Source organism: Diplotaxodon limnothrissa, linkage group LG12, assembly GCF_057381915.1.
Source record: "Diplotaxodon limnothrissa isolate DT_005_m linkage group LG12, D_limnothrissa_male_GT1.1, whole genome shotgun sequence".
NCBI classification, from domain to species: domain Eukaryota; kingdom Metazoa; phylum Chordata; class Actinopteri; order Cichliformes; family Cichlidae; genus Diplotaxodon; species Diplotaxodon limnothrissa.
Window position 1 is genome coordinate 14,363,913 of NC_140607.1, and position 141,102 is coordinate 14,505,014.

At 41.0% G+C, this 141,102-nt stretch overlaps 11 protein-coding genes and 1 non-coding gene across 18 annotated transcripts; 7 read left to right on the top strand and 5 right to left on the bottom strand.

Moving 5' to 3' along the window:
- Positions 1–3,205: 3,205 nt before the first annotated feature.
- On the bottom strand, positions 3,206–12,652 carry elmod3 (ELMO/CED-12 domain containing 3). 2 transcript variants are annotated; one of them, XM_085367161.1, is made up of 13 exons: positions 12,589–12,652; positions 10,745–11,461; positions 9,905–9,976; positions 9,717–9,791; positions 9,565–9,631; positions 9,083–9,151; positions 8,891–8,979; positions 8,559–8,682; positions 8,312–8,434; positions 8,064–8,194; positions 7,855–7,931; positions 7,620–7,747; positions 3,206–7,102 (listed from the first exon to the last, which is right to left on the bottom strand). In XM_085367161.1, exons 2-13 carry the CDS (start codon positions 10,844–10,846, stop codon positions 6,852–6,854), a joined length of 1,308 nt encoding a protein of 435 aa, XP_085223287.1. In that variant the 5' UTR covers positions 10,847–11,461; positions 12,589–12,652; the 3' UTR covers positions 3,206–6,851. The 2 variants fall into 2 exon arrangements, with proteins under 2 accessions (XP_085223287.1, XP_085223288.1); XM_085367162.1 differs by having other exon boundaries at positions 12,343–12,634.
- Positions 12,653–18,205: 5,553 nt separating this feature from the next.
- On the bottom strand, positions 18,206–19,793 carry star (steroidogenic acute regulatory protein). The gene is made up of 7 exons (XM_085368025.1): positions 19,730–19,793; positions 19,467–19,574; positions 19,213–19,340; positions 18,949–19,107; positions 18,634–18,818; positions 18,431–18,524; positions 18,206–18,327 (listed from the first exon to the last, which is right to left on the bottom strand). Exons 1-7 carry the CDS (start codon positions 19,791–19,793, stop codon positions 18,208–18,210), a joined length of 858 nt encoding a protein of 285 aa, XP_085224151.1. The 3' UTR covers positions 18,206–18,207.
- Positions 19,794–29,712: 9,919 nt separating this feature from the next.
- grk5l (G protein-coupled receptor kinase 5 like) lies at positions 29,713–57,488 on the bottom strand. The gene is made up of 16 exons (XM_085367163.1): positions 57,004–57,488; positions 40,463–40,558; positions 40,222–40,334; positions 34,486–34,563; positions 34,103–34,200; positions 33,865–33,957; positions 32,167–32,230; positions 31,933–32,073; positions 31,666–31,856; positions 31,470–31,507; positions 31,189–31,278; positions 30,898–31,106; positions 30,675–30,812; positions 30,265–30,402; positions 30,022–30,153; positions 29,713–29,934 (listed from the first exon to the last, which is right to left on the bottom strand). The coding sequence occupies exons 1-16, from the start codon at positions 57,053–57,055 to the stop codon at positions 29,851–29,853; spliced, it is 1,755 nt and encodes a 584-aa protein (XP_085223289.1). The 5' UTR covers positions 57,056–57,488; the 3' UTR covers positions 29,713–29,850.
- Positions 57,489–59,367: 1,879 nt separating this feature from the next.
- On the bottom strand, positions 59,368–61,706 carry lsm1 (LSM1, U6 small nuclear RNA associated). The gene is made up of 4 exons (XM_085368026.1): positions 61,577–61,706; positions 61,358–61,426; positions 61,098–61,213; positions 59,368–59,708 (listed from the first exon to the last, which is right to left on the bottom strand). The coding sequence occupies exons 1-4, from the start codon at positions 61,620–61,622 to the stop codon at positions 59,538–59,540; spliced, it is 402 nt and encodes a 133-aa protein (XP_085224152.1). The 5' UTR covers positions 61,623–61,706; the 3' UTR covers positions 59,368–59,537.
- Positions 61,707–62,261: 555 nt separating this feature from the next.
- Positions 62,262–65,333, top strand: bag4 (BCL2 associated athanogene 4). The gene is made up of 5 exons (XM_085368027.1): positions 62,262–62,520; positions 63,031–63,150; positions 63,323–63,553; positions 63,742–64,011; positions 64,297–65,333. The coding sequence occupies exons 1-5, from the start codon at positions 62,443–62,445 to the stop codon at positions 64,750–64,752; spliced, it is 1,155 nt and encodes a 384-aa protein (XP_085224153.1). The 5' UTR covers positions 62,262–62,442; the 3' UTR covers positions 64,753–65,333.
- Positions 65,334–66,449: 1,116 nt separating this feature from the next.
- LOC146620984 (dual specificity protein phosphatase 26-like) lies at positions 66,450–69,297 on the top strand. Of its 4 annotated transcripts, none has more exons than XM_085368029.1 (4): positions 66,450–66,557; positions 66,655–66,841; positions 67,336–67,547; positions 67,638–69,297. In XM_085368029.1, exons 2-4 carry the CDS (start codon positions 66,663–66,665, stop codon positions 67,832–67,834), a joined length of 588 nt encoding a protein of 195 aa, XP_085224155.1. In that variant the 5' UTR covers positions 66,450–66,557; positions 66,655–66,662; the 3' UTR covers positions 67,835–69,297. The 4 variants fall into 4 exon arrangements, with proteins under 4 accessions (XP_085224155.1, XP_085224154.1, XP_085224156.1 ...); XM_085368030.1 differs by lacking the exon at positions 66,450–66,557 and adding an exon at positions 67,149–67,179 and having other exon boundaries at positions 66,737–66,841; XM_085368028.1 differs by having other exon boundaries at positions 66,450–66,841.
- A 359-nt stretch (positions 69,298–69,656) lies between these two features.
- LOC146620985 (serine protease inhibitor A3K-like) lies at positions 69,657–72,950 on the top strand. The gene is made up of 6 exons (XM_085367164.1): positions 69,657–69,716; positions 70,162–70,777; positions 70,889–70,956; positions 71,053–71,246; positions 72,443–72,590; positions 72,670–72,950. Exons 2-6 carry the CDS (start codon positions 70,168–70,170, stop codon positions 72,862–72,864), a joined length of 1,215 nt encoding a protein of 404 aa, XP_085223290.1. The 5' UTR covers positions 69,657–69,716; positions 70,162–70,167; the 3' UTR covers positions 72,865–72,950.
- Positions 72,951–73,744: 794 nt separating this feature from the next.
- On the top strand, positions 73,745–78,534 carry carnmt1 (carnosine N-methyltransferase 1). Of its 2 annotated transcripts, none has more exons than XM_085368033.1 (8): positions 73,745–73,884; positions 74,220–74,415; positions 76,083–76,252; positions 76,436–76,576; positions 76,689–76,867; positions 77,223–77,336; positions 77,724–77,827; positions 77,920–78,534. In XM_085368033.1, exons 1-8 carry the CDS (start codon positions 73,745–73,747, stop codon positions 78,115–78,117), a joined length of 1,242 nt encoding a protein of 413 aa, XP_085224159.1. In that variant the 3' UTR covers positions 78,118–78,534. The 2 variants fall into 2 exon arrangements, with proteins under 2 accessions (XP_085224159.1, XP_085224160.1); XM_085368034.1 differs by having other exon boundaries at positions 76,086–76,252.
- A 1,352-nt stretch (positions 78,535–79,886) lies between these two features.
- LOC146620987 (uncharacterized) lies at positions 79,887–81,247 on the top strand. Its single transcript, XM_085368035.1, has 2 exons — positions 79,887–80,255; positions 80,503–81,247. The coding sequence occupies exons 1-2, from the start codon at positions 79,887–79,889 to the stop codon at positions 80,662–80,664; spliced, it is 531 nt and encodes a 176-aa protein (XP_085224161.1). The 3' UTR covers positions 80,665–81,247.
- A 1,768-nt stretch (positions 81,248–83,015) lies between these two features.
- Positions 83,016–102,338, top strand: trpm6 (transient receptor potential cation channel, subfamily M, member 6). Its single transcript, XM_085368036.1, has 40 exons — positions 83,016–83,075; positions 83,837–83,916; positions 84,107–84,145; positions 84,770–84,959; positions 85,265–85,478; positions 85,736–85,860; positions 85,992–86,163; positions 86,259–86,433; positions 87,777–87,900; positions 87,982–88,054; positions 88,193–88,293; positions 88,932–89,066; positions 89,712–89,765; positions 90,075–90,209; positions 90,329–90,454; positions 90,603–90,871; positions 91,865–92,093; positions 93,263–93,415; positions 93,516–93,671; positions 93,798–93,926; positions 94,027–94,278; positions 94,395–94,569; positions 95,432–95,546; positions 95,625–95,821; positions 95,922–96,054; positions 97,245–97,683; positions 97,994–98,651; positions 98,958–99,049; positions 99,220–99,322; positions 99,569–99,615; positions 99,733–99,797; positions 99,894–99,919; positions 100,036–100,086; positions 100,229–100,294; positions 100,402–100,700; positions 100,823–100,905; positions 100,982–101,187; positions 101,282–101,333; positions 101,452–101,564; positions 102,244–102,338. The coding sequence occupies exons 1-40, from the start codon at positions 83,058–83,060 to the stop codon at positions 102,336–102,338; spliced, it is 5,964 nt and encodes a 1,987-aa protein (XP_085224162.1). The 5' UTR covers positions 83,016–83,057.
- On the top strand, positions 92,726–92,808 carry trnal-cag (transfer RNA leucine (anticodon CAG)). The gene has a single exon. It is a non-coding gene; the product is annotated as a tRNA-Leu (tRNA).
- Positions 102,339–106,883: 4,545 nt separating the features above from the next.
- Positions 106,884–124,946, bottom strand: rorb (RAR-related orphan receptor B). 2 transcript variants are annotated; one of them, XM_085367166.1, is made up of 10 exons: positions 124,648–124,946; positions 110,500–110,585; positions 110,248–110,389; positions 109,623–110,054; positions 109,045–109,166; positions 108,520–108,652; positions 108,264–108,371; positions 108,021–108,131; positions 107,661–107,773; positions 106,884–107,417 (listed from the first exon to the last, which is right to left on the bottom strand). In XM_085367166.1, exons 1-10 carry the CDS (start codon positions 124,652–124,654, stop codon positions 107,253–107,255), a joined length of 1,419 nt encoding a protein of 472 aa, XP_085223292.1. In that variant the 5' UTR covers positions 124,655–124,946; the 3' UTR covers positions 106,884–107,252. The 2 variants fall into 2 exon arrangements, with proteins under 2 accessions (XP_085223292.1, XP_085223291.1); XM_085367165.1 differs by lacking the exon at positions 124,648–124,946 and having other exon boundaries at positions 110,500–110,622.
- Between the last annotated feature and the right edge of the window lie 16,156 nt (positions 124,947–141,102).

Consider the following 141,102-nt stretch of genomic DNA (forward strand, 5'->3'; position numbering starts at 1 on the left):
ATCTCTGCTTTCCATCACTTCAGTGTGGTGCACTGTCGCTCATTCCTCTGAGTGTTACGTATTTTTCTTTCTCCTTTCTGGAGAAAAGGTTGTGTTTCACAAAAGGGTGGGGGGTGGGTGGGTGGGGGGGGGGGGGGGGGGGGGGTTGGAGTAATACACAGACAGAATTAACATTTGCTGTGTTTTTTTTTAACCATCCCCCATCCTCCTCTTACTCTGTCCACTGTTTGGAGAGCCTGTCAGGGCCTTTAAATTCTGGGTGTGTAGAAAAGGTTGCAGCTAGTCTCAATGAAGAATGACTGATCCATTAATAAGTCTAGGCTAAGAGTTTAGATCATTTCAGTTTCTAGATTTAGAATCCAGATATTAAGCAATGTGGTAAAAAGCATTGTGAAGCCCGCAGAACTCCTATAAACTCTGCTTAGGAGCAGAAAAAGAAGAGATGTCCTCTGAATGGGTTTCAGACTGTGATGAACAAGACAGATACACAGGTACAGACGTCCAAGTGCATGAAAACCTGCTAAAATCATTTAGTTCGTACTGTCTCAGACTCAGAGGACAGTGACGCAGAAAAGGAAAACAGACTGCGTGGGATTTGATTTTAAGAAAACTATGGTGTTGTGCAATCTTATCGATGGGGGATATGACTACTGCTGTGAAGAATGCTGCAGAAATCTCGGACTACAGTAAGGTCAAGCACAGGGCTTCTGAGCTGGAACTAACACAGAGCTGGATAACTTTAGTTATTACTATTGCTGTTATTATTACAGCACAAATGGAATGATTTTATTTGTTGGAAGCTAATATGTTACAACAGTGTAAAGGATGTGAATGATGTTATAGATAATGCAACAGTTCTAGCATTTGTTTTTTTTGGCAGCTATAGTTTCTGAAGGAAAGTCAGTGGATGATAACCACAAAGAGAAGATAGGCAACCCTACAAGGCCTTAAATCAGCCTGCAAAAGGTGACATGGCCACAGGTAGTACGCACACATTGTTTGATGTCTGCAGTGCAGACAAGAGAAACCAGAGCACAGAATCGACTGAAAATGGGGCTGACATCAGTGTTGTACGTGTCTGTAATTTCCTATATGTCAGCATTTCAAGCAGAGTGCTGTGCATTATGTTTAATGTGTGTGCACACAGACCTGAACTGAGCATCAGAAACTATTGGGCAGGAAACAATGACATCAGAGAGAGAGAGAGAGAGAGAGAGAGAGAGAGAGAGAGAGAGAGAGAGAGAGGAACAGAGTTGGGGGAGGGAAGGCGAGAGTGAAAGTGAGAGAGAAAGACTGTAATCCAGCAGGCTCACTAGGTACAAATGGAAACAGATTCATAAAAGTCAACCCTGCTCTGTTCTCGTCATTCTGACTTGGATGCCAGAGGCCTTGACACACCGGTAGGATGCTGGATATGTGGCTGAGTTCTCTGTTTCACATTATTAATCCTTTAAAGGGTTTCTGAGTGGAATCATGTCAGTTAGGTTGCTCTCAGCTGAAATCACTCCTTCAATAAAACATTGCTAATGTAAGCATGGAAGGGAAAATAGGTTAGGGAAGGGTGATTTTGATTCAGGTCATAAGAAAAGGGGGGAAAAAAGGCTTAGAATTTTTCTTTTCGTCCTGTGTGTGTCTGCTGTGATTCAGCAGATCCACCACATCCCAGTCATCTGGGACTGTGGGACTGGAGCCACAAGTCTGATTAGGCGCAGATGTAGAGCATCCAGTATCAAGATTCCATTGAGGCATCTTTGTTAACTCAGTACAAAAGTCTCTTTCGTTTGATTTACATTTTCAACACACCAGCATGTAAACAAGCCAGTAATTTGCTTATCTTATGAAAGATGAGGGGCCTGCCAATACTGCCGATTCCACCCCACTGAAGCAGCGCTGGGACTTATGAGGCTCACTAAAAACTAAACACTGGAAAGGCAAAATGAATCAAGATCAGGTTTAATTTTAATAGGAGTTCACCGATGTTGTTTTGAAAACTAAAAACACTGACAAGGAATTGGAAAAACAGATCAAACTTCAGCTTATGCAACTGAACAGATTAGTCTTGGCAGACTCGCTCTGTGCGTGAGATTATTTTTGCAGCACCACAATAAATGAAACACCATGTGAGTCATGTAGCTCTATGGCAGCATGTTAAAAGTGTGCACTCTAGTGGCTGAACTGCAGAAAATGTACTGACGCACTGCAGAGTACAGATAAGAACAGAGTTAAAAACCTCTGCAAAAGAGGAAAAAGTTGCAGGAAAAAAAAATAAACACTTCATTAGTTGCTAAAAAATAAATACATTTATTACCTTTTTAATCCATCTGTAAAGTTTCTTTTTAAAAAAAAAACCAAAAACCCACCACATACATAAAATGCTCTATCGGACTTAAATATGGCGACTGTGGAAGTCGTTTGAGTACAGTGAAATCACTGTTTAGTAAATACGAACAGCTGATGGACATGGTCAGCAAAAGAAAACCTGGGTAGACCATGACATTTAAACAATGCTCAGTCGGTAGTAAAAAGCCCAATATGTGGGAAGAAAATATCCCCTACACCCTTACACCTCCACCACCACCAGTACTGTAAATGTTAGATATAAAGCAGGATGGCTCCATGCTTTTTCCAACATGTTATCAGTCTTCTGTTGTCCGCTTTTGGTGAGCCTGTGTAATTTGTAGCTTCAATTTCCTGTTCTTGGTTGACAGAAGCAGCCCCCGGTATGGTCTTCTGCTGATGAAGCCCCTCTGCTTCAATGTGCTGCACATTAAGAGTTGCTCTTCTGCATACTTTGGTTGTATGGAGTGGTTATTTCAGTCACTGTTGCCTTCCTCTCAGCTTGAAACACTCTGGCCATTCTTCTCTAACCTCTAGTATCAACAAAGCATTTTCCCTAAGAACACTGCCACTTACTGGATGTTTTCTCTTGTTCAGACCACTCTCTGTAAACTCCAGATAGTTGTGTTGGGAAAATCCCAGCAGTTTCACAAATATTCAGACCAGCCTGTCTGCCACCAACAAACACACCACACTCAAAGACACTTAAACCAGCTTTCTTCCTCATTCTAATGCTCACTTTGAACTTTAGCAGGTTATCTTTACTGAAAGTTAAGCTTTCCACATACTTGATGGCCACCTTTTTATTTAATTTATAAGATTTAAGAGGAAGTTATGATGACTCAATGATTTCCCAGAGAAACAGTTTTTAAACAGCATTTATTTAGCTTTCTCCATACAATACATTTAATGTACAACAGCACATACTGTATTCTCAAATAACTCTCAGTATAAAATAGGGCTTCTACAATCAAGGTACAGTCATAAAATGCTCTGAGGGACATGACGACAGCAACAGTAAAACACCTTCATATAAAGCGCAGGATATTGAGAGAAGTGATTGTATTTGCCAAGCTGCTGCTGTAGGAAGCAGAACTTCAGACCCCACCTCTCAGAGCATCTGACATCCTGCAAGAACCCGTTTTATGTTTCTCTTGGTTCTGGTTTGTCAACTGAAGCGGCTCCAAATGATGATCAAATCATAAGAACATGATCTATTACTGCTGAAAATACAACTTTTGTTAACATGGGAGGATAAAATCAGGCCTTGTTTGGCTATTATATACACATAGGTGATAATACACCAAAGTCAAAGTGCACTCAGCATTATGACTGATGATCAAGCGTATCTTAACAATCATTTATTGAACTGTTTGTGACTGGAGCTGTAAAAACAGGATTGTTTCTGAGTGTTTCCTGACACAAAACACTGAATTACAGCAAAAGAATACCATACTATCACTGAAGCCACAAGAAAGCGATCTTATTTCAACATTATAAGTACACATCAGCCAATTATAGAATGTCTTTAAAAGGAATTTTATCTGCAGATGTGCATCGGAGTGCGCGTGGGCCTATATAGCGTCGATAAATGTGTCTTTAAATAGAATACACGTAACACTGACCAGCTTTTGTGTTAGTTTGCTATTACGTAGTGCTTCTGGTGGAGGATATACATTACATATCATATCCAATTAGTATGAGAGAAGGCCTAGATACAAGGAAACGTAAAAATAGAGAGAAAGGAGAGATTTGTCTCAAGTCTTGAGGTAAGCAGTGTGTTTCGATATAATGCCCTACAGACAATCATACAGTTACAATCATTAATTCTCTATATACAAACTTCCTGATTTACATACACTGTACTGCTCCTCAGTTTGTAATTGAATAAAACTAAATATGAGACTATGGTGCAAACTTTTTCAAGCGAGGAGGGGAGTCTGACTTCACAAAGCCCGTTTTCATGATGTGGGTGATAATGAACGTTACAATATGGCTATTGAAGATGGCCTGCTTCCTCTTGCATACGTCACACATACTATCAAATATCTACAACAGTGCAAATTTTCCTGATCGATCAAAACACTTGCAAACAATTGGCAAAACTACATCAGCTCACTTTTGAAGTTGTACGGTGGACGAGAAGAATGCAAGTTGGCGATGGACAATTGTCTGAATAGATGCCGACATCGAAAACTCACATGCCTGTGCATTTAACAGTATATATTAATTAATTTGGCATGTTTTAGGGGTAACATTAACTCTGCGTACTGTGTCACACAAATGAATAAAGTCTACCGTGGCACGATGGCTCGAATGAAAGACAAAAGTAAGAGGACAAACCTGCACTCTGCCCCGCATAGCTCTGCTTGGATGTAGGCACCGGGTTTACTATCACCTTCTTAGAAGACAAGTTTTAGCTCAGAAACATATCGAGCCTAGCCCACATCTCTACAAAACACACGCTGTGCCACCTAAATGTGCATCTACTCGAGGAGGCTTCGCAAAAAAAAAAGGGAAAAAAAAGAAAGAAATGTATGTGCTATAGTAATAACAGTTTGCGCACTCATTAACACTACAGACTGTAACTGAGACGCGACATCAACAAGCTTTTACGAAGAGGAGGAGGCTATAGGATGCTACAGTACTAGTGCTACCTGAACATGCTACAGATTGAGACTACAAAGATGGAGGACTGATTCACATTAGCACAAAGCAGGAACCAGCTTTGCTGAGGAGCTCTACCCATTTCAGCCCACAGAGCTGCTTGCAACCAGCTGTGCCTGGAACCAACATTTGATTATTTAAAAACGCAAACCAAAGGTTGTGTGTGTCTGTGTGTCGTTTGTTTTAGGAGAAATATTGTCTTCACAAATGTTATGAACCATTTTTAAAATGACAGAAGTACCATCTATGCAGCTTGATGGATCAAGTACTTAGTAAAGCTGGCTTATTGTGTGCAGAGGAAAGCACCCCATCTGTAGTCAGTTCCTGTCATATGAAACACACATACAAACATACTCACACACATTCGCTTGCACAAGTGCACAAACCCTGAAGTTAGGAACGATTTCTATCATCACACGGCACTAGCGTTTTGATAATCTTAGAGTAAGAGCTGGGATTGCATACTGTAGCATACATCTCCTGGGAGAGGCGCCCTTCATCAATATCAGCTCATTTGTTTTTAACCACACATGCATCCACACACAGACACACACTCATACACACTGGAATAAATTTTCAAACTGGTCAAAAAATAAAAAAAAAATAAAAAAAAATTTACAATCGCATGCTTTTTAACGGAATGTAAGAAAGCTCAAACCAGAGCTTCGGCTACAGCTGGGACCAAGCTGAAGCCAAAGTGTCTCCTTTGCTTTAACCAGGAAAAGCAGAGACTTAAGAATTTTGTTCTGGTGGAATTTCATAGTGTTCAAACCGTTCTCACCATCACCAAGCCATTAGTCTGGTAACAGAATTCTGAAGTGTTTTGACACACAACTGTAACGTTATGATTAAAGGGACAGCTGTCCCTTAATAAAGGACTAATATATAGTTTATCTATATAAATAGATAAACACACACATACACTTTATATGTTTTTATATATTATTTAAAATATATTCCCCCATATTAAGTGGGAGCTCTGGACCTAGTCTATTAGACCTCTGGCAACAGACACCTACTTAAAACTGACTACAACCTCACATTTCGACTGATGTCCAAATGACATATGCCATTCACACCAACAGCAAATGCAAGGTGATCAGACCTTTAAAGTAAGCTGCATTCAAAGCCTACAGTGTAGCTGTGAAACCAGTATCTATTAACATTTTCCATCTTCCTCTTCCCACTCAAACTAATGGAAAACCTGCTATTGTATTCTCTAAAGCAGGGATTCAGACTAGTTCATTTTATCTTGTATTACCATAATTTCAACAGAGCCTTTAACAACATACCAGTCATCGCTGCTCTTCAGTTACATTGCATGTGACGGAGCAGTATTTTGGTGCAAAGAAGAATGCCAAGCCTTTGGGGAAAAAAAAAAAGACACTCTCTGCCATGCTTCTCTATAACATTTAGATAACCTGGATAAGAGATCCTTGGAGCAAAATTGTGTATATTTTGTACTTTTAGACAGGTAGACTTCAACCACAATAATTTGGCAGCTATTGATTTGGCTACAAAATCCACAGAAAAGTGCAAATATTCACTTTATTTTGTTTTTGTGACATCTTGAGTTTCTGACCTCTTTATATCTGTTCTATGCACCCATGCTTAATAAATAAGTTAATAACAAAACTCAAACATAACTCTGAAAGATCCCCTAGCATAATCTGATCAAAGTGCAGCACCCCAGCAACAACGGAAGGAGTGGAAGTGTTTGATAAGGTTCAGATAGCAGGTTCTAGATCATGGTCTTGTGGGGCTCTTCTTCTAGCTCCGAGTAAGCCACTCGCACATAAAGTAATAGATAGACTCACACACAGAGAAACACTCGCATAGAGTCTAGCTTAGATCAGTCTGGCCTCTCCCTCCATGTCTGGCGGTAGATCACACACTCCTGTGAAGTGCATCTCCTTTCCCTTGCGTGCCTGTGCAGTGCCAGCTTTGGCCCCTCGCTCCCCCAGGCTGGGAGAAGGCTGTTGAGCCACAGGGTCTGGTGACGTCCCACGGGGGATTCCACCTGCCCGCCTCTCTTTCAGGAAGACCTCTAGCCGGCGCAGCATCTGCTTGGGGTTCTTTTTGGCAAACAGCTCCACCTCTGAAGGTTACGAAATACAGAAAATGTGAGATTTGCGGAGGAATGGTAATATGTGTTTTTTCCAGTGTGGAATTCAATGGATAGACCCCTAACTTAGACTAAAGGAAGACTCTTGACATTTGGGAAATCCCATATTTGCTTAGATGCTGAGTGTTGCTTTCAAACAATGATACCAATCACATATTTGTCTCTAAATATGAAGCCAAAAGCTGCAGCTTAGGTAAGAGGAAAACTATCAACGGTGTGTGAAACAGTTCACTAACCAATAACCAATTATTGAAAAAGTTCAATAATCTCATCTGTGTTAAGGATATGAAAACAGAAATGTAAAAATCACAGGTTGCCATCTGACAAAAGGCTTTGTAACAGGCTGACCTTGGACCTGTATTTTTTTTTTTTTTTTTACTTTGCCCTTTAAAGCAGATTAATTTTCTGAGGTTTCCAGTCTTTGTGCCAATTGGCTTCTGACTGCAGCATCACAAGTAAGAGGTAGCATTAGCGTGATTATAAGCACAACCTTTCAGAACAAAGCCAGAGTCAGCGATGGTCTTCTGCTGGGTCTTCCACAGTTGATAAAGGTGCAGATACGTGGCAACGTAGAATTCGTTCAGCACGCCGACCACTTGCTGACGACGATTACACTCCCTGGTATGAACAAAACACAAAGGACAGAGGGTGTCGTGACACCCATCAAACACACTTCTGAAAATGGGATAATTAAAAAAACAAAACAAAACAAATATGAGTCTCACTTGGACAAGGCCTCCTCTCTTAGTACTTGCAGAGCGATGCGGGTCATGTTGATTGACATCACACTAAATGGAAAGTTCTAAAACAGACAAAAACACAATGAATTATTGTTAAAGCAGTAAGGGACAATCATTAAATCAAATGAACACATTTTCCCACTTTGGCTTGAACAAGCTGCCTTGTGAGAGTAAATTTTACTGCCAGGTAACACCTGTGTCGGGTGTTGTGATAATTTGTAGATGTCTCTAGCCAAGGGTAGAGTCTCTGGGTCCATCACAAAATATAGAGTATGCATCAGTCCCAGGAATCCAGTGCCACGTAGGTCAGTGGCAGGGTCTGTACCTGCAGTAAAGAAAGTAAATAAAGGCAAAGCAGCATGATGTTAGCACAGGAGTGATGTCATATTATTAATTATGAATTGAGAACTACCTTTTTACAACAAAATAGAGAGTGTCTTACCCTGAAAGCCAATGTTTTCCCAGTGTACGCCATACCGTGGACAGTCCAACTTGCTGCCAATCAGCTTCTTATAAATGGTCTGGAGGACACGCATGTGGACCGTTTGGCTGTTGTCAACAGGGCCTGTGTAAAGAAAAGTAAAACACACATGTGCAAAAGACCCAATTTTTGTTTTTGGAAACACTTAAGGAGTTTTAACTACTTGTGTGATGTTTAGACCAAACAGACCCTTCTAACACACACTCACACTGTGCAATGGCAAAGACGAGATCTCTCTCCTCCAGGAGCTCCCTGTGAAGTCGCGGAGGTCCAAAGAGGAAGTGTGTGATCGCAGCCAGACCAGTCCTGCGAATGGTTGGCTGGATGTTCTTCTGCAGGTGGACATTGAGGAAAAATTTGAAAAAGTGTACTCATTAAAACAATGTACTTATTTGTTTTCAAATGCATCATCATTCTCATACTTTATATTTTTCTATTTACTACACTTAAGACTAGTGATTTTTATGAATAAGATCTAATTCAGATTTCCTCTGTTTGTCATTCTACTTTCTTTGCAGTTTTGTTTTTAGCATTCCTTACCAGCAAATCCCCAAGGTCTGTGGTCTGAAAGTACTGCAGGGCTTCATTGAAGGGGATAAGTGGGGTTGGGTTAAAGTCCTCAGTGAGAGCTGGGAGATCAATATTACAGTTATATTATTATACCATCAACTAACAGACCAAAAATCAGCAAAGTCATTATCATTCTCCTACAAACGGCAAGATTTATCTGACCTGGCTGGGTGTGCTCTAGAGCCTCCCACTCCTGCCTGGCCTTTTCCAACTCCACATTTTCCTTATCATCTGTAAACAAAACAAAGTTGAAGAAAGAAAACGTGCCAATTCAACAAACAGCTTCATTTGGTTCACAGCTTTAACTTAGCACTCCAACAGGGTGAGCTATTTTGCTATGGTGACGTCCACCCAGTCAATCCCCTGTCATCAATCCTTCTTGTCTAACAGACCTGCACCCTCCAGGGTGCCTCCTGTGCTTCCTAAACCCAGGCAACCATAACTCCTGGGTCAGGTGTTACCTGCAATAATTGCTCTGTATCTAGGACGCACACACACACACACACACACACACACACACACACACACACACACACACACACACACACACACACACACACACACACACACACACACACACACACACACACACACACACACACGAGAAGAGGATGTGAGACAAAAATCAAGGTTGTTCATGTTACCTTCAGGCTTGGGCTGGTCTCCAGCTGCCAGGGTTTGCAGAAGACCATTCTGTTTTAATGCTGAAATCTGGAAAATAAAATATTTGGAGACATTAAATTCAAGGAAGTGGCGTGCTGTTTGAAGTCAGACAGTAACAATAGGCTTTAATTACCGGCAGAGATCTGAGTGGTGCGCTGCCATTGGTGTGGTCTTTGACATTATGACCAATAACCAGTCCATTCATGATCTATAAAGCAAAAAAAAAAAAGAAGACAATATGTAGATTTTTTTAAAAGGACACAACACAAGCAAAATCTAATGAGAATGAATCAATGAGAAGTGATTTTTAAGTGTACTCACAGGCTTATGATTGGAGTGTCCATTGGTTATCTCCTCTAATGGTTTACATTCATGAGACAAACCATTTAGACCCTAACAGCAGAGCAGCAGCAGCACAGAACAGGTGCATCAGAAAAACACAATGTAAAAACAGTGCAGCATTCACCCCCTCCATGACAGAGCAACACATTATTACTGGAGGCCATATGCAATTCCTGAAAACTAATACACATATGATTAAAAAAAAATTTAAACAGTGAAATATTTAGTATAATAGGCCAAATTAAATAACAGGTATCCTTTTGAAAGTGGCCTGCTTGGAAACATGCCACTTTTACTGGGATGCTTCTTGTGTGAGGCACACTTATGCTTAAAAACTATGAAAATAATTTAAGGGTGCACATCCACTGGGGAAAATGGCAATAACCTGACTTATGTTGCACCGAAATTGCAAACACACTTACTGATCCAACTGTTTACAAATGAAACTGTACACAAGGACAGCAAAGAGGCCAGGGAGTTAGAGGTAATGTTTTGGCTAGGAAACCAAGCTGGGGATAAAGGAAATGCGCTGTCAGCTGCCACTGATAACAGAAAGGACCTTGACCTTAGACCTTAGGTTAAACACATAAGACATAAGGACTTAAAGCACATCATGTGACATTAAACAAAAGTGCAGGGCAGGAAGGGAAAAATGATTCCTCTGAGAACAATAAAAATCTCCGTAGCAACAATGGTCAGACGGCAGTACTTCTGTTTTGTTGACCAACACGGCAGGTGCTGCTTTCGGTTTTAATGGTTTTAAGTTCCTGTAAATCTAAACACTGGAATGAGATTAAAACAAAGGTCAAATAAGGTTACCTCAATGCGGGAGGCGACATCAATGTCTTCTTCCATTGCATGTGAGCGCGTTGTCTGCTGAACTTGTTTCTGATCCTGGCCTCTAAAGACTTCTGAAGTCATAAACTGAGATTGGCTGATGAGTTGATGCAAGGGCCACCATGGCTTCAGCTGCACACACTTGTAGCTACTGCAAGTATCTATGCGTTTATCATTTTCCCCTCATATATGTAGACAACACAACATCCACAGTCACCTGGTCGATTTTAGAAAGGTGTCGCCGGCAGGAAAAAAAAGTGTTGTTTGAACATCATATTCACGCAAGAGCAATAGTTGTGTGGTTTTCGATGCCAGTCTAACCACGAGTATGGATGCTGACAGGAATCTACAGATATCAGTCCACGAGAGCTGACTGGAGGAAATGGCTACCCATCAATACACAAGTTGCCTGGAAACCTGCCTCTTTTCTCTCCACCACTGACCAGCCCTGCTCTCTTTAGCCCCTCCAGAGGTGCCCGAAACCTGAATAATGACATTCCTGTTCAGGGCTGGGCTCTCCCTGTCCGAGACACTTCATCACTTTGGCACTTAAGATAAATCCAAAGTATCCCAGGCAGTATTCACAAGCACCGAAGCAGCCCTACGTCTCTGGCCTCACGTGAAATGGCATCGAACATCCGAACTCCAGCTGTGCAACGAGATGTGGGGTCATGAAGAGTTGTTGTATGGCAGGAGACACTGTGTGAAAGGCAGTGGTTTAAAAACGCAAAGTTAATAAATGGCTACACAAAAGTAACAGAAAAACCAACCAACAGGCGACAAAGACACAGAATTATGGGTTCTTCCCAGCACGTTTGGCTCATCATATCAAAAACAATAAAACAAGCAAAGGTTCATCACGTATCCTTTAAGTCACAATACATCACAACACCTGGAACAAAAATAGTTCACTTATGCGTTTACCTGTTAGGATGGGCCAAATTATTTTGCTGTGAAAAAAAAAAATCTAATACCTGAACTGAAGACCCTGTTTCTTCCAATGTTGTCTCTGTGTGGGAGGGTCAGAGTATATTGCGTGGTGTAAAATAAATACCTCCTCCCAAGCACTGGTTTTCATACTTATATCTCAAGAACATTTTCAATGCATGACTTTAACTACTCTTTTCTTTTTTCCTTCTTTCTTTTTGTTTACTTTTTTACAGCGTAATATTGCTACTTTTACTAAAGCAAAAGCTCTGCACACTTTCCCATCCGTTTAAAAAAAAAAAAAAAAAAAAAAAAAAAAAAATCACAGCAATTTTAAAATAAAAGGATAGCACTACAGAAATCAAACACACAGCCGCGACAAAAAAAAAAAAAAACAACAACAAAAAACTAGCGAATAAGTTCAGCTTAGTGAGGTGACAGCTGCCTACAGTAACGCTCCGCCGCTCTGACAGCTACCATTATCTGTAGCAACCGAAAAGCTAGCATTATGTCAGCTAGCAACCCCGCAGGCACAAAGACGCAGCTACAGCTTCACCTCAAACGGAGAATGCCACGGCGCATATACTGCATGCAAGTCCGCCGAAATTTACGGCAAACACCACAACATTTTAATTCGTATATAAAACAATCACCTGCATTTAAGGACTCCAGTCCTAGTTAGGTTTTGACACACGAAAAGCCAGCTGCCAGGCTAACTAACGGGCTAGCAGTAGCTCTGCTGAACTGTAACAGGGATGGAGGGGGGGTCTGTCCCCAAATCCAACAGCAACACGAGAATAAATCTGCTTTTGTCTCCAAGTTCCGGCAAATGCAGCAGAAACATTGCGTCCCGCGGCCTGTCTGAAAATATTACGTGATATGAAGCATTTTAAAAGTACCTCAGTTTATGATTGTTTCTCCCTCCAATCTCAGCTTCCCTTCCCCCTGTTGTGTCGAAAAGTGATTGTCTGCCAGAAAGTGATTGCCGTCCGCGGGAGCGCGCGCAGCTGCTTAAAGCTGCAGCGCCCGGATTACTTGCGTTGCCAGCTACTTCCGTGCAACTGATATAACGTGGGGGAAAAAACCCCAAACACATTTATGCCTTTGTTATTAGGCAAAGGTATGCATTTATGGAGCTTTAACGTTTCTTGTAACCGAATTATGACGCTTATCAGAAGGTTGCTTTCAGTGTGTAGCGCAGTCACGAATGACTACACGCATCACGATGGAATAATTAATGCCTACAGGTTTAGTATGTCTACTCTCGTTGTTCATATTTGTTATAAGACTGTCGAATAGTAGTTAAAACAATAAAGACCTATTGTGCCAGTATCACCATGACTCTTTCTTGTTTGTTCAGAATAACGACTGAGAACATGGCATTTTAGCGCTACCAAAAAGTGATTGTGGCCTATAACTTGTCACTGAAACAATATTTCGGCTTCAAACTTGTTGGATATATTCCAGAAGGGTTACATGTGATATATTATATCCCAAAAACTCTCCAAGAACTGCTGAATAACTTGTACAGGAACAATAAAACTGATAATATGCAATTTCCAACCTGCCAAAAAGTGATTGTGGTCTATAACTTGTCACTGAAACAATATTTCTGCTTCAAACTTGGCGTATGTCATTCAGAAGGCTCATATGTCAAATATTACATCTCAAACAGTCTCTTAGAACTGCTGGATAACCTGTAAAGGAACATTAACATTGATAATATGCCATTTTCAGCCTGCCAAAAAGCGATTGTGGCCTATATTTTGTCACTGAAACAATGTTTCTGCTTCAAACTTGGTGGATGTCATCCAAAAGGGTTATTAATTGAAACGAAAACCAAAAACAAATAACAATTACATCCAAGTAAAGAAGAAACCACCAGTTAAAATAAACTAAAAAATAGACCAGAAACAGGGGGTATAGCGGAAGCTCAACACCAGTAAACCATGGAACAACATATATATTAATTCTTTGCATACAGTAACTATGCTAACATGTTAGGAACCACAAAATAATTGAATAATCCTACAAACAAATTGCAATCAAAGCTGAACTCTAATGTTGTGAACAACACAGAAACACACACAGCAACACGAACATAAATTAATGAATTAATAAACAAATAAACAACCAATAAATGTCTCCTATAATATTTATTGGTTGTTTATTTGTTTATTAATTCATTAATTTATGTTCGTGTTGCTGTGTGTGTTTTTGGTTTTCGTTTCAATTAATAAGTGCTGTATTGGAATGACATTTTTATTACCGTTTGTTTTGTCTTTCCTATTACTTGGTATTCCTAATGTGTTTAAGCAGATCTCCTCCCACCTGTTTCCATTTGGCCATTATCCTTTTTTTGTATTATTTTTGAATTACAACATTTTTGAAATTTGACGTTTTATGCACAGGTTGAAAATGACATATTATCGGTATTAATGTTCTTTTAAAAGTTTTTCAGCAGTTCTTGGAGAGTGTTTGGGATATAATATGTCACATGTAACCCTTCTGGATGATATCCAACAATTTTGAAGCAGAAACATTTTTTCAGTGACAAGATATAGGTGGTAATCACTTTTTGGCAGGCTTAAAATGGCATATTATCAATGTTAATGTTCCTTTAAAAGTTATTCAGCATTTCTTAGAGACTGTTTGGGATATGATGTGCCACATATGATCCTTTTGGATGATACCCAACAAGTTTGAAGCAGAAATATTGTTTCAGTGACAAGATATAGGCCACAATCACTTTTTGGCAGGTTGAAAATTGCATATTGTCAGTTTTATTGTTCCTTAATGGTAATTTAGCAGTTCTGAGGGACTGTTTGAGATGTAATATTTGACATATGACCCTTCTGAATGACATCCACCAAGTTTGAAGCAGAAATAGTATTTCAGTGACAAGATATAGTCCACAATCACTTTTTGGCAGCTTGAAAATGGCGTATTAATGGTCCTTTAATAGTTATTCAACAGTCCTTAGAGACTGTTTGAGATATAATGTGTCACATGTAACCCTTTTGGATAACATCCACCAAGTTTGAAGAAGAAATAGTATGTCAGTGACAAGTTATAGTCCACAATCACTTTTTGGCAGCTTGAAAATGGCGTATTAATGGTCCTTTAATAGTTATTCAACAGTCCTTAGAGACTGTTTGAGATATAATGTGTCACATGTAACCCTTTTGGATAACATCCACCAAGTTTGAAGAAGAAATAGTATGTCAGTGACAAGTTATAGTCCACAATCACTTTTTGGCAGGTTGAAAATGACATATTATCGGTATTAATGTTATTTTAAAAGTTTTTCAGCAGTTCTTGGAGAGTGTTTGAGATATAACATGTCACATAGGACCCTTCTGAAAGACATCCACCAAGTTTGAAGCAGAAACATTGTTTCAGTGACAAGTTATAGACCACAATCGCTTTTTGGCAGGTTGGAAATTGCATATTATCAGTTTTATTGTTCCTGTACAAGTTATTCAGCAGTTCTTGGAGAGTTTTTGGGATATAATATATCACATGTAACCCTTCTGGAATATATCCAACAAGTTTGAAGCCGAAATATTGTTTCAGTGACAAGTTATAGGCCACAATCACTTTTTGGTAGCGCTAAAATGCCATGTTCTCAGTCGTTATTCTGAACAAACAAGAAAGAGTCATGGTGATACTGGCACAATAGGTCTTTATTGTTTTAACTACTATTCGACAGTCTTATAACAAATATGAACAACGAGAGTAGACATACTAAACCTGTAGGCATTAATTATTCCATCGTGATGCGTGTAGTCATTCGTGACTGCGCTACACACTGAAAGCAACCTTCTGATAAGCGTCATAATTCGGTTACAAGAAACGTTAAAGCTCCATAAATGCATACCTTTGCCTAATAACAAAGGCATAAATGTGTTTGGGGTTTTTTCCCCCACGTTATATCAGTTGCACGGAAGTAGCTGGCAACGCAAGTAATCCGGGCGCTGCAGCTTTAAGCAGCTGCGCGCGCTCCCGCGGACGGCAATCACTATCTGGCAGACAATCACTTTTGGGCACAACACCGGTAATTTCGAGTGCATCTTGGGAATTGTGGTTTCCTGTCCGACTCTATCTTCATTACGTCATCGCATTCTCGAGCTCAGGTATACAGGATCTGTGGGACATCGAGACGCCTTCCGTTACCTTTGATTCTCGCTCCTTTTTCTTGCTCAATATGTAGTAAAAAATAAAAAATAAAAATCTATTCCGAAAAGAAATAAAAAGGAAAAACGAAAACAGAAATAATAATATAAGGTTCTGAAAATTCTAATTTACTTTTGACTTGGCACTTTCTCCCTTTCTATAAGATGAAAGAATGCGCCTAAAATTCAGACTTCAATTTAGACCACACGAGGGCACACAGATGGAAATGGGTTTGAAAAAAAAAAATCAAGGCTGAGATATTTTTTTCTTTTTTTAGTCTTCCTGGTTACACAGCTTATCTGCACTGGATAATTTCCTCTTTCCTATCCAAGAATCCAAGAATTTTTTCTTTTTAGTGAAAGACTATCTCTAAATGGCTACAACTCACATTACATCTACTTACCCCCGGAACATTTGGTATGCGGTAAACAAGCTGCACTTGGGGATGCTATGCTTTAAAAATTTAAGTGCATGCAGTTATATGCAACCAAACTGGACCCCCGGATTTCTCAAAAAGCCCTATGGGGGAATTTGAAAATGGCTCCCATTTGACCTCACACTCTAAACTAAGGCTTTAGTGGCATGACATAACCGCATCATCCCGAGTAGCACAGGTTAATATATTTTTTATTAGAAATGGGAAGTCAGACCTATACTCTGCAATTAAACTAATCCAGGTCCCTGCTATCTGCCCTGCCAAGAAAATGAGCAGTTACAAAACATTTTGGATCAACTAAAACTACACAGAATAGGCAAAATGTTACACAACTGGCAGTAATGGAGGAGAGATTTCCTGTTTGGGCTGAAATCCACTGTTACTTGATCTTGGGGAATGTGCTGCTGGCTCGCATAGGACTGCTAGCTGCTGGACTCCTTACATTTCGGAGTGGCCAAACACCTGCTCGTTCTGGCAAACGCTCAGCCTGAAAACTCATCAAGGGATAGGAAGACATTTTTCATGAGCTACATTCATCACGGGTTTAAAAAGAGCCTCTAAATCCATCCATCGCCTCCCCGTCAAAGAGGAATAATTCTTATCATTATTGCTGTGCTATTTAAAAGAGGAGTTTTGGTTTCATGTTGAGCTTGGTGTTTTACTTGTGTGTGTTTTTTCCGTTACTGGGATTTGAATTTCTGTCATTTTTTAAAAATCTCTGTGATCAAATAAAAAAGTCAAGCAAATGGCACTTAAAGTGTTTAATGTTATCTGTTTTTTCCCAACAGGAAAGAGCAGAGAAATCATTCATCAACAGCATAATAAAAAGCACAAAAACACACACCCTAATGATTCTACTGTCATTTATTCAACACCGCTTTATGTTACAATAGCTCATAGCCAAATACATCTGCAAAATATCAATAAATAAAACAATGAAATAACAGTGCAATTTCGCAGAAGAGGTAGGGGCAATAAATGACTGTTTTCTGCCAAAGTGGGATGATGATGATGATGTATGAATATGTCAGAAAGCATACACTGACTTTTGCAGAAGGTCTTACCAGGACGGTGAGTCATTGAGGCCAGTGAAATTGTGACATGATTATTATTTTTCTATTTCCTTTTACAGTTTTAAATTGTTTTAATATTCATTTTTTACATGCTTGCTGATGAGTACCTGAATCAGACTTAAAACATTCTGTTCAAGGGGAAATGACTAAATCGTGTTTTCCCAAAAGAGAATTCCAATCTCTGTGACTTTTCAAATTTAACAGATAAATTCTCCAAGCTTGGCCTGATCAAATTTAGAAAAGAAAACAACAAGGAGTGAACAACACCAGAGCCACAGGTGAAAGGTCCAACCCAGACTCTTAAGATCAGTAATCCACAAACCCAACATTGCAGTTTATAGTGGTGTGGTGCTGGATATACATTTTAAATGGCATTCAGTTTCTCTTCACTTTGCAGTTTAGTGTTCACTTTGTGATCAGAACTCTTAAAGGTGTTATTATGTGCTCTAAAAACCCCACAATTTTATTATATGACTGTCGCCTGCCTTTAATCAGTAGCATTATATTTACAGGGCACTTGTTTGAGACTGAATCTCTCTGAAGGATTTTAGCCTAGTTGTTTTAAAACACCCAAAAAGGGACCTGAGACACTAAAAGCCAAAGGCGATTCCTAACCTGGTTAAAAACAATGAAAGCACACAGTCTGTAAGACTGGTGTTAGAGACAATCATGGCAGATTTTCTATTTTTTAGGGAAAGAAAAACACACATTTACCGACTGCAGCAGTTTAAGCAGATAAATATGAGTTTTGTTTTGGGTTTTTTCTTTTGTAAATGAGCAGAGGCTACTTTTCTGCCACGTCTCTGGTGCCAAAGCTCAATAGACATCCAGTGTCACCAGGTAGGAGACATCTCCACGGAAACATTGTTAGCCATCCTTTTCCTGAGGTGGCTGGCAAAGTCCACCTGCGTCTGAGCGAGCACTTTGTTTATGATTGTCTTTGGGATCCAGCCCTGCCAATAACGGAGACAAAACCAGTGTCAGTTTGAATCAAATGACACTTTTACACAAATCTAATACCAGTGAAAGGGAAGATGCAAACTTGATCATTCATACCTTTAGATCTATACTTAGTAACCAGGTGAATTTGGTCTTATTTGGGTCTTCAGCGCAGGGCTTCATAACTATGCAGGTTGGCCCGTTTTCCGCTCTGAGAAATGTAATGATTAACAGACAGTGTCACTTTAAAATAATCTGCACGCAAACAGTCTGTGCATCCATAAAGTAATGCCCCGGAGTGATGGCTCCCCATTGCTTACCTGACAACACCCCTCTGCTCAGGCATCTTTGGGTGCTGAGTGGACATTCCTGCCAGGAAGCAGGTGGAGCCTCGCCGCTTGGCACATCGGACACTGACAAAGTCCCTGGGTCCCACCACATTGCCGGGGGTCTCTGCGGATACCTCATGGGTGATCATCGTGTCCTGGCCGATCTTTTGGAGAATCTGGAGAATTCCAAAGTAAAGCATCATTAATTAACATTTCTGGATATATTTGTGTAACATGTTGTAAGTGTACGCTTTTAAAATAACAGAATAAAAGAAGCAATAACCATTAATTTTTCAACTTTCTTACTTTGACTTCTTTCACATTTGGGTTCCACTCCCCCATTTGCTCCATATTTCCAACTAGCTCTTTGTAAAGATCATCAGGATGTTGCTCCAGCATCACTTCTAGCTTGAACACCTTCCCGACATGAGGTAGCACTTTGCTCAGGACCTTGTCTCCATTCGCCTGCAGAAGAGAGGGAATGGGGACGAGAAGTGTTAAAATGTGAAGTTTCATAGCGGAGCTAATACAAAAACACTTGACTTTGATGCCAATAATGTATGCACGCACAGCAACAGTTTCAGTGGTCCAGCCGTCCTGCTCGCTGAGGATTCTGATGGCCTTTTGCAGTGCATCTTCACCTTGTTTCAAATAAGACATCTCCTCCTCATTGTAACCCTCTTCTTTAATCTGAGAACCTTAAAACCAAATTGCAATTATCTGAATTATACCTGTTTATGTCTTATTCTATGATTAAAAAAATCTGATCATGCATGACCTTTTTTTTTCGCATTACAGTGACTGAAACAATCACAACAACTCACTGAGAAGAGAGTTTCGACGGTGGACTTGGCTGATCCAGTTACTGGGGCCTGGACCTGCCAGCCTGTACAGCTCATGATGAATGGCTACCATGGCATTCTTCCTCAAACCTGGAAAGCGCAGACAGAAAATACTCCATCACTGTACCAGAACTTCCAGAAGGATTATCGAACAACATCTGTCTTCATTTTTTCTTTACTCATCAGGCTGGCATGTAGACTGCAACTTGGAATTTGTGGATGAATTTGTGGATTCGTTCACTCACCTGTCATATTCCTCATGTGCCGATAGGAGATGCCAGCACACAGTTTAAAAGTAGCAGGCAGCATTTTCAGTTTCGAAGAGCGATGAGAAAAAACTGTGTGAAGGCAAGAAGATTGCAGAGATTCAAACTCTCTCTGAGCTGTGAATGTTTTAAATGGCCCAGCTCCTGGGTCCATATATATAGGAGCACTGCCCACAAGGCCGCCTTGCTATCACTGTGCAGATAAACACACACACATTTCACTGTACAAATGGCCATGCCACCAAGGTTGCATCGCGCACGCAACAAGAATGCCCCACACTCTCACAAACACTCTGTGGGATTGTGTCCAGCATCCAGGCCTCCTCCTCGCTCACTTAAGCAGACACAGACATTAGTATATCAGTGGGTGACACTGGGAAAAAACAGCCTTTCGTCAGCAATGAAAACACCCAAAAGAGAGGTCAGTGCGAGAGACCCTGAGTGACTCATGCATCCCTTCATGGCCCATTACATGCTAAACACTCTCTGGAATTTGAGGGCAAAAATTTTCCATTCAGTTAGGCTTGTTTCTTCTCCCAGTATGACTGAACCCTGAATGGTACTTGGAAATATAAATGAGTGAAATGATCAGACATTAACTTTAATGTTGTGCTTGGAGACTTTGGGCTCCCTTTAACAAAAACAACAGCAAAATGTGTTTGAAGATGGCTTTAAATGGACAATGTTCGTAAGACATCTGCTGTAAAGGGTTTTGCTCGTGTTTTTAAGTCTCAGAGACCTTAACTGCAAAGGTTTCAGCTATGGATAAATAGGGTGGATTTTCATAAACTATCTCAGTGGCTATTTCTGAGAATCTTTTTAAGGTTTTTAGGATTTATTGTTGTATATTTTTTTCTACAGAAAATGTTTAGACCACATTTAGCTATGTCACCATGTGGGGCAGCATTGTTCCTTATCAGTGAGCAAATAAAAGGAAGATGCACAGGCCACGGCCCTGTGTTTCTTCACACTCTACATTACATATTAAATGATTTCCCTTTGGGAATTTTTATTTACGTTAGGGCAAAAGATAAAAAAAAAAAAAAACTTTTAAGAACAAAAATGGTTGATTTTGCAACAATATGTGTAAAAAGCAAGCATTAAAACCACATCTATGCACTGAGCTGTAGTTATCCAGAGCAAAAAGTAACCCTGAGGTCGAAGGAAGTACGTAACTGTGGGTGATTCTGACAAAAATGCATATTCTGAGTGTTTTGACTGTGAAGAAACAGGGAGAGTGTCAAAATGTTTTGTTTTGTTCAAGTGCAAACTGACAGGAAGTATGAATAACAATTTGCTGCTGAGAACTGAACATCCTTAACCCTAGAACACTATCGCTGGGTGATTTACACCCGAGAAAATACATTTACATGATTTCTCTCTCCTGCAGCTGTTTGCGTGTCGAGGAGCCTGTGCCATCACCAGGGAAGTCTCAAATGTCCCAGGAATGGGTGGACCAAAGACCAGCTTTCCAGAGTCATTATTTTGTTTTAGGAGTTTTATTTTTCATTTTGTTAGACATGGCACAGTTGAAAGTAAAAGAAGACCCCTCTAATTTGTCATGTGTTGTCATATTTTGATATATTTGATTACTTTTCATTGGTTATATTATATCGGGTAAAAATCACCCGGCATTAGTGATCGTGTTACTATTTATAGCGATAGTGTTCTAGGGTTAAACATCTTTTTTACATTTACAGTATTTATCACGGCCGATATTCTGACAACAGCTCATACAAAACAGATGTACAGAAGCGTTCCTTATACTAGGAAAACTGACTTTGTATAACATACTTTAGGATTAAACAATAATAAGAGAGCAATAAAATTTTAATGCAAGCAACCAAACTTCACTATGAATCTTTTGCCGCCTGCCCATTACATCACACTTTTCTTGAAAGTTCTTCCTGAAGGCTTGGTTAATCATCAGATGCTGCACCACCATCTGTGAAAAACATATTTTATCAAACTGCTCACGTGTTTCGTGAACCTTGCTTGCTTCTTCCAAGAAAAACCCTGGCTATCTAACAGAAATATTGCCTCAGTGGGCCCTGCACGTCAAGCATGTGCTCAGAGTCACGGGAACAGTCAAGTGAGTTGCAGGTCATCTGATTAGTGAACAGGAACGCATGCAGAAAAAAAACCCTAAAAAATCACCACTATCAAATAAATAAATTACCAAAAAAGCCTTAACCTACAACCTTGTGTCCCTCTGGCTTGATGACAGGAATCATCTATCAGTCCATTTGGCCTTCTGCAGGGTGACTTTTTTTATTTACCATGGGAACACACACTCCTAGTGTCTTAACCATTTCTGGGCCACAGTGGACACAGTGCAGATTCTAGGCTGGTAAAGGTTAAGGGGTCAGACTCTATGTCTTAAAAGAAGGTACATTTCTGTAAGTGAAATGGTAAATGGCCTGTATTTGTATAGCGCTTTACACTACATTCAGTCATTCACACACTGGTGATGGCAAGCTACATTGTAGCCACAGCTGCCCTGGGATGCACTGACAGAGGCGAGGCTGCTGGACACTGGTGCCACCGGGCCCTCTGACCACCACCAGTAGGCAACAGGTGAAGTGTCTTGCCCAAGGACACAACGACCAAGACTGTCTGAGCCAGGGCTCGAACCGGCAACCTTCCGATTACAAGATGAACTGCCAACTGCCACGATCGCCCCAGTGCTCTAGCTTTTGATCCTGGAACAGGGAGTCATTACTAACTGATGAGATGTAATGCAGTTTTAACATTTCGGCTTAATATCCTCAACATTTGTTTGACTTGACACTAGGACAATTTTTTTCTTCCTTTTCTTTAACTTTCATATCATATGGATTGAATACTTCTGCATAAATAAAGGTATATGAGATACATAAAAGGCTATGCGAAAAGATGTTGTGCTCATTACTCAACCTCCAGCATTAAATTTCTGTTCTTGTGAATTCACAATACTGAATAAAATCAGGACCAAAGTGGTGAATAACGTAAATATGTGACATGTACTGGATGTACAGTTATTCCCCTAATAGTCTTGGAAAAAATAAAGTTTTCATAGAACATTGTTTATCATTATTACTTGCTTTTATTTAGTTTAATCTCTTTATGCTATTTTAACTTGAATTTTGTTCTTCAAAAGTGTCGTATAAATAGGGTTGCCAACTCCCTGAAAAATAAATAAGGGACACCTCGTGGCCAGGGCCGGGCAACCCAGTTCACCCTTCCCAGTGTGGTGAATTTTGTAGCTCTTTTTTTTGTGTGTGAAATTATTTTTTAACCATTTGACTTGAATTTGATTTAAGCAGATGCATATTCTTTGTGATATGACCATATGGGAAACAAATGATCATTTAGCCATTTATTTTTAGCTCAAAATGACAACATTAACACAGTAAAACAGGTCTCTTTCTTAAACAGAAGCCTGTCATGCTTAACTTTTGAGAATATAAGTAAATCTTTCTTTAAAAGAACTCTGTCCTGCTTAACTTAAAATTATATAAATTAATAGAAAGCAATAGAACGAAAAATATTCTTGTAACAGTGCACATTTAGTGCATTTAGTACAATTGGCTTCAGTTGAGGTATTATTTCAGCTTTTCTAATGCTAATCAGCTGCTCCTGTTTGTAAACCCACTTGTTCCCATGATTACGCATCATAACTCATCATCATTATTAATCTATGTATTACTTTTATGTATTAGTGATCTATTTGTTGTAATCATCTATCCTTGCAGTTGTTTATTACACAAAATAAATTATATTATCACACTTCTGGCCACATAGCGCTGATATTCACTGCACATGCCCATATTAACCTTAACCAGAGGGTTTAAAAAAACAAACCAGTGTTTACATACCACATCTGCTTCTGCCGTGGCCTGGTGGACAAAAAATTGGTTAAGGGTTCCCCGAGCTTTCACGCCCCTCGTGTTCTTCATGTGCCCACCACTAGAAGCATGCCTATGGAAAAAGTGCGCCGGCACACAGTGCAGTGCGCTTTAAATGTGTTATCATGCATTTTCCCAGCCAGGTGTTTTCCTTTTCCCATTCCTCCTTATACTTTTGCAGCCTTTTTTTTCTTCCTTTCTCTGAAGGGAACAAACATTGCTGCTCTAATGCTGGGCTTACACTGAGACGATTTTTGAGTCGTGCGACCGATTTGGTGATCGGACCGATTTTGGCCCTCATCGTGCATCGTGTAGTATACGTGGGGTAACGAGAAGCGATTAACACCTCACGACCAGCTCCCGATCATCAATCGCTCGTGGGGGTGTCACCACAGCCGCTCACACTGCTCAGCGCAAACACTAAACGCCGTGAAAAAGATGGAGCAGCACAGCTGTGCAGCGTGTGATCTGGACACAAGCGATGGAGGCACAACTTGTAGAACTTTGGAAAGCTCATCCGAGCCTTTTCGATGTGGCCTCACAAAATTATCACGACCACAACAACCTGAAAATAGTTGGATTTACACTGCTGCTCAATCACAGCTGCCTGATCAATGTTTTTCATTAGCAATTTAGCAAAGTTGATGGTGGTGGTGTGTCTGTGTGAGTGAAAGACAGAGAGAGAGAGCGACAGATTTTCTGTTATAACCTTCATGTTATGGAGGCACAGTGTGAGCACTCAGGTCGCATCAGAGCATCGGGCGGTATAGTGTGAGACCTGCATCGTGACCTACCAACTTCTAACCCCTGCGAGTCAATCGTGCAGTTTGAGCAGGAGCTGAATAACGTGACTGAAAAAATCGCACAGTGTCTGCCCAGCTTTAGGTGTACTGTCGTCCGAGACTTGCACCGCAGTGACGGCGTTTGTTTCCCTGTTGGCCATGCTTCTTGTTGTGGTCATCTGTTGTCTTCCGGTATTTTCTCCGCAAGCGACCTTTCCTCGACCAATGAGATGAGCGGTAATCTGAATTGTCATACTCGAATTGTCATAAGTGTGCTGTCAGCTCATTGGTCACAAAGCAGGAGAGGGTCTGGGAATTATGTTTTCAAACAAAGCGTTAATTCCATAAACATTTATAGACTACTTTTGATTCTCACTGTATTACGGGACAAAGTGCGTCCCTTATTAGCTCAACACGGGACGTGTACTTTTGTTTCTAAATACAGGACGATTCCGTTTTTTAAGGGACGGTTGGCAACTAGGGTTGCCAACTCCCTGAAAAATAAATAAGGGACACCTCGTGGCCAGGGCCGGGCGACCCAGTTGTCTTCACCCTTCCCAGTGTGGTGAATTTTCTAGCTCTTTTTTTGTGTGTGAAATTATTTTTTTTAACCCTTTGACTTGAATTTGATTTAAGTAGATGTGTATTCTTTGTGATATGAACACATGTGAAACAAATGATCATTTAGCCATTTATTTTTAGCTCAAAATGACAACATTAACACAGTAAAACAGGTCTCTTTCTTAAACAGAAGCCTGTCATGCTTAACTTTTGAGAATATAAGTAAATCTTTCTTTAAAAGAACTCTGTCCTGCTTAACTTAAAATAATAGAAAACAATAGAAAGAAAAATATTCTTGTAACAGTGCACATTTAGTGCATTTAGTACAATTGGCTTCAGCTGAGGTATTATTTCAGCTTTTCTAATGCTAATCAGCTGCTCCCGTTTGAAAACCCGCTTGTTCCCATGATTACGCATCTTAACTCATCATCATTATTCATCTATGTATTACTTTTATGTATTAGTCATCTATTTGTTGTAATCATCTATCCTTGCAGTCGTTTATTACACAAAATAAATTATATTATCACACTTCTGGCCACATAGCGCTGATATTCACTGCACATGCCCATATTAACTTTTTCCAGCCAGGTGTTTTGCTTTTCCCATTCTTCCCTTTCTCTGAGGGGGAACAAACATTGCTGCTCTAACGCTGGGCTCACACTGTGCGGTTTTAGGCCCATTTTGAGCCGATTTTTGAGTGATCGGACCGATTTTGGCCTTCATCGTGCGTCGTGTAGTATACGTGGGGTAACGAGAAGTGATTAACACCTCACGACCAGCTCCCGATCATCAATCGCTCGTGAGCCGCTCACACTGCTCACGCGCAAACACTAAACGCCGTGAAAAAGACGGAGCAGCACGGCTGTGCAGCCTGTGATCTGGACACAAGCGATGGAGGCACAACTTGTAGAACTTTGAAAAGCTCATCCGAGCCTTTTCGATGTGGCCTCACAAAATTATCACGACCACAACAACCGTGAAAATAGTTGGATCTACATCGCTGCTAAATCACAGCTGCCTGATCATGTTTTTCATTAGCAATTTAGCAAAGTTGATGGTGGTGTGCGTGTCTGTGTGAGTGAGAGACAGAGAGAGCGAGCGACAGATTTTCTGTTATAACCTTCATTTTATGGAGGCACAGTGTGAGCACTCAGGTCGCATCAGAGCATCGGGCGGTATAGTGTGAGACCTGCATCGTGACCTACCAACTTCTAACCCCTGCGAGTCAATCGTGCAGTTTGAGCAGGAGCTGAATAACGCGACTGAAAAAATCGCACAGTGTCTGCCCAGCTTTAGGTGTACTGTCATCCGAGACTTGCACCGCAGTGACGGCGTTTGTTTCCCTGTTGGCCATGCTTCTTGTTGTGGTCATCTGTTGTCTTCCGGTATTTTCTCCGCAAGCGACCTTTCCTCGACCAATGAGATGAGCGGTAATCTGAATTGTCATACTCGAATTGTCATAAGTGTGCTGTCAGCTCATTGGTCACAAAGCAGGAGAGGGGCTGGGAATTATGTTTTCAAACAAAGTGTTAATTCCATAAACATTTATAGACTACTTTTGATTCTCACTGTATTACGGGACAAAGTGCGTCCCTTATTAGCTCAACACGGGACGTGTACTTTTGTTTCTAAATACAGGACGATTCCGTTTTTTAAGGGACGGTTGGCAACCCTACCGTAGTGTGTAGGGACGGCACCTTGCTCAGGGTTACCTCAGGGTAGCCGTTCAGTGGATTCAAACCCGCGACCACTCTACCTACTGAGATCTCAAGAGAGCTGTGCATAAACAGTTGCCTGCAAACCTCAATGAACTGAAGCAATGCTTTAAAGATTGAGCCAAAATGCCTCCACAGTGGAAAATGGAGGCATCCACAAGGAAATGAAGCTATGATAGAGTGATATTAACACAATGTACGCACTTAAAAACACAAACTCTGGCTATGGATGAGGCCTCATAATGGTTTACAAAATATATTTTTTACACATTTTGCCCCTTCATTTTGTACTCACATTTAAACATCTACATGGCCTATGAGAACTTAGTTACTGCACAATGATTCTCTGCATTTATTTGCCTGTAAAATATTACACTATGGGAATGCAATATTGCTGATCATCTGTTTGTAAAGGAAACATTAAAAACAAACCTCAATCAGGGTTGTCAAGCTCATACAGCTGCTTTTATCTTAAGGGGAGCCAGACCATTGAAACTACACGATGAAAGCATAAAATTACAGTCTTTATTATATTTAATATAAACAGTTTTTGTTAATTTACTGTAGACTCACAAATAGTGGAAGAAAAAACAAGAACTTTCCCAGTATTTGATTGTTTACCTGTTAGTTAATTACTGCACTGGGCAGTCTTAATCAATAACGCACTAAAGCTATAAAAGTTAAAAATCTATGCACTACTTTCCAGAAGTGTCCAGTTGACCAGGTTTGGAGTCTTCGCCTGGCTGATTCTGACCCCTGGCCTTATATTTGACACTGGTGCCCTAAATGACAACATTCTTACAGCATAGTAAAGTTGTACGAATGCAGTATATATCACAAAAAGAAAAAGTCTTTGCAACCAGCACAGAGCAGGCAGGGAAATAAATAGACAAACTGTAGAGTACTCAAACTATAATACAGAGTTTATTGGGACTTGAAGGACACAGTGGGTTTGGCTTTCACATGCACTCAGCACTTTGCTGTATATCACATTTAAGAAGGAAAATTCCCTCATTGATTCACTCCTCTCCATCCTTTTGCTCCTCCTTCCCTTCACTTCCAACAAACCATGTGAGTTTGTGTGTATTGGTGTTGACACGTTCCCCCAGCGAAGCAAACAGAGCATGACAGTCAGAGAATAAACAAAGTGCTGATATTTGTGTGGGCATTGTCTGAGAGCTCATGCTAACAAGGAGGCACTTCAGTCTGATTCAGATTTTTTTTTCATATCAAGTACGCAGAGGGAAAAAAAAAGGCTTGTGTGAGATTGGTAAGGACGATTAAAAAGTATTGCATGGACCAGCTTTCACTACCTCAAACAGGGAAAATACTACATTCTTAAATTAACAAGAGCCTGAACTCTTCCTCCCTTTTAACTGGCGGTGCTGCTGCGAGAAGGCCACTTCTATGCGCGGAGATCCTCTGGTGTCTCCCTCTCCTCCTCCTGGCTCTAGCATGACTGAACTGGACTCATTAAGGGAAAAAAAAATCAAAAGGCAAACCTTTCACATAGCTGTGTGTCCAACTGTAATCGAAGACACAGGGTATCAAGAGGAAGACCCTTTAGATTTGTGAGGCATTTTTGAAGAGCGAGTTGAGGGTAGGTGTAAGAGGGCTAAAACATAACATAACCTGAACAGCAAATGTCTATGCAGCAGTATCTTTTTACATGGACAAACAAAAAGGCATAGGGAGAACAAGAACACTTTAGTTTTGGATGTAGAAAAACAAACGTCATGTGACAATATCACGACAATAATGTGCCTTAATGATCAGAGGTAAAACATTTTCATTTGGTAACAAAACAGCATGACATTATTTGAAATTGTGCAACTTGGTCAGGCTGAGTGCATGTGTTCCTCTCCACTCTGTGGGGACTGTGCAGAAAATCTGAGCAAAACCGAACAAAACAAAAACAACAAAAAGAAAAAAAAAAGAAAAAGAAAAGAAGTAGAGTTCTGTTTCTGTACAGCATGTTAATTAGTTTGTCAAACTCCACATAATCTCAAATATAAAGTGACACTGTAAACTGAGGGAGGGGGGGACGTCTGCGTGTATATGATGGTAACATCAGTGGAATGAGGTATGCAAAAGCGAAAGGGATACAGCTGTCCATACTTACACTTGTCCATGCAATGAAAACACAACACGAGTCTCACAATTCTGAGGGTGCGCGTCGATCTGATTGTGTATGTACTGTATGCATGTATGTGTGCTTTAAGCGGTATGATATGTCTGCAGGCTCATATTTAGAGAAAGAAAAGTGTCGAAAAGGGATCACGCATTGTGATCCTCCTGTTGTTCCAAACAACGGCTAAAAAAAGCCTAAACAAAAAACCTTCAATAAAACCCCAAAATTCAACAATGACAACAGTATCACAAAACTAAACCGTAATCTTTGGCCTGAGTGTACGGCAAGGCAATGTACATTTATGTGTTGAGGTTGTTGAGGTGATGTGTTCTGAATGTTTAGGAGTGATCTGAGGTATGGCAGGTGAAAAAACATGTTAAAGTTGTGCAGATGGCGACACCTGGGGAGGCGGGGGCGGGTGCTGTCGATAGATGGAGAGATATCGGTACGAGATACAGGCCAGAAAGAAAGTACACGACTGAAAGTGACTGGAAAAAAAGATAATCTTTTCTTCTCTTTTTTGTCTCGAAAAACAAATAAACAAATAAACCAAAAAATAAAAATAAAAATAAAAATTCACCAAGACCCCATCTTCGATTCCCTGTGGTGGTCTTTATTATACAGTGGATCCCCTGAATATTAGCTTGTTTTCTATCCTTTTTTTTTTGTTTAATTTCATCACTATCAGTGGCTCTGTTCTACAGTCCAACAATCCTGAGGGTAGGTAAGGTTTGTCTAAACATTTCCAAAAGTCTCTGCAACACTGACCATCCTACTTCAAATGCCCAGGACATTAGGGCATGGTCATCCCCCCTCCCCTCCCCTCCCCATCCCACCCCTCCCTCCCACCCAATGGACTGGCCATCAAGGCTTTTTAGACCGGCTGTTGCTCAGGCCCCAGCAGTGGACCAGTCAGCAGGAGGGAAGCCCTCGGTAGCTCCTTCCCTTTGCACGGTATATGTGTGTGTGTGTATGTGTTCTGTGTTTGTGTATGTGGGGCGCCCACACAGACACGATGCCACTAGGGGGCAGAGTTGGACATGGAGTCCACAGAGTTTACGCTGGAAGACTGCACACGGCTGTTGGAAATGGACACCTCTGGGTGCTGCGGCAGAAAAAGAGAGATAGATTTGCGTGGGTTAATCGAAATTGGCTTTGCCTGCTTTCCAAATGCGCCTGTCCGTTCACTTACATGCCTCCTGAAGATCCTGTCCAGCAGGCTGCGTCGAGGTGGCTCTGGCGGCTGGTTCCAGTCCAAATCTGGAGATCTCATTCCATGTGGCCCAAACACATTCAAATCTCTGAAACACTCGGTTTCTATCATCTGGATAAGATGAGAATAAGAAGCAGAAAGAGGAAAATGTGTGAGCTTTCCCAGCAAGTTGCGAGAAGCGCACTGAGCGTTTAAAATGCCGTATGACATGAATGCGCTTACCTCATTCTGCCACGGGATGGAAACGCTGCCTGTAGAGAATTTGGAGTAGAAGTCATTGTCTGTTTGGTCCAAATTGACTCCCTTGACTGTGGAGAACTGCTCTATGTCCAAAACATCCTTACAGTACACTGCCCGAGGCTGAGAGAGGGCAATGACCATGAAAAAGATTGGGTTGAAGGGAAAAACAGAAAACAAGTTTATCTTAATAGATAATTTATCATCATGGAATTTTGGTTGCCGTTTCTGATTTTTTATTTTATTTTTTATGCTGGCTATTTTTGAATATTTCCACTGATATAACAAACTTAAAAAAAATGTCCTTACTGACGCAGGGAGTGTCAGTAAGGATACTTGGTTTTAGCAGTGAGTTTGATTTAAACCTCCAGTGCAGAATAATATCAACAACTCACATCAGGCACAAAGGGAGGCTCCACCATTCCAGCCTCCATCCTCTTGAAGTTGATGTTTTTGAAGAACGAGTGGGCCTTGACGCCTGCTGCTCCATCCGCCTTGCACCCCAGCCTCTGCTTAGGGTCTTTGGTGAGCAGCTGGGTGAAGTAGAAGCAGAGATGAATCACTCAATTGTTCATCATTCATCTCTCGCTATACAAACATCTCTCCATCAAGCCTCACCATTCTACAGATGGCCTTGGTGTCCTCTGTAAACTTGTCGTTGTACTCCTCCTCTTCGTCCTGCACCCTCCTCTCCACTTCCTCCCGTTTCACTCGCTCTTTGCGGGCGCGGAAGGGCGATCGCCCGGCGGTCATCTCGTAAATGAGGCAGCCCAGTCCCCACCAATCAGGACTCATGGCGTACTTTTCGTTATTTATCACCTCCGGAGCTGTAGACCCAAGGGAGAAACTTAATGAAACTTGCACATTTTACCCTTCTCCTTTAAAAATGTTGACTACAGTGCTTCTTACCCATGTAGCCTACTGTCCCCACTCTGCCTCTAATGAGTTCTCCATCAGGCACTTTGATAGCCAGCCCCAAGTCAGAAATGCGAATGTGTCCTGCAACACAGAGTGTTAGTGAGGTGAGGTGAGGTAAGGTAGAACTGCTGATGTTATCCACATGTACCTGACAGGATCTTTGTGCACAACTAGCTGGCTGTAATTTATCATAAGATAAATGTGCAATTTAACATGCAAAATGCTGCATCGCAATATTTACGAATAAGAACTGCTGAAACTTCAAGACTCACCGTTGTCATCTAATAGGATATTCTCAGGTTTCAAATCCCTAAAGATGACACAGCATGCAAGTGTGTTAAAGCATAAAGTATCAGTTCACAACACACATTATTAAACAAAATGTTTTAAAAAACATTAACATTCAAAGGCTTTTCTCTTCTGACTGAATTACACCTTAAAATGCATTTAAGACTGTGTGAGATTTACCTGTAGACGATCGATTCCCTGTGCAAATGCTCGAGACCGCAGCAGATTTGAGCAGCGTAAAACTGGACCCTGTCTTTGTCGAAGCCAGGCGTGCCCATGTTGTAGATGTGAAACTTCAGGTCGCCGCCGTTCATGATGGTCAGCACCAGACACAGGGCGTCTTTGGTCTCATACGCGTACGCTAAGCTCACCTGGTTGAAGACAACAGTCATGCAGAAGCCGCAAGGCATCAACGCTGCACTTTATTCCTCTTAATTTTCTACTTACGACAAATCTACTGTTGACTTTCTCTAAAATCTGCTTCTCGTTGAGAGCCATGGACTCTCCTTTCCTCTTCTTTATCCTCTTCTTCTCAAGCTTCTTGCAGGCGTACATCTTCCCCGTTGCTCGAACCTGGCAGGCACATACCTGTGGATTAAAGACACCGTGTTATCTCACATTTCACTGTGAAATGGCAATACTTTTAATGTCAACATCAAAATTTATCTCCGGGTCTCTCACCTCTCCAAATCCCCCCTTTCCCAGCACTCGGTACTGTCTGAACGTGTCCTTAGTGATTGGTTGCCTGGAAAAACACAGGCACAGCAAAACCCATTAACAGATGTTCATAGTATTGATTAAGACAGGCATTATGTGCAGAACTCAATACCATCCTGAGTCTGTTTCCTGTATAGATGATGGAACCTCTTGTACATAATTTCACTTTCCAGACACGGATACAATCAAGGCTGCTCTGAAAGCCTGCTGTTTACTCCCAACTGCTGTTTATTTACATGCTATCTGCATAAAATATTATACTGTTTAGAATGAGGTGTAATTCTATCCAAGTCATTTCTTATCTGGAAAATTTACCTTCTTAACTTTTTAAATTATGGTTGCTGGGGCTGTCATGACATCTGACTTTCATTTCATGATTATCACAGAAAGTTCTAGATACAATATTATTGCAATATCATTGTATTCAATTCATGTCTCATTTTATTCATTGTGAAATGACTTTAAAGAAAAAAAATAACAACCCCAAAACCCAAAAGGTTGGGATTGTGTGCAAAATGTAAATAAAAACAGAATGCCACCACTTGGAATTTGGATAAAGCCATATTTTATTCACAACAGAACACAGAAAACCTATTTGATGGTTAAAATGGAGAAAAAAATGGAGCTCGTTTTCAATTTTACTGCAGCAACACGTCATTTTGCAACTAATTAGGTGATGTGGCAACAGGCCAGTAATATGATTGGGTATAAAAAGAGCATCAGTTTCTCAGTAAGTATATATAGGCAGAGGTTCGTTTTTTTTGACGATGCTGTTCCCTCATCAGACAATATTCCTCTCTAAAAAGTCCAGCAGCTGCTCTCCTCAACTCCTGAACGTTACAGGCTGTTGTTAAAAGAAGAGGGGGTGCTACACAGTGGTGAACACGGCCCTGTGCCAACTACATCAACATCAAAAGGAGCCAATAATTTTTCAGTTACATTCAGTTAGAGTTTTTCATTATTTGATATAATTTCTGTGTTCTATTGTCAATAAATTATGGATGGGATTTGCTAATAATTTAGTTTTATTTAGATTTTACACAGGATCCCAACTTTTTCCGAATGGTTGCTGCAAAAATACAAAGTCCATGAGGGGTGATGACACAGTTATTTCCCAGACTATCAAATGTCCATTACTAACATAATAGTGATATTTCGTTTGCAAATATCACAGTTATAGTCAATACAGACTTTGCATAATGCGGACTTTACTTATGTTGGGTTTTTCCTTATTTACCTGTCGCTGGAGTCTATGTTTGTCTCTTTTTAGGTTGTTTCTTTGACTCACTGAATCTTTACCACAACGTGATCTGGAGAACAGACAGCGGCTAATTTTTGTTTTAAAACTGTCAAACTCCACGCCAAAAATAATCAGACAAAAGAAGCACTGAATGAATGTGAGCTTATTTACCGTTATACACATCAACTTTTATCTCGACTTTAATTTTAACCTTGCTGTATTTATAGGGCAGTGATCTTTACTAGTCATTTTACAAATAAATGATATGTAATCCATATTATCTTGATTACTGATTATTCCCCACATTCACATCCCTGACTACAACTACTAAATTACATTTTATAAATGTCTGCATTCAGAATTTCAATGTGGTTTTTTTTCACAGATAAGAAATGGATATAAGCAAACAAAACCCAGCCAACCTCTCCAGCATCTTCCACTGTAGAAAGCGGTCAAAGTACATGCTGTTCTGGTAGTCTGCAAACGGAGCTCCACTCAGGTAGTCATGGACAGCCCTGGTGCAGCGCAAAAAAAAAAATAAATAAATAAAAAAAATCAGTTACCAAAACGCACGTTGTGGGATGAAAATGCAGAGACAAGGCAGAGACAAATTAGAGAGAGTCCTGCAAACAGGTGAGTGTGAATGAATGAGGAACTCACTTGCGGCAGTTGCTGAAGATCTCCTTACATGGACTCAGCTCGAGGTTCTCTCTGCACTGGTCTGCAAAAACCTCCGCTATGTCTACACGCTGAGGTGACTACATCAACACATGTAAACAGTAGCACACATACAGGAATGCGTCACTCTTTATTACACACACTACAAATTAAAGAGATAACATAAACGCCTGATCTAATTGACGATGAAGTAACAATACATTGACTTTTTAATGCGTACACTTGATTACTAAACCCATGCAGGCATCTTGGCGAACTTTAATTCTGCCGTCTGCTTGTCTGCTTACAAAGTTTTCTTTTGAAGCAAAGTGTGAAAAAAAAGAAGGCTCGAAAATTTTTAAAATGCATCAAATGAGGAAACTTACATTTTCTGATAGAAAGGCCTTGATGATCTGGCACCCTCTGCTTTTTCTTTTTTCATCAGGTGTTACCTCGTAGTCTTCCTAAACAAGAGAACAACTCAGTGTTGTTAACAAAACTCCTGTTATAGATTTGTGTTACATACTTTTATAGATGTGACAAAAGTATTAACGTGCACTTGATCGTCTGCAGTCAAGTAGTTATTTATCAGTGCCAATTTCAAACAAGGCAACTTATGTAATGAATATTTTCTAGACTATAAACAGTGGCATTTACATCACTTGATCAATTATTGGCTAATTTCAAAGTTCAGATGTAAAAGATGATGTTTAGTTTGTTGTGAAATTGTGAAACATTTCTTTAGACTTCTATAGATCTCAAATCTACAACAACAGACAGTATTTAGTAATGCAATGATTTATTGGATGGGGTGTTGTGAAACTGTCTTTCAATCTGACCTTTTATTAATTACTTCACTGACATTTGTAACAGCTTGATTGTTGACTTTCTGTAGCAGCAAACCATGACTACATGTTTTATTAACCACAAAGTCCCAGTGGACTTGGAAGACACCCACTATTCTTTTGCAGTTGTTGAATAACAGAATTTATTGGAATGAAAATAATAACTTCTCCCTTCCAGTCAAGCCAAGTCAAACCGATTTTTATCTCAAGCATCCCAAATCCCCAATTTACATCGACGAGATCTATAATCTGCGCAGGAGATTTGTTTAAAACAAGGAAATAAATTTCCCCTCAAACAAGTGCAGGAGGAAATGATGATAATAGAAAAACTAAACACAACTAAAGTGTTTTATAATCGTTCAACCAGAGAAAGTCAGCTGTGATAAATGACATGTTACTAAAATCCTTTTAAATTACACTGACGATGATTTAGAACTCGGACTAGAAGGCATTCAAACTGGATGCATAACTCCAATAGTGGAAAAAAAAAAGCCCCCCCAAAAAACCAAATGTCTCTCGAATTTTTCCTGCTTTTTTCCTTTGAAAGACGAAACAGCTGCTGTGCGGTTACAGAAACACACACCTCTCACTCTCTGTATATCTGTGTTTCCCTGTCACTCTCACATAAACATATGCTGCTCTTGGCTCCGTGTTTGCACACATGCAGCTGATGACACTAACAGGTTGGGTCGTTACGCGGCGGACACACTGGACTTCTCGCAGGGGCAGTGACATGAAAAGCTCGCTGACGCATTTGGAAGCCGGCACTTTTAACCTCTCAAAAGCGGGAGGGGGAGGGCAACATGGCATCCATGCGGCATGCTGGCATGGCTGTTTCTATTAGTGGGCTTTTTCCAACATGGCCCTGTGTTGCCTGGCAACCACACAGTAAACACGGTGGGATTCCTTGAGGTCCTGCAGTGTCACAGTGTGTCACACCAGCGTCACCAGCTTTCCACTACAACACACATCAACGTATATATGATATGCACCGCGGAAGCACACATGAGCTCGAAGCTTAAGGAAAAAACTGGCTTTAAAAAACCACAGCATCACAGACACTACAGAATGAAACACGAAGAAGCCAACACTGTACGTAAACATGTAAGATTATGACTAAAAGTCACAGAGAACGAGAGAGAGCGCTGTGACTGCTGCCAAGTGTTGATTAACTGAGGCTTTGTTATCAGAGGTTTCAGAGAAACACACACACAGTAAATGAGCTGTCTGACTCCCACCGCTTGCTGGAGGAGCAGGAAAAGGGGGGAGGGGGGTTCAGCCAAAGGGGAAAGAAGACGCCTCCTTAGCCTTTTGGAAGCAGAGTAGATCCAACACATACAAACACCTTCTCATGATGTAAGAGGAACCATTGGAACCACTTAAGTTGCACACACCGAAAAAACACATGCACAAACACTCCCTCCTCCTTTTGAACCGCTGTGCTCATACTTTCACACGGCTTACACGTTTAAAAAAAACCATACATAAAAGAACAACAATTACTGTAAATTGTAGATTACACTAATTACTGCACACTAGATTACACAATAACACTGTCTAGTAAACCTCATACCAGCAATGGACTGCAATGTTGTTTAATCACTTGTAATACAACCACCTGCCTGGTTGTAAACACCCTCAGACCTGAGTAATTGTCAAATGGGGTTCATAAAGCTGAGTTTGTCACATGGACTGTAGAATTAGCTCCAACACGTGTTTGGCTTGAGTGTAAGTGCTTTCCCCCTACACAGAGTGGGGGTGGCATGGAGGGGGTGATGGTCACTTTTAGGGCTGGGCGGTTAAAAGTGGGCAGAAAAGTGGAGAGACGGGGGTGCGCCGGGACTGGAAGGGGCTGGCGAGGGAAACAATGCGTCCTTTCTGCCCGTCACATGTCCGCTAAGATATTCTGGGCATAGATAGATAAAGACTTAAATGTGTCATGTGGGAGGTATTTTGTCTAGACGTGGACATGGGGTGGTAGGAGGCAAAAAGCTGGATAGATTGGGGATCTGGATGGTTGAATAATCACTACTCCATTTAATTGTGTCCTCTTGCTGTGTGACCCAGCAACACCGGCGTTTTTGCAGCCTGCCCTCTAATCAGAGTGAGTACACTAAAAAAGTTGATGAGTGTGTTTCCAGGACTGCATTTATCCAGCAATAAACACAATTTTTTTTCCTCCAGATACTCGCATCTGAGAACATGCTATCCATTACATAATTGATCACACGCAGGTTACAATAAAAGGGAACTGTACAACTTAACATTTTTAGTCTTTTATTTTAGATGAGCCTTTAATTCCATGCAAAAGAATTAAATAAAGGGTGGCGACCAGAAATAACCATTGATTTTTTGGGCTGAAAGATGAATTCAAAATTATAGGTGATTATTTACTTGTAATGACGATTTGTAAGCACAAATCGTCATTACAAGATGATATAAAGTCGAAGTGCAAACTACTTCTCTCAAAACATCACCTATAAAGTAGATGTAATATAATGCCTTTGAAATCCTTTCATGTTTAATAGAGATCTTCTAGGAAGAGAGTGGAATCTGACATTTTCCAGCATTCCTGACCATGTCCGGTGATACACAGCATGTGGACAGGGTTGCAGGCAAATAGTCAGGTACACACTGTTAGCCGCATGTCGTTAGCGTGAAAGCTCCACTTCCTGTGAGCGGTTATAAAGAGTTTGCCAAAGTAAACTGCAGGAGGACCACAACAAAATTCTAACAAACCTAAACAGAAACTTACCCAGCTGAGCTTGGACATTTTAAAGAAGCTAACAAAATAAAAATGGCTATCCAGCAATCCAGAGCTCAAAGCTAGCCACAAGCTAGCAGCCTCAGCATGAGCAAAAGATTAAAGAAGTTACTGGGAAGATTATAGAGACAAGTGAAAAAGGGAAAAAGGTCATTCTCCTGTTATTTGGTGAAGTTAAAAACACACAGAATTATATGAGCAACTGACATTGGTTTTGTTGCACCTGCTTTTGTTTGGTAAGGTAAAATATATCAGGTAAAGGTGGATGTACAATAGGGGTGGGGGGAAAAATCGATACTGTGTAGTATCGTGATATTTTGTTTGCTAATAATGTATCGATACAGGGACAGCAGAAATCGATATTTTGTTACAAAAAAAGTTTTTGTGGACTGGAACATGCTCTGACTTCAGAGCATGTTGATCCTTTTTCTGAGCAAGAATCCTGACACTGTCCAAATGTGTTTAACTTTTTTTTTGGCAGCAATAAACATGACAGTTTACTTATTTTAATTTAAGACAAGTTTTATTTTAATTAAGTTTAAAACTTTTTTATTTAATGTAAAATTATATTTTGTTTTAATTTACTTTCAAATTCTTCAGTTGCTGAAGGGGCTGCATAGTTTTCATAAATTGCATAGTTCAGAATAGCTATAATTGTACCAGATGGTTGCATTCAGTTAAGTTGGACTAGACTGTAATACAAACCGTTCAGTTTGTCAACAATAAAACTGAATGAAATGAGAGAAAGACTGAGTGTGAGACTTTGATATTAGATAAAATGAATATTGATAAGGTTTACCTTTATGTACAGAATCTGAATATCGCAACATTTTTAAAAAAATTGCAATAATATCATATCGTGCGTTAAGTATTGTGATAATATCGTATCGTGGGATGTATGGTGATTCCCACCTCTAATGTACAACATCTGATTTTTGTTTATTTGTACATCTGTCCAGTAGCAGAGCACTTTACTTTCAGTTGTTTCAGTTTAAGATGATGCTGCAGCTTACCGTGGATTGGGTTATATTGTAAAGTTCAATGATTTCTTCACACTTTCTTCACAATATTGCAATCCGTGCATTTGTAGTTTATGTTTCTGAAAACTTTGTTTTACCTTTACCCATGAAAAGGATGTGACTGATTAGTTTGTCAAATCTAAAATGATCTGAAATGCAGAGACACTTTTCTTATTCTACTCTAATATGAGCTTCCACAAGACTGACTTTTAAGGGCCGGAGTGGATTATTCAAATGTAATTTCATGAAATAACGTAGCACACTAACATTTCACATTATGCTGTTTATTCAGTTCTGTGCAAATTCACACTTTTGAAAAGTTTAAAACTTGCTGTTTGAGAATCCCTCTAGTAAGCACTCCACTCCTAGAAAACTCAAACACCAAAATCATTATTAACATCCTCTGTAGGTGTCATGATGCGTGCTTCTGCCTGGGAAAAAAACAACCAAACAAAACTTGGATTTAACTAGGCAAATAAGTAAGAGCCCTCCATTGGACAACTACAGTTGCCAATGTGTTTCAGCTGGCTACAGGCTGTTTAACCCTAACTGCTGTAGTGGGTAGCTTCTCATTCCTTAGCCTTGTTGGAAGACATGGTATTCCATGGTCATGGTAAAGACGTTACACTGTCTCAGAAGGGCTAAATTATTGGTCTGCATCTAGCAAAAAAAACAACTAACAACTGTAACTATTAAAACTGTTTTAATAAGTTTCATTAAAACTTGGTGAACCATCATCTCATAGAAAGAAATGTGGTCAAAAAAAAAAAAAATCATGACAATTTTGGTGAAATAAAATGACAACAAATCAAAAGCAAAAATCACAGCTATTTCTGACTGTAAAAGTAAAAGTATTTCCACTGAACTAAACAACTGTGTAGCCTAAAGAAAACCACTTATGAGTGAGGCTAAACAGACAGAAAGATCGGAGTAACGGAAAAAGGTCACACGGTCTGATGAATGATTCAATGTGATGGGCAAATCACGATGAGATGAACCCATAATGCCTAGTGCCTACCATACTACCCTGTAGGGAGCAGTGTTATGATCTGGGGAAGCACTGCTGCTACACGAGCAAGGTGCTTGTGGGTTCAAACCTGCCAACTAGCTGGAGCCTTTCTGTGTGGAGTTTATCAGTATTAATGCTTAACATTTTAAAAAAGGGTATAAAAAAATATTTCTAGGTGGGATCCTAGTGTTGGAATTCAACTGTATCAATGCAATGACACTGGATGTGTAAGTCAAAGCTTTAAATTGTGTTTCAAAGACACTCTGTGCAGCGGTAAGATGACAAAAACAACAAAAGTACACGTCAGACTAAAATCCTGTTGCGATAAGGTTCAGTTACAATCACTGGTTGAAGGTTGGTGTGATCTGTCACAAGGAGTTGATGGTTGACTTTTCTATTCCTTAGTTTTAAAAAAAAAAAAATGATATTTTTAATGCAAATATAAAAAAGGGGTCGATGTAAGTCGTGTGTGCGTGCATGTTTACCATCGCATCCAGCAGCTGGATGCATCGCTGGAGTTTCGGTCTGGTCTCGCAGAAAAGACGGAAGAGAAGTCGTCCGATAGGCTGTTTCTCACAGATGCTGAAATATTCCCTGTCTGCAAAAGAAAAACAAACAAACAAACAAAAAAAAAAACATAAAATGAACACAGACTTTAAATCGCAGCCTTTCCAACAAACAGTCAAACACACTCTCTTTAGATGAAGGAAGTGCACAAACACGTACCGATGCTGTTTCCCAGTTCAGTACACTGGCTTATATGGGGAAAACGAAGGATCTCCTTCCATTTTTTGCTCCTTCCTTTCCTTTTCCCTCCTCCACCTGTGGTGACAGGTAAAACAAGAGGTAAAAATGTTCAACTGAAAGAAATTAATAAAGTTGTCCACATTTATTTTCGTCAGTGAGGAGAAAATGAATGCCCAATGGCTAAAAGAGAGGGGGGTTGTGTGTGGGCTCTCCCCTGAATGAAATCATAGTCTCAGTGTGTATATATAATTCATAGATTACGTCTCACTTCCTCCGTAACGCTCTCCTCTCTCCACTGACTTTCTTGCTCACTTTTCATGTGAGTGGCTTCACTGGAAGTGGAACAGTGTGTGTGTGTGTTTAATATGAGTGTGTGTGTTTTTGTGTCCACACAGACAGAAAGCCCATTCTGACCGGCTCAGTTCCCATCAGAACCCAGACTGGATTCCACTGCACTGAATAATCATGCATCAGCTGGTGATGGCACAGGCTCCTCGACACGCAAACAGCTGCAGGAGAGAGAAATCATGTAAATGTATTTTCTCGGGTGTAAATCACCCAGCGATAGTGTTCTAGGGTTAACCGCTCTGTGCAGTGGAAATTTGCTGCAAGCAGCTCACCCAATGTGAGAGGCATTGAGAGCAATGACAAGCAGACATCTTTAAGTAATAACCCAGGAATGCGAGAGGCCCTACGTCATTGTGGAGGCTCTGAGTGAAAGCTTTTAGCAGTTTTCCCATCAATCCTGCTGCATTACTGTCTCATCCTTTCCTCCTGCTCTGCAGTCTGTTTTGCGTCTCACTGTTGCCTTTGTAATATTATATAATTTACTTGCCAAGAAAATTAAATTGCACTCAACAAGGGGAAGATTAGTCTCAAATTAGCATGTTTTGGTGTGATATTAGACCATAGCTGGGAAACTTTCTTCCCCAGAAAGCCATAAACTGACTAAGATAAAGTAAGCCAACGGTCAAACAAGTGAACCATAGCAGACTTAGTGCTGACTGCTGAATTACGTTACACATGAATGTTGGTATAGACAGAACATGCATACATACATACATCACTGACTAAGGAAATGTTTACTCTATATTTACTATATGTAATATTTAATCTAACAGCAAATACATTATCTTATACATGAATACATTCATTCATGTTTTTGTCACTCTCTCTGCAAGATCATAAAAGTGTGCTACAATGTCTGATACTGAAATATCGTGCACCCAGAATGGATGTTCTGCTCTATATTAGTGCGCAAAAGTCTTAATCCACGCCTCAGTTCTTTTCCATTTTGCTGGGAAAACAGGAAATAGATGCAGTCATCTGCTGAAACATTTGCAAATATATATGGAAACACAGCATATAATTACTGTACCATTCTTCTTTCCCTTAAGATGGATCAACTGAGGGACAACATACATCTCTCGGGTCCTGTATGAGGTCTACTCAAATTTTTCACATGACTTTCAGATACTCTCCACGTAGGCCTGCTACTTTTTCCCCCTCCGCTTGTCTGGTTTCCTCAGGTTTTTAAGGACACTCTGCACAACATGCTGAGATATGAAGTTTTGAGCTCATAGGTTTTTGGGAACCACTTTGTTGGTGGAAAAATTTATGCCTGTCAGACTGTGTAACCTTTCATAACTTTTAACTATTTTTTGTTGTGAAGCTCTTTGTGACATTTATCTTAAAATGTGCTCTATGAATATTTAAAAAAACAAAACAAAAACGTATTTACTTAATTTACTTACTTTTCACATATTGAACTAAAGAAATGGGAACAAATTATATGTTTTTGTGACAGGCTGCTGATAACAAAGAGTCTAAAGACTCAATTCCAGATTTGTTCTTTGCTAAATTGTCTGTTGTGTGTATGGACAACAGGTACAATTTTACAGCATGAATGATTCATAGGTCAGTGTTAAGTGGCTTAAGAAAAATGATCAGGCTCAAAGACTGGACTAAAAATGATTAACAAAGCAGCCCATGTTGAAAGAAACACTTTGAAAGACCTTCAGAAAGCCTGGAGAACTATTGCTTAAGACCAGTTTCCAGTTTTTAAAAAATGACAACAAAATATGAAGAAATGAGGGGTGGCTCAAGACTTTTGCATGGTACGGGTTATTTTGCCCACATAGTACAAAAGCCTCATTTTACACACTTATGCTTATTATTCACTTACCAAGTATGACCCTCGTGTGTCATACTTTCAGGATTACATTGCAACAGCCAGCCATAACCATACATTATACAGGCACAAAGGGATTTAATTAGAGATCATTTCCATCATTACAAGCTGACATAACATTTTTGAACAGATGATTTCACAGCAAAGTATACAAAAGTATTTCAATCCACTTCTTACATATTTGAGTCATAAAAAGTTTTACAGGGTTGTACTGACTCTTATTAGAACTGCAGTATTTTTCTTTTTAGGAGGAGGGGTGTTAAAGATAAGGGACCCTACGTCAGCAAAGCTCACATACGGTATTCAGAATGATACTCGTATCACCAAAGACAAACACGAAGCATGAATGTATTAATAACCCGAATAAAAATATCCCCAAAGACAATCATTAACTTCGAGCACCTGCGCCTCATTAACATTACTGTAGACCAGGGGTGCCCAATCCCGGTCCTCGAGAGCTACCGTCCTGCAGCTTTTAGATGCATCCCTACTCAAACACAGCTGAATCAAATGGTTTGATTACCTCTTCAGCATGCCATCGTGTTTGGCAAAGGCCTGATAACAAGCCATTCATTTGATTCAGCTGTGTTGGAGTAGGGATGCATCTAAAAGCTGCAGGACGGTAGCTCTCGAGGACCGGGATTGGGCACCCCTGCTGTAGACGAAACTATGCTATAAACAGGCGCACTTCCTTATTTGATCGCTTCTGTAAACAGCTCATATGTAAACTTATGCTCCCCACACAAAAATACAGTGTGTTGCTGTGTGCTCCAGTTTTTGAATCTCCTTTAATGAAAACATGACATCTGCCAAAAAGGCAAAAGAATACAGCGAATGAAGAAGGTCATTCCCCATGGGAGGGACGCCATGCTAAAAATGTATGCACTTGTGCTAGTGTGAGGCATTTGTGGATACAAGCGTCCAGCCAAATGGCATAAATTTCCTGTGAAGGGTCAACGCCATGTCAAATAATTGTACCAAACATGGGTGCTCCACCCAGGCATTCAACTTCTACACAATGCTGAGACAACCACAAATAATGCAGTTCCTTCTTTTTCTTTCTGTGTCCTGTTTTCTTTGCCTCTCATTGCTCTCCAAGCCTATTTATTTTTCATTCTTTCTCCCTCCCCGCCTCCCCCCTTTCCTGCTTTTTGGAACTCCTGGCATCATCTTCTGCTCTTCTGCTGTTTCCCTGTGATCCAGTATCTTTTTCCCTTTTCTTCTGACACACTGCTGAAGATTTCCTGTCATCACCACATCACTGTCACCAAGTTTGCTGCCAGCCAATCACTGACCTCATTTGCTGTTTCAAGTCTATCAACCCCCTTTTGTTTTAGGACTTTTTTTTAAGGACGTCTACAGCTCCTTGGCCATAAAAATAGAACAGTGCTATAGATTAGTGGTTTGCCTCCTTTTTGGGCTTTTCTACGTGTGGTCTCTTGTCACGCTGTTCATGTTATTTTTATAACCCCTCGATTTCTCTCATTCATCACTGCAAATAAAGCTGCTCGAAAGCATATTTATAATTCGTCCCACTGTAACATTCGAGGCCCATGTGGTGCAAAGACCAGAACACAGAGCACACCCAAACACTCCCACAAACATGCAAATACAACGAATCAATTATTCCTCATCTGAATGTAACAACAAATAAAGTTCTGTTTAGCCTTAGTGCCCTTTGGCTTCTTTTGTCTGTGGGCTCAAGAAAGCACAGCCTAACAGAGGTTAAAAAAATTGTCTGACACGTTGCTGTTACACGGCTTTACGAAATGTTCTGGCAGGATTTGAGGAAAGTTTACAACAGTATTAGATATACAAAGATGAAAGCAAGTGCTAACTTTTTGAAATCATGTTTTGAAGAAGAGAAAAACATTCACATGTTTCGTTTTACGTCCAGATTTGTAACTCTAGGTTCCTGTTTAACAAAACTTGGCTCTTAAAAGTATGAATATCCTCGTAAATATCCTCCATAAACCATCTTGTTCACGGCTGTCTGTTTATTTCTTTCGCTATTAAAGCGTTCTCACTCTTATGTGGTCTGTCAGTTACACACGAGCTGAAATATGTGCTGTGGCGTGGATTTGCTGCACACAGGAACTTGTCCGTCTAATTTGTTCCATGTGGGCAGTGTGGTCGCCACCCTTTATTTATGCTCATGTTTAGGAGCTCTGACATCATCAAGGCATGTCAAGTAAAGCAAAAAGAAGGTCAGAGACAAAACGTCAACTGTCTGGCGTAACACCAGGGGGTTACCCGAACCCCAAACATCTGTGTGTGTGTGTGTGTGTGTGTGTGTGTGTGTGTGTGCACGCACAATGTCACTACTGTGACCTCTCTCTAGTGTTGTCCTCATGCTCAATTTAATCAACTCGTGGCAATCCTGCAGGCCCCATCCATCCACACCTTCGAAAACAACCCTGCTTAGATTTGAGGTTATACGCACAAAGTGCTGACACTCAAAAGAACCCAAGCCATTAACATCTAGTGCCTGACACACACACACACACGTGCACACACATAATCTCCGAGGTCTCGAACACCTCCACTTACAATCTCACTCCAAACATGAAGCTAGATGTGCTGTGGACAACCAGCTGAAACCACATCCTGACTGTCACACTGTGCATCTGGCATATATGCAATAACATCTGCAACAGAATGTGATGTTAAGAGCACGAGCGTGAGCAGAGCCGAGCGTTCTGAATATGTGCTATTTTCTACACCTACACTGTGTAAAAAAGTGTGCAAGATTTGAGTAGGTTTCAGTGACTCTTCACTCTCATCTCCTGGCTGCACTGACCCTCTTTGTTCACAAACAACTCACTATCCCTTTCTGATTATCTAACTCTCGCTTATTCCCACATCACCTCCTTTGTCTGATCTGTTAAATGTCGGCCTCGCGGTTGAGTCATACTGTGGTGGTCAGCGAGTTACAAATACATTGTGGCCGACCAGCACCAGACTATGATGCAAATGCCTTTGTTCCCCTCGGTCCATCCCTCCCGGCACATCCAACCGTTCGGTGATCGGGATTTATTTGCATGAGAGCTCCAGGTAAGGGCCAATGGTCTTGTGCATGCAAAACACAAGTGGTAAACACCCAGCAAGCATATTACTGAAGGAAGACGGGAGCTTTGCATTTGCAAAACATCCTCTTTGTGCTTCTTCGGGCGCTGTAAAGTGATTCGTAGCAATATATGGGTTTGCTTTATCACGGGAAATGTGATTAAATCGTACTAGATATCTATCTGCTGCAAAGACAGAAGAGGAGCAAAGAGAACAAAAAACATACCTTGGCACACTGCTTTTGTGTGAATGTTGCTCCTATATATGCAGTATAAACAGGAATGTAGACGTAAATAAAGGTTTAAGGTACTACACTGCATACCAGTTTATTAAAAATATAAGCATATATGCATGCGCATGCCTATCAGGTCAAGCCAGCAGCACTGAAAGCAAACCAAAACAAGATGTGAAAGACTCATTATTGAAGCTTTAATCCACATATTAAAAGTGTGTGTGTGTGTGTGTGTGTGTGTGTGTGTGTGTGTGTGTATGCCACAGGAAGGCAGGGGAAACACTGCCCAGACCTGAGCAGCAGGGGTGGACTATAGCAGGAAGACGGTCTTTGTTGGTCTGTTCCACCATGATGTCATGTCGGTGCCTCTGTTCTTATTACCATCCTAAATGAGCTCCCGTGTCCACATATATCACAATAATAACAACTGGATGGTCCGCCTGTAACATCTGCTGAAATGCTCGAAGCAAACATTGATGACGTGCACCTTTTTACCTGGCAACACACTCGGCTTCTTTTGGCTGCTGTGAGGGTCACATGTTGAACCGCTTAATGAGGGGTCATAAACTCAAAATCAGTCATAGACAATAAAACAGAGATCTTATCAGCAACAGTATTGGCGTTCTATTCAGCTGTGTCCCAACAACCTAGCGAGCTGTGTGCTGAAAACAACAACCAAATCTAGCTTGACCTAAGGAAGTAGCTGCATTCGACACGCGTTTAAGATTGAGACATAAATTCCAGGTTTAACCTTTTGCCAACAGCTACTTTTGCACAAAGAGTTGAGGGGAAAAAAAACACACACAACACTGCCCATTTCCCCGTCTTTATGTCCTTGTAAACATTACTGCTATTAATAGAGACCAGCCCAAGGGCAGCAGCAATGTGTTAATACAAACTGAGGTGGTCAAACCAGTCCATGACCTCAGAGCTAGGGCGCTGTGGCAGTTGTCACTAGAGAAGCGGCGCCTGTTAAAGTTCATGTGTTCACGAGCAAAACAGCCACGGTGTAGGAAGACACTCAGTGTCAAAACTTGCATGCAAGGACAGAAATCTGACAAGCGCAGCAGAAGGCAGGGTACATATCCTGTCTGGGAACAGTCAGGTGCCACAAGTTTCCTGTTCTATAAATATATAAAGTATGGAATGTGACGGGGGGGAGCACGAAAAAACCCTGAAATTATATAACCCACCGTGCTGTCCGATCAAAGGACCACACACAGCGCAGGGCACGCTGGGTAATACTTGCTGTTTGCTCATCCATAAAGATCCAAGAGGACAGAGCATAGTCCACATGAAGCTAGCCGTAACAGGATGCTCCTGTGCTCTGACGAGGTATTATAGCATCTGTTTACCTCGATAAATGTTTTGGTAGTGTGAACAGTGTCGCGATACAGTCCTACATCTCTACGAGGAATGATTTTTAGTTTATTCAGAGTGAAAATCAGCAGTTAAGTGAGCAAACACTGAGGAAAGTGCTTGAAAGGCACAGAGCCGACTCATCAGTGAGATAGAACTCATGGGGCACCGTGGACTGACATTACTGGGTGGGTGCTTTCTTTCCTTCTGCATGAAACACACAGTCTCTTCATAAAGATATTTGTTCCTTGTCCTGCTCCTGTGATGTCCTGCCACGAAAACATGCCTCGATTGAAAAAAAAAAAAAAGAGTCTTTAAAATCTGCTTTGGCCTTAAATGAGCCAAACTCCTTAATGAACTCTTTCAACCTCATTTATAACTCTCTGGAGCTTTACTCAAGATTTATGTTTTTACAAATATACAAATAAATTAGCTGATTTTACTCTAATGCACTCTAAAGAATCCCCGTGTCATAGGTTCCTATAAATAACAATATGTTATGTATAAATACAAAGCCACACCTCATTTCTTAATATTTTGCTGCCATGCAGCCAGATTGTTTTGTATTGTTTTTTAAAGTGGTCTTGAGCAATAGTTCTCCAGGCTTTCATTGGACACTGGATGCCTTTTCACTCCAGTCCTTCTACCTGACCATTTTTGTTTGTTTGTTAAGCCACTGACCTATGAATCATTCAAGCATAATAAAGGCAACTAACTCAAGGGACGAACCAGTGTTGTGTCCTTGTGTCCACACATAACAGACAACTTTGCAAAGAACCAGTTTTAAATTGCAGTCACTTTCTTACTAGCAGCCTATACACACATCATTTGCTCCCATGTCTTTAATTTAATCTGGGAAAAATGCCAAAATACTATTTTGACACCAACAAACTGATTCCTAAAAGGCTACTAGTGGGAAACCTGGCATGGTGTGCCGTGTGTCCTTAAAAATTATAAAGAAACTGGACAAGTCAAGAAAGAAGTGTTAGCACAGATCCATCTGCTGTTCAGAGACATTGATCAGTGAGTCTCTGCAGCCATCCGTAAAACACAGTGGAGGCTCTGTCATGGTTTGGAGTTGCATTTGGAGATTTTGTCAAAATTGATTAGATTACGAATGTAGAACAGTACTGTTAGATTTTGATCTATCATGCACTCCCATCTGGAAAGCATCTGATTGGCAACAGCTTCAGCATGTCAATAATTTCAAACATGCTGCCAATGCAGTAAAAACATGGATCAGTCATGATCGGCCTCCACAGAGCCCGGACCTCAACATCCTCACCGACATCCAAAAACATGTTTTAATAAATCCCTGTGCCTTTTTTTCCCCAATTTTGTTTGGATCCGAAGGCTGGATCAGCACTTTTTTACAGTTGTGTATTTCCTCAAACATAAAAGATCCCTCATTTCTTCTTTATGTTTAGTTGTCCTGACATTAAAGGAAATAAACAGCCTCATTTAACATCATGTAGGTTCTGAGTGTGTTTGCATTGACGTATACAGTCTGGCATTTAGCTCTTCATCCAGCAGGAGATATCAGAGAGAAAGGTTCAGAAGTTACTGTATAGATTATTGGATTAATGCACATCAAAAATTCATCAGCTGTTCCATTAAAGCAATATGGCAGCAGTGCAGAGCGCAGGAAGCACATGGAGACACGATGAAACAGTACTTAAGTAATCACCTGTGTGTCTGAGAGGCTTCTGACTGCATTCCTGGAGTACTTTAATGACAAGCGCTTAAAATTCACATTTTTTCCTCCATCCACTTTCACTCGGCTTACCGAGTCTACTTTTACTTTAGAAAATCATCTCCGGTATTTCCCAGAATTCCACTCGACAACCCCTGGAGAACAGGCGTGAACTTGTTGCATCCAGCTGAGTTACGTATACTGTATGTGTGGGTAGAGGCAGCAATAACAATAGAGATAGTAGGAGCCAGAGAGCTGAATTTTTTTCTACTCAAGAAAAAATGAGTCACACTCCTACTCAAAACACAGCGAGCCTTGTGGCGTGTTGTCGGTGGAGATATGGGTATCTCTGCTTCGTCTTTGCTTTATAATCTCAGTGCAAAACTGCTGTTAGAGAATGAAGAGCCAATAAAGGAACCCCTATCCTTGAATTTACAAAAAACAAACTTAAACAGCAAAAACGTTCCAATAATATTAATTGAAATGGTGTGAACTGTACATGCAGGGTCATATATAATACCCCAAATGTAAATGAAGACATGCCATGCAAGCAGCTCTGCCAGGCTAACAGCGATCTAACTGTGGGTATGTCTGGGAATTTACAGACAAATGAAAATGAAAAAAACAAATGAAAAATTCCTCCTTTAAAATACCTAATGTATCATATTTGACACATGAGGTTTTGTGAGTTGTTGTGACTACATCATCAGTGTGATTTTCACCCCTTGGAAAAACCTGGATAAACTGAGCAATGCATTTTAAAGTAATAAATTACAAAATAATTATATTAATATGCTGGATGTAGCAAATATTGTATAAATTAAGACTCATATATTTATTTATTTATTTAGGACAGTGCATGTTAATGAACATAAATGTAAAAAAAAAAATTACATGAATGTAAACATACCAGATTATAGCCAAGGGCTAATTTCCATCTGTTGTCCTTAAGCATAAAAATAGACATAATAATTCATAAAAATTCATCATTCATTCATAATAAAAACTCCATCACCAAACTTACACATACACACCATTCTGTTCCCAAATAAAACATTAAAACTATACAACTTATACATGATCACACACATATGCAAATGGATATTTAATTACTTTTAAAATATTGTCATATGGTTTAGTTAATACTCAATTTAAACAATTGTCTTGTGGTTCAGGCTTTCAAGGGTTCAAATCTGCACACCTGGAGGGCAACAAAAAGTTTTCGAAAGATTTCAAAGAGCTCAAAAAATCACGATTCCCAGCCTGGCACGGCACTAAAGAATAACTAGAGTCAGCAGGCTCCATCTTATGAGGACCGAGAATTTTTTCAAGCTATCTGTAATATACTTTTAACAACATTAGCAGTGATCTCACTTCCAGAAAACACATGATGAGATTCAATGGGATAGTCGGGCATTGCCAGTGTGGTCCCATCCATGTCGTATTCAAATGAATCACCTTTTGTTAATAACACCATAAACAGTCCTGCATGTATATGCAATATATTCTTTTCAGGTCCTCTTTTAAAAAAAAATCTTTTACTTCTTTCCTGTCAGGAGGACCCGATGAGGAAATGAGACGCTGGTTTCCCTCCAATAAGAGTCTCTACTAAATAAAAGCTGACAGTTTTATTCCTCGGTTCCGTCCTTTCAGACAGGTCCTGAGAGAGGAGCACTCCAGGCAAATGTTTTTGTTTATATGAAAACGGGGCAGGAAGTGCGTAACAGAGACTACAGAGTCTGCAATATAGTGCTCATACTCAGATTACCATTAGCTGGCAGGTGCAAACAACAAAGATCAGTGTTGTGCATTTGATAGTGGAGGGTGCAGCTCATTTCACTACATTTTGCAAGTTGTAACGACAGCAGCTGGACTTGCTTAGGTTTGCTGTTCTATGGAACGCTGAAGCACCCGCCCCCGACATCCCTCCAACCTCCTCTCCCACACACACAACCCTCTGTAAATCTCTTGCAAAGACAATAGGCTAACTGTAACTCTCCTAGCAGCAATGACTAATCAGTTCTTATCAGCCAGTAATCTATGTAGAAATAAAATGTCTTCTTAAAAGAACAACTGCAGCAAAAAAACATAAAAAATGTGTAGGGCTGGTTTCAAACGCAATATGCTCCAATCAGAGCTTAGTGCAGGCTGAATCCGGGACTCGGACAAACTTTTGGAGACTTCCAGATATTTAAGACACAGCCATGTTGAGTTAATAATCAAAATAATCAGCGACTGTATATTTAGGGCAATGCAATTTCATACCTGGAATGGTAATTTACACTATATTTTTCTGCTGCTATTATTACTATGCAATATAGTCATTTTTCCTAATATATACAACAGTTTTTTTCTAAAAGCAGTGAATACACACAAATGTCTCTTATATTCTTACGTGTACATATCCTAGATTCCTTTTTTATACCTTTAGATTTATATTGTACAGTCTGACGGTGAGTAAATGCACAGAAATTTCGTTGTGATGTGCACTAAACTGGATGACACTTAAGTGGCTATTCTATTCTTTTCTATTCTATATCTATCTACACACGCTGTAAATGCTTATTTTTGGTTTAGTTAAGACGATTGTTCTAATGTTTCTTTTTGTAGATTCATTGAGTAAATCTAAATAAAAAGAAGCAATTTTTTGGTGTTTGCCTAAAAATGTCACAAAAGATTAAATAATTATGTAAATAGCTGATAATTGTAAATGGTCTGTTGTGGTCCTAAGGACCCCAAAGCGCTTTACACAATCATCCACCCATTCACACACTCACACACTGGTGATGGCAAGCTACAGTGTAGCCACAGCCACCTTGGGGCGCACTGACAGAGGCGAGGCTGCCGGACACTGACCAGTAGGCAGTTATACTGGCAATTATACGGTAAATTCTAGTGTATTCTAGGGTAATTACCACTGATGATCAGTAGGTAAATACAGTAAATGTACAGCTGAAACACTAAGAAAAAAGAAAAGGTATTACTAACTTTAACTATGATGTATTTATGACTGTGTTTGCTTTGTAATAAGTCATGTATAATTAGGTACTGTGTAAAAAAGGAGGTCCTCTGACAGACGTCCATTCGAATTACAGTTGTAAATATCCAAATTTTGTCCAACCCAAATTTAACTGTGTACTATCTAGGAATGAAAACAGTACATTCCAATGAACTGCTTTTTTGTTATGTTGTTTTTCATGGTTATACTTCCTTACAAAAACGTTTCAAACATTTACATTTTTGACAAGGGACTTTTTTTATACTTAGGTTGAAAAATAACATCAGCACATCTGGTAACACTCTTCAGGAAGTTTTGTGTTACCGGCAGTAGGTCCCCGGGACTGTTTCGCAATCTACTCAGTAAAGCTGTTTTCACACGTGAAATCTAGAAAATTTGAGGTGAATCATGTTTGTCTACTCACTTATGCACAAGCATGATCTATTTTAACCTGCTTATCAAAGTAGGGTCGTGGGAGGGGGCTGGAGCCTATCCCAGCTGACACTGGGCAAGAGGCACAGTACACCACAATCACACACCAGTCCATCACAGGCCTAACACCGACAAACGACAACACACTCTCTCACATCCACACCTGCAGCCAATTGAGAATGGCCTGTTAACCTAACAAGCGTGTCTCTCAACAGCGGGAGGAAGCCAGAGTACCCGGAGAACCCACACAGGCATATGGGAGAACATGTAAACTCCACACGGAAAGCTCCCAGCTGGCCGACAGTTTCAAACCAGAACCTGTCTTGGAGAGAGGTGACATTGCTAACCACTGCACCCCTATGCTGCCCTCAATGGCTGCCCTCTCACTACTATAATAACCTGTTTTAGTTATGCGAGGAAGCCGTCTCAGCAGAATGACAAGCGCTTACTAGCCGTGTTTAATGTGCGTTTGCATATGTACATACACCTCGTTTGGGTAATGTTTCGAAAAGTTACCAGTAACCTGAAACTGTGCAATTGCTTGCACTATTATCATGTTCATAACCTTTGCAATAAAACATGCCATCGCCTATTTAACCACAACAAAGTAACTCAGTAAAAAGATGACAATCTACCTAGTGACTAAGCTGAAACTGGACTGTAAAAGTTTTCCATGGTATTACTTCGCTGTCTTGTCTCAGATGGTGATAGACTGTCCCCTTTTCTATGCAACCAGCATGAACTTGCACCACAGCATGCATGAGATCACACATGAATTTATTGTAAAAGTCAAGTAATGTCGTGGAAAAACTGGGGCTTGTTTTTACTGCAGTTGGGTCGGTAAAGAAATGAGTTTTTCTTCATATTTCAGCTGTAGTTTCTCTGGGTTTACGTAGTAGCTGTTCCTCAGTTATTACCAATGGTAACTTCATAACAATACAAAACATTTACCAGTTCAATTAAGAGGCTACAGAAAGGAGGCTTACTGAGAATTCAGTTCAGTGATGATTAAATAATAAATCCTCGCCTGCTGTATTTCTATCACTTTTAGTCGTCCACAGCACCTCAGCTGCTTTTATTTTTTATATAACGGGAGTTTTACTTATGTAACTACAACATTCAAAAAACGCTGCAGCTCGAATGAGAAAGCCCACAGGCAGCGGAGTGGAATTCTGTCTAGTCGCCCAAACTAAATGCCCGGGCTCTGTTACCACAATTCAAGAAAGGCATCTGGATGCAGCAATGCAGTTTTTCCCCTGCTCTCATTCACTTAAACAACCGATGACGTTCACTCGCCTGGCTTGGAATCTGCGACTGCTGCCAGCAAGAGTTGTGAATGGGGAGGCAGGCAGACAGAGGCTTGTGAACACACACACACACAATAAGCAAAGGGTCTACTGCACCGATGCTGCTCGCGTCACAGTGGCTAAGTTCAGGTTACATTTAAACAAAGGAATTTGCCCCACACCCCTCATCGGCTATCGCACACATAAATCTACAGTATGTTCTGATATTATACCTGCTCGCTCGCTCTGACTGTATGTCAGCTATATGTATAACATTAAAGGCCACAGTGTAACAGATCCCACTGAAACAAAGAGCCCTGTCAGGCCTAAGTGCCTTTGATCTTTTTGATCTGTTGTAAAGCCCCAATTTCCTCAGCTGACAAACTCACACAGACATCACAGCTTTTAAGGCCAGCGCACCAGCGTTTCCCCCTGCTGCTCTGACACAGTAAGCAGTGCTGTCGCTGTCAGATGATACTCAGATGACCATCGAAGTGTTTCATTTCACCGCATACTCATCATCCATAAAGTATCTTCCGCAGAGACCGGAGAGGAGCTCTACAGGAAGATGGAGCTCGGATGGCAGTAGCCCACTCAGTTTGTTATGTAACAATCAATTTGATTAAATAGCTTATGGGCTGCATCAAACTGATAGCGTATTATACCACTGAACTTTATGTAAGACAGCGGTCACTTAACAAAATGGTCCAATATGGTCAGAGCCCCTCTCTTTAAAAAAAAGAAAAAAAATTCTTCTTGTGGAAATCAAGTTAGGTTTTTTACTGTGATTAAACGGAGCACTCTTTTGATTAGAAATCCTCCATTTCTAAAGTGTTTCCAATCTTCCAGCTAATTACTAATCTCAAAATTATCTCTGAATACTCATAAGCGACGATGAGCTTTCACCAAACTTGGCGGCAAATGCCAGACCAGCACCGTCAGAGCAGCCATCGCTGACACTGAAGAGTCAAAGAGCAACCAGAGGCTGGCACGAGGCCTGTTTTGCCACTCTTGGCCCGGGGATATCAATAGCTTTCTTATTTCTCCTCTTTTCTCCAACTTGCACAGTTTTACTGATCTGGGAGGTGTGAGGATGCTGGCATAAACAAGCCAAAGACTGCAGTGTAAACTGGGCCTTCCTGTTGTCCTTAGCTGGAGAAGTTTAGACAGAGGATGCTTGCCTCTCAGTTCAGGCATGGCTGGAGATATGCTCGCATAAACAAACAGGAAAAAACACTCTTCACTTTGCTCCACTCGCATTCTCTCGGCTGTTGCTAGTGCATGATCTAAAATGAGTCTCTGTGTGTACAGTACAGTGCCTTGCTTAAATGTATGCATGCACAGAAAGCAGCAGCATTAACAGCAGCAGACATGGATGTGCATAGCCTTTGGCACTGCATCACGTAATACAAAACCTCTAATGATTTAGACCATTAGAGGATACAACCAATATTGCAACCTGTGAAATTGTTCAGTGTGTGCACTGCACACTCCAATTCAACTGTTGAATCAGTCCCACACAGCTACATTTATAGAGGCATTGATCAAGCTGCTGAGAAAGTCGTGCTTCAGCTATTAACTCAAAGATCCATCTCATCCAATAATTGTATAAGGCCTTATTCTCTCCTCCACACACACGCGCACACACAGTCAGGGCAGATGCACACCATTGGAGCAGCTGGGACAAGCGAGATCTGTCATGGGTCATTAACTGCTCTTATTAATTCATGAAGCTTGATTCACTCAGCCCAGTCGTGTTCTGCTGCCATAAAACAAACGTCCAGTCCAACCCACGGGCGAAGGCATTCTTCGTGTGGATTTTGACAGCATGTCGCCATCCTGGTTCATTTTATTACTCTATTAGTGCCTATGAAACACTTCCAGCTCTATGTGCAGGAAGCCCATTTATTTTAAAAACATGCCAACGTTGTAACACGCGTGGAAGGAGCTGCGAGAGAACCAAAGTCTTTTCCTGCGTCATCTTGCAACTCTGCAGAGGCTTTTGCCACATCAAACTATGAGCTTCCCTGCAACCGGACCTGTGTACACTTGCACTTGTACATACACCGAGTCATTTTAAACTGAAGCAAAAGATTTGATGCATTTACAGAAAGACAGAAAACTGTTGCAACCAGTTCCAAAAAACAAAACAAAACAAAAAAGAATAATCATGACAATAAAGTGGGATGAGTGTGAGTGGTGGTTTTTAAACCCTGCTGATTGAAAACAGGTTTGGGATTACTGAGGAGAGTTCAAAGGGCATCCCAAAGGGACCCAGGTACACTCAGGACAAAATGTAATCTGTTTTCATTTTGTTTAAGTTTCTGGACATTACCCAGACTGAATAAGGGAAAAGGATGGCTATTTCTCTCAGGATTTATCTTGCTGTTTAAAGCTGCACAACCAAAACACTCCCTAATTTTGGCTTATGAGGCGAAACCTAATGAATTTTGTTTTGTAACTTCCCACAGGCCCCAAACCTGAAATAAAAGTGCCCACATGATCCCAACGACCAAAACGGTCAATGCATCACACAGTGCGCGGCGTTTACCTCCAGGCCTTCCTCGTGCCCTCAGCGCAACCCTGTCTTCCTCAGAATTTACTATTAATGACACCGTGCGCCTTCATATTTCAGACCGTGCTGTCGGGCTGCAACTGGCCTTTTCAGACATTTGACTCTTTCTACACAGATAAGCAGAGTCCGTCTCTCCGCAGGGGCCCTTTACACAGATTTCAACACCAGTCACGTCATCGGATCACCTTTCAAATGTCAGACAGCCTAAGCTCATTTTATTCCCCCTCTAGAAAGGAGTTATTCCCCGTGTCAGTGTTTGCTCCAGCATGCATAACGTTGCGAAAGAGCCGCTTTCATATGCACAGACAACGAAAGCGGATGTGGGAGGCAGACCACCCTCCCATCCTCCCTCCCCTGCCGCCCCCGTCCCCCAACATATATATTTTTTTATATATATATTTAATGGGGGGGGGGGGGGGGCATACAATCTGTCAAAATGTGCAAGGATTTTGGTTGACTCGAGTCTATCACTGATTACAAGACGAGCAGTTTCGCGGTGTTCCGTTGATGTTGTCTGCACTGTCTGCACAGCACCCCCTCCCGATTTTTTTTCTGTTGCATCTTTAGGATTTACCTGCCGTAATGAGCCACACAGTCTGCAGGCTGCCGTCATCCTTACGATTATTTTTTTTCTGCACAGCTCAAAATATGACAAAAGCAGGCCCGCTTACTATTTGTGTCAACTTACCCTCTCTGGCTTTTAGCAGTACAGTGTTGGCTACTATGTTCTCCAGCTCCATCAAAAAGAAAAAAGAAGAGAAAAAGAAAAAAAATCCTAAACGTAGAGGTTTCTCGGCACACAAACGTCTGCGGCGAATACAGCGTCCTTCAGCTCTGTGCGATGCGTTTCTTTTTCTTCACTCCTGGTGACTATCCAAGTAAAATTCACTCATATCAAAGTCGTAAAGGATAAAACAGGATGTCATAAATTTGCTTGCAGTGTAAGCTGGGCATGGTTCTTGTTGTGGGCTGGAAGTGCGGCGCTGCATTTCTACTCCAATCCCCCCAAAACCATTCCATGCGTAATTTGGGTAGGAAATCTCCCCGACGCATAAAATAATTATTTCTGGAAGATCCGATGTCTGCAAACCGGGTTCTTTCGGCGGCGGATCCTTAACAAGGGTACACTAGGATACCGCCAGCTTTACCTTACAACAGCAGCAGCAGGGGTTGGCTGAGTGCACGAGAGAGGACATCAGCGGGCCCCCTCCTCCCCTGTTGGTACGTAATCAAAATAGGCTGGGCCTCTCAGTTAAGCGGCGTCACACAGTGAGCCTCTACCAGAAGTTAGGCCACGATGTCTGCAAAATAAAAGCACACTACAACTGCCTGGCTCGCTGGAGGAAGCGACACATTTTATAAAATGCTTTTTGTGAATTCTACATTCACATTTTATTTGGTCCCGCACGTTTCACCTCGAGTAGCCATGAATCTCATACCCAAGAGTTTCTACAACTAGTGAGCTTCTTTCCGCCAAAGTGATTCCATTTCTGTCCCAGTAACGCAAGCACAGGTGCTCCGACTGTAGTGGCAGTAAAGATTAAAAGGGTAAGAGGTAAAGTCGCCCTCTGGTGTTCAATTTTAAACTACATACGAGAACTGGTGTGCATAACGTTATGGATCACTTTCGCGAATCAACAATGCTAAACAAGCATTTCACCTTTGAAAATATATAAATACATAACGACTGAATGCCAGGTGATTGGCCGTTTCGCGAGGAATCCAGTAATTTTGTAAGGTAAGGATTCTCAAAGGATTTATGACAGCAAGGAGCAAATCCACATTTTAGAAGGGCTATCTTTGTAATTAAACTGTAATTCTCTCTAAACATCTCCACAGATGAGCTTCTGGAAAATACATTGCCATTTACTGCTCCAAAATAAACCAAAAAGGCCAATTTTAAATCTCAAATTGGCCTTAAAATAATAAAAAATCTGTCAAAGATTTTAAAGCAATGTCCGACAGGACATATTCAGGAAATATTATTCAAACCGTTAACTTATACAGCTCTGTTCATTTCTTACAAATGACTCGCTTCTTCATATTTTAAAAAAGTTGTTTACATCATCATAAGCGCGCTGTTGCTGTATTATTGTGTTTTTACAACTTTATGAGTGTTTGCTGGTGAAATGGAGGCAGGAGTGTATAAAGAAAAAAAAAAAGATCTAGTGAAGAAATCAGGTCGAGTCAGTCCCAGTGTCCACTGTAGCGTTTGCTTCGAGATTAACGTTACCGACAAACCTTCATGTGGGGTCCTCTGCCCTCCTCCTGAAGACAAGCACTTTACGCTGAAGTTTCACCGGAAACTGCACTTTATATAATAAGACTTGATATGTGGAAACTTTCTTTATGGCTTGCAGGCTGTCAGGCTCTGGGTTCATAGTATAAAATAAAACGAAAGGAAGAAAAATACATTAAACTGCCACCGGAAGTGCTTAATCATGTGGCACGAGGATAACTCGTTTAGGAGCGAGTACAATCCCGCGGCTGCCCCGTTTCACAGAAGCCACGATGGATCAGTCAAAACGATTAACAAGCTTATTGACCGCTGAAGGCAGATAGGATCGATTTCTCAGTGTGCGGACGGGCTCTCATTTATATAAACAGGACGTGGGGCAGCCTGATGCACCGATATGCCGCCTGCCTAAGTGCAATTACCACAATGAATTATGGCATTTCCCCACATAACAAATGCACAAGTGCCCGGTTTGATGTCACATTGCAGCGGCTAACGTGATCTGCTTAGTGGTGTCTGTGGCGCCATCATAAAAGAGGGCAGCGGGCCCTGATTGACCCAAAGCGATGAGCTTCACATCCCTTTAATGCATGACACCCCTCCCACCCAAGTAGAGCTTCCATCATGAAAAATTAAACTCTTTAATGGGGCAAAGCACATAGTCTTCCCCCCCCCCTCTCAATAGCAGTTCCACATTATTTAAACATTCACCACATGATGAAAGAATACAAAGTGCTATTGATTCTTAATTGTCAACATAGTGATTTCAGAGAAAAAAAAAAAGTTTTTTCTTGACTTGACACCCCCCCCCCCCCTTACAAACCTCAAATTAAATTGATACAGTACATCACAGTAGCTGGACTCCATATAATGGTATGTTCTCCCCACTTAAAAACAAAAAGTCAGGCTCCCATGCGCTCTCAGGTTCAACTTCAAACTTGTCAGTTCAATGCCAACTGAGAAAGAGGCCCACGGCAACTAGGCTGCTAGTATTCATCTAGGTTGTCAGCTTTGGGTATGGACAGGCCTCGGTCCTTCAGGACCTGCATTTTGACTTTCTCCGTCTCCTGTTTGGCTTGCTGCTGCAGCCGCTGCTCCTCCAAGATCTCTTCAATGGAGACTTGCTGCAGCACCGTGTCACAGGGCTTATCCATGTCCTGCAAAGACAAGAGACCGTGTCACATCTTGCACAGGCCTGAAACACTCAGATAATACTACTGAACACATTTTAATTGGAATTACTGGGTGTTCTGGAACTTTGAATTGTTACTAATAAAATACCTGATCAAAAATTTGATTATTGACAAACAATCTGATTACACTAATGAAGCAAACAAGTGTCTTTATCAAACACAAATAATGTAGAAGAATAAAGTGAACCTCTGTGCTAATGACTTCTCCAAAAGCCATTTCCTTTTTCCAGTTAAGGAGGACAGGTTGCACACCTGCCACTTCCTAGAACTAAAGGCATGAAACATCTGCAAATCTTCAAGAAGACTGGATGGTTCATGCCAACCATCAATCACAAACTGCTTTCTGATAATAAGCAGCATGAACAGAAATGCTGTTTATTCATGCTTGACAAACATTTTCTTAAAACTATACATAAATTAATGCGTGCAGAAGATGTCGTATGCTGAGACTATGTGCCTTTTTGTGCGTCAATATCATTTCTGATGTGACACAGGATTTGATGTCAGCTTACGGTCATCGTTTGCCAGATGCAAGCTCACCAAAAGGCACCAAGTAGTTAATCACTGCCGTTCCATTTCCATCAGCATTTCAGAACAGAAATAAATTAACAATCAAATGAACCTAATCATCAGGCAAATGTCACAAAAGGCAGCAACATCTTCTAAAGCACTGAAAAGCAGATCAGAGTACAGGTGCTGTCGAGCCTCTGCTATGACTGAAGCAGTTTTACATCATGACATGCTGTACTGTTACAGCATGATGTGGATCCCTTTAACAGCAGAGTACTGCTGTCAAGCATAAGGTAGGAATAACAGCGCAAGAAGAGTTCATGAATCACTTCTGCTCAGTGTACTGGCCTTGAAGGTCCTGTGTCACAGCAGTGACCCTGTAAAGCGTCAGCTTGGCTGTTGACGTACATCAGACAAGCATGGTTAAGGAGAGTCGGATGTTAAGGATGCATCAGCAGCTTGCACTGTTGTCTCTTAGGAAGGAGTTTGAGCCCACCAGTCTTTCTGGCATCTGTTTGTACCAGAAAGACTGGTGAGGGTTCTCCGGCTTCCTATCACAGTCCAAAGATAAGCATGTTAGGTTAATCAGTGATTCTAAATTGGCCCACGAATGGCTGCGCGTCTCTCTGTGAGAAAGGCCAGATCTCAATCTGTGTCAACTGGGATAGGCTCTAGCCCGAGGACCCTTAGCCACCATTTATGTCAACCCCTACTCTCACAACTGTATCAATGCAGTGTGTGAAGGACATAAGGAAATGTAAGTAACAATGTCTACTGAGCCTTACTTTGCATCCTTCTGACCATTTCAAAAACCAAAGTGAAAACGAGATTATGTCTACTTACTATCTCTCCAAGCAGCACCACATTTTCTCCTCTCACGATGAATATTCCTCTGGGGATGTCACCAAACTTTTTTCCCACGTGGATGCGCTCAACTGTCTGGTGAAAAACTAAATTGGCTGGAGGACAAACGAACCGGGGTAAATAAAGAACAGACCCGATCATGGGAATCATAATGACAGATAAACTGAGCCTGCTGTAACCAATGCAGTGACCCGACTCAGAAAAACAATACTAAAGGTGGATATAATTAAGAGTTTTACCAAACTGATCAATGCTTCTCAGGTAACCAATCAATGTTCTTCCATCTCGGAGCAGCACCAGGTGCTTCTCTGTGGGATACAAACAAGAGGAGCACGTTAAATGGCAGTTTAAACTCGCTGCAGATGATCCAGATTGCGTCGGACACGATGCTGCACATCTTGAAACGATTGTTTCTTTTTAAACCAAATCAGCTCCATCAAATCACTCCTCCAACTTACTATCGATGTCGTCAATGAGGCTTGCCGTCCCTGGTACGTAGTTCATCTTGTGCTGCTGCTTCTTCTTCTTATTTGAGTCTTATATCTGTATATACCGTCAAGCCATTAATGTTTCAATACATATTTCTCACAAAATTAGCACAGGAAGCGTCTTTATACACGCCAGGGATGAACTTCCTGTAAGCATTTAACCCTTCGTGTGCTGGCGATTCACTACATTTCTAACACGCAGGAACGGCCCTTTAAAAAATACATCTTTAAATAAATATAACTTCAGGCATCGGTGGGTTTTGAAGATTAAAATAGCAGTTAATGTTTTTAAAATGTTATTTTTATGACCTTTCCCCCCATTGGCCAATAACGTCTACTGGCGCGCATGCGTCGGCAAAGATCGTATTTACACAATATTGGTCACAGAGCCGGAACAATTCAAAACGCCGTACATTATGTAAATACATGTATATTTTTGTTGAAATACGCCCAGAAAATAGACGTTTAACGTCTTAAAATCATATCATAAATTTATAGCTAGTGTAATGATGGTAGACTCTGGCGTTACTTTCTCCGTCCAAACGTTGGTTGTGCCAGAAAAAATCTGACGGAGTGAGACCTCTGTAGGTTTAGCAGCGCCTCGCTATTAAAGGCGCAGCACGGGGGCGCTCACGTCATTCAGTCGTTTCCCGACTTCAACCGAGGGGTCCGCACTTGTATAGGAAAACGACAACATTGCTGCTGGCGTTTCAGACGACCTGACACATCCGATAAGTAACGCGAGGCTCGCTGCAGATTTGTTTCCCCCCCCCACAATGATAGATGACAGGGCGGCTGCTGGTAAGAGCGCTTAGTCCAAGCATCATCATTATCAAATGCAGTCCAATCTGAAACCCGGCTGGCCCTCGACTTGCAACTCCGGAAATAATCACGGGAACTGGAATAACAGTATGGTAAGTAAGTGGACACAGCTCAGACATATTCTCGTGGTATTCACACTCTTTTAGTGTCTTTAAATCTTAAAGAAAAGCGTGAATTTGTGGCCGAGATCATTTTCAGCCAGCTCGCACAAAGCCCTGTCTATGCTAGCTGCGTGGCTAACTGAGCTAACTAGCATTATGTAATAGTAACGGCTAAGGACAGAGTTCAGCTGTTTTCCGGGACTTTTACGTTAATCTTGACGTGACGCCACTGTTAATAAGACTCCACGTGTTTGAAATAATGAGTCAGTATTTCGTGTCTTTCTTGTGACATGTTGGGCCCTTTTATTTCCGGTTAGTTTTTCTTAAGGATTTTGCATAACTGGTTCCGCAGGCAGATGAATCAATGTCCCTGTTTGCACAGTTATTGTTTGTCCTGGGATTGGTTGTGACGTTGAAGGCGTAGTTTTAAAGTTTTGTGTCATACCAATGTCTATTTGTAAGTACTCTGGTGCCAACCATGCTTTGTGACTGTATTTGCAGGATGCTCCTCAGTATCCAGGCTACCCTCCACACTACTGGTATCCTCAGTCTCATTCCACAGGGCACTATGCAAATACCTATCCCTCTGGATCAGATGTTCAACCACAGTACAATCCACAGGTATGGCTATACAGATGCAGCATAACCAGTACCTCTAACTCTAAGGTTGGGTTAGTGGATTTATGCTTACATTTTCATATTAACATCTATCTTGTCAAAGTTGTTGTATCTCTGATGGATTTATACTTTTTATTTTAAATAACTAGTTCCCCTTCTTGTGTCTTTCACATAGGTAATGCCTGGTGGTTATCCAAACGGCCATGGAGTCTACAGTCCAGCACAGAGTCAGTATTCAACAAGTGGTTTCCACCCATCCAACCCTTTCTACTGTGCTGACCCTCAAAGACCGGCTCCGGGTTCTTATCCTAACCAAGGCTGCCATGCAGAGCAAAGCAGTGGGTCTTCTGGACAGCCTCATTCTCAACACCAGCATCATCACTACCCTGGGCCACACTGCCAAGGGGTTGGTGCATTTAAGCGCACACAGTTTTCAAATATAACAATAGTTTAAATAAAGTCTTACAAATGAGGTATATTATACACTGTAATTTTATTTTTATTTATTTATTTTTTTAATCTAAAAACAGATGCCTTTTTTTAAACGCAAAAGAAACGTTTTCTGAATGTGAGACATTTGTCTTCTGCTCTCAGGGTCCTGGATATCCTCCCGGACCGTACCCTCACTACAATGATAGTGGCCATGCGTTGCCTCCAAATCCCCCATACCCAACTGGCCAGTCACTTCATCCCAGCCAGCAGGCTGACGCATGGGGACACTCTGGTCCATATGTACCCTCACAGCAGCCATGGCCGCCGGGGCAACAGCCTCCACAAAACCATTATGGGAATCCAGTCCGTCCACCACATCCTCCAGCGTGGCCAGGAACTGGAACAGGTGCTCCTCCACCGTACCAGCCCAAGGTAAGCATCTTAAGAGATTTTGTTTTGTTTTTTTGTGAAACACAGATGTGCACACAATGTATTACAACTGTCATGATGAACTGTAAAACTAGAACAGCCATTGCACTTTGTTTTCTGTAATCGCGCATCTATTCTGGGTGGATAGCATCTGTTTTTGGAGGGATTAGATTTTCTAAAAATTAAATACCAAATCTTTGCTAAGGTATATTTATTTGAGTCAGTTTACAGCCTTATATTATCAAACTTTTAAAACACAATATTTTTCAAACTCTTGTGTTACTGTAGGACCAACAGCACCAACGCGCCCCACCGGTGGGACCTAAACCGAAGCCAGCACCATCCCCGAATCCCCCCAGTGGTAATCCTACTGAAATAAGTTCTCCTCCACAAATGTATAAAACTGGGAGAGGTGATCCTAATGCGTCGCAAGCTGAGGCCCCGCCTTCGGTTCCAGCATCAACTCCAAGTCAGGCTGCACCTCAGCCCCTGAGCGATAACCCCAGTCTGGCTAAGGTCCAGCAGGTCATGGCCAGAGTACTGCTGCTTCAGGAAGACGTTGATGAGTTTGTTGGCAAAAAAACAGACAAGAGTTATCGTTGTCTGGAGGAACTGCTTACCAAAGAGCTGCTGGTGCTAGACTCTGTGGAGACTCAGGGACAGGAGAGTGTCCGGCAAGCCCGAAAGGAGGCTGTACAGAGAATCCAGGCCATTCTGGACCAGCTGGAAAAGAAAGCTTTCTGAGCTGGACTTGTTCTGCTTGTGGGTCACTTTGTTTTCATCTTCCTGATCTTCCATAGACATGTTCAGGTTCTTGTCGTCTTTTGCTGACCAGTGTTGTAGGGATTTTTTTTTTTTTTTTTTTCTCTCCCCACCACCATGTTACTATAGAACACCTGTGAAAGGTGGCATGGACCAAAGAAAAAGACACAGCAGTTACTGGCACGTGGACTCAAACTTTAAAGCCTAATAATGCTGGTATAAAAGGTATGGTGGTATTAGACGTGAAAGCTCATGGTTATCTGCGTCAGCCTCAGTGAGTGACTCTATCAGCTGCAAAAGCAGGAGCGAGTCACTGGAAGATGAACTTGTGTAGTGCCACATTGCAGCTCTCTGTTGTCTCTGAGTCAGGACGCAGATTATCATCACGCTGTCCCTCAGGAATGTGGGTCAGTTTCAGTCTGATCCAAAGTGTATCAGCTCTTGCACTTCTTTAGCAGGCTGTCGTTTCATCTCACGGTCCCTTTGCATGATCAGGAAATTGTGCTTTCACCTAATGGAGTAAATGCATTTTGTCCATAGCCACGTACCTCTCCATGCCTCCGCCTCTGTAGGTGCAGTGATTTCTTTTGTCTTTTCTTTTTTTTTTTTTTTTTTTCTCACTCAGTTTAAGCCCTGCATGCACTGTAATGTCAGATAGGCACTTGATACAATCATGATATCTCAGAGCTCAGAACTGGGCCTTGAGTGTAGCAGATTAGTGAAAATCCCCCAGAAGATTGCTGTTCCCAATTATTTCATCTTTTTTTGATGAAGACCTAGAATCAGACCTACATATGAATGCCATGTGTTTCACTTGACTCACTGATAAAGACTTGATTAAGTATGACTGGACAAGCTGTTCCTTTTCTCCATCTTTGAACATTCAAATATATATATATAAAACTGAAATCTCTACTTGAACATTTTCAGTCATGTTTTATGCTGAAGGACAAGGTTGGATTAAATGTTTTTCTTTCTGTCCTTTTGATAATGAGGACAAATCTATGTTTATATCAAACTGATTTTTGTGTGCGCATCACTGTCCATTATCGTGTGTATGTTTTGTTTTGTTTTTCCCTCCTCAGACATTCTTGATGTGTTTTAGCAAAAAGTGCCATATTTAAGAGGATGGGTTTTATATAATTAGGAGAAAAAAAATATAAAAATATCACAAGGTTTGCATGGAAAAGAAAATCATTTTCTGTGTGTTTATTTCCCCTTCTGCTCAAATGCAACTCACTGTGTAGTTTTAGATGTAATGCATGTTTCCAACATAGGATGGGGAATTTTGCCTGATAAACGGTGAAAAGATCACAAGTGAAATGTGGGAGGGGGGGGGCAGAAAAATGATTAAATGTCAGTATATTTTTTAACTCTTGATCAAATTAGTTTTTGCTTTGCCTTTACCGAACACACATGAATATCAGACGGTTTAGGTATCAGTCATACAACATTTCTAAATGTTGTTCTGTTTTAAAAATGAGAAGGCTGCTTATTTTTCTCAAGTAGAAACTGGTGCTTGGAGGTCACACTGCCTTCAGCTGCAGGCCTGCATTGAGCTCTTTAAATAGACAGCTATTTGGACGCAAAAGCATTAATGTCCGCCCATGATGGCTCCAAGTGCAGTCTAATTTAATTCAAGGGTCAAATGGCCTGACAACACACAGGACACCCTCCGGTGTGTGAATCTGAGCCAAACAAGCCTGCTCCACTTGAGTCACTGGTTACAGACGACCAACTGTGGAATAGTCTGTTTGCAGTTTTCTTCATCAGCGAAGCTGTAAAAGGTAGTCTCGGCAAACTCTTCCATAACCTTTTCACCTTTTAAACTTTTTGCCTACCCTTAACAAACCATTACAAAAGATAAAATTGCCATGTCGACAGAAAAAGCAATGTCCTATACATCAAAACTTCCTGTGTGGTGGAATGCAGAGCCGCCTCCGCGGAAATTGAAAATTGACCTGAGTTCACCTGGATTAGCTGTGTTTGAGTTGGAAAAACTCTTGTATACTGGCAAAGCCATAATCAGTCATGCAGATGAAGTGTGGCCTAGGCTGTACATTGGTGACCAGTAAGTAACTCCTCTTTATTTCTTTTGATGAACTCTGACATAATCTAACTGCACCTATTCCTCTAGCGTCAGTATTTACTTATATACAGCAGATTCAAATTGAGATTATGACTCTGAGGAAACTTCCTGACTTCTAAATCTCCAAATGTTTTTCTTGTGTTGAGAGAGTCATCTGATACTTTTAGTAAAAATACTCAAATCAATAAAAGTCCTGGATTCACTCCACATACGTGAAAGAGGAGCTGATCATAAATCTGATTCAAATGCAGAATGAGTAACGTGACACTTGTCCTGCTGCGTTCCACAGTGGGAACTTGCATAAACTACAACAACGCCATGTAAGCGTTTGCACTGATGCCTTGGCATGAAAGCACGTCTCGAATGTTCGAACTCGCATGCTTAAAGTGTTTTTCTAAGGATCAGTTTATCACGATGAAATATTGCATACATGCCGTATAACCTACTGTCTGAATACAGAGTGGTGTGTTTTCCAGACACAGTGCAGAGAACCAGGCTGATTTGTACAAGAATCACATCACTCACATCCTGAACGCAGCTCACAGTAATCGTAAGGGACAACCAGATATCTATGAGGGAATGAAGATCACCTACATGGGCGTAGAGGCTCATGACTCCTGTAACTATGACATGAGTGTCAACTTCCAGGCAGCAGCAGACTTTATCCATAGAGGTCTGAGCAGAGGAGGTAAGAGGAGAAAGTTAAAAATGATATAAATACAGTTCAAAGGCAAATGGATTTGATGTGTGGAATTTAATCTAATATTTCTCTGTGAAGGCAAAGTGCTGGTCCACTGTCATGTAGGAGTGAGCCGCTCTGCCACCCTGGTCCTGGCTTACCTGATGCTGAAGCAGAACCTCACTCTCGTCGAGGCTATTTGTGCTGTGAAAGAGAGCCGTGGTGTGATTCCTAACCGAGGTTTCCTTCGACAGCTCATCAAACTGGACGAGCAGCTCTTTGGCAAACATCGCTGAAACCCGTCTAACAGCATTACTAGTCACCTTTCACGGGTCCAGAAGATTGATCTTTAATGTCAAGATGATGTGTTGCATGAAAGATTTCTTGCGTTTTACTTTGGGGTCTTACAGCATGTGATCCTTTCTTTGGTCTTCATTGTTATGAACGTTAAGATAAAAACATTACATTTGTACATGTTAAATGGACTGATGTTTTACAAGATGTTTAGCAGTCAGCTTAATTTACATAAATATTGTGGAAAAGTTTTGAGCCACCACCGATTTCTTTATATGCCGCTTTCGAGGAACCAAACCTTTTTCGTAATTTTTAAACGTGGTCTTGATCAATAGTTCTGTAGGCTTTCTGAAGCTCTTTCTTTGGACATCGGCCGCTTCTACCTGACCATTTTCAGAGGAATGTGTTGTTGTTGTTTTTTTCTAATGTTGTTAAGCCATTTAACACTGACTAATGGATCACTTCAGTATAAAAAAGGCACCTAACTCAATGAATGGACCAGTGTGAGAACTAAAGGAGAAGTGCCAGGCCAAAAATACAAAAAGCTATCTACAGCAGATGCAGCATCTGAAAGTCATTGTCTGTGGAAAAAGGAACAAATCCTGACCCGATTTATGTTTTGGGCACTTCAGGTGATCCATCTACTATTCGCTGAAGCCTCATCAGAAATGTTCTCATTGGAAGGCTGAGATCTGTTAAGATGCCATTTTTAATTCTTGCCAAATTACTCAAGAGCTGTACTGAATATCAGTGGCAACAAGTCTTATGGAATGAATCCAAACTTGAAATTTTGGGTTCAAATTGTTGCCAGTATGTATGAGGAAGGTCAGGAGAGAGGCACACTAGAGAGCTGAGAAAAACGATGGAGTTGCTGTCATGGTTTGGACATTCATTTAGGACAGTGGTGTTGATGATCTTATCAAAACCAATGAACACAGAAAAGTGACATCAGATTTTGACCCACTATGTAATATCATCTGGAAAGCATTTGGTTTGTTAATGCTTCATTTTTCAGCATGACAATGATCACAAACACACTTCCGCCACAGTCAGAACTTACCTGGACAGAAAAACACACAATGCAACACTGTCAGTCATGCAGACTCAACGTTATTGAAGCAGTATGGGATCATCTTGACAGAGAACAGAACAAAGAAGGTCTTTCAAGAAGCATGAAGCGCTATTCCTGAAGACTACTTACAGAAAACGCAAGAAAGCAGCCTAAGACAGTTCAGGCTGTGTTGAAGAGTAAAGGTAGTCATACCAAATATTAGCATTCAAGCTTTGTTAAGCTCTGTTTTGCCTTATATAGTGTATTAACATGTATTTTTGCATTTGTTTCAATAACTGTTTTCCCAACAAAATACTAAGAAATAATGGGCACCTCAAGACCTTTGCACAGTAATGTGGCTCCATGGTGGCCAAATATTAAATGTGTTTTTCAGCACTGCACTGAAATTTTAACTCGACCAATAGCTGTTGCATAAATAAAGAAATTAACTTTTCAAAAGTGTTTTAGTGTTTCATTGCACAACAGAGAAACATTTCTCTCTGACATCAGTGTTGACAGGGTGATATCAAAGTTCAACTGCTATACTGTACAGCACAGCTGGTGATTAGTGATCACCTATGGCATTTTTTTGTACCCCTGCGTTAACAAACAATGGCTTTTCTGTGCATTTTGTGTGAACTCAGTTTGATGCCATGATTACAGGGGAGTCATTGCACGGAACAAATGCAGAGGTTGAGCAAGTAAGAGGCTGAGACAAAGAGCAAACAAAGTCAAAGTTCGGCCTGATCGTCCTCATAAATAGAAGGTCTCCCTCTGTCCAGCTTCACTCTCTGTGGCTGATAATACATACAGTGAGCTCCAACCAGAAGAAGGTAAGCGATATGTTTTTTTTAATAGCATGTTTAACTGTCCCGCCATCAGATGCACGGTTATCTTTAATATGTAACATCTGTAGACTGTAAGTTGTAACTTTGATTTTAAGCTCTTCTTAATGACGCTGAATATTTGCAGCTAAGTATCATGACGTCTATAAACAGATTTAACCAGCCCATACACAAAACAGCCAATTTGGATTTTAATGTACGTAAGTAAATTCTGATAGGCAACATTAGGGATTAAATCTGGCCCCTCTGCTTCAAATGAGTGAGGAGATAAAGAAACACAGAAATTTGTTGGGAATTTAGCAAAAACTGTTGCAGCATAGCGTGTTGGTCAGAAACTCAGTTCACAGTACGAAAGAGCAAAACTGACTGTTTTCAGGAGCAAATATTGCATAACCCACATGAACAAGCAATCGATTGTGAACTTTTGTCTCAGTTGACCATGATGCATGCAGCCTTGGCTATCTGGATCTTATCAGCAGTGTTCTGCATGGGTAGAGGCCATCACCATTTGGGCCATGCCGATCAAGACCAAGAAACTGACAGCAGCCTCTCACAGGTGTCCACAGCAAACAAAGAGTTTGCCTTCCGTCTGTACAGAAAGTTAGCAGCTCATGCCGACTTTCAAGGCAAAAACATCTTCTTCTCACCAGTCAGTATTTCTACTGCCTTGGCTGCCTTGTCCGTAGGAGCTCGGGGGGAGACCCACCAGCAGCTTTTCAGTGGTCTAGGTTTCAACAGTTCCCAGCTCATGCAAGCAGATGTAGATCAGTCCTTCCGTACGCTCCTGCAAAACGCAAAGAGTGGTGACACCAGTGAGGGGACTGCCGTGTTCGTGGACAACCGCTTTAAGCCGCAACCTGAGTTCCTGGAGGTGTTGAAGCAGTCCTATTTTGCCGAAGGGTTTAATGTTGACTTCACCCAAGCCACGGAGAGTGTCAATACCATCAACAATTATGTGGAGACCAAGACCAATGGGAAGATTGACAAGCTGGTTGAGAGCCTGGATGTAAACACAGTCATGTATCTCATCAGCTACATATACTTTAAAGGTAAGAGGTCAACTGAGATGAGATTTGGCTGGTCTCTCTTTTATTCCAAGGTTTAAGTTTGATGTGTCATCTGTAACGTGTGATTTATTTCTGCTTATAACCGCAAAACAGGAAAGTGGGAGACTCCGTTCGATCCTCAGGACACCACAGACGACCATTTCCATGCGGAGAACGTTCAGGTTCAAGCAGCTGATTCAGAACGGAGATTAGTTGGAATAATTATACATCACTGCGCCTAATTCAACCTGTTTTCCAATAAACTGTCACATTTCCAGGTTCCAGTCCAGATGATGAATATGGAAGAGGATGTTGATATTTATGATGACAAGCTCATTAACACAACAGTCCTCCACCTCCCCTTCAACGGCACCCACTCCATGCTGCTGATGTTGCCTGATAATATGGCAACGCTGGAGAACGCCATTAGCCCGGGCCATGTCAACAAATGGCTGAAATGGAAGAAGCAGAGGTTGGGTAGAATTTCAAATCATGCTTAATTTCTTGGTTTAGACACGTCCATCATATTTACATATACTTAAAATTTTTAAGATTAAACAAAGAAAGCTGGAGTAAAAATGAAATGCAGTTTCTAAATGATGATTTCATTTATGAAGTGGAAAAAACTACCGATTCCCACCCATCCCTATGTGAAAACGTAATTCCCCTCTAAACCTAATAACTGCTTGGGCCACCTTTGGCAGCACAAGGTGCAGTCAGGCGTTTGCAGGGATTCTGGCCCACTCTCAAACACATTGGAGGGTTTTTTTTTAAAACATGAAATCCTTACTTCAACTTGACCACTCCAAAACCTTTATGTTGTTTTGTTTTTTTGGAGCCAATCAGAGGTGGATTTGAGTTCGTGTGTTTCAGATGATCGTCTGCTGCATAACTCTTCAGGGTGCAAAACATTGTCCCCCAGACTTTTCTGGTAGAGAGCAGAACTCATGGTTCGACCAATTACAGGAAGTCTCCCAGATGCTGAAACAGGAGAGCAGCTTCAGACCATCACACTGCCACCACCATGTTTCATTGTTGCTATGATATTCTTTTCATGGACACGGTCTTAGTTTTACGCCAGACGTAACAGGACTCAAACCTTCCAAAAACTTCAGCTTTGTCATGTCAGTCCACGTACTGAAATACTTGGGGATCATCAAGATTTATTTACTTTTTGGAAAAACTTTGTAACTATTTCCAGACTGATAGGTGTCACTGACTTAGTTTTCCAGCAGTTTCTTTAGATGATGTATTGCTTTTTGAGATCTTTTAGCTTCACTTTGTCAGACTGTTTTTATTTTAGTGATTTCTTGATTCAACAGGTCTGGCAGTAATCGGGCCTGGCTGTGGCTTATGAAATTGTGTTTAATCGTGTGGTTAATCACAGTAAATTCATGTTTTAACAAGGAGGGGCAGTTTATGACACAGGGGCAGGCAGGTTTGGGTAGCTTTTTTTCTGTTAATAAAAGAAATTATCCTTTAATAACTGCATTTTGCATTCACTCAGGTTATCTTTGTTTGATGTTAAAATTTGTTTGATAATCTGAAACAGAAGTGTGACAAACATGCAAAAACTAAGAATTCAAGAAGAGTAAAAATATTTTGTCATACCCTGAATATGCTTGCCGGATGAATATCAATACTATTGATTCCTTTCACAATTTTTAGGAGATACAACATATATGTGCCAAAGTTCTCCATCAAGACTTCCTACAAACTGAACAAAGTGCTGACTGAAATGGGAATGGCAGACATGTTTCGTGATAGTGCAAATCTGACCGGTATTTCAGAGGGGCATAAACTGGCAGTCTCAGAGGTAAGGACAGTGTTATTAAACACACATTTCTCCCTTTTATTCAATCCTCTCACATGTTTCTCACTCCACTGCGCTGTAGGTGGTACACCAAGCCACCCTGGATGTTGATGAGGCTGGAGCCACAGCAGCAGCTGCTACAGGCATCGGTATCATGCTCTTCTCCTTCCGGATTGTCCCGGTCTTGAAGTTTAACCGCCCATTTATGGTCATCATCACTGAGCGTAACACAGAAAACATTGTTTTCATGGGAAAGATTATTAACCCAAACATCTGATGGAGGAAATGCTTTGTGTTCTTCCACGGTTGTTGCAGTAAACATAAAATACTCAGAAAAACAAAAACAAAAAACACTCACTTGTCATGTCTCTTCTTTTATGACTGCATGGTTTTAGTATTGTTCTACCTGTTTTTGACAAGTAGAAGATAAAATACAAACAACAGGATTCCCAGCATCAGCTTTTCTCAGGGGTAAACAATAATATAGCATGTTTTCAATCATCTTTATTAATAATGATGCGTTATTGTGTAACATGCATAGATTTTGCACTAACACACTTGGAAACCTCTGGGCCAGGCACATGGAAAACCAAAAAAGGCGTGAGATAAAGATGCATACATCTTAAACTATCAAGTCATGCACTATTGCACTTTATGTCAAAAAAGACTGAAAAGACTAAATAGTCATTTCAATATTTCACATTTAATTTGACTGTGAGTACAAATAGCGTTTATTACATGTTATTACATTAAATACATTTTATTTATTCTCTTGAAAGGTTCATGCCAGCAGGGATTAGGCTCTTACCAATCAATAAAGTATCCATTATTATTATTATTATTATTATTATTATTATTATTATTATTACCAACAGAGTAAGTTTTCTGAGTTGAGTTCAGAATGCTTTTACTGAGCTGAGTTGCATTATTGTCTGTATTTATTTTATATTTGTATAATATTGTATTTATTTATTGTATTTATTTAAAATAAATTGTTAATTTATAGATTTTTTTAAAGACAAAGTGTAGTTTAGTCACCTGACGCTACGTGGCAGCACTGCGCATCGTAGAGTCTGCTGCGCTGAAAACCAATCAGAAGAAGAAGAAGTTTGCCTCGCTTTGATTGGATGTGAAGGTTTTTTTTTTTTTTTCAAGATATGGCTGAAACAACAGGACAAGAAGGAGCTAAAGGTGGACCACATTATATAAAAGAAAGAATAAAATACAGCCCGGAGGAGGAGGCCAGGCTGGAAAGGAAACATTTCTGGAGAATAATTGATGCTTTTAGATATTACAGGTATGAAAAGGTTTTTTGAAATAAAGACAGGCCGCGGGTGTTTTGTGTCAATACATGGCAGTGTTAGCAAATAATAGCATAGAGAAGAACACCAAGTCTAAAGAGAAAAAAAAGGCTTACTGATGTGTTTAAACGTTAAATTGCGACACCTACTTTTGAACCAACTCTGCTCGCTGCATTTGACCTCTTTTGATCAGCCCTTTCTGCCTTTCACACTGCTCACAACACACTTAAATACAGTGAAAGAGAAAAAAAGTGAACCTTGTGCACAGTATGGTTATGGTGATCAGTGTAGCTGGTGAAGCCTGAGTCTCAGCTCTGTGTCTTCCTGCCAGGATCCATGTTCAGGAGCAGGTCAAACGCGCGGAGCGTCAGTTTCAGAGTCTTCCGCAGCACCACCAGAATCTGCTGCCACACGTTTTGTCCAACCTGGCCCGGATCGGCCAGTGTGCGGACCACAACCAGGAGGTGCTGCAGGCCATCGTCCACCACAGCCTCCACATGTTTGAGAACATGGAATACGGAGAGAGGGTATGACTTAAATCTGCTGTATGAACTGTAATCACAGATCCAGAGCTGGCTATTTCTAGTGTTTTGTCTTTTTCCTGTGATTAGTAAGGCAAAAGTGAGGACAACTATGAAAGAGATGAAGAATAGAAAGGCAGTTTGAGCTGGATGACTTACCTTGGGTGGTATAGAGATGTCTGCAGGAGAGGGCAGTGCACTTTTTAACTCAATCTTTTGAGTGAGAGGATGCCTGAGGAATGAAGAAGTCTACTGCTTCTGATTTTCAAGAACAAGCTATGCAGAGCTGTAGCAACTACAGAGAGATAAAGCCGATGAGCCAGGATATTGGAAAGAGTTGTTGAAGCTAGGTGTGAAGAGATGTGGTGATCTGTGAGCAGCAGTATGTCTTCATGGTGAGAAAGTGCACTATGGGTACGATGTTTACTTTGAGAGTGATTATGGAGAAGGTCAGAAGGAGTTGCACTGTGTCTTTGTGGATCTGGAGAAAGCATATGATAGGGTGCCAAGATGGGAGCTGTGACGAGTAGCAGACAGGTATATGAGCCTGGTGCAGGACATGTATGAGGACAGCAAGACAGTGGTGAGGTTGAGGTAAGAGTTAATGATGGGTTGGAGTTAGGTGTGCCTTTTCTTGTTTGCAGTGATGATGAATAGATGAGGTCAACCAGAAGTTTCCATGAGTTATAATTTATTGCAGACTTGGGGCGATCGTGGCTCAAGAGTTGGGAGTTCGCCTTGTAATCGGAAGGTTGCCGGTTCGAGCCCCGGCTTGGACAGTCTCGGTCGTTGTGTCTTTGGGCAAGACACTTCACCCGTTGCCTACTGGTGGTGGTCAGAGGGCCCGGTGGCGCCAGTGTCCGGCAGCCTCACCTCTGTCAGTGCGCCCCAGGGTGGCTGTGGCTACATTGTAGCTTGCCATCACCAATGTGTGAATGTGTGTGTGAATGGGTGGATGACAGGTTGTGTAAAGCGCTTTGGGGTCCTTAGGGACTAGAAAAGCGCTATATAAATACAGGCCATTTACCATTTACCATTTCACTGTGATCTGTAGTGAGAGTAGAGAGCAGGAGGAGGAGGAGAGCCTGGAGAGGTGGAGGTATGCTCTGGAAAAAAGAGGAATGAAAGTCAGTAGAAAAGCAAGGCCAACTACATGTGTGTATGAGAGGGAGTTACCTGGAAAGGTGAATCTGAAAGGAGTGGAGGTAGTGAAGGTGGATGCGTTTAAATACCTGGGGTCAACCATCCAAAGCACTGAAAAGTGCAAAAGATACATGGGGAAGAGAGTGCAGGCGGGGTGGAGTGGGTGGAGATGAGGGTCAGGGGTGATTTGTGAACAGTGTCACCCAGTCCTCACCCAGTGTGGTCTGTAGAACAGCAGCTTGAGTGAAAAGGAAGGCTTACAAGATGGAGTCCTGCTGTTATGTATGGTTTGAGCACGGTGGCACTGACAAAAAGACAGGAGGCCAAGCTGGAGATGTTAAGATTTTCATTGAGTGTGACCAGAATGGATAGGATTCATGGATGTAGTGAAGGAGACCATGCAGATGGTTGGTGTGACAGAGGAGGATGCTTGGAATGGGATGAGATGGAGGCACATGATCTTCTGTAGTGACCCCTAAAGGGAGCAGATGAAAAAAGACTGTGACTTAATGATGTCTCCATTCTTTTAGCAGGAGGATCCAAGGAAGATTCGTCCATCCTCTACATTTGACATGGACAAACTTAAGTCCACCATAAAACAGTTTGTGAGAGACTGGAGTGAGTCAGGCCAGGCTGAGAGGGACTCCTGCTATAAGCCCATCATCCAAGAGATCCAAAGACTTTTCCCAAGTGATCAATAGTAAGGAGCTTACATGGTAAATTGGACACACACACATGCATGCCAATAAAGAGAAAGTCAGTGTTGCTGAATATGTGCATTCAGCTTTTTGCATGCTATAGTTTCAACATCTTGGTGTGATTATGTGACTTACACAGTTTTTTTCTATGTGATATGTGCATTTTGTGCATTTTATTATATCAGTGATGTGTCTAAGGTGAGCGTGCTGGTTCCGGGTGCTGGGCTTGGCCGTCTAGCCTGGGAGATAGCTCGGCTGGGTTACATGTGCCAGGGAAACGAATGGAGCTTCTTCATGCTCTTCTCCTCAAACTTTGTTCTCAATAGGTAAAACTTACACAGAAATGCACAGGCTGAACAGACACCTTAACTAATATTTTCTTTTGCGTCTGTAATCGCTACTCTTACTCTCCTTGTCAATCTTCACTGCTCTATTCAGGTGTGAAAAGGTGAATGCTCTGACACTCTACCCCTGGATCCACCAGTTTAGCAACAACAAGCGATCCTCTGACCAAACACGACCAATCAGATTCCCTGATGTCAACCCTCAGAGCTTGTCACTAAATGCAGACTTCTCCATGGTAGCAGGGGACTTTGTGGAGGTCTACAATGAGCCAGGTAAATAAAATGTATCTTTAACCTATGAGATATTTCTAAAAAGGGGACCAAACTTTACTCATGTTGGTCGAAAGTATACATTTTTACATCTACAAAAAGCACAATATAATTGACTCAAACTTTTCAATGTGGATGTACTATAAAATATGCTCACTGGTCACTTCATTAGGTACATTTTGCTTCTGCTGGTTTGGATTCCCTTTGCCTTCATAACTGCTTTAGTTCTTGATGGCACAGATTTAACAAGGTGCTGGAAACGATGAATACATCTCACTCATGTCCACCTTAGTAATATTAGTAATAAAAAAAATGCATAAGTATTAATAAAGATTATTATATTTTGTGTTTCTGGCAGAGTCCTGGGACTGTGTGGCTACCTGCTTCTTCATCGACACGGCTCATAATGTGTTGGAGTATGTGGAAACTATCTGGAAGATTCTTAAGCCTGGTGGAGTGTGGATCAACTTGGGTGAGTGTCCGTATTCAAACTATTAATAACTACTGCAGGTCCTCATTAAGCTAAGCTAGTTATAGTTGCTGCATCTTATCATCCCCCCATTAAGGCCTTATTAGATCTTCTTCACTCACTCTGTAATATCTTTTTATAGGGCTGGATTTTGTTCACATTAGTAATTATTTATGTTGACTTTTTTTTTTTTGGTTTGTTTAGAAAAAATGAGCCATAATAATAAATAGAGGGGATCTTTATATTTCTTTTTTTTTTCTTTTTCAGTTTTAAAACAAAATTGTTTTGATTGAATAGAAAGGAAACACGAGTCTTACTTTCACATGGATGAGATTTTCTCCTCTTAAGTCGGTGAACTTAACAGTGTAAACATTCTTTAATATTTTCAAGGTCCACTGCTGTATCACTTTGAGAACATGGCCAACGAGCTCTCAGTTGAGCTTAGCTACGAAGACATTAGGACAGCGATGGTCAGATTTGGCTTCCACATCGAGGTAACCTGAAGACCTAAATATTACCGCTTCAGCCATACGCTTGTCCGAAACCTTGCTCGAGAAGTAAAATCAAATTAAACTTCCTCCCGCAGGTGGAGAAGGAGTCAATGCAGACCACCTACACAGAGAACGACCGGTCGATGCTGAGATACGTTTACGACTGTGCCTACTTTGTTGTGCGGAAGCCTGCAGAGCTGCAGTACTTTAATGGTCAAAACGAAGACCAGCTACAAAACTCTCCACCGGCTGCTAAGTCGCCACGCCGAGAGGGTCCCGACAGCCCGACGTGACAAGATGTCCATTTGATAAAACCAAGTGAAAGCATAAGAGCACAATCCTTGGCTGAAATATGACAACAAAGGAAAAGGAACATTTTCCTTTTGGCCAGATATATTTTTAAAAATGTCTGCCCGAATCCACAAGACCTTGAAGTGGCTCAAAATGGGGAATGTAATATGAAGTAAGGTGATGTGATATGAAGTAAAGTGATCTGTACCATCTGAACAAAAGTCAAAATACTGGGTCTGAGATGAATCACTTACCATTGGCTGCTACTTTGTGTTTGTGGTTTGTGTGTCAGCTGCTGGCCACGAAGACCATCATTTTGTTTTTAGGCTCCGTGTGTGCATGTGATAGGAGAATGTGATAGAAGAATGTGATGTGAATGCCTGCTTTTCCTTTTTTTTCCTTTTTTTTTTTCTCTTTTATGTGCCAATAACTACATCTAATATTTTTTTTATATTGTTTGTTTTGGACTGTCATCACACTTTGAAATAAAGCCGCACATTTTAAAAATGTGGTTCTTCAGTTTTACTTAAACACATTTTCAAATACATTAACACCAACATAACAGAAAAGACGACAACAGGTCGACGATATCTAGAATCTCTATATACAAGTATCATCTTGTGAATGTTGCCAATAAAAACAAAGGTAGTAGAATTTGAAGAATCATTTTTTTTTAATGAAAGTTTGACCTTATTTGAGGTCAAACATAGTTTTAAATAGCTCTATATAGCACTATTATAACCTTCAGATCAATCTATTGACCTTAAAGGAGAGGTCAGAGGTCAAATGTGACATTCTATTTATAATCTTTATAAAGTGTCCCAAAAAGTTGATTCTGTTTATCTCGATGTAGCATTTTCAGTGTGAGAAAGGTTTTTGTTATTAATCCAAGTGACTTCTTTAGTTCAGCTGACTGCAGGTTTCCCCAACCTTTAAACAGTACATCTCTATAATGACTGAAATTAGCACCAATGACTAACAATATGGTGCATGCTTTCTATATGTCGACAACACACATGACACTTGTCATGTAAAAGGCTTTTCTGTCAGTTTTCGACCAATAATACATTGAGCTAACAGGCAAAAAATTAACCAAAAGCAGTTTTAAAAAGGTGAGTTTTGAGTTGTTTTTTTAAAAAACAGCTACTGAGTCCGCAGTTCTTAATGTTTGGGGGAGAGAGTTCCACAGTCTAGGGGCCACAGCTCTATCACCCTTAGTCCTCCTCTTAGTATTTTTTAAAGCAAGTAAGCCCTGATCAGATGACCTCAAAGACCTGCTAGGGACATAGGGCTGTAGCAGATCAGGTAGGCTGGTGCCAGTCCGTGCACAGCTCTGTAGGTCAAGACCAGGATCTTAAAATTGACTCTAAATTTAACAGGAAGCCAGTGTAACTGAAATAACAACGGTGTCACATGTGAGTACTTGGAGGATTTTGTCAAAAGCCTAGCTTTCCTCATCCAGTGTTGTCTGTGTTTTTGTGTCAGTGCACATATTTTCCTGAACCCTGATGTACACAAACCAATGAGTATCAGGCAGTGTTGTAAATTGCAGGAAGTAGATGAGAGTTAAGTGATTGGAGACTGGGTGCTCTGGGCGGGGCTAGAAAGCAGTGCTCTATTCTGATTGGTTCTTTGCAATAATTCTACTACCGGTGCTCATCATTTCGAGATCGTGCATCACTAAACACGCTCCTGCGCACTTTCGGTGTTATCCAGCAATTACAGGGATTTCAGGTTTTCTGTGCACATCGGTGGCGTACCGGCAGACTGCATGGCAAAGAGGCGCGCCGAGGACACTCTGCTGCACAACTCTCCCTCCAAGAGGTGTTTCCGCTCCCTTTGCGCTGTTGACATACAGGCGGAGAGCATGGCTCCGTCCGGGGGCGTGAGCCCGCCGTCCCTCCTGGCTTTGCTGGGGACCCGCTGCAGAAAGAGGCCGCAATATTTCGATGAAGAAGAGACCGCTTCTTATCGCAAGACTTCACACTACGATGCCAGGAAGCGTGCAGTAAATGTTTCGGCGGTGCAGACGTCTGGAAGTTTCCAAGACCGTCGCAGCTCTTCAGTCACGAGCTCCCAGAAACGACCACGAGAGGGCAGCGAGGAGCCAGATACCGCTGTTCCCAAATCTAATGATAAAGTAAGTTATTGAGAATATAACAGAAGTCGGGGATGTTCACTGCAGTTTTAGCGACCATGCAATACAACTGAATTTGGTGTGATTACAGTGAGTGTCCACTAGATGTCACCATTTACACATTCTAGACTTGTTTTTACTGTACTCTGTATAGACCAGTGAAAAGGGGACTGATTGGTCAGCAGGTAACAAAATGTTGCCACGTAGTTGCGTTTGGACGTTACATTTCTATCTGTCTGTTCCCTTTCAGGCTGATGAGGACGCAAACACTGAAGACTGCACTTACAACTCCTTCCAGTATTGGAGGGTGCCTTTACCTGAGCTTGACCTTTCACTGCTAGAAGATGCAAGCGCCCACTCAAAAACAAAAGACAAGTCAAAAGCATCTTCTTCTGACGCCATGGAGACTTGAAGATGATTGGTAGTACAGCGAGGCCTATTGAAAGCTGCCTCTTCCCGTTTAAAGCATGGGAACATGATGAGGACAATGTGATGTTCTTCAGCAAATAGAGGCATCAAGAACAGGTTACTTGAAATGCATCAAGGTGAGATGCGATAACCGAAACCTGCCAAGGCTGCCCCTGTAGAGCAATACAGGCTTTATTTATTTTATTTTTTCCCCCTTAAGTGGAAAACAGTCTAATGCAAGATTTCACAGACCTAAGTGGAACTTTTTTCAAACCTTTTATAGATCCAGCAGATTTGTGTGACCAGCATTTAGACAGCCTGATAACAGCAGTGACTGATCTCCCATGTTCAATGCTGAGTCCTTACTTTGCAAACCTACAGTTGAGTAGGATTATATAAATATGTGTCTAACTAATTAGAGATCTAATTAAAGATGTATGCTTGGTCTGCAGATAATAGTTGCCTTTCAGAACAAATTTGGTCCAGTTGTGTAGGGTTGCACTTTTTAAATTGTGTGACTGAATTGTTGGTTGTACATTTTGTACACATCTGATTGCCAGTTAGAGCTGGTTGTTACATGCCTTTGTATTCATTGACAATAAAAATATATATTTGTGACTTTTCTTTTAATTGTTTGGTTTTATTTATGGTTTTATCAACGATAATGCTGACCACCCTCTACACCACATACTTGACAGGAAGCGGAGATCCATCTGTAACACATTCATACCACATGTATTCACATTTTATTAGGTCTGAAGTATTGTGGCCAAAATGATAATCATGATTATTTGTCACGATTATTCAAAGAGTGACAAAAAAATTTTTATTGCACTGTAACAAAAAAAAATAAAAATGCTTTCACATCTGTTAAGGTTTTTGTGTTAACATTCAGCTGATCCTCAGCTCTCTTTGCATACCATTTCTGTTTGGTAAACATCAGTTGTGCAGGGAACAGCTGTGGTTGGCGTATCCAGGCAGGTGGTCAGATGCTGCATTATAAAGCACTTTGGTTTTAAATTTAAAACAGTGGACTGGGCATCGGATAATTGTGCAGCCATAGGCTGATGTATTCACAATTACAAGAACTGAGCTGAAAATCAGCTGCAATGGCTCTGATGCAGTGATGAATCTTCAGTTGACTGCTCCCTCAAGAGGCCACCACAGTGAAACATCTGCTTCTATCTGACCCCATCAAGAGCATCCTCTTCTGTCACACCAACCCTGCACGTGCTCCTTCACTAAGTCCATGGATCTTTTTCATGGTCTTCTTATGTCTTGCTGCTCCTTTTTCTACATCCTTTGTCCAATGGAGTGAAAAATCAAAATTTGAAATTTTCCGTAGAAATTGCCATGAGAATGCAAAGAGGAGGGCAGGAGAGAGGTGTAAAACATGACCGAGGCTGTGTCATGTTTTGAGCTGCAGTTTAGCCAATGGTGTTGTGGAGGTTGTCAAAACTAATGCAAGTATGAAAGCACAACAGATTTTGATTCACCACATATCACCATTTGGAAAGCATCTGATTGGCAGTGGGTTTATTCTTGCATGATGATAATCTCAAACACATGTCAGTACGGTATAAATATACCTGAAAAGAAACCCACACTGGAACACTATCTTTCGTGGATTGGCCTCCTTAGACCCCAGACCTCAACAATACTGAAGCAGTGTGGGATCCTGGTGATAGAGAACAGATCAAAAGGCAGAAACACCTAAAGACCAACTTTGAATGTGCTTCAAGAACCCTGAAGAACTCTTTCTGAAGACTACTTGAAGAAATTACAAGAAAGTTTGCCTAAGAGAGTTTGACTTTGTGTGTTTGGACGTTTCAATAAAACTGAACCTGCACCTATTTCTAAATTTCCTAGCTAAATATAAATATTAGAGGGGTAGCTCAAGATTTATCTATCTGACAGACATCTGCCATATATTATTATTGTTATTATTAATATTAATATTATTATTGCAATGGAAAACTTGCTCTTCTGTCCTGCCCAAGTGTACAACCCTGTTTATTTTACTGCCACTGCAGGTGTTTTGAGCCTCACTGCGCTGTGTGAAACTTTGCTTGAGCCAGAGCTGACGACACTTTAGTAAGATTTTTGACTCACCAGTGTCCACTTTCACCAGTCACCACATTCCTTCATGAGAAAGAGGGGGAGAAACCCTTATTGCCTCAACCAATAAGGGTGTCTCCACTCCTTAAGTTTTCACCTCCTTGACAACTTAAGGAGGTGAAAAACTCCTAACCGAGCTGGAGGGAGGAGGCCATGAACTCCCCAAGGCTTCCTGGAAACCTGCCCTTTGGACCAGCGACTGATTAAAGGGCGCTCAGTCCTTGTCGGGAGAGTAATGATGAAGCGGAGTGTCTTTGCTAGCCTCGAACATGTTTATAAATGAAGTTTGCAGTCATGGTAAGATATATGCTAATATTATATATAAATATATATATATGTACTAAGTAGGTCAGCTTATTTCCAACAAGTGTACTTTTTACGAAATGTGAACTTGAACTCATGAGAAATTTGAGCAATATTTCTCTGTTACCGGTTTGCTAACAGTGATATTAGCAGCGCTTAGCGGTGATTTTAAGTTAGATAAAACGGTTAATAGTAATAAACTTTTAATGAACTAGTGTAGTAACATAACACGGGTGTTCATTGTGCATACAATGTGTTAAACTGTTGGTCCTGCTGCTGCACAATGGGCGGTTTTATTTAGTGCATATAAAACTGTAACAGTTGTAACTGTTTACTTCGCTAACCGTGTAGACTAATCAGAGGAAGAGGATGTATAGGTCTGTGTATGTGCTCATGTTTCCTGAAAGCAGTTCTCTCCCTGCAGTGAGGCCATTGTTAAATATTCCTGGGAAACATGAAGGAAAGATTACTGTGAAGGGGAACGAGGGGCTGAGTGCTGCAGCTCAGGGTTTTGGTGTTTGCATTTCAGCTTTCTGTGATGGGGAGGGATCTACACTTACTACACTGTTTGCTCAGCATGTGATCGACACTAAAATGAGCTTCACTGAGAAGGTCACTGATAAACGCGCTTTTTATTTCAGGACTAATGTGCTTCCACTTCCTAGAATACGAGTCAATAAAGAAGACAATATAGTGCTTAACAGCTCCAGTATCTGTGTGCTGTAAGTAAATATTTTCTGCTTTTCTTTTTTTAGTCCAGAAAGTGTTGGATTGAGGAAACCTTCTTCAGGAGAGAGTGTGTGAAGTTCATCCCTTCCTCTTGGGATCAGCACAGGTAAACTGGGATCTGATTGCACTGATTAGCTTTTATGATTCTGAGAAGAAACACACAGATTGTAGTATAACATTAACAGCAGCTATTTGAAATAACATTTTTCTGAGAGCAGAACTATTTGGCATGTAGCCCTTACTTCCAGGAATAGCAGCCATGTGGATATTTTGATAACGCTTCCTGTCTCTTTCAGATGTATTCCAGTATGCCACGTTTGCCAAAATTTGATAAGGTATCACTGATGAATATTGTGCTGAAGATGCTGTCCTACCAAACTCTTTCTTATTTTCTTACTACATACTTCTGTATTGTTTTCTCCACCCTCATTCTTTCAGCATTTCATCATGTCCTTTTCTGCCTTTTTTCTCCTACATTTGCACTGTACCGTTATGGGGAAATGGCAGGAAATGTGTGATTTTCATGGTCTGTTAAATGATAACAACAGCCAGACATAGAAATGTGTACTCAAGGGCAAAGGGAGGTGGAGAGGAAGTGTGGGATTTAGAAAATAAATGGAAGAATCACTGAAGGCTGGTTTAAAAAGTCCAGGTGGATTTCTTTCATCTTTTAGGGCTTGTCATGCGCCTGCATATTATTATTGCTTATTAACAACCCTGCCTCTATTTTGAGGAGCTAACATGTAGTTAAGTGTCACTGATAATTTTGTTACTGTTTTTTGGGCTCTTCCCTATTATCTAAAAGCAGACTATCAGAAATAGCTACTTAATTTAATTTATTTAAAATCAACAACATTATGCTAAAGTGTTGTAAAAGTATGATTGAAGTTAATCATTCTAAAAAATTACCTTACGATGCTTCTTCCTATGCATCTATGCAATGTCGTTCTATTTGCTAGATGTTGCTGCGGCCACCTGATAGGGGAACACTCTTGGCAAGACTCCCTTCCTCCATTGTCCCTCTGTCCTGGTCCTGGACAGGATGTGGAAGAGGAGTGGTCCATGGAGCGCCACACCAGGGCCAGTCCCACAAATGCCTATGGCACCGTAGACTTTGAAGATACTGCCACACGTGTCTGTCGAGCCAAGGTCTGTGAGTTTACCAGCTCTGTGCGTGTCTCTAGGCCAAAGGAACATTTTTTCAAAAGTAAAATGGTAAATGTACACACGCTCAAGAGACTGCTTCAAATATAGAAGCAAATGCTTGCACTCTGTTAATAAGACCTAGATTTTGATGGTTGCGTAAAGTTTTCTTTGCTATGATGTAAGCAGGCTTGGTCGCGATGCATGAAAGCAGAGATGCTATCTAATGTAGTGACAAAACAATCGGCTCAGCAGCACCTCAGAAAAGTACAAAGAGCTTCTCAGTTGGAAACACTTTCATGTTTTTCCAGTATGTTCGTGTTGCTGTCGACTCCAAGCCAGAAGCATTACTCCAGCTGATGTTGAGGGAATGGCAGATGGAAAGACCCAAGCTACTGCTGAGTGTCCACGGAGGCTCCGAAAATTTTACCTTGCCACCTAAAGTCAACCAGGCCTTTAGCAAAGGGCTGATCACTGCTGCCCTCAGCACAGGGGCATGGATTTTCACCGATGGCATTAATACAGGTAAGTTTTACAATTTTTTGTGGAGTATTATTTTCTGCCTATCTCCAGTTAGTGACTGGCAGCAATCTCATTACTTACATCTGAAAAAAAAACTACGTTGATCTGTGTTCTGTTTCTAGAAGGTTCAGTTTTGGTTAGTTTCTGTTAGGTTTCATTTCTGTATGGCGTGCTGTTGTAAAAGTACCCCTTGGATTTTAGTGCTTTTGTTCTTATTGTGTATTTGCTGCGCATTCAGCTACTATTTGCATGCCCTCCAGGTGTGTCTAAATATGTAGGTGATGCAGTTAAATCCTTTGGAAGCCATGACCTGAGGAAGAGAAACACAGTTGGCATCACACCCTGGGGAGTGATTGACAACAACATGGACCTTATAGGCAGAGATGTCAGTACTGAAACTGTGTTTTTGCACGTTACTTCATTCCTCACCACATTTTTTTGATATATGCAGAGTACCATATCCCACTGCGCTGCTTTTCTTTGTCTTTGACTGACACTGATTCAACATCGCTTCAGGTTTTCAGGCCTTACCAGCCTCTGGGAAACCCTTTGAGCAAGAGAGCCTGTCTCAATGGTTTCCACTCCCACTTCCTGTTGGTGGATGATGGAACGCTGGGCAAGCATGGCTGTCAGCAAGGCCTCAGGAGGAAGCTGGAGAAGCACATACAACTACAGAAGATACATCCCCGTGGGTGTTTTTGCGCAAAAACTAACAAAAGAAACAAAATAGGAAGCACACAGATTTGACTGAAGTCTTAACATCATCTCTTCTCTTTTTTGCAGGACTGAACCAAGGAGTGCCTGTGGTGTGTGTGGTGGTGGAGGGAGGTCCTTCTGTGGTGTCTACAGTGTTGGACTACGTCAGCACTGTGCCCCCTGTGCCAGTGTTTGTGTTTGAGGGATCAGGCAGGGCTGCTGACCTACTCGCCTTCTTACACAAGCAGACTGCTGTTGACAGGTACAGTACGTAGGCTGGTATAGGCCTGTAGTGGATGCATAGCAGGGTCTTTTTGAGCCAGCTGGTTTAATAAGCAAGCATAATTTATACTTACGGCAAAGTGCAAGTTATAACACCTTCTTCATGAGTATTGGGGCATATTTTAAGGTGAAAAAGAGAAAAATGGGCAAAGGGAGAATCTCCCCTTTACCGTTATATCATTAGAGTGAATAACTGTAAACAGATTTAGCACTTTTTTACTCAATTTGAGCACTCCAAAGTACTTTCCTTACAACAAGCCTCATTCACACTCCAGTAGATGGATCGCAGAGTTCAGTATCTTGCTCAAGGATACTTCAGTGTGAAGGCTAGGGGAGTCAGGGATTGAACCACTGACCTTCCAATTAGCAGATACCTCACACCACTGCCGAGCCGCATATGCCAACTATTTGAAAAGGCAGTTAGACCCCAGCCACATTCTTTGTTTTTTCCTCATCTCAGATGAACCCAAACACACAGTTACTAATATGATCCTGTCCTGCTAACTACATTTGAGTGACGTTTATATTTTAGGAAGGGTTACCCAATAGGTGTATATAAAAACTTGAAGATGATGATGCAATTAATTGATTGTAAAATGAGATAGAAAGTAGAAACTAGACAGCAGTGTCCTCTTAGTGCAAAAAAGCAAAAGGCTGCTCTGGTAAGCCCATAAATTAGTTTGTTAGACTCTTATTTTGACTCATTTAACATTTACCAAAAAGACACAGGATTACAAATATTAAATTGTTTCAAATGTACATTATCCTTCCATACATGTACTTATCCTTTCGCCAATTCAGTCTCATGGGGAGCGGAAGCCTAGCTATCATAGGGCGAGAGGTGGGGTACACCCTGGACAGGTCGCCAGTCTGATGCAGGACTAACATAGAGGAACAGGCAACCATTTGCCCTCATATTCACACCTGTGCGAAATTTAGAATCACCAATTGACACAACTCCACTAATTGCATGTCTTTAGCCTATGGGAGGAAGCCGGAGAACCTGCGCAACCATGGTGAGAACATGACTCCACCTTCTGCGACCTTCTCAGGACCTTCTTGTTGTGAAGCAAAAGCGCTAACATTGTGTTGCCTGGGGGTACACGTTGAACAGCATATTGCAGGCCTAGCACAGAGAGACAGACAACAATTTGCGATCACATTCACACCTACTGCCAATTTAGGTGGATGACCTAACAAGCTTTGGACTGTAGGAGGAAGCCAGAGCACCATGCAGGGAGAACATGCAATTCCACACGGAAAGGGTCGAGCCGGCCCAAATGTACACTGATTGTGTTTTTATGTTTGTTTGTTTGTTTTCAGACCGTTGGAAGCTGACATTAAAGAGAACTTCCTCACCACGATTGGAGATGTGTTTGGAATGGAGAGGACTGAAGCCACTGACCTCTATACTCTCCTGCTGCAGTGTATGGATCATAGACAGTCTGTGAGTAAAGCAGCCTCTGAGGCATGTGTGTGTTGTGACTGAGGACACTGACTACTAAATCAGCGTTTCTTTGAACAACAGATAACCATCTTTGACTCAGAGTCAGATGACCAGATGGCACCAGATGCTGCCATTTTGACCGCTACTCTCAAGGGTACTTGTTTCCTTCTTAATTATCAAACATTTTCTCTCAAGTGACTTTGATTCATTAACGTGGGACTGGAGCGTTTCTCTTAGTAAGTCAGAAAATCTGAGTTATGTTATATGTTTTGTTGCTCTGAATCAAAAACAGGCACAAAGGCCAGTCCATCAGAGCAGCTGAGTATGACTCTGGCGTGGGACAGGGCTGACATTGCACAGAAAGACGTCCTTGTATATGGACAGCATTGGCAGGTGAGAAAGTCAAAAACAAAGGGAGTTGTTAAGAGATATATTCTAAAACACTTCTTCAGCTGAGAATCAGAGAGGAGAAACACACAGTTTTACTTGTTGCTTAGCAAGGGCAGCTCTGAGCTCTCGCACGAGAGTGAGGGCTCAGGGACTCGCAGCTCTGAGACTGCCCTGGTCTTTATTTATACATCAGTGGGTGTTTGTTCCTTACATTGGAATATGGAGGTGTATGTGTGTGTGTGTGCGTGTGTGTGTCAGAGTGTGACCCCATAAATGACTTCCCTAAACCTGCTGGTCTGGAAATCCAACAGTTCATCTATATGTAAAAAAGGCACTTAGACTAAAACTGACATAGCTACTTTTATCCTACCGTAAAAAAATAAAAGAAGGTACGACCTTTCCCATGCTCCCAGGATGTGGGTGTGAATGCCAGAGCACTCTGGAATGCACACAAAGCCTTTGCAGACTATTAAGGATCGCACATCCTATCACTACCATATGTAAACTTATATTATTAAAAGATTATACTGACTACTAAGTACAATTTTCTATTGACAGGAGTCATTAATGCAAAACTGTAGTGCAATTGTTTTCCATTAAAGCAAAAAAGGAGATATGTAAATTATTTTTTACTTGTGTAGGTGGGCTCCTTGGAGCAAGCCATGCTGGATGCTCTGGTGATGGACCGTGTCAGTTTTGTCAAAACGCTGATTGATAACGGCATGACTATGAGCCGCTTCCTCACAGTCGATCGCCTTGAAGAGCTCTACAACATGGTTACTATAATATCTTAATATATCTGCTTTAAATATTTAAGACACTTACTTTTTCTTATTTGTTATTCATCATTTTATTAATCAAGGAGAACAGTACAATTAATTCTGTGAAATATATTTTTCAGAAAATAACATTTACTCACTGGAGTACTTTTGATTATCTTGGGGTATTTCCTCTTGCGTTTGGCTTTCACTTTGCTGTGCAAACATACAAAATCCCTTTATGTTTGTTTCTCTTGAATTTCTCTCACAATTCCCAAAGCTGCTTTGATCCAAATCTCAGTCACTGTAAGTGTTTTTGCACCAGGATCTCTTGTGTTTTATGGTCAGTTGCATCCAAAATATTTTCCCAGTAGTTGGTTTAGGATGCTTCTAAAATCACAGAGCTCTTTGCCATACATTCACCCTCAGCTTTCTCTATGTTGTCTTTATATTTGTGTATAAAAGCCTTTTCACTTATTCATAACGCTGGGATAAGTAGTTCCTTAAAGAAACAATTTGATATTTGTGGAGCTGTGATTGCATGTGCATTATGCAGCCGTTAAAAGTAACTAGTAAATTTGGTTTGCTTTGATTTTGCGCTTTGCATTTTCTCTTAACTGTCATTTTCTTTTTTTATATAATTATACAAAATCCTCCCTGCAGGCACAAGGGCCAACAGCCCGCTTCTTGCACCACCTCGTTGAAGATGCAAAACAGGTGAGTTTTGATATTGAGAGTAGCTGTAGGTGCAAATCTAGCTTCCCTTTCCCTCCCGAAAAAAAGCATTGTCAGCATATGTTGCTCCAAGACCTGTTCAGCATTAAAGAGGCCTTTACAGATGTGCAAGTTTCCCATGTGCACTAATGTTCCTCCATAGAATTGCAAATGCCAGCTTTGGAACTGTGCACTGACAGCAACCTGGGTGGTCCCTCACCTTTTCTGTGTTATAAATACACAGAAAAGCAGCCACATTTACATGTGCACAGTATATGTTTATTTATCGTGTTTGTATGTGTTTGTGGGGAGACATCCCTTCCTGCAGGTTATCGTCTTTCGATCATTGACATGGGCTTGGTGATAGAATATCTCATAGGAGGAGCATACCGCAGCACCTACACACGCAAACAATTCAGAGCTGCGTACAGCCGATTGCACGAAAAAGTGAGCAATGATTGTATTCTTTTTCTTTGCCCGCTGCACCCTGATAAAAGCCATTTAAAAATCCTTTGGTTTAATGACTTTTACAGTTTTCATACAAATGCCTGTTTTGATGCCTGTAGAATGGTAGACGAGACAGTTCAGCCACCTTTTCTAAACTCAGACATGGACTGATGCCAAGCTCTACAAGGAACAGGAGCCTCCAGGACCTGCATTTCTTTAGGACCGCCCAGCCTTACAAACGCAAGGTTGGTTTAGAGTTATTTTTTTAAGATTTAGATTAACAGTTTCTAATTTTTCTATCTGTTTTATGACAAAAAATCTCACATTCCCATCTATTGTTTTTTCATTTCCTTGTCCCTTATTTTTTTTCATACATCTAACTTTTTCTTCTAGGAGCAAGATGTGTCACCCAGTACCAGTGGGGATGTGTCTAGTCCAGGCCTTGATGATGCTCCACTGCTGGTTCCTTTCAACTTCAACGACTTGTTTGTGTGGGCAGTCCTTCAGCAAAGGCAGCAAATGGCACTGTTCCTGTGGCAACATGGAGAAGAAGCGCTGGCACGTGCAACGGTGGCCTGCAAGCTTTACCGCTCCATGTCCTTTGAAGCACGTCAAAGCAGCCTGGATGATAACATTATAGAACGATTCAAGACGTATTCACTGTGAGTGTCAATTAACTGTATGACTTATTTTAAACAAGCAGTGATCCATTGCTTATTAATAGCAGTGATACACTCTGAAAAAGTGGCACATAATGGAATACCTTTTGAATTCCCATCTAAGCTCTGGTTTTGTCTCTTTTGCTGAAATATGTGATGTCATCGTGTTAAGATTTAAGTAGCTCTCTAAGCCTGTGTTGTGAGTCTAGCAAGGGATTTAAAATGTCTCCAACTTAGTTGAAATAAATCACTCGAGTATAAGACAGTGGCACCAATTTTAAATGAATGCTAATTTATCCAGGACTGACTGCCCAAGCAAATTCAAGGGTATACTGCATGATGCAAAAATAAATCTCCAACAACTCAAAATGTCATCACAGTGACTGCAGGTAACTCTGGTGTCAAAGTGCCTGCGTCTACAGTCGGATAGATTTTGACATATTTGACCTGCATTTAAGGTGCTGTCTAAGAAGAACATTAGGCAGAACTACAGTTTCCCAGTGAACACAGAGACAGAAGCAACATGTTTGACATAATGTGCTCTGGACATACAAATCAAAGATGGAGTTATTTTTAGGAGAAGAATTTCTTGCGGTCTTTGAAGCGTGGTGGAAAGGTTATGCTTTGGGGACTGCCTCGGTCTCACAGCAACTGGGCAGCTTGCAGTCATTGATTCAGCTATGAAGGATATATTAAGGATAAGGTGTGTCTGAAACTTTAGTTTAATTTGAAGCTGACCTTGAATGGAACAGCCTAGGCAATATCCAGACTGGAGTCTCATTGAAATGTTCTTGGAAGATTTGAAATGCAAGAAACCTCTAAACCTTTTATAGCTGTGAAGCACCGTTACCATGCAGTACACTTTTTTTCCCCTCGGGACTTCATGTTACTTTGTATATGTGAAGATATGGGTGCAATTTTTTTTTTTGTTCTTTCATATTTTTATAATTATCACAGAGTTGACATGCACATATCTCTTCTGTCTTTGTGTGTCAGTGAGTTTGGTAAGCTGGCGGTGGATGTGTTAGATTGTGCGTTTCGTCAGAACGAGCAGATGGCCATGAAGCTGTTGACTTATGAGATGGAGGCATGGAGCCACTTCACCTGTCTGCAGATGGCTGTCTCCTCATGTCACAGACCATTCGTCTCACACTCCTGCACCCAGACTCTCCTCACTGATCTCTGGACCGGTCCACTTAACATGAGAAAAAACTCATTCTTGAAGGTAAACCTTGCAGATAAACCAGATAAAATTCATATTTCAGTGTCATTTAATTGCATCACTGCAAAAAGAAAAATAAAGATAGAAGGGTACAGGGTAGGGGTGGGCGATATAGCTTCAAAATTATACAAAAATATTTCAGCAGAATTATAGAAAAAAATAGTGAATATGTCTTATCAGCAATTGCAGCTCACAGGATGCAGCATTTTTAGTCCATGAAGGGCATGTTCCATCTTTCTTTTCCTATTACCTGCTATCATTGAAGACTGACTAGCTAATTCAAAGTTTGAATCTCTTGCTACAAGCTGGTAGCAGCAGCAGTATTATAATGTCATAGTGCTGACACAGCATTGTATATAATGACACAGCACAAGTCAAATGTAAGCACAAAACTATTCGAAATTAAGTAGTGCTTATAGCACAACTGCTTAACACTTAAGTTTAACAAAAAAGTAACTTAACCTGTTAACTTGACAGGAGCCTGCACAGTATTGTTGTAAGATTCCACAAAAGCAATTAAATGTGACTGTCTCTGCAAAAGCTTGCCATTATTTCTAATATATTTATTGCAATGTTTCAGTCCTGTTGACCTTCATCAGGTCCCAGATTCTAATTTAGAATCCATTAATCAGGAAGTCAGGATGGCCGAGCGGTCTAAGGCGCTGCGTTCAGGTCGCAGTCTCCCCTGGAGGTGTGGGTTTGAATCCCACTTCTGACATTGTCTGTTTGCATAATTTCCTTAGGGATTGTTAAAGTATTCTGGATTAAACATATTAGCAATAAATGAGGTAGGGTGCTGCAGTTAACTGTTGTCGATTTTGAATTAGCATTTTGTCACATAATGAAGTTCTGTCTGGGATTTGATATCTAGGGTCAAACTTAAAGCCATGTTTTTCCACTCCAAAACCACATCGGTAATTTTCATTCATTGTTACATCTTCCTGTCATGTAGAGTGTAGCTAGGGAGCGCTTCAGCCATTATTTGCTGTTTTCTTTTGGTTCACACATCACCAGCTGCTTTCATCACCCCCATTAAAGCCTGGTTGTGCTAAACGATTGTGTTTTTACCTCAAGTGTTGTTTTATTTTTTTCATATTTTGCAAAGCAGTATGTTTTGTTGGAGGATGTTTAAGTAGTCAGACACGCTCTCCTTTTTTTTTTTTTTTTTTTAGATCATTTTGAGCCTTCTTTTGCCTCCTGCCATCCTACTTCTGGAGTTTAAAAGCAAAGCTGAAATGTGTCACGTACCACAGACACACGAGGCAATGCTGTTTGGACTCGACTCAGTCAAGCCAGCACCAGGCACCAAGGGCTCTGATCACATGGTACAGTAGGAGTGCAGTACTTTCAAATTTCAACTGGCTAATATTTTACAGTATTTCATAGTATTTCACCTCACTTGTATGGTTTACTCTACCCATGCAGGGTAGTCGTGATGCAGAGCAAGGACTCTCTTTCCAAGACAAACGTGTTGGTCCTGTGTCAGAAACCATGTCCTCTATAACTGTGCGCTGTGTTTCCTGGATCACAACACTCTATGATTTCTACACAGCTCCTGTTGTCAAGTTTTGGTTTCACACGGTAGGTTTTTTATGTTAGTTAACACACGATAAAACATTTCTCTTTCTCAAAGTGCATCATGCAAATGATTATTATACATTGTTCTCATCCTTCTGTCTGAATGTCTTTTCTCTGATTCAACTGTAGATGTCCTACTTGGCCTTTCTGATGTTATTCTCCTATGTTGTCCTGGTGAAGATGGAGGATCAACCCAGTGTTCAGGAGTGGCTGGTTATAGCATACATCTTGTCAACTGCAGCAGAGAAAACCAGAGAGGTCAGAGGTTCAGTTCTTAGCAGAATATATTAAAAAGTGTTACAGGAGAATATAAAATCACAAGTCAGTAGTAATGTAAGTTTCTATCTTTCGTAATTAGATATTAATGTCTGAGGCAACAAAACTGAGCCAGAAGCTGAAGATTTGGTTCTCAGAATACTGGAACATATCAGATTTCATCGCCATCCTGCTTTTCGTGGCCGGACTGGCAATGCGTTGGCACTCTGATCCCTACCGGACAGCAGGGCGCCTCACATACTGCCTGGACATAATCTTCTGGTTTATCAGGGTGATGGATCTGCTGGCCGTTAATCAGCATGCTGGCCCTTACCTCACCATGATCACTAAGATGGTGTGTACAGACTGCACAGCACTCACTGGAAACATAAAAAGTTGAGAAGTGTGTGTGTGTGTGTGTGTTATTTATTTATTTATTTTTTAGTAACCTCTCACTCTCTCTGTGCCCAGACCAGAAACATGTTTTACATTGTGGTGATGATGGCAATAGTGCTGCTGACCTACGGAGTATCCAGGAAGGCTGTCCTGTCACCAGACGAGGAGCCATCATGGAGCCTGGCTCGAGACATAGTCTTCCAGCCCTACTGGATGATCTATGGAGAGGTCTATGCATCAGAGATAGACCGTTAGTGGCCCAATAACACTAGATACTTATTAACCAAAGGGTTTTTTTTTAAGCAGTAGAATTTAACCTTTATGATTTTTGCATTGCCCTGAGTTCTTGGAAATACTGACTCGAAGATTGCTGCAAGGCTAATTCGTCACTTATCCTATTCCACTTGAATTAAGGTCATTCAAACAGTCTTACCTCACAAGGTGAGCTTTGCTTGACTCACCTTTGTATTGCAGTGCTTGTTATTGACTGCAGCTGAAAGGAGTTCTTTGTTTCAGAATTTAGACAACTTCACTTATTACAGGGGCTGATTCTTCGTGCATAAAAAATATGCTGCAAATAACAAAATCACTTAAAATGTAATTGGTATAAATGACTAAGGGAGTTACAGTACATGTAGGTCCTTTTGCTGCTTTTAGTTGAAGGTGTAACTTAGATTGTTCAAAAAATAAAGTTTGGACACTTCCAAAGAGCTATGTCTGTGTCTTCTATAAGAAGAGCAGCAAACAAATCAGTGCAAGGTCTGTCACACTTTACCCTGTAAACAGTGCCAATTCTCTTACTTTAAGATTTTTTTAATGTACTCTGCTCCAGCGTGGATTTAGGCAATCTCGGTTGCTTCTGATGTCTCAGACCAACTGAGTGATGTTAAAATCTGAGCTCTGTGTCGGCTGTACCATATGTTGGAAGACTCTGTGCCCTTTTCTTGTCCCTGTAGAGTTTTATATGAATCTGGTTCTAATTTAGCATTCATGATGCAGAAGGAGATTCATACCAAGTCTCTGACAGTTTTTGTATGATGAATAAGAATAAAAAAACAAACAAAAAACTATTGCACTGTGTGTAAGATCTGCGTATTTTTGTGTGTCAACAGCATGTCAGGAAGATGATTCATGTCCTCCTGCATCCTTTCTTGCACCATTTCTCCAGGCTGTGTATATGTTTGTCCAGTATATCATCATGGTCAACATCCTCATCGCATTTTTCAAGTAAGCATATTGAAAAATCTTAGTTTATAGTAATTGTTTGAGGGGCTACCCTTCAATAAACCAAACTCTTGTTAACAGCAACGTCTACTTTGACATGGCATCAACATCCAACAAGCTGTGGAAGTACAACCGGTACCGCTACATTATGACCTATCAAGTGAGACCGTGGCTGCCACCGCCCCTAAACCTCCTCAGTCACATGGACCTGGGTTTGAGAGCTATTTACAAGAAATTTAGTGGCGACGCTGAGCGGGAAGAGAGAGCCTCTGGACTTAGTAAGTACCACAGCATATTTTCTGGAAAGGAAGAAAATGGTGATAGTTTAGCAGCTATCTCTACACTTGTCACTTCTTCCATCTCACTTGTTTTTACTAGAGCTCTATCTGGGCCACGAGGATCGCAAGAAGCTGCATGAGTTTGAGGAGAGATGTGTGCAGGCCTATTTTCACGAGAAGAGTGAATGCCCGCTCAGCAGTCAAAAGAACAGGATCAAAGTCACAGCTGAGAGGTAGGACTGCAAACAAGGGGCTTCTCATTTCTTTTGTTTTGTTCGATTATTTAAGATGAGCTACCAGCGCTTGTGTGTTTCTGCTGGATCTGTGTCTCGCTCTCCAACCTGCCATATCACTATGGCTGGAAACTTTGTAGCCTTGTAAATTTGTCTTGTTTGGGAGCCATGCACAGGATCATTGCTTTGATGTAGAGTTCCTTTTGTGTCCGATGCAAGAGCCAATAGATTATTTCTTCTATAACACGAACAATCGCTCTGTCTGTCATCACATTGTTAAGTTTAATATTGATAAGTTTGATAAGTATAATAAATAATGAGGTATACATACTGTGCCAAGATGAAAGCAGTTAACTCATGTAACTAGATTTAAATGAAGTATTAGAGGCGCATTAAGATAAAAGATTATTGTTCATTTTCACAATAAAGCCAAACTTTTGAGATTAAACTTATTATTATTTTGAGAATATGTGGAGATTAAAGTCGTCATTTTAAGTCAAACAACTGCGATGGCTGCTGTACCCATTGCAAACATTGCAAATTGCCTTGTGTAGAAGAGTTACTGAAATACCTTGATCAGTTTTCATATCATGTCTTGTGATACAACATAAACCCTCTTTACTGCACAAGGGTGTAACCATTGATTTTCTTGCATCTGTCATTGCCAGCTGTTTCATTTTTGCATAAATCGGGGGTTAAAATCTGGTTTTTCCTTCTGACCAGATGCAGCTTTCTGCGTTAAAACTGCATTTCTGTGTTTATCACCACACCGTGTTTATGTATTTAAAAATAAATAATTTCCTTGTTACTAAAACCAACTCTGAAGTATGATTTCACTAACTCATCTACACAAGACATTATGTAGAGGGTTTAGCAGCCGTAGCAGTTGTTTGACTTGAAACGATAACTTTAATCTCCGTGTTTCAAAGTACTTTTTTAATGTGCCTCCAATGCTCCTTCTTACAAACAAGTAAGTAGGTAGATTCTTAAATGTTTATTTACTTTGTCTCACATACCAGCTTATATATAGCTTGTGCTTGTATTGTGATCCTACTAACACAGGCTTCCTTTGCTTTTTGTGAATTTACAGCTGAACATGTGGCTGTGTTTAGTGTACAAAAAGCATTTAACGTCAGTAAATAAATCGTAAAAACGTCATTCACCATTTTTGCTCATATTTGTTCCATCAGAACAGAAGAGATGTGCATGATGGTGGGGGAGGTTTCAGAGAAGGTCAACTTCATTCAGGATAGCCTGTCAGACTTAGACTCTCAGCTCGGTCATCTCCAGGACCTCTCTGCTCTGGCTGTGGACACCCTCACTCTTCTTTCTGCATCCAACAACCTACATCAGGAGGAGACACGCCTGGCTCAGTGTCGGCTCATTACAGCATCCCAGCACGCCATCCCTCACAGCTGGACCCTTCCACACAGAAGTGGAGCAGACGGTGATGCGGCTAATATACAACGATTGGTGGCCAAGCCGTATAAAAGTACCCCGCCTTCATTGCTAAAGGGCTACACCTTAGCAGGAAATAGACGGGAATCACAGGAGTGCCATGTAGGAGTTAGGGGAAGCAGGGGAGGAAGATATGGACACACAGAAGAACCAGAAGAAAGGGCAAGAGAGGTGCTTACTGTTGTCTTCTAGTAATGTTGTTTCACAAGAAGGAAAGAGAATGCACTACTCCCTCACACTAAATACAATGTTTTGATCCTTAAACGTTTGTCATGTTAGACTCTTTGAAAGGAGAGGTAGTTGTTGCAAACCTGAACATGGCCTTTAGGGGGAGACAAGCTAAAAGAGATCCATAAAGTATCCATAAAGTCCTTATTTTAATGTGATGTAATCTCTTCACAGCTTTATGACATTAAAAGTAAATAACCACTGACTTAAAGAATTTAAAATACTTTGATAATCACTTATTTTTTTCCCATAGGATCATCCATGTGAGAATCAGCAGGGAGCTTCTGACCCAGGGTCTTGTGCGTCCCTCTCCCACTTTAACAGTGGAGGATTTTCTTCGGTCAGAGATCAGACACCCTGTGAGTCCTGTGAACCATCCCAGTGTGGGTCTCCTCTTTCTCCCAGAGGCTTGGAGTCACTCCATTTTAAATTCTGGACTTGTGAGCCATATTTGTTTACCAGTCAGGAAGAAACATCCATGGAAGAGGAGGATGAAGTAGAGGAAGAAGGAGAAGAGAAAGAGGAGGAAAACACACAGGAAGAACCACCTAACATAGACGTGCACCGAGCCTCCAGCAGTGCTTTTCTGTTCGACCCAGAAGACATCTCAGAGGGTTTGACAAATCCTGCCTTTTCTTGTGATGATAGTCAGCCAACTTCTCGGTCCAGAAATTCCAACCAGTGGAGAAAACCCATAAAATCCCCAAGGTGGGCATGTTTGTCGAGGGACCGTCCGTATGGCTACTGCAGATCTTTGTCATCCAGCATGGAGAATATGACTTTCGCTGGAGCACCCCTCAGCCCAACCAGGGGATCCTTTCCTTCTCTCAATGAATCAATGAACAATGAGAGTTTGCTTGGTAGGAGGGGTTTAAAGAACAATACATCACTAAGATGCAGCAGGAGCCAAGGTATGATAACGCATGGGTTTGAAAATCAAGTTAATCTTTGGACGCTGATGGTTTAAAGCAATGAGTTTGCATGAAGAGCTTTGTGATATGTAGCACATGCAAATCTTAACAATTTTGCAAGTCAGAACCAACAATGTCATAAAAGAACTTTAAGGGTCATTCAGGTCATAAGCAGTCATTTTCTCTGTATCTTGCCCCTGATGAAAATGATCAAAAGGAAATTTTGAAAATCTGTGTGTACCTTGTCTATTTTTTTATCATGCATTTACACACAATAACAGATAATGTACGTCTGTGTTTCTGCAGAGTGGTCCAAATCATCTGACTTTACTCAGGTCTTGGACAGCAAAGGCAAAAACAAAAAGACCGTGAAGATACGAGAGAGCAATCTAGATTTGGTAATATGAAAAAAGTTGTGCTCCTCATAGCAGAGGATCAGTCAGGTGCAAAACATGGCACAAAGTCATAAAACTAAATCCCTGCTATCTTTGTGAATGGGTTTTTCATTTTCGTTTGGTGGTTCTTTACAGAGAAGCTTTTCCATCTCTTTATTTGTTTTGGAAAATAGAGAGCCATGCATTCCCAGTTGTCTGATGTCAGCTGGGGAAGGCGCCGGAGGTTGATAGGAGAACCCACAAGTCGGTCGGCTTCAACCAGCCTCAGTCAGCTCAGTAAGACCTGCATTTAGATAGAGTACATGTTGTATTTGTACCCAGAGCTTTCAGAGAGCATCTGCTAGTATGCATCACTCTGCTTCCTCTGTATGTATGTACAGTAGAACGAGAAGAACGACAAGGGTTGTTTTTTCATGTTAAAAGAAACAAAGTTTGATATGTGTATGTGCGATGTTTAAATTATCAACCACTTGAAGTTTCTTATGTTTTACTTAAAAACTGTTAATATCAATATTTTTTCAGATTTTGAACAACTGGATTTGCTGCAGAAACAGGTCTTTTCGCATCAGGTAAAGATGTGGTAAAGTGTGGTAACAATATTTTGTAATTTGTGGTAACATTAGCGATAGTAATGCTAAAATAATTAGTGTAAAATATGTCAGTGTTCTTGCTTTGATTACTGGTAGGATGTATGGAGCCCCACGCACTCAGCTTGGAACAGCTGGGCCAGGTCCATGAGTCGCAGGTCTTCGTAAGTCTCCTTTCTTTTTTAGCCTTCCAGATTTACCCTGAATTTATCGAAACTTTTTACTTAAACGTAACAATGTTTTCTTGATGCCTGTTGCAGAATACAGAGTGGCATTTCAGCTGAAGGTATTTCTGGACGTACAGATTGAATACATTTTCTGTAACATGTGGTCATGTAGTGTCTGTTATAGTGAGATGTATTTGTTTTGTTTTTTAATGCCCTGTAATCTTACCTGCTGCAGCCAAGAACTCCTCATTCCAGTCCACTGACAGTTTGTATCCACACTACTCAGGTATTTACACGATCTGCAGAAAATTATCTAAATTAAATACTAGATCCTGAAAGGATCATCTATTGTGCATCTATTGTTTTTGTGATTTCTCGTACATTAGCTCATCTGTAGTTTTGCCTGTATCGTGCCTGTGTGTTAACAGCTGTGGAGAGAAACAATTTGATGAGACTGGCTCAGACCATCCCTTTCACTCCTGTCTCAATCATGGGTAACTTGCTTGTTTGATTTAGGATTTATTTATTTTTTCATTACTGTTGTTTTACCCCCAAAATCCATTTCTGTGCACTTAATCAAGTTTTTGAACATTCTCTGTAGGAGGTGAAGAGGTGAGCGTTTACTCTCTGGAGGAAGTAGCCTCTGATGCTGACCCTGAATCCAGCTCAGTCTCTTCCTGGTCATCACGAGGCCTGTCTGCAATCCTGCAGCCCCTCTTGAGCGAAGAAGGCTCTTTGGATGGGGGCCTCCGGCAGGGCCGCCGGGTTCTCTGTACATGGGCAGAACAGGATGTGCTCAGACCCGGGCTGGTATACGTGGTGAAAGGTTTCAGACCAGAGGTGGTTCGTGTCTGTAAGAAGTACTTCCATGGTAGCACAGCACTGCAGCTTTGTTTAAGGGTAAATCTTTCAAGTAATCAAGGATTCGTCTACATTTGCTGGTTAGCAAATCTTTTACTTTTCACAGTTTTGAATTGAGTTTCAAGTACTTCTAACACTATGATCAATTTTTGTTTGTGAAGGAGATACAGCAGCAGAGAGCGGCCCAGAAGATGATGCAAGTGTTTAACCAAGTCAAACCTGATGATTTGCACCACTCACCAAGGTCACTATTTTATCTTTCCTATGTGTGTGTGTTAGGTGTGTCCGTGCATTTAATAACTGCCCCTTCTATCCACCAGATTTCTTGACGTATCACTGGTCCTCTGGCATTCTAATGGTCAGTGGCTGACGATTGAAAGGAATATGTCTGGTGACTTCATGAAATACAACAACAACACGGGAGAAGAGATCACCCCCTGCTGTTCACTGGAAGAAATGCTTCTAGCCTTTTCCCACTGGACCTACGAGTACTCACGCAGAGAGCTGCTGGTGCTCGACATACAAGGCAGATACTTTTACTTTACTTTGCATGTTTGTAGTTGCACATGTGAGATGTTGAGTCTTTTTTTTAAAATCTGTTCCCTTATTCCTTTTGACAGGAGTGGGAGAGGAGCTGACTGATCCGACAGTCATTATGGCAGAGGACCAGAGGTGCAGTAACCATTTCTGCTATGCGTATAAGTGATATTTATATTCTCTGATTTTAGAAATTCACATTTTATCCCATATGTACTGATGAAAGTCTGCACTCTGACTGACTCTGTTGCAGTGTTAGCAGGGGTGAGATGCTTTTTGGACCTGATAATCTTGGAGACGCTGGCATCAATGGTTTCCTGCAGAAACACTCTTGCAGCGCCTGGTGCCACAGACTAGGTCTAAAAGGTCAGAAACATACAAAACCTTGTCTACTGTTTTTTTTCTGATCCAGTGTGTGACATGTGGATTAGCATTTCATTGTATGTACCTGTTTTTGCACATGTGTGCATACATGCCTTTGTATGTCACCTCGGTGTCGTCACTCAGGAGGCCAGCTTGGCTCAGAGAGAAATCCCCAGCAACTTCAAATAAAGACGGCACACACGAACAGCCAGCTAATTAAGCTGCGAGTGTTCGTTTATTTCTATAACAACAGTAGTGTTTGAGGCATGAGGGAGGGCCCGTCTTTGTGCTGAGCGGCCTTTGATTATGTATTAATCATGTCTTTGTGCTGGCGATGTGCTGCTGAGACATTAGCTTTGATTAGCTATTAATTAACGTCTCTGGGTAGACATGATACCGGCATCTAGAGGATAACTGCGCGGAAAGAAACTGTGCTCACAAACAAACAAGCCCAGCAAACAAACACGCAAACACTCAGACACAGTTGTTTTGATATTTCAAAGGTACGTTGTGTTTCCTCTTCCTCTTCTTGTGTCCTCTCCAAGATTTCACCAACAAATCAAACCAAATTATTTATGCTGGATGCGTGGATTTCCTCCCAGGCCTGTCAGTATTCTCTTTCTTGTGGTAATGACTGTGTTATTGGAGCGACATGTCGCTAACTGATGTTTCTGTTGTTCAGATTTAAGAAACCATCCGGACAGCTGCGAGAACAGCACTGATGCGGAGCCAACGTCGGGGACAGAAGAGCAAGAAGACGATGAAACCAGGAAGTGACCTTTGACTCAGGAAGTAGGGAAAAGAAAGCATGGGAACTTTTATAGGTGTCTTTCGTAAACACAAGTTCTGCCTCTTCACAAAAGATCCTTGATAATACCAAAGATTTTGCACTAAGGATGTTTATAGATTTTCAGGGTTAATGAAGGAAAAGCGGTAATCAGAAAACTTTATATAAAAAGATAAAAATATAACTTGTTATTTAACTGTATGTGATAATTCGTGATAGAAAAAACTGTAAAATAAAATGCAGTTTTTGTACTATTTTTAGTTCAGTATATAACTAATAGCTGTATTTTCTCAGGAGACATTATGGATTAATCTGATATATAATATTATGATTTGTATGTGAGTTAGAAAAATGAAGCAGAATCTCACCCATAAAATTTCTTTTTATTTTTTTTCTTCCCACAACAAAATGTCTACAAAAGCGATAAAATATAGAATTTAACAAAAAAAAAAATCACTTCAGACCTTCACATTGTATATACATCTCAAAGGAGAACTCACTAAGGCCCCTGCATGGCTCTGAACTTCGACCCAGTCTGATCCATCGTTTATGGGCGTGACTCACTTTATTGCAGATGCATGCTTTTACACACACAGTCACTCTTTCGTTCTCGTCTGAAAATGAAGCGTTGGACAGTAGAGCTCGTGGATTTATGGCAGAGTCAGAGTTCAGAGTCAAGCAGAGTCCTCACCAAATGAAAAAGCATAAAATGTAAAAACGGTTCATCAGCGTAATCACATACAGGTTTTTCCTCAGAGTTCCCCTTTTTTGATTGGTTTCTCAAGTAAACTCACACCGTAAAGCATCTACGCCCCACTCTGCCAATCCTTCCACTCCTCACTAGCTATGGCACTTTGAAAACAAACAAATGTCTCTTTTTTTTTGTATTTTTTCTGTTTTTGTCCTTGTTGTTGTTGTTTTGTTAGTCCTGTGTAAAAGAGGTTCTGTAGCCTAAGTACCTTTTAGGTTTTGGTTACAGATTGCTACATTTTGTTTTATTTGCTCTTGCTGGGATGCAAAGACATTCTAAACAATAAATTAACAAATTTTCAACACTACTCCAATTGCACAAATGTGTAATGCATCAAGAAGGTTTACAAAGCATTGGTAGAGCAGAACGTCATCTCACATCTCGTTTTCTTCCTCACACGCACACATTCACGCGCACACAGCTTTTTCTCAGGAAAGGGAGAAGAAGGTTTGGATTGTGTTCGACTAAGTGTAGGAAACATTTCAAACTCAGCATGTTTTAAAAAATTGTCTGCGCAATTTGTCCGAGTCACGTCGAAGAGCCGACGACTGCTCGTTTGTGCGCTCCGTGATGTCATTCTGTGTTGATGGAGTGGTAAAGGCGCATGATGCGTTCAGCCCCTCACACTGAACAAACTACTCCATAACATTCAGAATCGATTATTCTCCCACAGCAGGTTCAAGGGTTATCCGATTCAGTAAGGCCAGTTCAGAAAGGGCCGTTCAACGCACACATTCAGAGGTTGAGAACAAAAAACTCCCCAAAACATTTCAAATCCAGCAACAAATTAAAATTGGTCACGTATAAATTAGAGCATTTATTTAAAAATCCTTTCAGTATGTGAAAAAATTGCTTTGAACCGACTAAATTGATGTGGAATTTGCCCACAACCCATTCCCCACCCTGCCAAAAAAAACCAAAACAAAAGAAAAAATCCTCTCCCACGAAACCCACATTATCATGAGAAGAGAAAACACAATAAGCCCCAAATGTTTCATTGCTCTGAAACATCATGCAAATAGAACAGAACAACAATAGGCTAATAGTAATAGAAGAATAGTAGTCATAATAAGAACAATAATAATAGTAAATAGTAATAAAATAAAAAATAATCTTACAATGCAAACATGACAGTAGTAAATGCCTCCACTTCTTATTGCTACAGTATCTTACTTACAGTGTTGCGTTGCCACTCGTTCTTGCCGGCACATCCCCACCCCACCTCCCCTTACAGCCCCATCCCAGCCCTCTGATTCACAGTCTAACAAGGGATAATAAAAACGTCACACACAAAAACTTCATAGTCAGAGTTGGAATTCACTGTCCCTGCAGTGTTGTGATGGCGCTTGTGTCACAGCTTACTACTGGACTTCCCTCACTGTCCCAAAAGCAGCAAAAAGAATCAGTAAACATGAGCGTACAGTGGTGAAAAGAGCACACTGATATACAAGTTGTTGTTTTTTTAGTGCTATGTTATTATGATTTTTGCTATATAATCTGGAGTCTAAAGATATTTGGACAGTGAATTCATGCTCTGTACACACACATACACACAGACATACATCTGTCAAAGCCTTGTCTGGGCAGATTTCATTTCTGGCATACACTGGTGGCGTATGCCTTTTTTTTTTAATCCTAAAAAGTTATTCTTTTATAATTAATCTTTTTTTTTGTAAATTTGCAAAAATATTAAACCCTCTTAATGCAAAATCTGAAAAAGAGCTGCTCCCTGAGAGATGCTTTGTAGTGCATCAAGCCTTAATGAGCAAGTGATTGTCTTTTAAAGAGTCACTGGCCTATGATCTGTGGTCGGGTCAGGGGTCGGAGGAAAGATGCTGGACTTTTGGGGAACCTTTACATAGATGCAGCGTGGAACAGATCAGTATAAGCTGATTTTCTAACGTTAACATTGGTACTTGCTCCCTCATTGTTGTTCTCCACGTGGGGAAAAAAAAGATGGAAGGATAATAAATGTTAGGCATACCAGCGGGCTTAAGGGGTACATAACTTTGATGGAAAGTCAAAGATTTGGCCGCTGTGCATTTGCAAAAATCAGAAAAGCTTAATGTTTTAAAATTGCCTAAATAACACTAGATCAGAGTCCATTATTCATAGCATTCAAAACTGAGGTAAAAGTGCGATTTTTAGTCGCTAGTCAGTCCAACATGTCTTCAGGTAATGAAAGTATCATCATCATGCGCTAATGTTCTGTCAAGTGTCTCTTTTTTGGGCTCATTTTGAAAGAGAGCTCTTTAGCCGCGCTGCTGAGATTTCACAGCACTTATAACTTTACAGGAGAGATTCACAGAGCATCTTCTAGTTCTAGTGTGTAGAAACCACTGAAACATGTCTACGCAATGAGATTTCAAATTATTCCTTCACCAGAAAAGACCAATTACAACATGCCTGGATAAATACCCAGTGGAGCCAATGTGATTTTTAAAAAGTGGCCAACAAACAACAAAACATAGAAACTAAGACAAAATGTAAGTGCTAAAAATTATGGAATGACTACATAAAAAGCAAAAATTGATTGTCTATCACACTTTCCTTTTTTCAAATTGTTAATGCCATATTGCAGCTTTAAATGGTATTCTATTCTGGACTAATTTATAACTCTAAGTCAATGCTCTCTTTACTGAAAACACTGCAGAGTCTGTGGTGGTGGAATGAGTACCGCCGATGGAAATGACTGTTAGGCATAACCATTAAGTGAAATATAGTGCATTTTAGTTAAAACGGCTACCTTGATCTGAACAACTGAAAGCATGAAGAGGAGGAAAGGAATAAGATCAGAAAGGCAGTGTGAAAATTATTGCTCTTTAGACAAAGGGTCCTACATATTCACAGCCCACAGGGTCTTTGTCACCCATGGACTGTAATGATTGTGCAAATAGTGATTGTAGGGATGAGGCATACAGTACTCATACATGTTTGAGTGACTGGAAATTTGTGAATCCAATTCAGGTTTGTTTCATTTTTCGTTGCCTTTATTTTGGTGGACAGCTATACACGCCTTCACCGTGATTTCTATCCACTTATATCTGCCAGAATTTTACGGACAGGTCCTAATACATGAGAGATAAAGGTCTGGGTGCATGGGGAATTTGGGAAGAGATTTGGGGTTCATTGCAAGGTCCTAGTCTCTGATTAGCTGTGTGTGGCTGATTGTTCGAAAGCAGTCCAGCTTTTATTGGACGTAATTATTGCAGCGAGAAATAAACGATTGATAAGATGGCAAATCTGCCAGATTCTTTTTCTTGCAAAATAGAATATTTCTGTATATATCTCCAGCTTGAAAAGTAGCAGTAGCCATTATTATTTTTTTAAATCCTTCATATGCTCTCTTTACATTACTATAGGTTCAGAAGGATGTAGTACCTTCTTTACATATGAACAAAATCCAGACAAGGCTTCTATATATCAACAAACCCAAATTGAATCCCGGTTTTTAGCCAGTGTTGTTTTACAAGTCTCAACTTTACAAATTCTGTACACAAGAAACTATCAAATAAAATAAAAACACGTAGACACGGTATAGTCAGCCACAGTGGACTGCTGTATATTTAAATTAAGACTAACTTATTTTAACAGAACAAGAAGTAATACTGGAATCCGCTCTCCACTAGAAGAATATCTACAATAGCTTCTCTAAATCCACAGTTCCCTCCCCCATCCAGCTTCACCATCTTCACATGGAAAATAATTCAAATGATTTTTTCAAAGTTAAATCATTTTAACTTACCAATTTCTTTTTCTTTTTTTTTGTTTAAAGATTGACAGCTTAAAATTGTTCCTAGATATTTTAAAGTCTGTACATTACTGGTCAGTCAGTTCAGTTCAGGAGAAAGGTGGAAGCCCCGCTCAGGTTGTGGCCTGGGGCATGTTTCATTTGTATATACATTCTTCAGACTGTATCGGTGAACAGAATGGGATAAGTGCTGGACATTCCTAGTATTGTTGTCGGGAACTCTAAGCTGCTAGCAGATGACTCCTCACCCACCAGCTTGAAATGTGCCTGGGGGGGCTCGGAAATATGTGGTTGCCACGATGATGACGTAGTCGACATAGCTGCTTTCGTCTCGTTGGATGCGGCTGTCTTACTTTCTTGGTCCTCTGCTGGCGTCATTTGTTGCATGTGGACCACAGGCAGTCACTTGGGCATGGCCATGGCAGAGTTTGGGTCTGGGTTGAAGAGTTCTTTGTAGAGTGGAGGAAACAGGACATTGACTGTTTCTGGGTGGAGTTGCTGGAAGGCCTGAAGCTCTTCAGTGTGGAGTGTGCACAGGGCTGACAACGTTGGGATTCGGCTGATCAGCTGCCGGACAAGAGAGAGAGATGATCAAGGATGAGGAAATTTAAGTGCAGATGAGGACAAGGCTATAAGTCAGTCTTTGTTCTGCTACTTCTGTTGTGTTTTTTCCCATTGAATCACCCATCCTTCCTACCAAAGGAGATCCTGTCTTCATGTTTGATTTCCCTTTTGGTCTTAGCCTATAGATTCATGCATTTTAGGCTTCTATGCCGTTCTAAGTTCTCTCACCATAAGTTCCAGCCCTACCTTGGCCAGTGCATCTTCATCCATGTGGTTCTTCTGCATAATGTGCTGCAGAGAAAAGTAGATCTTCTCCTGGAGCTTTTGAACTTTCCGAGGCTCCATCAGCCACGGTCGATCTGAAAGAAGAATAGACTTTTTTAATGCCGACAGAGTTGATTGAAGGGCAAAATGTAAAATTGATACGGCTGTGAGGCCACTGTATAAAATGTTACGTGGTGAGGACTGATTATGCTGCTTGATACAGAATAATGTAAAGAGAGTCACTACCTTATTTTTAAAGTGTTTTTAATTCAAGTCCATGCACATTGCGTCCTGCATTATTATAATATTATAATATATTATTATAAGCAGATTCACACTGACCTGTGGAAATTAGTACAGCTGCTGAGAACAGTGCAATCTCCTCCTCTGTTAGCTGCAGTGAGCACATACTCTTCGCAAAGTCAAACACTGCACTCACTAAGTCATCACAACCTTGGAGGGACGCACAGGGAACGGCAGACAGTAAGAAAAAAAATTAAATTATCTCTCACTTCTTTTTTTAATAATATTTGGCTGTACTCCTCGTTCATACCAAGACAAAATGTTTAGCTAGTAATATCTTACCTAGGGCTTTGAACATCTGCATGCCTCCATACTTCCCTTCAAAGAGTACTGTGTTGTTGAGAGGGTTGAATGCCCTGCACATCCGCACCAAGACTACCTCCAAACAACCTGGAGAGAGAGAGTGATAAATTTGAAGTTGATATACTCACTAAAAGCCAACCAGAGTAAGAAGCCACAGGATATTTACTGTCTGCTGACTGACAGTTTGACCTCTGCTTACATAAAGAGATAGGCCTGAACTGCTCACGTGGCTCACCTGACTTTAGAAGAAGGATCTGGTCATTCTGGCACAGCTCCATAAACCCTGAGATGCGCTTGGCGAACTCCACCACGTACTGGATCGCATGGGTGATCTGGATGGCACACTGCTGCCACAGCACGTCACGGGGCTAGAACCAAAGACCCAGGTTATGTTTGTGTACTTTTGTACCTAGTTATTTCATGTGAGGAAATAAAATAAACGACATTTTTATTTCTATGACTGACATGCTCTGTGATTTCAAATGTGTTTCATTTCTATTACTAGTAAAAGAAACCCCACTAACTCAGTAAACTGAGTTTGAATGAAAGTTCAAAGCATTACGGCATTTAAAACTATATATGTGTGTGTGTGTGTGTGTGTGTGTGTTCTTAATCCTTTTCAGTACTTTAGAAGTAGCTGTTAATTAAATTAATGTAACTAGAAAGGAAAAAAGACCCAAATATAGGGAGAGTATAAGATATAAGGTACTTTGTAATTGTAAATGTCATGTTTCGATGGCGCCATAAAGTCAAACCTCACCTTGCTCTGGTACATCTTGACCTCTTCATAGGAATGTGTCTGCCAGGCTAGCTGCTGCAGCTCATCTGTTGTGTACTGACATGTCTCCAAGTGGGACTTGATGATATTTTGAGCAATACGGTCTGGAAAAGAAGATTATTCATTCATGTCGATTATTCACGTATTCTTTCCCTACACAGTGTTACTATATATATAGCATATAGGAGTATATGGAGTGTGTTAGTTTAGGTACAAGCAGACCTGCACATTAATCTGAAGCATTGTGCACATTGGGTGGCAAGTACTATGGGCAATCTATCGTCCTTTTATATTGCTGTACATTTTCTGCTTGATTTTATATTCTCTAGAATCAGCCTGAAGTGCTTAATCTTAAATAAATCTTAACTTGTGCTAGCAGCCTTAGCTGTGCATACGGTAGTATGACACCTTGTCAGCTGTAAATTTAAGCCTGTCTGATCTCCTGTGTGGCTCTCAGATTAGGACCCTGACTCACGCTGCTGAAAGGACTACTTTGTGAGCAGACATGCAGATTTCCACGTGGCTAAGTCAGGTAGCTTTGAATGATTTTGCTTTCTTACCCAGCTCTCCCATGCTGACATTATTGGGCCCAAGCTGACTCTCCTGGTAGCCTCCATAGCTGAACAGGTTGGGTACTGGCGTCAGGTCGTACACTGGCTCCTGCTTAATGTGCTTCATGCCCGACATGTCCAAACCTGACTGGTCTGGAGATGGCTGGGTGGAATCCATCCCATAGTAACCCCCGGGGACTCCTGCTCCATTACCATGGCCACCTTTGGGTAGCTCAATGACGTGACCATTGGCATAGGTGCCCCCAATTTCATGGTTAAGGGTGGAAAGTCCGTTGGTTAGGCTGGATGAGTAAACGCGTGCCAGAGCTTCTGCTTCGCCTGTCTGCTGTTGCCGCTGCTCCTGCAGCCGTGCCTGGTGCTTCTGCACCTCTGCATACAGACTGTCACGCTGCTTCTTGGACATGCGGCCAAACTTGACCGCTTTATGGGGACAAAAAATAAAATGAAGGATGAAAAGAAATTGCTCCACTAGCTCAGACTGTATCAGATAAGATTGCATATGATCCTATTTTTGGCTGTTCTGCACAGAGAGGGTTGCACATGTATTTGTTTGCATATATTTGCCTGCACACTCATGCACCATAGATATAAATATGTATTTCCTGGACCTCACCATCTCTGGACATTCCTAGGGCAAGACATTTCTGCAGGCGGCAGTGTTGGCAACGGTTGCGGTTTGTTCTGTCGATGAGGCAGTTCCTCTGGCGGGGGCAGGAGTAGGCGGCGTTGTTCTGCTGACTACGTCTGAAGAAACCCTGGTTACATGTCAGCAGAGAATACAGGCTTCAGGTACCCGTCAAGCATAGACTATATGATGTTTCTGAGCAAATGAATCAGACTTTGATTCAGCCACATAGAGTCTCACCTTACATCCCTCACATGTAATGACGCCATAGTGGATTCCTGATGATTTGTCTCCGCAGATTTTGCATGGTATAACTTCGATTTGGGCTGTAAGAAAAAAAGCAAGAACAAGAAAGACTTGCATTACTAATCAGATGGATACGGCCTAGTTTGGAGTTTTGTGAACACCTTGTTGAGTCATCTCACAGATGTCAGACCTCGGCTGGTGGTCTAATTTGATGGTAAATGTACATAACCCAGTTGGGTGTACGACCTCATTGAGATAACAGTGTGCCTGCATACTGCATTTGTGTCACGTTAACTTCAAATTCACAAGGGCACAGTGACATTTGGGCAATTATTATGTGCTTCTAGGAGTTTTCTAATGAATGGGACACCAAGGACTGCATACACACGGTTACACGCACAAAGTAACAAGATTGTGCATGTGTATTCTTTGTGTTACGCTTAAAGGACAGACCCCTGCGGGTTAGAAAGGTTGCCCATAATGAGAAAACACCAAAGGGTCACACATACTCTTCAACCTTTATCTTTTCTCTCTTTCAAACACACACTCACACGCATATGCAAACACATTTGGTCCACCAACTCAAATGCTGTTAGTGTTTAGCAGCCCTTAATCTACATGTGCACTAACTGAACTACGTTTTGTTCATTTTAGGTTTTACTCACTGTGTATAGGCAGCTCCATGTACAGTCACAACCAAAGGCACTGAATATAAACAACAAAAACTATTTCAACACACACGAGCACCTGTCATGGGTGCCTTTGAACTTAGCGTCCATACTGTATGGAAAGTGAAAGCTGCAGTTCCTGTTAAGAGATATGACATAGGTGTAGAGGTAGGCAGGTATGCTGCTGAGATGGCACAGTCTCTATAAAGAGATTAGACAGCCTATCTAATCCTAAATTATTTCCCGACGAGCTCCTTCCCCTCCTCTGCTGAGCGCTGGCTTAGCCACAGCTGAAATAGCCATTCACATGTAATCTCCTTGCATACTGTGGGAAATTCTGTACATTTTAGGAATCTCCTGAGAAGTTCAGATATAACGTATGTTCGTGTTTGTAAATTTGATTCCTCTCGTGCGTGCCACCAAACCTTTCGTACAACATCGATGGATGTATGTCTAAAGTATCTGTGTGCACACTGAAGAGCTTACAAGTTTTGGATTTGTGTAGTATTAATTTTGTATTTCATTGATCTTGTGTAGGTGCTTTGGTTTGGCAGAGTTGATTGTGGGTATGTATGTGTGTATGTATGTGTGTATGTATGTATGTGTGTATGTATGTATGTGTGTATATATCTATCTATCTATCTATCTTGAGGGTCCTGCGCAGTATCTTAGCTGTTCCCAGGACTGCGCTCTTCTGGACAGAGATCTCCGATGTTATTCCCGGGATCTGCTGGAGCCACTCGCCTAGTTTGGGAGTCATATATATATATATATATATATATATATATATATATATATATGCTAAGTGTCTGGCAGAATGAGTTTGCAGTATACATAATTGGATAATCTCTTGTCAGGATCAATGGAAGCAGTTTTCTGTCTAGCAACTGCGCAGGTACAATCACTTCAATGTAATCCCCCTGCCCTTCAGTGTTACTTCTTGTACGGGGCGACCGTGGCTCAGGGGGTTCGATCCCCGGGCTCTCTGTCCTGGTCGTTGTGTCCTTGGGCAAGACACTTTACCCTACCGCCTACTGGTGTTGGATGGTGCAATATGACAGCCTCGCTTCTGTCAGTCTACCCCAGGGCAGTGTGTGAATGAATAGTGGTATTGTAAAGCGCTTTGGGTGCCTTGAAAAGCGCTACATAAATCCAATCCATTATTATTATCTGTTTCAGGAGCACTAAAAAAAAAAAGAAGCTTTCAAATGTTTTAAAAATTTCCAGAAAGTGAAACGTTACTCTATGCTTTCTCTCAGTTTTAGGTGTGGAAAGCTTTGGAAAACAGAGCCAGGATTAAACACTGACATCTGCTATAAAAAAAGCAAAAATAACCCAAACATATTTGCATATTCAAAGTAATTTTTTTAACAGGGCATAGGAGTAGATCTACCCAGGTAATTGATTTTTTTCTCTTTAATTAGAATGAAACAGCATCTTTATATATGTATAAATAAATATCTAAATTTATATATTCATTTTTGCCTATCCGCCCCCTGGTGGCCACTGAGAGACATGAAACGTTTTTTACATGCTGCCATGATCCTGGACTATGTACTCTGATTCAAGATGTATTGTTACACATATCTCCATAGTTATAACTGATGATGTAAAAGGGCCTTTAATCCCCTTATCTATCTCTAGTAACTCCTGATCCGTCTCAGGGGACCACCCATGACAGCCCTAGCAACAAAATGACACACTGTTTGAATGTGTGCTTAAGGTATCACAGGTATACTCTGAGTTCTGGTGCAGCCCAAGCTGTGACCCATTTCCACCAATTCTCGGCCAGCTCTCCAAACTGGGTCACAGAAAGGCACTGGACTGGGATGACACACAGACTACATACACAGAGCTGTCAATGAACGCGGCCTGTGCACCCCTATTTTTAGTCTGTAAAACAGGTCAGTTGCACCCAGGACATGGCCGGTATCAACAGACCACATTTTGCGTATAACCAGAAGACAGTACAACAGTGCATCAGCCATGCTTCTAATTATTCTTTGCTCTCGCAATCCTCTTATTCTTTCTGGTTGGCACTGTTAGTCCCATACTTTTAGTCAAACTCTTTGATCAAAATGTTAATCGTGAAGCAAGTTAATCTCCGTGGGTTTAGACAATCTGAATGCGTTCAGCCCACACCTGCTGCTGTCTGATGTGGATATACGGCGTTATTATTTCTGTTGATTTCTCAGAACAAGTGCTTTACATTTTTTCCTCGTCCTCTACACCGATTACATTATATCTTGACTGAATTCCTTTTACCCCATGGGAGATTGTATTTGTCTTTGTATCAAATCATTATGCCCAAAAGAGCATGGGCGTGTGGGCATGTGCATTGTTTCTGTGTGTGTTTCAGGGATGGTTTGAGTGAGCATTTCACTTATAAAAAAAGACTCAGAAAGATAAAGTATGTGCACATGTCTGTGTGTGTTTGGTAAATTGTGTGTGTGTGTGTGTGTGTGTGTGTATGTGTGGGTGTATGCATTGTTTACTGTGTCTATGTGTGTGTGTGTGTTGTGCTCATTGCCAATGGGGACTGTCAGGTAGGATATAGGGAGACGGTCATGACAGCATAGCTGTTGCCAGGGTGAGCACCCACTCTCTGCACTCGTCTGGCTGTCACCGCGATGATGTGCTAAGCTGTCACAATCTTAAAGGAAATGATGTCATTGGTGTTTGGAGCCAACTCGGTGTATCATCACCGTTCGTCCTGTCGCCCTCCCTAAGCGGAGGTTTTTTGAATTGTTCACTTAAGGACTCCCACTTCCACATCCAGTCAACAATACAGACTATACTGTAGCTGCAGCAGTGGATTATACATGTAGCAGAATTAAAGACGCGTTTATCTGTTGGCTGTTTAGAAAAAGCTGCGTTCTTATTGTTTTCAAAGTTGGAATGTATGATAATACTTCTTGGGCGTTGGATTTCATGATTTTCCATTACAGAAGCAAACTTAAACCTTAAAAGAAGCGGTGGAAATAAATTTCTAAAGATGAAAGCTTAACATGAACAAGTCTATTGCAGTTCTTCCACTAGCCACTCTTAGAGGACCAGCCACTCATTTCTGTTTTTGGAAATTGTTTTGCTCCTAGCCACATGCCTTTCTTGAGGGTGGGTGGGACTTTTTTCCAACCGGAGCTGACCCAGTGAGTGACAAGGTCCTCAGCCAGCCGGAGCACGAGCGTTATCCTGAGGTTATTATGTAAGAACGGGACTGCAGTGCTGGCGATTCCTCAGCTAAGAGGAGGATCAGGCCTGCACAATCTCTTGAGGGAGAAAAAGATGGAGCGAACCAACTAGAGATGAATTTCGCTTAAGAATCTGGGAAGGCAAAGATAGTTGCTGTAATGTGAGTCACGCACGTGTGTGAGTGTGTGTTGCTGAGGGTTGTACTGCACCAGCACGTGTGTTGTGATAATTGATTTTTAATGAAGTGAGGATCTCCTGTGAATTTCCTGGGCTGGCCCTTTCCCTAAATAGAGTCCTAATTATCCATATTGCACTACAGGAAAAAAAAAGCAGCAGCCTTGCACCAATATCTTAGCAATACTTATTTCTAAAGCACATAAGTAGCTCACACACAGGGCTTGCTGAGAGTTAATGCACACGTAGATGCACAGAGAATGAAGCAGCTATCTGAAAGGAGCTTGTTTATATTGACAATGTAACAGCAAAGTGAGGCCACTAGGTGTTGCTAGACAAGTCTGAGTTGCATGTATGTGTGTGCAAGTATGGGTGTGTGTTTCCAAAAGGGCAGAATGGACATGCATGTTTCATTCATTTAGCCTGCAGGATGGGTCTACAAGAGAAATGTATTGAAGCAGCACACAATATCACGCAGTTTACAGCGACACAGTGCACACCAGAGACTGGTGTTCACTTTCCTGCCGTAACTTTTGCCAGTGTAAGCCACTTCAGAAATGCAAACATGACTCCTACTGTAGTCCCAGGGGTTGATTTGTTGGGGATGAATGTGGGTGGTATCTCCACTTCATTAAAAAATATGCATAGCTTCTTCCCAGTTAACGTGATATCTTCTGGGAAAATGAAGGAGATCAGCACTTTACCCCCCACCAACACCCCTCCTTGTTAAATCTGAACAGCTCCGGCGCTGGTCTTAGATGTCTATATACTGTGAATTATGCTATCACTTTTCACCATCCACTCCGCTTCAGTCTGTTTGACTTTTTCATTCGTGTGTTCCTCCTCGCTGTAAGTGGCTGTGTGACTGGGAAATCATTTCAGTTTCTGTATTTCATGATCTATTTCCATCTCTCAGTGAAACTCTGTCTCCCTGTCTCACAGAACTTAGAGGAACAAGCGGAGGTTTTTCTCCTCTCTCTCCTTCTCTGCCAATGATGAAAAACACTGAGGAAACTTTTTGGTGGCGTGATCACTGAGCGGATTAATGCACACAGCTGGGAATAGTTTATAGCAGTGCTTCTTGGGTTATCTCCCCTGTGTTTCCTGTCATGTTTCCACATCATACTGTCCCATTAAAATCAATGAAACACTGCCACGGCATATGGTTTCAAACGGACCTCTGCGCTCGTGTGTGCTGTCACACTTTCCCTCTTTCCTCTTTCCTATATATATGTGTGTGTGTGTACATTATATATATATATATATATATATATATATATATATATATATATATATATATATATATATATATATATATATATATATATATATATATATATATATGAATGAAGGACTGATTGACTTTCTGCTCCGTTTTTCAGCCTTCAGTACTTACCACAAATTAATTTTTTAGGAGCCCTGTGGCCCGGCTAGATGCACACATTCCTCCTCAGTCGTCGCTGTCTGTATTGTCTATTCTCTCCTTAATCCTGACCTTCGAAGTTTAACAATGCTTAGTGCTGTTTTCTCTGGCTTCTGTTTGTTTCTTTGGGACAAAACATATTTAAGGTTCAATACCCAGCTGGGTCTGCTTTTTCTATTCATTTTAAAATAATGTTTATATCTTAGGTGAAGTTTCACTGATTTCGAGTCAGCTCTGGTGCTTGTAACACTAATTTAGGAACAACTTGCAAAAATCAGAACTGAAACAATTATCCAGCTTCAGCCTTCTAGATGCAAACTGACCTCAGACCTGGCCTGAAGTAATAAAGATAATGCTGACATGAAACAGCCTCATTAAAATACTGTAAGTTGGCACAGCCGTGCACCGGTCCCTTCTTTTCCACAGTCTGCTGTGCATTGAGTTTTGGTGATAGATATTGTCGCCAAACATGTCTTTGTCCATTTTGTAGTACTTACAGTCATACTGTTGCTGCAAAAGCATACATTAAATACCCCCGCCTCTGCTTTTCCCATTGGTATATCGTCATCAACCCCCTTCCTGATGTAATACATAGACACACGCATAAAAGTGTCAGAAAAAAACAGTGCCGCTCTCGCCCTCCCCCCATGCTATATGTCAGAGGGCATGAGCTTGTCCAGCTTGCCGTGCGGCCCCAAAGCACTCTGGGTAATTGCTCAGATAGCAGGTCTGGGATCAGCTGCAGTTTGCTCATAGAATATTGTGCCGTGGTGTGATTGGACGCTGCGGAGAGGGAACAGAAGGGGGCCACTGGCTGTAATCCAGAGCATCGATTCACATGCACAGGCATGAACACACACACACACACATGCACCCCAACATGCTCCCAGAGACACATTCAGACAGACAGAGACGCACATTGAGACATGCTTGAAAGAACACATTACTGCATACCACTTTCAAAAAAAGCAGACTTTACAGTATGATTTTTATGGTCACACTGCTCCCATCCTAAATCCAATACACGCACAGACATGCACGCACATGCACACACACATAGTCTCCCATCCAGTGCAGCATGTGTCCTCAAATAGATAAGAAGGAGACAGAGGTGTGGGAAAAGAATCCACGGGGTAAACTGAACCCCTCTCATGGTCACTGTACACAGGCGTGCACACTCCAACCACCCGGGTGACCTATGAGGCCCTGATAGCCTCTGACCTTTCCTTAAAGACTCAGAAATCAGAGTGGAAGGAACAAGTCCAAGTGTGAGAGGCCTGCATCTGGTCATTACCATTCTAAAATCAGGCAGTGATAATATATGCATACACACAGGAAAACACAAGCAAAAAGACTCTTTAGAGTTCAGCCTCTCTCTCTTTTTTCCATTTCATCTCGCACCTTTGCCCTCATGCTAGCAGACACCTATGACGCACACTGAGCTGTGAAACACTGAGCAGTGTTCAAGCTTTGTTTGGGTGAAGCGAGTCGGTGCGAGGAAGAATATGTTTGCACAAACACTGACTAAGAAACCATCGCTTTATTCCTGAGATGAGAAAATAACACTATGTTAGCATCGGCCATTCTTGCTTAACCTCACGCTCCTCCTACTATGGTGTTTCTCTTGAGTCTAATTGTAGATGACAGTGTGTGTGTGTGTGTGTGTGTGTGTGTGACTGAGGGGGAAGGGAGAGAAAAGGTGGCTATCACAGTGTAAGAGAGAAATGGAAAGAAAGAGAGGGACATCCATGGAGAGATGGGCAGAAATTGCTCTCACTTCTTACATAAGGCAGAGAAAAATTTTCCCGCAGTTTTGTCAGAGTCGCATCCTTTCTAGTGATAATCAGTTGACGAGCAGATAAAATCAGGGAAACGGCAGTGTCAAGATGAGAGAAGCTGAATGGACTTTAAAGCATTGACGAGAAGGGGAGCACTTAATGTGACTAGCTAACAATTAGAGTACGGAGAAGAGGATGGAAAACCCGTCTGTGGGACTGTTTTAAATTCAGTTAACAAGGCTTACTTCTGCATCTGATACACTTGTACAGCTTTAATACAGCTTTAATAACTGCATACACATATTCGTCCTACTGTTGAGTAGGGGTGAACAGAAGCTAACAGCTTTTATTTAAGCATATGCCTTTAATATAAAGTCTCTGCTATTCTAGAAAATATGATTTTTAACTTCATTAAATAATCTGACCCTTAAAAGAAGGGTGTACATGGTAAGACGTTCTTCCACAAGCTAAAATAAAAATACCTGACATTATGTAAAGAGAGACGATGTGATTTAAAACTGTTTAACCATTATCTTATTAATAATAATGATCAAACAAAAAATAAATGCTTTCTTAAAGGACCACTCTGGTTTCTGCTCAACATTTCCCAAAGCATTCAACCAAAATGTCCTTTTTTTCAATTTAAATGTTGCAGTGATACCTCCAGCTATTACTTGCTGCTTTTTTTTTCTTTCTCTCTTTTTGCATAACACCTTTCAAGACCAGAGAGCCAAAGTGTTGAGTTAGAGATTCTTGCCCTGCTGCTTGTGAGTTCATGAAACCCCTGGTAGTGAAACAGGCTGTCAGCTCGAGTGTGAACACGAGCATATGAACGAGTTCCCTTTGAGTTTACGCGTGTACTAAAAAGGTTTCAATGTACTTGTGTTTCAGTGCTTCTGTTTAAGTGAGTGTGTGAGCATGCACATGTGTGCCTATGTGTGTGTGTCCTCTCCCAGGGATGGCCGCTAATAGCTCGCCTCGGGCAACAATTTAACTCAGCCTAACAAGGTTCTCCCCAAAGTGGCCCCAGGGGCATCTCTCATAGAGGCAAATTGATCACAAAGACTATCACACAACTCAGCTCGGCTCGACCCAGCCTGCTCTGCTCTTTACCTGCTCTCTTTCTCTCTCTCTCTCTCTCTTTGTCTCTAGCGGGATGATTTAACAGAATGCGTTATGAACATTAAATCTGAGTTAAGTGAGCAAAAGCAGCAACAGCGGCAGCCGTCTTGGTTTCAGAATTGCATTCTCTTTGTGAATGGCAAGATCCCTCACATCAACAGCAAGTGCTGTGGACACACACACACATATGTGAGTACTCTCACGCACAGAGTTAAGAGAAGTATCTCATGACTTGGACACAGTAACTGAGAGATAGAGATAGAGAGAGGGAAGAAAGGCAGACCTAATAAGAGTCCCTTCAATGAGATTACAAGCACTAAAACAGGCTAATCTTTGTCATTAAGAAAAGATGCCGCAGTAGGCTAAGTCATATTATAGGCTTATTGCAGCTTTCTGCAGAGAACACCTTCACAGTATAGGGATATAATGTGCCACTTCCTCTGTCATCTTCACATCTTGTCTATAACTTTGGAGAGCCAGAGTCCACTTTTTGTGCAAAACCTCTTAAAAGTAAGGGCCTTGCAGCACTTCCAAGTAATCAGTGCTGTGCATAATCAAATCATATACGTATATGATTATGCGTAGCGTAGAGGGTAAGCTGACACACACCTTTAGTTTATGGACTAATCTGCTTTGAATGTTAGCTGAAGTCTGATAGGTGGTTAGCAAGCGTGGACTTTGGATACCTCTATAACAGGTACTGCATGTTATTCATTGCTTCAGGCAGCTAGAATGTGCAAGTGCTATGAGAACAGGATAGCTTGTATCTGTGTGCATTTGCACCAGTATGCATGCAAGAAAATTTAGTTTTGCACCCTAACTCACCATTTCATACAAGCACACACTAACTTGCTTAGGCAAACGCACACAAACGTCCACACTTGCACTATTATATAACTCTTAAGTCTCTCTCTCTCTCATACTTGCCCTCTTTTTTTCTTATCTCACTCATTCACTTGCTCATAGTCTCCCTTCTCTCATTCTGTTTGTCTCGCCTTTCGTTTTCTGTGTATTCGCCATATAGATTCTTAGCTCGATTCATGGTCTTTAAGCAGATAGAAAAAAGGAAACCTCCTAAAAACGAAATGAACTGACTCATAAAGTGACTAAACCTGAATAAATGACCAAATCTCTACATTGTTCTAGAGTAGCAGAAATCAGAATTTACTGTAAAAGTGTGTGCGCAATGCTCACTGACTTTGGACTATCAGTCGGTGCACTCGATGTCCCTCTCCCCAGAACCTGATTTGTTATGATATGATAATTCTCACTTTTGATGTGAGCATATTTTTCCTATAAAAGGAACCCCTCCAATGATATCTTTGTCATATTTTACTCGCTTTCTGTGTTTAATAAGCGCAGTCACCCTCTTCCCCCGGTTTTTACTTCAGTGTAAATCAGAGGAAAATGTGAATATTGAATATCATTGTGCGTCCACTGAGACACGCTGCCTTCATGGATGAGTAAAACTGACAAAACAGAAGGAGCTGTCAGAGGACTCTATGACTTCAAGGCAGATTTAGAGTTTAGGAGTGGTTCAGGCAGAAATCCCTCCCGGCTAAGATAAAGTGGAGACACAAACTGAAGCGTGCCGTGTAGCCCACGCTTTGTGTGTGGAAAGATTTAAGAAAGAGGGAGAATTGACTGAGGAGGAAAAACAGTTCGCCTAGGCTCCCCTAGACGGCCGCGGAGGGATAAAACCAACACTGGGTGCATGCTGAGCGCATGCAAAACAAACACAGGCTATGATAGTGGCTCAGTGGGACCGCAGAAGTGCTATCCAGGCAGCACACGCACGCACAAAGCATGGTGGAATGTTTTAAGTAGATGGCTTGAAAAAAAATCTAAAGGTCAGGTAAGACACACTAGGTGAAGAGTAGACGGTGAGTCTTGAATGCAAAATGAGTGTGTAAGTGTGTGTGTCGCAACAACACTCTGGTGCCGGTACCCGTTTCAGTCAGTGGGGCTGTGTTGAGGGATTAACAGTGTGGCCTGCATGAGCTTGGGGTAATCTCTCCTCTCTTCTTACATAACACTAGACCATTACTCAGCACAAACACACAATAAACAACACAATCAACAACACCGAGCTGGACAACAGACCACACATGCAGTGATAACAGTGCAAAGCAAAGATTCACCCAGACCGGGTGCACAAAAAGAGGTTTCATGGCGACAATGGAAAGCAGTGATTTGGTGTAAATTAAGTTTTGGGCTCAGTTTCTAAATCAGTACGAATAATGGCAACTTATATTTTGCATGTTGTTACTCATAGTTGGTACTGAAAGTGAAACACAGGCACAACTCAGCGCCACTGATCTTTAACCTTTACTTTATCCCCCTTAATGGCACATGATACAAATACTGGCAGTTAAATGTAATCACAGTGTAGCTGTGAACATCTGTGTTTATTATTCTGCATCATTTCTATGCATTCACATGAGTCTTCCTGTGTTGTCATCCATGTGCTTGTACATCGGCCTTCCGCTTGTTTGTGCTCAGGAGAAAAACAACAGTAAACACTGAACACAGACAGCCAACAAGCACTAAATGGTGGAAGTGCTTCTTTAATAGTTTCTACTGTTATAAAAAAAAAAGAAATTATAGGAACAAACATGAAAAAATACAAAAAAAAAAGAAAAGAGAGATGTTTAGACTCCAGTGTAAACTAAAGCCATTTCAGTTGTGTGCCACGGATTTATCTAAACAGACAACTTCCATTGTCTTTGACTAAAAATTGATCCCGGGATGCTTTCGAACTGGACAAATCAATTCGCAAACGAGTCTCTAAAGCAAAGCAGGATGGGACTAATTCTATTGGCATGAGGCCGTCATGCGTAGTACTGCAGCTGTTTGTGTCAGTGTGCGTTTTCAGAGCTTTCGGATTTTTAATGTGTGCACATGCTGCCTTTCAAGGTAACATAAATAATGCCAGAAATGGAAATGACCATTAATTCTTGTAGATTTGAGATAAATATTTTTAATGACCCCCCCACTCCCACCCACACATTATTCTGGATCTCCTGCCATTATCTTATTACTTTATTGTGCTCTCATACTCTTCCACTTCCTGTCATCCCATCTTATCCCACAGTGTTAGGAGAATGAGAGATGGTGATTGGCGCATACTGCTAACAGAGGAGAAGTGGCCCTGCGAGCCCCTCCTCCACTGTTGCTCCCTCCATCGCTGAACTTGTGGACCTGCCTGACCCGGGTGCATTTGGAAGCTCTTAGGCTTATAACAGTAATAAAAAGGATACACATCCATGGGATAATGTAGACTGTGGGGATCACTGAGTAACACAGGAAGCTACTCACTTGCAGAATACATGTCAGTTCATGCTTGTGTGATGCTGTGTATGTTTCCAAGCACGCATATGCTAATCTCACAGAAGGGCTCTGATCTCTTATTGATTATGGCATTAATAAATGATTTGGTAGGAGGTTGCTGTTGATTAGCTCAGACATTCTTTAGGTTAAACTAATTTCTGCAAAAAATTACTTTAAAAAATCAAACATTCATTTACAATAACTAAAACGATTCATCCAAATAAATAGGGCATAATTACTTAATTATATTTCATTTATTGTCTTATTATAGAGACGTAAAAACTAAAACTCTGTTGCCACTTAAACACATATATATGGCCACTTGCCACTGTTTCTAATGTCATTTGATGGGTTTTAACGGAACACCTCTTACAGCTGAGCTTCACCACATTGCTGTTGAAAATACAGAGATAATGAGCCTGTTTACAACATCCCACACAGCACTGAGCCAGCTTCGTTTTCAGAGAAGCAGAAAAGGCCTCTTATGATTATATTATATGTTGTTTCTCTGGCTTTTCCAGGCCGGGCGATGGCGTGACATCACATCTTCGGTCAGGGCTTCAGGAGCTGTGGCTATTGTTAAATGATAATTACCACGGCTCATGAGGGGCCTCTATTTTTTTAAAACCTTGTGGTTGTGAGCACGTTTCTGTGCAAGGGCAGCCGAGACTCCACACACACAGACGCGCGCACACACAGGTTGGGAGTGGGGGCCGCACGGCCCACACTGATTTAATTCTATCTGACAAAACCCTTTGGGGCGTGCAGAGGGAGAGAGGAAGATGGAGAGCGAGGGAGAAAGAGAGAGATAGACATGGTAAAAAAGGGGTGAGAGAGACGCTTCAGGGGCCTCTTCTGCCAACCATGGCTATTAAGTGAAAGCAGGAGCTTTTGGTATACCCCTCCAAAGCCTCCCATGCACGAGAGTAGTCGCAAGGCCCATTAAAATGTGGATAAAATACAAGGTGTGTGACAGAGGAGTTTGCCATGGGATTGCAGAAAGAGAGTAAGAGGAAAAGATGTTTGGCCTCCTGTTTTTTCTTTTTTTTTCTTGCCTAAGGTTTGATGGCCTGGAGCTGAGGCAGCAGATAGCTTTACATCTTTACATGACATGGACACATGAATAGATTGATGTTTGACCTTTTTTCTCTAAGTAATAACTGCAATAAAATAATCCGATTACAGTGTATTGTTGTTTATCGTCATAACTAATAAGCAGGTTAAAATAACGGTAACGCAAGTTTGCTTAATAATTATTCTGACCGAACATGCATACAGTATATGTATATGATAACAATATTGTTCCGTGTAAAGAAACGTAACGAGTATTTTATTTTTAAGCTAAAAGCTATAAGCTATAATTTGACAAATCACAGGCCGTGGATTTCTGTGACATGCCTTTACTTTGAAGGCGACTTTGTACCCTTGGATCAAAATTTTCCAATAATTTCTCACCTCCAATATAGGAACATTCAGGCATCATAAAGGCCACCTCATAAACGAATTAACTTATTTCTGAGGCCAGTAAGAAGCGGTCCGGCCAGTTAAAACAGATTGGCTTATAAATTAGAGTTCAAATCATCCAGCTGAACGAGTGTTGCAACTTTAGCGCCAGCGGTAATTGCACAACGTCGAGAGTAAATAAAGCGAATTCCAAAACACTAAGCTGATAATAATAAGGTTAAATATTAAAGCCTTCGCGCTGGACTTTTAATGAACTGCAAATAGTCATGAAGGAGAAACGAAAAACGCGCATTTTCTGCTGTTAACGGAATTTAAACGTCGAGCAAAAGGCTAAGGGCAAAATGACCTGTGCGCGAGTGTCCCTGTGTATCACCGTGCGCGAGACAGGTCTTGCTTATTGCGTGCGCGTGAGCGTCCAGAGGACGGCATTGATAATGAATTTCAACATTCTCAGCGCGGCGCAGAGAGTCGGGAAAATGGGTTAGTGGAGCGCTTGAAAGTGCACATCCCTGAAGCATTCAATAAAGTTTACCATCAGAACATAACGGAATAAAGTTTTTTTTCTCCCTTTTTTCTTCTGCACATGGGCTAATCTAATCCGATCTACCACCCTATCCGCAATTTCCGCCGGTGTGGAGTGGAGCTCAAATGATTAAGCTAAATATAATGCGGCACTTTTAATTTCCAATCCCAGACTCCAGTAAAATTTGCAGGAACGCGCGCCTGTTCCACACACACGCTCCTGAGTCAAAACACACACGGAGAGGGATCCAAATAAACTTTACAGACTACTTAAGGTGGCTGACGAGATTGCAGAGAACCCCAAACACACTGCCTTAAGCTTAACATTGAAAAAAAGAGACAAATTCAGATTTTCGCCTAAACCTCCCAGAATAAACTTTCAAAGCTAAATGAGTGATAAAAGCTCGTCGTGCCGCGTGTGACTGTGTGTTAAGTGGGAGAAAGTGCGAGCACAGTGGGATGGTCTTACCTCGCATCGTGTCGGTGTTGCTGGAGCTGGTGCTGAGGCTCGCTTCCCAAAGCAGCAGTCATGAAGAAACAAACACTTAAAATAAAAGAAGGGGCTACGGGTGGTGGTGGTGGTGAAAGATCCTCGGTTAAAAACAACAACGAAAGGAGTGTAGATGGTGTGCGTCGACGTCCACTGGCTGCCCTGAGTGGAAGCGTCTCTGCGCTAAAAGCATCCCAGAGCGGGGCGCAGGGAGGCGGGTTGAGGTCGGTTGGTGCGTCGGTCTGTGCGCTCTGGTTGTGTGGCCGCTTTTCTCATGATATCTGCGCTCTCACCTCTATGGGAGGGTTTCACTATTTTCTGGGGGCTGAGGGAGGGAAGAGCGTATAGGAGAGCTTTACCCGGCGGCCCGGATTGGACTGGAGCACTTTCCGCTCCTCCCACTCTCTCCTTCTCAGCCTGCAGCCTGGAACCTGCACACACAAACACGCGCACACACATGCACAGCCCGAACCCACTCTTAGTGCGAGACACAGGCAGTCTCCGCGAAGTTTTTAACCTCACCTTCCAATTACAACAATCTTATACGACTTAGGCACTTTTCATCTATACACATAAACAGTTAGTCTTTGATCTGGTCTCGTATTTATAGAGATCTAACATTCTGCCCAGCAAGAATAGATCCACTGGTGCTATTTCGTTTTTACTGATTTAATAAAATCCATAGAAACACACACTAACACACTAACACTTTCTCATTATCGGTTGACTAAAGTAATTACAAGTCAAGGCTTTATAATTCTGCAGAATCTTTCATATGGCTGCAGAGTAGATTTCATGAATAAAGGTTACTTTTGGCGTGCAAAGCAAACGTTTAAAAAAACATTAAATTTGGTTTAAAAAAAGAAGTACAATTTGCTACTAAATGAGAGATATGCATTTGCCTGATAATGACAAACAATAAAGAAACACATGATTGCACTTAAGTTTAAACCAAATTCTCAAAAACAAATTCCTTTAAAAATGTTTAAAAGAATTTCTAAATATGAACACACACACACACACACACACACACACACACACACACACACACACACACACACACACACACACAGTCCTTATTGAACTATTGAATGGAAGCTTTTCTTTTTCCTTTTTTTAATTTATTGAATTGTTGAAACTTTAACAGTTTTTGCACATGTGCATGGATCACTGCACCCAGCAGGATACTTTGTCACTTCAACCTCTGCAGATGTTCACACTGAATCATAGTGATTGCACTAAATAACACAGCTACGATTCTTATATCAGTTATATTGAAGGTAATTATGTTTAAAACGACGATAAAACATTTTGCTTCTCTCCAGGGTACTCATAGAAAGGTGAAAATAGCTTATACAACAAAAGAAGTGCAGCTCAAATCACAGTAGGCATCTCAGGTGTCTCGGGGATGATTTTCAGGGTGGGGTGCTGTCCTTCCTCAGAGAATCACTGAAATGCTGAACTGGACAATGAAAGAGAAGGTCTGTGTTCTGTGACCATCGCTACACTGTGTGTTGACTAAGCAGGTGTATGCTGCAAGGTATTAAAATGTCCGCGTGTGTGATCAAAATTTCAGCCAGGTTCTCTGAATTTCTAATCATGTTGATAACTGCGTTAACTAATTTTGCAGGATTATTTTTAATATGCAAACTTACAATTTAAGATGTTTTTTTAACCAGCAGGATTTTACTTTGAGGGAAAATTCAAAAGTTCACGACCCAGTCACGACAATCAAAACTTGAGTATCACAATGATGGATTAAATAAATATATCAAGCAGGTGATTGACTGGTTTGTAAAGCCATTGTAGCCAGTGCTTTATACACTTACAAAACACCGGTGTCAGTTGCTTTGTCGTCAGATGGCAAAGCTTTAACACAGTAAAAAGGGTGAAAGAGTGTTAGTAGGACATGAGATAATGCTTCTAAAAACTTGTTATAAAGTCATTTAAGGTAACATATGATCTTTCCTGGTGAATTTCCAACTATGAAGGGATAATTAACCCTTTACAGCCGATCGGAGCGGGCACGCTCTGTTTTGCGTAACTATTTTTAAATCCCGGTAGCTCTGCAACCAAGTAAGCTAGCGCAATAATTTTTTTTGCATATGAAACTGGAGGAGTTGTACTTACATCTTATGCCATCAGCTTGTCCTAGGTCACAGTTTCCTTCCACATATAGCTTTGCAAAAACTGCATAAAAATCACTTGCAGCAACAAAAACATGATATTCCAGAAACACGCTTCGCCGATCCATCAGCTGTTTGTAACACTTCCTACGTCCATCAGCGCGAACTATCACATGACCGCATGACCTGCCCGAAACCGGAAGTGACGTCATTTTGCGGAAATGTAGTTTTTTACGATCGGGGCCTTATGAGCTTGTGTTTTACTTGTTATGTGTTTTAAAAAGTTATGTTTGACTTTATGACTTTCTGTGTCGTTTCTGGGATGCTTAAGACTCATATTGCACTGCTGGAAATAGTTTATTTTGATGCATATGCTGTTATTTTGCAAATTTGCACTATAATATTTATTTTCGTTTTTCCTGCAGTATATAAAAATTGGTGTATTTCAAAAATAAAACTATGAAGACACTCAAAATAAATTTCCTGTGGTGGGAAACTAGTTTGTGTAACTTTTTTGTATTTACAGTTTTGAGGGATAAGCCTCTTAAATTTCTCTAACTAGAAATATATGTTAAAAAAACAAAAACGATTTTCAATTTTTTTGTAGTTTATTGCACTTTTTTGCAATTTATGTAATTACTATGCACCTAATGCAGACATATTATTAAAGTTTGGGCTATAATGGTTGTATTGATGTATAGCAACTTGAAATGCTCCCAAAAATGGCTCCACAGCATGTAAAAATATAATATAAGCTCTGGCGAACTTGGTTCTATGGTAGGTCTTAAAGGGTTAAGCCATCTGTCTCCTTTTTTATGTTTCAGTGTTTGCCAGCTGATTTACAACCTCAGCACACTCTCAAACTCATAGAGGAAAAACCTGCCCCCCACCCTCCCAAAGCTAATCTTTGACCCTGGACTGACTCGTGGTGACCTCTGGTGCTGTGCTTCGTAAAATATTAACAAAATGTGAATAAATGAAATAAAACTTCAAAAAAAAAACCCCAACAACCCAAAACGACAAGATAATAAAGAAGTGAGTGTCTTTCCACTCAATGCTGAAAAGAGCCACCCTTGTCAGTCACAGTTAGCATCACACTCAGTCATAGGCATCTGCCATCAGAGTGGTTTTCTAAAAGGTAACGCTGTTACTGTCAGTGTGTGCAAGATGGAACGGAGGCAGGTGTGTGTGTGTGTGTGTGAGAGAGAGAGAGGCACTTTCACCCCTGGTCTCTTTTAGCCTCTTTAGCTCTGGCCCTGGGAGAGACACACAGAGAGAGAAACTGCCCCAAGCACATCTCCACTGACCTACATTTCATCTGTCGCTTTTTTCCATTCTTCTTTTTTTTCCATCTCTTATTTCTCCCGTACCAACAGCTCCATAATTGTGATGTAATGACCAAAGCAAGCATGATAAAATCGCAGACTGGTCAGGGTGAAACACTCTAGAAGACAAGCAGACAGGAGAACGAGATGAGGGCAAGACGAGATAGAGAAAGATAGACGGGGCGGGGGAGAGGAGGGTTCAAAAAACGATTGAGGGGGGTGGGGTGTGTGTTAAGAATACAATAAAGGTTTCTCCCCATTTTGTCAATGCAATAAAATGTGTCTTTATGTGATCTGTGTGCTGTGTGGACTTGAATCCATCTGAGGGCTGGGGACTCCATTAAGAAGGATTACCCCTCATTGCCAACCATTCACTGTCCTCCCAAAGCCACAGAGATAGCAGAAAAATGACTTTAAACATGAACATAAACTACGTCGTCTGCCGGGCGAGAAATTGTGAACAAGAACATAAAGGTTGCATTTGATTAGATATAATGGCTGCTCTGCCCATATGGTGGTAAAGAGGGAGGAAGGGAGCAGACCGGGCCATGCCTAAGGGCCGAACTTGGAGAAAGAAGCACTCTCCTCTGAGATGGGATCTCGGGTCCTTCTGCCATTTATGTTTCGCTGTCTGGTTCTGTTGGCTGCAAGATCCCGTTGCTACATCTCTGTCTGTCTGTTCACCCATCTATGGTCCTCCTGCCTTGAAGGATGTCAGGTCGAACTGCTTGGTTGATTGATTGTGGATCTGTTTTGAGATGATCGTGTCTGTCATTATCCTTTCATACTTGCACCCAGTTGTTTTTATACTTTTAATGTCTCAGCTTGTCACTGCCATCCTTCTCTGCTAGGATTTGTGGTTTTTAGAGATATATTTCAATAGTTATTAGATGGACTACAATGAAATAACCTCAAAGTAAAGCTGGCATTATGCCTCAATCAGTCGTTACAGCAGAGATACCCTCGAAACAAATAGCACTGCCATCAGCCTCAGCTGTGTTTAGTGCTAATTAGCAAATATTAGCTCTGTAATGCCAAGAGTATCATATTTTATACATTAGTTTGAGAGACATCAGTGTGATTTGTTACCCTAACCCACTTATGTATTTTATTTTGTTTCATATATGCCAATTGATATTTAATTTATTTTTTAAATGTATTTGTCAGAAGGTTCAATTAATACTCCAGTTTAAAAAAATGTGAATTTTATGGCAATTATTTCATGGTTCAGGCTGTTGGTGGGCTAACATGGTAAACTAACACAGAACGTCGCTTAAGTTCAGCCTCACGGAGCCCTTAGCAGCAGATTTCATTCCTGTTTGACTTTTTCAATCTGCATCATTAAAGTAACATGCAAATCCTACTTAAGCTTTTTATACGTCCTTCACAAAATGTCACTAAATGCATCGCAGTGGTTAACCATCATCAGAGGATTTTAACACGCTGCCTCCTGTGCTGAGGTGATGTTGTCGGTGTCTATGCACACGCGCAACGACACCAAAACAGAGCACATCATGTGTGAACAAGACACCGGTGGAGAAATACGAGAGAAAACGACCAGCCAGGAAAGAGCTAGAGGTGATATCCTTCTTTCTGTTAAGGCTGTTCATTCAGTGCTGCCCTTGAATCGACCACTAGGAAGTTAACTTATATATAATTAGATAAGTTTCCTCTTGAAAATAAGAAATTAGGCCACAGGTCTCTGAGGAATCTCCCTCTCAATCTGACGACATGTTCCACACTGCCTCTTATTTTCCCCTGAAACAAGCAGGTGATTTTTTTTCCCCTGTAAAACTATATATGCATGTGCATGTATGAGCATGTGGGTCTGCAGCTTGAGTGAGTGTGCGCAGCTACACTAGCAGTGCGCTCCTAAGTGTCTTGTTTTATTATAACACATCCTTCTCTGCAGGGACTCACACAGATACACACATCTGCACTATGTGATCATAAATGTATACTGTCATGCGAGGCTGTTTTGCTGGTGCAAAATAAAGAGCTTGTTTGTTTTTTTTCCATTAGCCCATGCACGAAATTGTTTCACACATATTTCCTCAGTGTAATGTGACATTGACACATTGACATGTCAAGTGAGAGCTCGGAGAAAAGAGAAGGAAAGCCAAAGAAAAAGGGAGAGATGAGAGATGGAAGAAGAGGACAGAGAGAGAGGGAGAGATTGAAAATACACTTGAGAAATTTGCCGAGAGATACCACAAGTGACATAGGCAATTTCTGTAGAAAAATTACTTCATCATAATTTCAATCCCAAAAAGAATTGAAAGGAAAGCCCTGAAGGAGGAAGGCCAAGTCACCTTGAGAGGCATTAGGGGAAACGCTTACCCACTGCGCACACAGACACACACACTCCTGTGACACACACTCTGGATACGGTACAGTACAATTTTGAGTCTTCATGCAAATCTGAAACTTTACGCTCACATCGTTCTGTAATGAGTTACTCCACTGTTCAGCCCCTTTGCCTGCTTCCCTCTTCTTTTTTTTTCTCTTTTTTAATACTAGTGTTATATATCTGTGTTAAGTGTTCAGAGCCTGTGGTATATCAGCGTTAAAAATATACAACCTATTAGTCTGGCTGCTACTATTACGAGCATCATCTAATCAAAGCTTTATATAGAGCCAGTGGTTCAGACAAACAGTTTCATGTCTCTACCTCACAGTGCCAATCATCTGATTTTAATTGGATTTCTCTATTATCTGTTTTTTTTTTCCACACAAAGCCATTAAGATATTAAATCTAGTTTTACTTTGAGTCACTCATTTCCCCCTTCTCTCCTCTATCCTTGTTCCTCTTAATATACATATATATTTAAATATATATTTTTTTTCGTTAGGCATATCGAATATGCCTCTGTAGCCCGAGGCTCTCTCTCAAAATAATTTAGTCGTCGTTGATTTCTCTGGGAGAGCTTAATAAATGTTGACGTTGAAATGGGGAGGAAATTGCAAACGCGGACTGTGTGAGGCTTTCATGTTTAAGGCTACTTGATAGTTATGTTGATTTTCTGAAGCAGTATGTAATGATACAAACCAGCCGAGGATACAGAAACAGCTTTCCAAATCAGCCTCTCCGGTTAATATTCACAGATGGTTTGTGAAAGACGGGTCGGCCTAAAGAGGAACACTCCCCGACATTAGTCTTTATTGAAGAGGACCAAGTCAAATGTGCGTGTCAGATTTTAGCGAGCGTGTGCAAATTACACCTTCCAGAACAATCAAAGATCACGTCGTGTGCTGTTTCATATGTGTGTGTGTGTGTGACGCTGCATTATAATCAGATTTCATACCCTTTCTCCTGACATGTCATGCTTTAGTGAATTTGAAGCTTTTCTTTTTCTACCTTGCTCTCATGAGACATCACTGGATTGATTTACAGTAATCCCACTCATCAAAACAAACAGATGTATCTTTTATAACCACCTCATTTTAAACCTTTCCAACTCCTACTCCTTGACCTCTGAACCCTTTCCTGTCTATAGGTGTCCAATCCACGGGGGGCTCTTCCAGAAGACCAATAACGGAGCCCAGAGGGACGCCATCCAGAGATCCTCTTACTGTCTGTCGCACAGGGGCAGCACTAAGCATAATATAATCTGAAGGGGAGGGGGAATGATTATGTGTGTGTGTGTGTATGTGCGCGATGATGTGGTTGGGGTGGGAGTGGGTCTGGCCGGCATGTTTTTAACCCCTCCCTTGCCCACATCCCCATCCCCTCCTGTTAATCTGGAGTCTAGCATGTGGATTAGTGGATACTCTGCAGCACCACTGTTTGACAGAACGCACCGTGTCCCACAGGGTATATACGATTACGTCTTTAAGCAGTTTACATTCACGGCTCTGTGAGAATATTGGAGTTAGCACATTGGCTAATGACATCCTATGCAATCTGAGTGCTGGCACAAGCTTCGGGACTGCGGCCTGATGCGTGTGGACGCATTTTGCCGTGTTGTGTTTCAGTGTGGAAAAACAGAAACCGACAATGTGTCTGAGTAAGATCATGAACGTTCACAACAGTAGTTGTGATTTTCACCCTTTCCCTTTTTTTCCCCCCTAGTAGCAATAAAGGCCAGATAACTCCCTGCCACCACACCCTACCCACTACCAACATACACGAGTACACACACGCAGCTTCATCATGTTAATACAGTCGTCACCTTTAGCGTTGGGTGGATGATTTGACATCTCTCTTTGTTTGGGCTGAGGTAAAATGAGTCTGTTAGTCTTTTAATCCGCCAGGATTAATTAAGAAACAACAACAATCCCCCATGGAGTGCATCCTGTGTGTGTGCGTTTATGTGTGTGTGACAGGGAGAGTACAGTACAGTGGGCTTCCATGCCTGAATGTTCATCTCTGAATTTTGAATCCTTCATTTAAGATAAAAAAACAAATCATATTTGTAAATATTATTTTAAATGGTTTAATGTAGCGGCACAGTATGGTGATGACGGTGATGATGCTGATGATGAGTAGGAGGAGGAGAAGAATGGATGTTGAGGGAGGGGTAAAGGGTAGAAGAGTGTAGGGATTAGTTGATATTTCCCTGGCATTACGCACGCTTTGGCGAACATCTACTTAAGTCCTGCCTTATGCGCCGCTGTCTGGAACACACACACAAAAAGCCCTCTGTCCCATTCACACACACAAAGACTATTAGTACAGTCCAGCTCATCCTCTCAATGCGCAGAAGAAAAGAGAGAAAAACATGTTAAGTCTTTGTCCTCTTCTGTCTGGGCCTATTCAGTCTCTCATTCTGGGAGGAAGAGTAATGGGAAAAAGAGAAAGAAAAAAATTGGAAGGACATAGATGATGAGTTGTCCATTGAGCTTCATGGTTGAGATGGTAAACACTGAGTTACTTCAGAATGGCTTTACTGAATCTCGATGTGTACATGTGTACTGTAACAAAAGGATGACTGCTGCAGCTCAAATGACAGGATTGTGTATATCAAATCACTGATGCTACTGGAAACTTTGAGAGCTTTAACAATAGAACTGTAAGTCATACATGTACACCGCGCTGCAATTTAATAACACGTTAATTGAGTTTAAGGTGCAATGGCAAATTTTTGAAAAATGTTATTTGGATTCTAAAGACTAGGAGTCATATTGAAGATGGGCTGGGACAATATCCCAGTGCAAGTTTTGTATCTTTTCAGTGCTGATATCATGGTGATGGTTTAATGTGGTTGGTGTCCATCTCTTGGGATTTTTTCAGTGCTCTCTCCTCTGTTTCTTTTGCTTTACATGCTGTACTTAGCCGTCGCTCTCTCTTTGCTTTAGTGGCTGCCACTTCCAATCTCTCCTCTCCTCCTATCTCTTCTCCCTTTTAACTCATTCTGAATTATCCATAGACGCATCGCTCCCTCGCTCTTCCTCTTTCCCCCCTCTCCATCCCCCTTTTTCCTGTCTGCATCTTTGCTTGCTCGCTGTCTCGCGTGCTCCTCATTCCACCCCCCCTCTCTTCTGAATTTGCTCTCTCACTTTATTGCACCCTTTCACTTTCTACATCCTCTCTCCTTGTCTCCCATCATCCCTCTCCCTCTCTCTCTCTACTCCCCTGCACTTCACCTCTCTCCCTCTCCCTCTCTCTCTCTCTCTCTCTCCCCGTTTCCCTATGTCTCTCACTTTGTGTAACTGTAGGATATAGGTCAGCAGGGCGGCTTGGCTGACTCGTGTCTAGACTCAGCCTCAGTCTTGGGGGCATGCAGTCACACAGCGGAGCACATTGACCAGCATAATCACCGCACCACGCTGGAGCTCCATTGACTGCCTCACTGTGGAATGTGTGTTTCCATATCCGTGGAAAAGCACACGGAAACACAAACGCAGGGAAAAAGCTGAGGGGCAAAGTTCTTACAGAGAAGCTTCGTAGCACGCCGGGCATTACTAAAGACATTAATGCCATCTGTGAAGTAGAAGAAGAAGAAAAAAAGCAGAGTGGTAGAAATGTCATTGTAAATGCCATTAGCTGGGAGTTGATATTTACAACAGGGCAAACATGACCACGGGGCGCTCCTTTAAATTGATCTAAAATTTTCAGCTGTGCATAGATGCAAATGTAGTGCTGATGAAAGAGCGTGTTAATGTGGTGTTCTGTGACGTTCTCCTTTGTTGAGTTGGCTTGGTGTTAAATCTCCAAAATAATGAATGGAAATAAAATTGGTTACGGTGTGCGTATGGCTATCTGAGTGTCTATGTGAGAGGAAAACACTGCAACTATGTCGGTGTTAGATTGTTTTAAAAAGCAGAAGGGGGTTGTGGGGGAGGCAGCTGTACAGCAGTGGATGCTGCAGGGTGAAACATGCAGCACCCGGGGAAGGGCATGTGTATTACTCATGTTGTAGGTGAGTAAAGCTGTTTACACAGCCACAGCGTTGGGACCTGCCTCTCTTTTGGGATAAAAAGCGAGCCCTCATAATTTAAACTGTTAAATGTAACAGTGAACGTCTGATTTAAAGGTTACATCTAGAATTAATGGGTAAGGGTTTGGAAAGCAGTAGTTATGCTCGCGCTTAGGAAACGTCTCCGGGGAGTGCATTTAAGTCCGTGTCCTCTGAAGTGGTGGAAACACAACTGCATGTGTGTTTGTTAGGGCAGTGATTCATTAAGCTGAGTCTATGTTCCACCCCTCCTCCTCCTCATCCTGCTCTTCCTCTCGCTCAGTCTGTGGTCCAGATGTGACCCCCCCCCCCCCCCCCACCTCCCACCCTTTCTCCCTGGATACCGATTCAGTCCCTCCATCCAGCCCTGCCAGACCAATGGGGGCGATGGGTGCAGTGGTGGTACAAGCGACACGACTCCACTGAAACACGTTATCCCTCCTCTTCTCAGTTTTTCTTGTAACTTGTAATTTCTTGCTGATTCTCATAATTTTACTTGTGATTGTTTTTCAGTCTGCTTGGTAACAATCGTGTCCATCCTCTGCCACGCTGAAATATTGATAGATGAATGGGATTAAAGGTGCGTGTGTGGGCTGTGTTTGTGCATTGTCAGCATTCATGAGTGTTTGGAGAAACTTAGAGTGGGAGAAAAAGCGAACCTTCACATGGCTTTTTAGAAGACATCTCCAGTCTGTGAAGTAGCTTCATGTTCACCTTACTCCCAGCCCATAAATAATGTTATGCCTCTTGTCTGCGCTGTCTGCCTCCTTTCGGCTCGACCTCACGAGCGCAGCTTTTTGTTTTCTCTCAATCCTGTTTTTCTTTTGTCTCTCATTTAAAAACTTATTAAGTTGCTCGGCGAGTCAATCACAGCCTCTTTCTCCATAATCCCCCTCCCAGCCCCTGTCTGTCATTCTGTCTTTCTTCCTTTATCTCTCAAGTCTCGTGGGTTAAAAGCACGAAAGAGCTTTCGTTTTTCACTAATGAGAAAACCTGCTGGCAACGTCAACTCTTGCCTAACATGACAAATACTGGGAGACAGACATGTATACAGTTGCACACGCACGCACACAAACACACTAAAAAAGGGTCATGTACGACAAGATGACACACAAATTGGTTTCTTTCATAAGTGTCATCTTGATAATGATTCACTGTATCCGCTAATTACAGGTCTTTATAACATGTAGACATCCTCGCTTCAAGATTCTGACATCATTTAGCTTTGGATTTACACACATTTTGTCACACAATGTAAACACGTGCATGAATGCACACATCTATATGCATGGCTGCTTGTGCATTTGCCATCGACACATGGGCAGATGATATATATATATATATATATATATATATATATATATACAAACTCATAAACTCATAAACATTTTCTCTACACACCTAACACAGATCTCATCCTATCACTCTGCAATGATCTTCCACCACCTCACTGCTAAAAAAATATCAAAAATGAAGAACCGACTGTCCGGCGACTTTGCCTTTTCTCTCGTTCCTCTTTCTCGGAGTCTTTTTCAGTACCTCTTGGTGCCAAAACCAATTTCACCCTCTTTCTGTCTGAGAGGGTCGAGATAGGCTGAAATCAATGGACGTGCGACTGGAAATCTCATTATAGGGCATTATGTGGGAGACATGTTGTTGTGATTACTCTGCAATATTACCTTTGCAGGCACATGTAAGAATAGCGGGCTGAAGGACACCAGGGTTAGATCCTTCTCAGCGCAATGTACTCAATCACCTGCATCGTCTTGATACGAGATCAAACAACTTGACTTTCAGAGTATAATATGGGATGCTTTTTCCCCTCTTTTGGAAACTTGAGTGTTAATGTGTGTGTCTACTACAAGGTTTACCAAAAGGTCACCGATGTCTTCCTGATTCGTTTGTTTTCCTTGCTGAGACCCTCAGCAAGCCTTAAAGCAACGCTACATATTAAACTGAACTTTAGTCATTTCTTGCTTACCTCATGCATTATAGTGATAGACAGTAAGGATCACTACATTTTTATTTACACACACTCAGGAGCAATTAAACTGCTCGGTAACTATTCAATGAGAATAATAATGATGCGACATTGTGGAAAATTAATTTATTACATTTTTTTTGCTAAGAGCTGAATAAGAGGATAGATACCATTTATATATTCATGGGGCGATAGTCTGTTAGATTAACTTAACACTGCAAACATGGGGTCTAATGCTCTGCCCAAGGTCATACATTCACGTTATCAGCCAGTGTTGGACCTCAACCTACAAAAACCCACCTGTGTGGTATTCCCAGTTGTTTTCTCCAGCACTGTGATCATCTCTAAATAAAAACATGTCAGACTAGCAGACTCGTGTCTAGCTGCGGTATGGTTTATAGGTATGTGCATTTTTATGTACACTGATATAACACTATAGCTCTGCGTATCCTCTGCTTCCCCTTCCATTTTTCCATTTCTGTCTTCTCTCTATCGCTGATGTTGCCTGAAGCAATGCTGTCACTTTCCATCATGTTGTGTTCTAGTAGGTAAAAGTGATGCTACATGGGTGTGTTGTGTGTTGCTATGTATGTTTATTTTTTTCCCAGCTGGGCACAATTATATTATTATCATTTTTAATTTGTTGTTTTGAATTCAACACTGCCTCTTATAGTGAAGTGAAAATGAAAGGTGTCCAAGATATGCTGTTTTTTTTTCTTCTTTTAAAGAGATTGAGTTGTCAGCTATAGAAGACAAAGTGATAATACATGATCCGGACTATGTTTTACTTTCTATAAAAGCACATTGATTTCTTCACGCTCAGCCCTCACGAGAAAACAACAGCTGTAGACAATCCATAAAGATTGATTCATGAACGAGCCATAAATCCCAGCTTTCCACCTTTATCATGTAGAAGATAGACTTTTGGTAACTAATAAGAAAGAAAACACCAGTTGTGCTTTGTAGTGAAACAAAATGCTGCATGTCAGCTATTTATTTATGCAGCCAAACTCAATAATAACACATACTGATGCTGTGCGAAACATTATTAAGTACAATTTCAATTCCAGACTACAAAAATACAAGTAGAAGAACATAATCTTAAAGAAGTATGCTGAAGAGGTTAGAACACAAAATCTAGCTATTAACATCATCAGCGTTATTCATCTGTAGTAACCTCTGAGATGGTTGGGTACAGTTTTTACTACTGTACATAGTAGTAAAAACTTTAGCCAACATAGAATGCAGTTATTTGTAAATCTTACAAAAACATATTTTAATCACAATAACACATTAAAAAACAGATTAAAAGCTTAAAATGAAACATTTTATTATTTCAGAAAAAAATGTTTCCTCATTTTGTATATGATGGTAGCAGCATGTCTTAGAAAAGCTGTGATGGGGCAACTAAAGGCTAGAAAAATGAGTGGAACTAAAACAGCTGGAGGAACAACTAAATATAGATTAATTGGCAACTAATCAGTATTATGATTTGGCACAAAAAGAACTATGTAGAGGCAGGAAAGAATTGGGAGTCTCACCAGTCTGCAAAAATCAGTTTTGGAATAATGTTCCCGCATGTAAAAATATGACTTTGAATATCTCATCATCTATAGTACATATGATAAAACGATTCAGAGAATCAGAAGAGGAAATCTCTGTGTAAGGACAAAAATCAGACATGATTCTATCATGGGAATCACTGCATGGGCTGAAGAATATTTCCAGAAATCACTGTCTGTGAACACAGTTGACTGTAGCATCCACAAATTCAGAAACTTGATCCAGAAACATTGCCATCTCGTCTGAGCCAGAGCTCCTTTATAATATACTGAGACAAACTGGAAAACTTCATGGACATCTCCTCTTCCAGACTGACATCTCATTGTCTGATGAGTCTCGATTTCTGCTGCATTAAGGGTCAAAACTTGAAGTCAACAACATGAAAACATCCATTCTGCCTTGTATCAAAAGTTTAAACTGGTTTCTTGAATGTGACAACGAGTTCAGTGTATTAATATGGTCACCAAACCTGAACCCAATAGAGGACCTTTGGGATGTGGTGGAAAGGGAAAGTCACATCATGGACAAATCTATGTTAAAATCGTGGATTGAAGCTGTTATGTCAATATGGACCAGAATCTCTGAGCAAAATTTCCAGCACTCCAACTCACAAAACTCAAAAAGCTACTAGTAAAACTACATATTATTGGTCAGATAATTGCTGTGGCTAACATCCATCCATCCATCCAGTATGATTTAACAGAGTGTGCAGTAAGGGCCATTTTTCCCAGCCTTTCTGCTCTCTCATTCGGGGTTGTATGAAACATTAAAGCCAAACTCAGACCATCTATATTTTATACAGCATTTTGCAAACAACAGATGAATTAATTATATCGTGAAAGTGGGCATAACCTCTGCATCAGCGTATCACCATGGCCTATTTCTCTGCTTTTCTGAATGGGGAGTGAGGTTGGTGATGGCTGATGTTTGTGGCGGCCAACCACATATGTGAATATGCGAGTGTAGCTGTGTTGTGTACGTACGCGTGTGTCACTTCATCCCAGTCGAGCTGTACGTACGTGTGTGTTCATTTACAGCAGGGTTAGGTGTGCACTCTTGAAGGATTAATGAAAGCTCCGCTGTGCCCCTTCTGTGAAAAACAGCAACACTGATACACTCGCCTGCTCACCATCTCCTCTGTCCCTGACCATTATCACTTCCATAAAGACTTGCTTATATAACATGTCCAACCATTAATGGAAAATAACACTCGGCTCCAACAAAGGACAGAAATGTAATTACTGGTCTGAATAGCAGTGCTGCTCCTTATTCTTACCCAGAGAGAGGGGAAAGAGAGAGACAGACAGAGAGGGACAGAAAAGCAAGGGAAGGCGTGAGAGACCTGACAAGCATTTAGTGAAAGAGAAAATTATGAAGGGACAAGAAGAGTGTGGGTAAAAAGAACAAAGGCGGGAGGAAAGGTTATTGTGGGGAAAGGGCCATTATTAGTTCTTTTGTTGCTCTTCTCTAAATTTCCGTGCCATGTTGATTTGCTGTTGCAGTGTGCCGAGCAGATCTCGCTCTGACTTTTTTGACCTTGATGGCTTCGGGGCAGTAGGCCAATGAGTTGCTTACTGTTCCCCAGCATGAAAGACAAAAAACAGATTGTTTGTCAGAGGCTTTGAAAAAGACCAAAAATGATGAATGATTATGTAACCTCTGTCTGGAACCTCCGTGGAACACGTTTGGGCTATAGGTTAAGTTTACAGAAGGGCTGTGCTCATGTTAAACTTATGGTGACAGTTGCCAAAGCCAAATGTTTAATTGGCTGACATAAGTGAAGAAATTTGCTCCGTGAAAAACAATTCAGTGCCTAATGTTTATCCTTTTATATGACTCCCCATATCCTGTCTATGTTGCATAATATTTGACTTGCATAAATGTATTTCTTTGCTCATCATAAAGTTGTGTTCTCGGGTATCCCGCTCGTTCATGTGACGAGAATACTATCAGGTCAAGACATATCAGGTGTCTTTGTCCTTAATCATGACAGAAGCATGAAACATGCCAAAGACTCTTGAGGGTAAAGACAGACAGCGACTACACGTGTGCTCACATTTGTGCCAACAGGCATGTGGCAAAGACAAAAGCCACTGAAACACTCAGTTACATCTCAAAGCAAGATGGACTGACAGCATTTTCAAGATGGACTTTCCTGCAAGAGAGCAGGTGTGTTTTTGTGTGTGTGTGTTCATGTGTTTGCCTTTGTTTATGTACTTACGCATAGAAATTTACTTGCTTCTGTGTGTCCTTTTGGTTCCAAGTCTGTCTGCCTGTGTTTATTTTTGGCCATGCATCTGAATACTTATTATGTTGAACAACAGTTTGCATGGCTGCATTATGAATCATCTGTGTGTCACAAATCACCCCCTGAACACAACTAACCTTCATGGTTCAACTTCTGGGTGAGTTCACGTGTTAGTCAGTGCGCAGATGTGGGTTGCCAACTTGTACGGACCCCCCGTGCATGTATTTTTATGCTGGGGGGAGATCTTTCGCAGTGGTCTCTGTATATAGACTTTTGGAGAAAAATTAACTGGTGGTTTGCTCTCTGCTCTGTTTGTATGTTTACAATACTGGGGTGAATTTCTGCATGTAGAGGTGAGATAGATAGATAGATAGATAGATAGATAGATAGATAGATAGATAGTAGGGGTGCAACGATACACAAAATTCACGGTTCGATTCGATACTTTGGTGTTACGGTTCGATATTTTTTCGATACAAAAATATGTTCATGCCTTTTTAATTTGTCATTTATTAAAATTATAAATATATATTTTAATATAATATATTTTAGTACAGTTTTTAAATTTAATGTTGCTAAAACAACAAAATAATAATAATAAAAAAAATCTATCTGATTGAGGAATTACTCATCTTTGGAAAAGAGAGTCTATTACAGAGGAATGGCTCTTTCCAAAATAAAAGCTATACTATACGCTTCTTCTGGGCTATATTCTCAGCAGCATATTAAACATATCAGGTCCCCATAAGGAGAACCATGTGCTATCGGCTGTCTAAATGACTCGGGTAAAGTT

Excerpts from the sequence above, each read along its gene's own strand:
- LOC146620987 (XM_085368035.1), top strand. The coding sequence starts at position 79,887 with ATGGCAAAGAGGCGCGCCGAGGACACTCTGCTGCACAACTCTCCCTCC. Across the intron at positions 80,256-80,502 it reads TTCCCAAATCTAATGATAAA|GCTGATGAGGACGCAAACAC; the intron begins GTAAGTTATTGA and ends GTTCCCTTTCAG.
- carnmt1 (XM_085368033.1), top strand. The coding sequence starts at position 73,745 with ATGGCTGAAACAACAGGACAAGAAGGAGCTAAAGGTGGACCACATTAT. Across the intron at positions 73,885-74,219 it reads GATGCTTTTAGATATTACAG|GATCCATGTTCAGGAGCAGG; the intron begins GTATGAAAAGGT and ends TCTTCCTGCCAG. Across the intron at positions 74,416-76,082 it reads ACATGGAATACGGAGAGAGG|CAGGAGGATCCAAGGAAGAT; the intron begins GTATGACTTAAA and ends CCATTCTTTTAG.
- star (XM_085368025.1), bottom strand. The coding sequence starts at position 19,793 with ATGCTGCCTGCTACTTTTAAACTGTGTGCTGGCATCTCCTATCGGCAC. Across the intron at positions 19,108-19,212 it reads GGACCACTGAAACTGTTGCT|GCGAATGGAGACAAGGTCCT; the intron begins GTGCGTGCATAC and ends TCTCTTCTGCAG. Across the intron at positions 18,819-18,948 it reads CAAATGTGAAAGAAGTCAAA|ATTCTCCAAAAGATCGGCCA; the intron begins GTAAGAAAGTTG and ends GGAATTCTCCAG.
- grk5l (XM_085367163.1), bottom strand. The coding sequence starts at position 57,055 with ATGGAGCTGGAGAACATAGTAGCCAACACTGTACTGCTAAAAGCCAGA. Across the intron at positions 40,335-40,462 it reads TGAACTGGGAAACAGCATCG|ACAGGGAATATTTCAGCATC; the intron begins GTACGTGTTTGT and ends TTTCTTTTGCAG. Across the intron at positions 32,231-33,864 it reads CAGTGGAAGATGCTGGAGAG|GCAACCAATCACTAAGGACA; the intron begins GTTGGCTGGGTT and ends GTGTTTTTCCAG.
- lsm1 (XM_085368026.1), bottom strand. The coding sequence starts at position 61,622 with ATGAACTACGTACCAGGGACGGCAAGCCTCATTGACGACATCGATA. Across the intron at positions 61,214-61,357 it reads GAGAAGCATTGATCAGTTTG|CCAATTTAGTTTTTCACCAG; the intron begins GTAAAACTCTTA and ends TTTGTCCTCCAG. Across the intron at positions 59,709-61,097 it reads TGGTGCTGCTTGGAGAGATA|GACATGGATAAGCCCTGTGA; the intron begins GTAAGTAGACAT and ends TTGTCTTTGCAG.
- LOC146620985 (XM_085367164.1), top strand. The coding sequence starts at position 70,168 with ATGATGCATGCAGCCTTGGCTATCTGGATCTTATCAGCAGTGTTCTGC. Across the intron at positions 70,778-70,888 it reads CAGCTACATATACTTTAAAG|GAAAGTGGGAGACTCCGTTC; the intron begins GTAAGAGGTCAA and ends ACCGCAAAACAG. Across the intron at positions 72,591-72,669 it reads ATAAACTGGCAGTCTCAGAG|GTGGTACACCAAGCCACCCT; the intron begins GTAAGGACAGTG and ends ACTGCGCTGTAG.
- LOC146620984 (XM_085368028.1), top strand. The coding sequence starts at position 66,645 with ATGTCGACAGAAAAAGCAATGTCCTATACATCAAAACTTCCTGTGTGG. Across the intron at positions 66,842-67,335 it reads AGGCTGTACATTGGTGACCA|ACACAGTGCAGAGAACCAGG; the intron begins GTAAGTAACTCC and ends TGTGTTTTCCAG. Across the intron at positions 67,548-67,637 it reads TAGAGGTCTGAGCAGAGGAG|GCAAAGTGCTGGTCCACTGT; the intron begins GTAAGAGGAGAA and ends TTCTCTGTGAAG.
- elmod3 (XM_085367161.1), bottom strand. The coding sequence starts at position 10,846 with ATGACTTCAGAAGTCTTTAGAGGCCAGGATCAGAAACAAGTTCAGCAG. Across the intron at positions 9,792-9,904 it reads GACACTCCAATCATAAGCCT|ATCATGAATGGACTGGTTAT; the intron begins GTGAGTACACTT and ends TTTGCTTTATAG. Across the intron at positions 9,152-9,564 it reads AGACCAGCCCAAGCCTGAAG|ATGATAAGGAAAATGTGGAG; the intron begins GTAACATGAACA and ends TTTTGTTTACAG.
- trpm6 (XM_085368036.1), top strand. Across the intron at positions 89,067-89,711 it reads TTGAAGAGCTCTACAACATG|GCACAAGGGCCAACAGCCCG; the intron begins GTTACTATAATA and ends TCCTCCCTGCAG. Across the intron at positions 93,672-93,797 it reads TCAAGTTTTGGTTTCACACG|ATGTCCTACTTGGCCTTTCT; the intron begins GTAGGTTTTTTA and ends ATTCAACTGTAG.
- bag4 (XM_085368027.1), top strand. The coding sequence starts at position 62,443 with ATGCAGTCCAATCTGAAACCCGGCTGGCCCTCGACTTGCAACTCCGGA. Across the intron at positions 63,151-63,322 it reads AACCACAGTACAATCCACAG|GTAATGCCTGGTGGTTATCC; the intron begins GTATGGCTATAC and ends TCTTTCACATAG. Across the intron at positions 64,012-64,296 it reads CTCCACCGTACCAGCCCAAG|GACCAACAGCACCAACGCGC; the intron begins GTAAGCATCTTA and ends GTGTTACTGTAG.
- rorb (XM_085367165.1), bottom strand. The coding sequence starts at position 110,622 with ATGCAAGTCTTTCTTGTTCTTGCTTTTTTTCTTACAGCCCAAATCGAA. Across the intron at positions 109,167-109,622 it reads TGTCAGCATGGGAGAGCTGG|ACCGTATTGCTCAAAATATC; the intron begins GTAAGAAAGCAA and ends CTTCTTTTCCAG. Across the intron at positions 107,418-107,660 it reads ATGAAGATGCACTGGCCAAG|CTGATCAGCCGAATCCCAAC; the intron begins GTAGGGCTGGAA and ends CTTGTCCGGCAG.